This window comes from Hippocampus guttulatus, chromosome 2, assembly GCF_054856545.1.
Source record: "Hippocampus guttulatus isolate MCC_2025c chromosome 2, RoL_Hgut_1.0, whole genome shotgun sequence".
Lineage (NCBI taxonomy): Eukaryota > Metazoa > Chordata > Actinopteri > Syngnathiformes > Syngnathidae > Hippocampus > Hippocampus guttulatus.
This window is the reverse complement of record NC_141262.1, coordinates 2,092,645-2,213,184: the sequence shown is the minus strand read 5'-3', so window position 1 is coordinate 2,213,184 and position 120,540 is coordinate 2,092,645. Positions and strand designations below refer to the sequence as shown.

Below are 120,540 nucleotides of genomic sequence, written 5' to 3'. Positions count from 1 at the left end.
AATTGAACCCTGCACCTCTGCACTGACCAGTCGAACACCGTGCCCCCCCCCCCCCCCCCACCACCACCCTCAATAGAAGGGGCATTGGCTTAATTCCAAAAATAAGTATATTGATTTGGGTTACCAACATTTTTGAACTTCGTTGAAAGCATATATTTTTTCTAAATATATTTATAGTTTACATAAATATAGCTGGGCAGCCCGGCAGTCCAGTGGTTAGCACGTTGGCTTCACAGTGCAGAGGTACCGGGTTCGATTCCAGCTCCGGCCTCCCTGTGTGGAGTTTGCATGTTCTCCCCGGGCCTGCGTGGGTTTTCTCCGGGTGCTCCGGTTTCCTCCCACATTCCAAAAACATGCATGTCAGGCTGATTGGACGCTCTAAATTGTACCTAGGTGTGAGTGTGGGCGTGGATGGTTGTTCGTCTCTGTGTGCCCTGCAATTGGCTGGCAACTGATTCAGGGTGTCCCCCGCCTACTGCCCGGAGACGGCTGGGATAGGCTCCAGCACCCCCCGCGACCCTAGTGAGGATCAAGCGGTTCGGAAAATGGATGGATGGATAAATATAGCTGTTTATTTACAAATAAGACCTGACTGAGTAGTATATCTATACTGTAGCCTAAGGAATTAAACAAATACAAACAAAAACAATGCAAACGTTGACTTTTACATGAGGCTGCCATTTTTTCTCATTGTTGCCCCATTTATGTGAAGCGAAAAAAAATGCATAATCAAAGAAAATGAGTAATTCACTCACTTTTATCATTTCAATTACATTGCTAAAATGTGTTAAGAACATTTGAGTGATATACCTGGAAAATCTCACTTTGACTTCCTGTTTCTATGGTTACCATCATCGATGACTCCTGCATATTGGCATCCAAAGCCAAAATGCTCTAGACTAGAGTCTATTGCAGGGGAAGGGAACTCTGGTTCCTCGAGAGCCATTTCCTGCCCGCTTTCGATCCCTCCCTACTCCAATGCACCAGATTCAAACGATCAGCTCATCAGCAAATTCTGGAGAAGCCTGAAAAGATCATGATCAATTGAATTAGGTGTGTTGGAGTATGGAGAGCTTTGAAACGGGCAGGATATTCCCTTGCCATGTATACACCTTCCATAAAATATCTGTCGAGTCGAAATTGTACCAAGGCGTTTGACTGAAAGTACCTTGCCTCCAGGGGCCCCCTGACCTCCGGGAAGAGGACAATGATGTCATTGTGGCTCGTCAGCAGGTATTGGATGTCTATACCTTCCCCCTGGGTCGGGAGAGGCGCTCACGCCCCGCAACCCTTGTGAGGATAAGCGGATCAGAAAATTAATGGATGGATATATTGAATCACATTGACAAAAAATTTAATGTTGCTTAGTCAAAAAATGAACAGTCTTTTCATTCTGACGCAGATTACGAGTCACCAATGTGCCAATGTGCTGCAGTATAGCGCCAACTACTGTCGAGGAAGACTTACTCAATGCCACTTTTTTAAGCCTTCAGGATCGAAGGCCGCCATCGGTACTCGTCGATCTTTACATTTTTGTTTTGCCACCGAAAAATTTAATACAGACGTTAGATGTTTTTTCTTTAAATATTTTTAATTATAAAGAGTGTTCGAAGTTGAATTCTACAAGATGTCATGCAATATTTTTTTTGCCCCCGATCCAAAGAAACATGTTTTTTTTTCTTTGTTCCAGATAAAACCTGGTTGACGTAATATTTTTTTTCTTTAAATATCTTTACCCGCTCATATTTAACTGCAAATTTTGGATAGGGTTAAAAACCTACTTGAAGTGCTCGTGCTCCATCTTCCTTCCATTTTCTGTACGCGGGGCCAATTGGAGAAATGTGGATTTCCTTCTTTAAGTGCTTTGATTTTTCTGGTGGATGTTTTTAATGGTGATGACCTAAGTGCGTCTTGGCCATGAGCGTCCTCTCATAAGGAGCTTAATGGTCGTCTAATAAGTGTTTGCGTACAGTGTGACACACGTCGGGCCTCCGAGACAAGTGAGGTCGTCTGGGAGGTAAATCTCAGCTTACTGGTACTCATTGAAAATAAACAAGGACAAAGTTAGCTCCCTATCGACAGTGATACTCAATGTGAACGCCGCCCTCAAATAGGTCCTTCATAAAATTAAACAGGTAGGAAGTGTCAATTTCATTTTGTGACATGTCTGGGAAAAAGAGCGAGGTCATTTCACAGGGTGTCTGTGGAAAAAAAGGGGGTGAAACTGGAAGATCTCAGTAAGTTAACTGGTAAAACTTTTGCAGAACCTTTGTGTGACTACAACGGCATTTCAACAGGGTTTCTGTATGAATGAGTAGGAATGAATAGGCCATTTTGTACGAACTGTGTGAATGAGGAGGTTAATTTTGCAGGGTCTCGGCATGAATTCTGCATTTTTGAAAAATTTCTGAATGAGAGCCTAATTTTGCCGGTCTCATTCAGAAAATACAAGGGGATCATTTTGCAGGGTCTCTACATGAAAGTGGCATTAGATTTGCACAATGTGTGTGGAATAGAGCATTATGTGACCCAGGTTTGTGTATAAATAAGGTAATTTTGTCCTAAGTGAAAGTCAAAACATCTGCATGAAAAAAGCAACTACTTAGCAGGCTAAATTGGGTAAAAGAGTGTGTTCATTAGACTGAAATATGTGTGTGAAACAGGATGCAATATTGCCAAGTATTTGTTCAAATATCAAATTCTTGCAGTGTTTCGATGCAGAACAGTAATTCTAGACCATTTCTTTGTGAAAAAAGGTGAGACATTTGCAGGGTCTTGCGTGGTCTGTGTGAATGAGGAAGTCTAAATTTTGTAGTGGCTCGGTGTGAAAGAGTCAGCACATCTGCAAGAAATCTAGGCAAGCAAAAATTTTACCGGGTTTATGTTGGAAGCGATAATTCTGCACTTTCTCTGTGTGGAATGTGGTCATTCTACAGAAACTCAGGATGCAAAAGGATACGACTGCAAGGTTACTGTCTGGAGGGAGTATGGTACATTTGAAGGTTATTGATGTAAAACGGGCAGTAAATTTGCCGGTTCTCAGGAAGAATGAGGCGGTAATTTTACAGTATATCTGTGTGAAAGGGGCAGTCACATGACATTAAACACACTTCAACGTTGATTGACTACTTTATCGAGTTGGTGGTCAGATTGAATTGTTGACAGGTAATCAAATGTGTGGCCTACACTCGCGAGGCAAAAACAAGTCAAAACTGGACTGATGAAGCAAGAGCATCAGAAATGACTCAACTCACTCTCAGGCCTGTTTGGGACTCTTGCAGACGATGACGACATACCTACAAAAAAAAGAAACCCTCCCAAACCAAAGAAAAACAAGCCCAAAATAAAAACCATCCAAAATAATGACAAGTAGCATAAATATTGTGACAGCAAGAGCGTTTAAATATTTTCACCAATATGCAGGGACAAAACAAGTAGCGTCATGATCACATCACAAGTGGCAACTCCCCAAAAAATATTTTATTACATTTTATAATTACAACAACGGCAGTTAACCATATAGAAAGTCTCTCTTGCATATGCCCCCCCCCCCCACCCTCCCCAACATGGCAGGAAAGTACTTAAATAAAATTAAATAAATCACACCTGACATGTCACATCTTGTATCAGATGAAAAGCGGATTATTCATATTTCTGCAGGGAACAAACAATCATTTCATTGCAATCAAAATCAATCCAGAAACATTCCAGATGTAAAGGCTTTCACTGCGAAAACCCTTCTGACTACGGCAAAGATGTAAACAAGACGGCGAAGGCTCACGAAGGCAACGAGCCCATTTGCGCCATCAGTGCTAAAACTACATGGACTTAAGTATCGGGACAGCAGGCAGGACGTTGAAAGAACGCGCCAGAGTTGGTCCGCCATTTTGGGGCGAGAGCAGCGTTCACGCTTCTGAGAAGCGACTGAACTTAGATTTGTGCAGTGGGAAGAAGAATAGGTATCAACAAAAACAAGGCGGCCATTTTGTGGAATCTTGATGTGACAAAGGCAGCACAAATACAAACCCAATTCCAATGCTGTGTTGAATATAAAAACAGAATAGAATGATTGGCAAATCATTGTATTCAACTTATAGGTGGACAACAGGAGGATGCTTGCTAAACTAAAAGCTATGATGGACAGTCCCTCCCACCCCCTCCAGCCCGCCCTGACAGCACTAGGTAGCTCCTTCAGCCAGAGACTGTTACACCCGCGCTGCAAGAAGGAGAGATACCGCCGCTCGTTCCTCCCGACTGCTGAATAAACATACGTGAAAACCTGTAACCATTGTAAATAGCACAGCCACCTTATGCTGTGTTTTCTATGCTATTGCTAATTTATTATATTTATTCTACAAATATATTGCTAATGCTATATTTTATATTGCACTTTTATTGAACTGTCTACAGTTCTTTCTGAAACATTTATTTTGTGCAATGAAACACTTTGTGTCCCCCCCCAATTTTGCTGCTGTAGACTGCAAATTTCCCCAGTGTGGGACAAATAAAGGTTATCTTATCTTATCTTAGTTAATTGAATGCACTACACCGAAAAGACAAACTGATGAACTTGATTGGTTTTAGTAAATAATCCTTAACTTTGAATTTTATACCTGCAAAACTGTCCCCAAAAGCTGGGACACGTGTCACAAAAGAGTGAGAAAGTGGAGGAATGCTCATCAAACACCTGTTTGGAACATTCCACAGGTGAACAGGCTAACCAGGAACAGGTTCAGAGAATCTGGAGAAATCACTGCATGTCAATGGCAAGGCCATTGGCATCAAGGTGTCAAGGCTTATCACCGCATGGGCTGAGGAACACTAACGTCAGTGGATACAGTTCGGCGCTGCATCCATAAGTGCAACTTAAAACGCTGCAATGCAAAGCAAAAAGCCAATTATCAACAACACAAAAATGCAGCCGACTTCTCTGGGCCCAGAGCTCATCTCAGATGGAGTGATGCAAAGTGAGGGGGGGTAAAGTGTTCTGTGGTCTGACGAGCCCACATTTTGGGAAATTGTGGATGTCGTGTCCTCCGGGCCAAATAGGAAAAGAACCATTGGGATTGTTATGGACGCAAAGTTCAAAAGCCAGCATGTGTGATGCTACGGGGCCATGTTAGTGCCAACGGCATGGGTAACTTTCACATCTGTGAAGGCACCATGAAGGTACATAGCGCTTTTAGAGAAGCATATGCCGTCATCCATGAAGCATAAAATACGACAACGCAGACCTCGGGCTGTTGAACAGCTGAAGCTGCACATCAAGCAAAGATGGGAAATAATTCCACCAAGTAAGCTTCAACAATTTGAGTCCCCAGTTCCCAAATGTTTCTTGAATGTCGTTACATGAAAAGGTGCTGTAACACAGTCATAAACATGAAAAAGCTTTTTTGGAATGTGTTGCACCCATAAAATTCGAAGTTGATGTTTATTTACTAAAAACAATGAAGTTGATCAGTTTGAAGATCAAATATCTTGTCTTTGTAGCGTATTCAATTAAATATAGGTTGAACATGATTTTGCAAATCATTCCATTCTGTTTTTATTCATTTAACACAACATCCCAACTTCATTGGAATTAGGTTTGTAGATGGTAATTTCGCAGAATGGGAGGATGAAAGTAACTTGGCAAGATCTGTATGAAAGGTTATTTTGCATGGTCTCTGGATGTAACATTCTTGTCATTCTTCAGGGGTGACCAAGGCTTCAATTCTGTAGGATCCCTGTCTGAACGAGGGAGCAAATGTGCATGATTTCTGTGTGAAAGTGACAGATCTCTGTGTGAATAAACCTATAATTTGGGGGATCTCTGTGCAAAAGAGAGGTCAATATTGCACGGTCTTTATGCAAAAGAAGTGGCAAATTTGCAGGATGTCAATATGAAATATGCAGTAACTTTAAAGGGTTTCTGTTCGTCTCTGTTTGGATAAAGCTAGAATTCTGTAGGATCTCTATGAGGGGTGGTAATGTTGCAGGATCTCTGAAAGTGACAGTTCCTGCAAGATTCCAATGAATAAGGCTCTGACTTTGCAGTGCCTCAGTATGAAGCTGGTGATAGTTTTACAAGCTGCAAGATCAGTGGAAAAAAAGAAAAAAATGGATGTGAATATATAGTGTAACAGAGTAGAAGTTGTACTAATTTGGGTCGTTATGTGAAAGGGGGCAGGAATTGTGCAGGGTCCCTGTGTGAAATGACAAGGGTTTTCTGTGTCAGAGGGGCAGTTGTATTCCTACATCAAAGGGTGTAAGTGGTCCTAATTTTGCAGTGTGTGTGAAAAAGGCAGTGATTTTGTAGGCTCTCTGTACAAAAGGTTGTGGTAATTTTGCAGGGGCACTGTGTTAAAGAGGCAATACTTATACGGGGTCTCAGTATAAAGGGAGCTGAAATTATGCAGGCTCCGTTGCAATGAGGCAGGAATTTTGCAGGCTCTCTTTGTGAACCATGCCGTAAATTCTCTGGGTGAAAGAGGCATGGGAGCTGTGCAAACTCAACTGGAACATGAGCTTGTCTTTGAAATTGAAGCAAACAAACAAAAAAAGTAAACGTAATTATTGCAAATCATCAAATCAAAGGAACAAGCGTGACTCGTCGTCAAGGTCTTGAGAAAGTGTAAACCCCGTTTTGTGCGCCATTCAGGATGTGAATCTTTTGGAGTCTCTCGCGGAGTCCCCCTTCAACCATTTGTGTGGTTTCCAGCTGTGCTCTTCTGCACCTTGAAAAGTGCTCCTTTCAAATCGAGCTCCCTCACACACTGGTTATCAGCCTGCTCAATCTTGCTGTCATGAAACGTCTTGAAACGACAGCAAACTACCACAACGTGCATCCAATGATTTACTCATGTCTTTTCGCTCAGTCGATGCGGTTGCCGCAGATAGTGAAACGGTCGATCTCCAGAAGGTCCTTTTTGGGAGCCTTGGGCCTCCCCTCGGCCGCGTGCTCCTGCTCCTCTTTCGGGGGAGAAGGAGCAGGCTGCTGGGGTTCCGGTCCAGGAGCCGGATGGTCAAGACAAGGAGAGTGGGGTGCAGGCGCTGAGGCCGAAGAGTCAACGGGAGGCAGGGGAAAGTCCCACCTCGGTGCTGGCTGCGTAGTCACTGAGGAGGAGGAGGGTGATGAGGAAGGAGGAACAGAGGGCGGCTTCGGGTTCAGCTTGTCGTCACCTGTGAAGAAGAAGTAAACACAGTGAGTGACTACGACGGTCATGTTCTACTCCGGGCTATAGCCGTCAAGTGACTCACAAATCGCATTTCAATCCCGTGACTGAGTTCCCTCATCGCCCGGGTCTGAGTGTTGATAACCCGCCACAAAGCATCAAGCACGATTGGTAACTTGCCCATGACGAATAAAGCTGCCCGCTTCTACTGGATTTTGCAATAAATCAGGAAACTGCCAGCTCCAAACAACATGATACGTGCCATTAGAATTCCATGAATGTAGGCATCATCTTCCACATGCTCTGGGCAGTATCGACAGGCTTCCACTTGTTACAGACATCAAAAGAATAACCAGCTATGAACATTCCAAGGTTAAAAGATTTTGGATCATGACTTCATGTTTTAATTTAATGAAAAATAAAAGGGAAAAAAATACAATTGGCAAGAGGTGGTTAAAGTGCAGCGTCTCAATGTGTAAAAGGCAATCATTTTACAGGGTTCTGTATAAAAGTAGGGGCGATTTTGTAAAGTCTCTGTGTAAAGGTGTCAGTGACTTTGCGGGCTCACTGTGATTTCATGTGATCTCTGTATGAACGAGACAATTTTACTGAATCACAGTAACAGAGGTGTTCATTTTACAGCACCTCTCTGTGAACGAGATGTTACATTTTCAGGGTCTCTGTAAAACTGAGTGATTTTGCGGGATTTGGGAGTGAACATTTTGATTAATTTCCTCGAAGAAAGACACAGAAGTACAGCATAGCATTTTGTTACAAAGCCACAATGATAACATCCCAATAATACTAGGTACAGAACCTGTGGATTTTTTCTGTTTGGTTTTTGTGGAAGTATTTAATACTTATCAGTGTCCTTTTGAATTTTTATTTTGTGTTAACATGAAACAAAAAAAAATCCCACACTTTATGCTATTTGCATGCAGATCCTATACCGTGTAAATTGCATGGGTCCACTGGAAAAATAAAAGGCGAGGGTAACTTTCAGAATCCACACAATAACATGGAAAAAAAAACCCACAAAGGCTATTCTTAAAAAGTAAAATGCTTAAAAATTACATATAGGCAATAAGATGTAGTACTTATGCAGGGTCTCAGTGTGAAAGAGCCTCCACACATTGAGTTGTGTAAAACCTTTCCGGGGTCTTTGTGGAAAAGTGGCTGAATTTGCAGCAGTCAGAGGCAGTAACTGTGGTCTCTACGCGAGTCTGAATTCGCAGGTTCTCTGTCTGAAAGAGACAATTACTTCGAGGATTTTTTTCAGGAAATGAAGTCATTTCACAGGATCTCAGTGTGAAAGGCTCCAGATCCAAGGATAGTCCATTGTGCCTTGGTGGAGGTTTTGATGATGCTCCTTGAGCTCATGTTTCCGTTTGACTAAAAGTCATGTGCAAACGGCTGATGTCAAACTGCTCGTTGCCCTCATCTGCCCTGCGGATGAACACTCAAAAGCAGATGGTGTGTCGTTGTGCTGTGCAACTGCAGGTGATTTGAAAAAACTAAGACATGCGCTTGAACATATTGTGCGGCAGAGTGGCACTTGAGTAAAGGCAAAGTTGAAAGTGAGGTAAGCATGGCAAATGACGGTGCTCGTTCGAATCCCAGCTGAAAGATATGGCGCCTTGTCGCTTCTATGGATCCAGATAAAGCTGACAGGAAGTGACACGTCATCTTTTGTCACCTCAAAGCTCCTGTTGAGAAGTGTGGGCGGAACCATGGGTGGAGGTGAGAGCCAAGGGGATTTGGCTGCAAATGACGCCGCCACTTCCAGGAAAACATGTGACTGTTGGTGTTTGGCCTGGTGACGTGCACGTCTAAAAGCTGGCCGGCCCAAACTGCACCATTTGTGCAGTCTTACAAGATGAACAACAAGCGTCAGTGGGCGTCCGCCTCAGATTGTTTTAACGCTTCCCGCATGTTGAAGTGCGCCCGTGTTGAAATGGCGGTCATTTCGCGGGGATCTCCCTATGACAGGGGCAATCGTTTTGCAAGCTCGCCATGTGATACAGGTTCACATTTCATATCGTCACTGTGTAAAAGCAGCAGCCATTTTGGAGGACCTGTGTCAACGTTGTGGTTAATATTCAATCCTTTGAAGAGTGTGTGTACCTATTTTTTATTTTTTTGCATTGGTGGTAATTTGCCAGGATCGCTGTGTAAAAGAGACTCTTTATTTTCACTGTCTCTGTGTGAAAGTTTCTCTCATTTTAGAAAATCTCTGCATGGAAGGAGTATCATGTTTCAGGGTCTCTGTGTCTGTCTCATGGCTGTATTTTCGCAATTGTGTCCCAGTGAGCTCATTAGTTTAAGCATGCGGTATCCACAACACAAGGATTTTTCATTAAAAAGGAAAACCTTTTCCGTCGTTAGAAGCAGTTTCGAATCCATTCAGAGCTTGTTGTTTGCCATCAACACGATTAGGGAATGGGGATTTTCTGTGCCAATCCAAGTTCTAATTTCCATACCAGAATCGCAGGACCAGCCAACCTTTGATAAGAAACTTCTACTCTGGAAAATATGGTATTTTCCAGGGTCTTTGTGTCAACGTCGCCTTTTGTGTAAAAGAGGAGGTAACTTTGTAGGATCTCTGTGTGAAAGTGGCGGTAAAATCATGTATTACCTGTGGGCGGCGTGGTCGAAGCGTGGTTGGCTTTGTTGTTGGGGGTCTTGGCTGAGGACGACGAAGCCGCGGCGTGCGGCTTCGCAAACAATTTGCCCTCCATGTTGGCCCTCTTAACATACACGCATGACTTGCCCAGCAGCACGATGCTGTTCAGCACCTTCAGTGTGACCAATCTGTGGCGAAAAAAGGGGTTATTTGATCAGACCTCTGTGTGAATGTGGTGGCAATTTGGCAGGGGTCTCAAGGCAAAAGGGGGTAGTTTAAGAGGATCTGATGGTAAAAGACAGTCAAATCAAACGGGTCTTGGTAAACGAGGTGGTAATTTCACAAGGTATCTGTGTGAAAATGGGGGTAATTCTGCAGGATTTGTGTTATGAAAGAGGAGGTCCTTTTGCGGGCAGGATCTCGGCGTGAAAGAGGCATTCTCTACAAAAAGAAATAATTTTACAGGGCCATTTGTGAAAGAGGGTATTATTTTACAGCGTGTATATATGAAGGATGTGACCATTTCACAGATTATCTCATTGTAAGTAAAAAAAGATTCTCAATTACGTTTATTGGTCAAACACTGGAAAGGAATTTCATTATCCATGTGAAAGGGGACCATCTTACAGGATCTCAGTGTTAAAGAGGTGGAAATTGTGACGTGACAGTGCAAAAAAGGTACATTTGCAGGGTGTGGCATGGCACTTTGCGAACCCAACTGGTTGTTCATCTTCAAATGAATGTGATTAAAATTCTGTGAAAATGATTGCGGCACAAAAGCACGTGTTCAGTGGCGTGTAAAACTACTACTGGTCTACTGCAATGCATTTGTGGTCGAAGTGTGCCATCATCAGGGCTAAACTGGGCGTCACTGATGACAGGCGGACAAAATTAGGTCCGCGGAACTGCTGCCTGCTGCTGCATGCGATGAGGTGTGAAGCGCAAGCGCATGTCGATGCGGCCGAATTGTTGCCGGGGCACGGCAGTGTGTTGCAGCAAGGGCTATTTTTAAACCGCCGAGATGCCAGCTGAGATGACAACATCGTACTGTTCACCCCGAGGGGGAAACTCTTCAATGGCGCCGGCCCGATGAGATACGGCGAACGAGCATGGGGAGAATGCGAGGACACAGTATTAATGCTTATGTAACGGTGGCGTGCGTGTGTGTTGTGTGGGAATATTTGAGTCAGTTCTCTGACGTACGATATGCATGCTTTGAACAAAAATAGATGCAAATACAAAATGTGTCAATGGACATGGCAAAAGCTTTAGATTGCGTAGTGGTGGGGGGAAAAAAACCTCTGAGCAAGATGCGGCCGATTTAAAGGATCATTTTGGAATGAATTGGTAATAGTTTTGCAGGATCTCTGTATGAGGTGGAAATTTTTCAGGGTCTTTGTGTGAAAGGGGAGGGTCATTTTCTGTAATCTATTCTTGAATGTGAAACAAATGATAATGTTCCAGGGCCATAAACGAGGCAGCCGTTTTCCAAGATTGTTGTGTTAAAGAAGTGATAATTTTGCGGGATAGGTTTGAGGGGATCACAGGGTCTCAGTCTGAAAGAAGTCAGCATTTTTGGGGATCTCAGTGAAAGAGGTGCTCATTTTGCAGTATCTGTGTGGAAAAAAAAACCATGACTTCAAAGGCTCTTCGTGTATGAGAGCTACTCCTGTGTGAAAGAAGTGGGATTTTGTAGGATCTCAGTGTGAAACGTGTGCTTATTTTAAAGGGACTGACTGAAAGAGGTAGTCCTGTTTGACAGGGAAGGTCATTTTTCAGGATCTCACTATTAAAGAGGTGGTACTCTTGCAGGTAATGTGTGCAGCATTCCAGTGTGAAAGAGGAGGAGGTAAAGGACCTCACAGCAGAGTAAAAGAGGCTGAGGCACTCTTGCATGGGCACGATGTGAAAAAGGCGGTGCAGTGTGAAACTGGCAACAATTTTGCTGGATCTCAGTGTGAAACAGGTGGCAATTTTACTGCATCTCTGCGTGAAGGACACAGTAGTGTAACAGAACTTAAGTGCTAAAGAGGGTGTCATTTTGCAGGATCAGTGGTAATTTCGCAGGGTTCCTGTGTGAAAACGACAGATTTTGGAGGAGCTTTGCGTGAAAACATGAGTTCTTATCTTAAAAGAAAACACCAGCAAAACACCCTTTGTAGCTTTTGAAGGACTTTTCAGCTGTGCTAAATTACACATTTAAATTAGGGTTAGACATATAATGCCAGATGCACCAACTTCTGACCGTTACCTATTGGTTTGCAGAAGCAAGCAACTGGAAAGTGAATTGGGTCTTACCCGAGATAAAAGAGGAACACACACGTGTATGACAGCGCTCCTCGCACCTTCACTGAACTCATGACCACCCTGATAAGCTGTTCAAACACAAAACGAAAGGTGTTGACATCCTGTATTTGCAGGTCAACAGCATTTAGAGGGCGCGCCATCTTACGAGCACAGCCAAAGGCAGCGGGATGAAGCCCATCCGGCGTGCCACGGAGTCGCTGTAGTCTGTGTAAGCCTAACACAGAAAACACTTGATGTCAACGGAGCGACAGCACAATCAAAAGAAACTGCCGCTTACGTTTTTCTGTCGACTGCTGACGAGATCAAAGGCTAGGCTGGCTCTGTATTCGCTGTAAACCTGACAGAGGACATGGCGGACGTAAGAAGAGGGAGGAACGAGAAAAAAAAAATCAGTCCTTACATCTGCCGTGATGTCATTGAACTTGGTGATGAAGGCGTGTTTGATGGCGTCAACGGCCACTTCGGAGGTGAGGACCATGAAGACATCAGGGAACAACACCCATAGGTGCTCTGCGACAAAGGAAACGAGCACAATCAATTGGACAATTGAACCAATGTGAGAGTGAATTGCATGTCAATTATACATGTGTGACATTGTTTCTGCATTTTCAAGATCATTTTACTCATTATTGTTAATCTTTGCTCGTTAAATGATGATTTTTAGATACATTTCCATACTGCGATTTTTGAGTTATTGTGCAGTAGAAACCTCCGTTTTCGTAGCATTTTCGTAGACTTAAATCAGTCATGTCCCAGAACCGATGAGCGTTCATTCAAAGCATTCTGCAAGTTATGACGGCAAAAAGTATTCCACAATGCAATAACCCTCCCGGTCTGCTCTGTCACATCGGGTTAGCACATTAGGTTAAAAGTCAGACCTTCAAAATAAAACTATACAGTATAACAATGGTTTCACTCAACTTCATTTAGACACACAGCATGCACGGCACCACACCAGGACTCGGGGACGCTCGCCCCCTTCAGAAATCTGTCCAGCTCACATTCAGCTCCCCCAGCAATTTATTTACAAACACATTTCCAAAGAAGTTTGGATGTTGAGTTGCAAATTATGTTCAGTCTATATTGAATTGAATACATTGCATAAGACAAGATATTTAATGTCTAAACTGATCAACTTTCTTTCACAAATAATCATGAACTTTGAATTTTATGGCTACATCATGTTTCAAAAAAAAGCTGATACAGGGTGATGTTTACCACTGTTTTTAAGAGCGTTGTTCAAATTTGTCGTTCGGCTATTCTGAGTGCAGAAAATGCGCGGCGCTCCGACTGGGAACACGGTGCGCCAGCGCTGGCTGCATTCAGAAACTAATGAGGGTGGAGTGTACTCAAATCTCTCAGAACACAATCTCAGAGTCCTGTGCGGACATCAGAGTGAATTTTCGAATGTGCTTTAGGATCGCGTTCGTTTGCAGTCCCTCTTAGCAACGCGCGCTTAGTAATACCCGTAATAATTAACCCCACCAAAAAAAAGAAAGAAAAAAAAGAAAAAAACCCCATCTCCCAGTCTCCCAAGGAGGAAAGAAGAGGCGATTGGAAAAATGAGCCTGGTCCAATGCCTTAAGGAGCAACACCCACAGCTCGTACGTGCAAAGCCTTCAAAAGAGTTTGCATCAAGCATTCCCCAAGAAGTGCAGCATAAAACAGGGAGATGAATTTGGACATTTCTGTCACACAGAGCAGTGCACACAAAAGATGCAAAGATCTTATCAATTACAGTGACTGGACAGTCGAGTCCAAATCTCAAACTTCGGGCAATTTCATAAATTATATCAGGGGTCACAAACCACTGGTCTGCAGACCGGTACCGTTTGGTACCGGGTCACACAGAAACGGACCTACGAGCTGTGAGCACGTTTACTCCATCAGATGTGACGGAAATGTGCGCGATTCTAGCCAATCGGAGTCCTCTTTCTAACATTGGTTTTCAAGTTGAAATGAACAGAATCCGCCAATAACGGAAAGAAGAAGCAGTTAACAGAAAGTAAGAGTAAATTGCCCAAACGCATAGCTAAACGCGCAGCTGATGGGCAGCCATGACTTCCGAAGATGACGCTATTTGACAAGAGAGCGCCTCCCAGCGTTATCTCATGGCTGTTGTTCATGGCATCTCGTCAAAAACAAGACGATACAAGAAACCTGTTGATCGCTAATCGCTAATAACTAGCTGGCAGCCACCGGATGAAAACAACAAACAATTGTGTCATATTTGATCAGTCACATTTGTAAGTAGCAATAATGCTAACGCCGTAACATCAATATTCTTACGTTTACATTATAAGGCGTATTTATTATTCCTGATTGCTCCATTTCTTAGTACTTCACCGTGTTATTGTATTCTACATTTGTTGTACATTAGAATAACACTGTTTGAAACAAATGAAAAAAAAATCTGTTACTATATCATTATAGAACTATAATTAGAGTTGTTGTCAGTACCAATGCTTGATTTAAATTTAAAAGCAATGAAAAAAATGGTCACCGGTCCTCGAACAGCATGTTGTCTCAAATGGCCCAAACACAAAAAAGGTTGGGGATCACTGCCTGATATTAAATACGTCTCTAACTGCGCACTCACTATTAGTGTGGGGGAATTATACTTTTATTTAAAAATGAGAGAACCTTTCCAGTGACGTCATGAAAATTGGGGGGGTGGGGGTTCACCCTTTGTGAAAAGACTCATGGGATGTTCACAACTCATTCAATTGATACAACTCCAGTACTGTACTAAAGTTTGTATAATAGGCTTTGTGCCCATTTTCACGACTAAACATTGCCATCAATTATAGGGAAATGACTAATGACATAAAATGGGCTTGGAAGCTCATTCAGAGGAAAGCTTGTTATACTAGCTTATCACAACCAAGCATTCAAGAGAGCGACCGTGACTGATGAAAAAAGGGTTGGAGCGAGTGCGACGGTGTTACAGCGTGGCTGACAGGCTGCGTCTGTCAGTCAGCGCCCACGCATTTGCCTTCAGGAGCGTCTAGGGGAGATGACGCTTGTCACTGAGCTGTCAATTGGGCTGTCATGCCTTCGCTGCTCAAGAGGACTCCCCCCTGGAGGACCAAAGTGCTCTCGGCTCAGCATGTTTGCTCGCAACTGTGGAGCCATTCACCGACTGCAATGCTTTTGTGATATTCCGTTTTGACTACAATATTTGGTGCAAGTTTGTAATTGAGCTCATATTTATTTTTTGATACAATATCACGGTTGAAATGACTTAATTTGTGCTGAGGATTCCGCTTCTCAATTATTTCTATTACGCTCCCAGAGGAAGAAGAAAACACACCCCCTACCCTAAAAGTTCCTGGGGGTCACACACGACAAGCCCTTTGTACCGCACCACCTCAGGGTGCCCCGCTTCACTATGTGAGAAGGACTGGCTAAGGACGATTCAGCTTTGTAGTGTGTCGTGTGGATAAATGTAATTACTGTGCTCAAGATCAAACTCTGAATCATAGTAAAACAAACATCTATCCATCCATTTTCTGATCCGCTTATCCTCACGAGGGTCACGGGGCGTTCTGGAGCCTATCCCAGCTGTCTTCGGGCAGTAGGCGGGGTACACCCTGTCCTGGTTGCCAGGCAATCGCAGGGCACACACAGAAGAACAACTATCCGCGCTCACACTCACACCTCCGGACAATTTTAAGAGTGTTCCATTAACCTGCCACGCATGTTTTTGGAATGTGGGAGGGAAGTAGAGAACCCGGGGAGAACCCACGCAGGCAGGGGAGAACATGCAAACTCCACATAGGAAGGCCGGAGCTGGAATCGAACCCTGCACGTCTGCACCGTGAGGCCGACCGAAATGTTGAGCACAGGCCACCGTAAAAAACAAAAAAAACAAAAAAACAACAACCTTGGTTCAGTGCTTTTTTTTTGTATTTATCCATTAGTGACTTCAATGATTTTCGCACCGCAGACTGGTAGAGACAAGTGCATGCTTTTCGTTTTTAAAGCATTGGTACTGTACTGAAAACTAAGGTAACTAGAGAGTACTCAAGATATGAAATACATTTTCAAATGAAAACTAAAAAAGATGATTTGGAAAAGCAGTTTGGAAAATGGATGGTTGGATGGATTTTTTTTCATTCATTTCAAACATTTTTTTATTCAACAGCGCAGCAAATGAACAATATAAAATAACAGAGCGTGAACTCCTAAAAACTGGCCTCTCAAGAATAATGAACATGCCTTGAATGTAAACAGACATTTTTATGTAAAGATCGTACCCATGGCGTTCACATCACAGCTACTTGCAAATGAGCATGATCAAAAGATGACACTACTAATTGACGCTTTAGTCCGTTGGCTGCACGGCTATTTAATAGAGGCTATAGTGCTTATACTACGATGGTGGCAAGCTATTTTTTCTTTTTTTTCATGCTTTCCACATCTTCAAAATTTGTAGGACAACACATCCTGGTTTAATTTCGATTCTAAGGGGTGGATGTGCTTTCATTCATGCATCAAAGAGTGGAAAAAAAAAGATTTCAGAATCCGCATCTTGATTCAGATGCTCACGATTTCCTCATCAAACCATGTGCCACTCATCAACCAAATTGAGTTTCTGTATATTTTCCAACAGACCATTACTGTAAACCCAAAGCACACACTCTACATGGGATAGGAAAAGTAAAAGCCTCGGGAGCAGGTAATTGACTCCCCCTGTACCACTCATAAAAAGGTTTATTGTGTAATGAAATTGCTCTTCCTATTTGTGTGTATAATAATGTTGTCAGACTTCTTTTGCTATAACGTATACATTTGTCCACTGTAAGAGCCAATTAATTCAATGTTGATTTTTACTGTCATAAATCTCGCTACAAATCCGTCTGCCAAGTTCTGATATTTTCCGATCACAAGCAAATCTCCACTTCCTCGTTGAAAATTCTCAAGAGGAAACCTTGGGGAATACTGATCCAACTAACTACATGACATATTTATGAACACAGTTTTCTAAATAATTACCCAGATTCCATGAGAACTGCTCCATATTCCTCAGACACACGATGAGCATGAGAACGTAGCTGGTGAAGCGCTCTTTGATATCTGGCGGGAGAAGACGAAATAATGTGAAACCATAACGACAAGTGCGGCTGAACAGTAACGACCTGTCACATCACGCTTGTCAAGAAAATGGCTGCCGCTGTCATAACCAAGACATAGATAGCTTCCGGGACATTTCATGCATGGCTGTAATAATACTTAAAGCTCTAAGCACATAATGGGTTCAAAAAGGCTCCAAAGAGGAAATAATAGTGTAAAGCCCAACTGGCCTTTTACACTGTGTGTAACTAGCAAGTAGAGTAGATCCTGAGAACATGAACATGGATGCACACAACATTGTGGAGTCTACTACTGTTAATCGCTATTAGTATTAAGACTTTTCACCTCCATATTAGGCACTCACGGTCGAGAAATAAGGCTTAACATCACTTCAAGATGCAATTGCTACATACAGACAGCTTCTTCAACAAACCCTTCTCGCTGATGTCACTTTCCACGCGACACTAAGTTTGCGGCGCCGTATTTGAGAACCCGCATGTGGAAGGGAAACACAGAGAAGCCTTATCCAATATTAGTGTTATCAGTCTTTGTCTCATTATGAGAAGAAAAGCAACAAAACTTATGATTATGAGACTCTCATAATCATGAGTTATGTTGCTTTTGGTTAACACAGAAGGTCAATCAATACTTCAATGATATGAAACGTAATTTATGAAATCGTTTGTGTCCGGATAAACGCTGAACGGCATCAAAGCCTTTCAAGATAGTGCTTAGCTTGCTAGCTGCTAACAAAAAGAGGCGCTTCTTTTGCAACACATTGCCCAGCAGACATTGAACCTGGGCTTAAAGTGTTGCGATTGTCATGTGAAAATGTCAGCAAGACAGACGAAAAATGTTCTGTGATATTCCATTTGTGTGTAAAATGTGTATTCCTACATAATTAACAGTGTAATAATGAACGTCAATGCAACCTAAAACTTCCATGGGTATTCAAAAAGGTAAGCATCATGTCTGCCTCGAATTTACAATCAAAGGTTCATCTGCTGACCGACTGCACAGAAAGAAATTACCTGATATAAAGTGATCAGAGCACATCCTTGTATGTTTGGATGGTGAAAAATGGTCATGTCAAGGATTTGATAGTCTTCGTGGTCGTCTTCCTTCACACAGCCGCTTTGTTTCTCCCCCCCCCCCCCCCCCCCCCGCCAAGTTTAAACAAGATTTCAACCAAAAATCACTGCCGATATCAGAAAGAATGATTTCTTAACTGGAGTTGAGTGATTCGAGCAACCGTAAACCTCACAGCTGTTCACCGATGTTGTGAACACAAGACGGACTTGGCGACTACTTTGCCTCCATTACCTCACTCACTCACTCGAACATGGATGCCTTAGGCCACGGCATACAAATGTGATGTCAGAGTAGAAAGGTCGATACGCACAGGGCTTCCTGTCCATCTGAGTGACTGTTTATGTACGTTGGTAGGTGCTGTCGTTTTGGTTTGCAACAGTACACCACAGAAAACTTCAAAAGCAAGAAAAAAAGTAATTAAATTAAGAGTGTGTATTATTTTATTTCAGCAAAGTTATTTGGCAATAGAACAAGAAAATTTGATTTGGTAAGATTTCTGAAAACAAGCTACTAAGGTAGAGTTGTGGTACTATAAGGAAAATATTTGTACAGTTATTTTCTCAATATGTAAGAAAAATGTCCATCACCTGTTTACTTATTTTAAGTTAACCCTGGAGAACCCACGGAGTCAAATTTGGCCCCTATAAACTCGGCTACTCAAATGCTACCCTTAAATCCCAAAGGGTGAAATTTGGCCCTCATCCTAAATTAGGATTAAAGCATTAAATATTTGGAAAAACATATATTTTGGTGTTCAGTGAACATATAGCAGTCATTTAATGTAAAATTCATCATTTTCCAAAGAAGAAAAGGCTTCTTGGGTTCTCCAGGGTACCTGCTCGCTAATTAAAATGTCAGCAACAAGTTATGCTATCAAGATGTTTAAATTAAAAATGTTTCCTCCCAAGTGAATGCTCCTGCAAAAACTGCTTGCTCCTTTAGAAAAAAAGACTTACTAGCGAACCAGCACATTTTGCCTTGATTTGAGACATATTTAGCTTTGTTTCATTTTGAGTTTTTCTAGCGCAAGCTAGTTTTACACAAGGATAAAAAATATAGAGGAAGTTATTTTGGAATGAATTGCAACTTTGATCGGTTCACTCCTGATAAGATGCTGAAACATATCTTACCGCTGTTGGACATTTGGAACAAGTTGTTCTTCTCGAATTTCTTGAAAACGCTGCCTTTGATCTCCACAAACTGTGAAATGAGAAGCGGTTACGTTCCTTTTGCGCTACTTATGTGTCATCATACAAATTAACCATGTATATTTTAGACTCCTCCAAGAATGTGTGTGTGTGTGTGTGTGTGTGTGTGTGTGCGTGTGTGTGGGGGGGGGGTACTCACGTTGCTTGACATCATGATGGTAAGCAGGGACTTGTTATGCGAGTTGAAGGCGACGTTTAACGTGGAGGCTTGGACCATGATGAGGATGGCGTGGAGGACTGGGTATGTGATGCTCAAGAAAACATTTAAGCAGTAAAAGCCATGACAAAAACAAATTGCAGTCATAAATCAGTGTCGTTTTGTTGTTTAAAAAAAAAGGGACATATACACATAAAGGCACTGGAAAATTTCTCCCTTGTAAAACGTTCCTCGACCCAAAAAGTGTGTGAGAATCCCTGATTTAAAGTAAGACGCACAAAGGCAACCAACAACCTACAGCTGGTGGTCACACGTTTTGAAACACTCATCCCGCCCCTCTGGAAGGATACAAACATAAAAGACGGCCATGAGGAAGTGAGGGATGACTCCGATGCTGTCCCTCTTGCGCTCTTTGGGCTCCGTGGCGGTCCAGTAAAGAGCGTCCAGGATATCTTGGCCGAAGGAGGAGAAGAGGCGATCTGCCACCTTTCATCAAGGATGATTTTATTTGCCCATGTGGAATAATGGAAATAGATGAGTTTCAGTCCCAGGTCAAATGGTCACCACATGTAATACCTAAATAAAATTGTGTATGTGTGAAAAGAAATTCAATACTGAACGCCCCCCCCCCCAAAAAAAACAGTTATGTTAGTCTACTTTAACATTAATCCGTCTTGTGTGTTGTCATTCATGAGCAATCTTTTTCCTTAAGTGTTTCAAAAAATCTAAACGCGTGACTCAACTTAATTTATTGTACTTGACAATTGACAACATTATAAACTGAGCTCTAATAGGATTTGAAAAGGAATCTATAGTGACGTCATGCACAAAAGATAATGCTGAGTCCATCACTCTTTAGGACACGCCCCACTTCCACCCAAAAACCATTCTTAACATTGCATCGCCAAAGAGAGCAAGCCATTTTCAACACCTTATATACCCACGTGAGAGCCAATAGCACTGAAGAATATGAAAAGGCCAAATTTGGAAATTTCAGCCTAAGGCCAGCGACACTGAAATCCTGATGATTTTGTCTCAATTTTACTTACAAATAGCCTGATTCAGACTGAAATCTGGCCCTGTTTAACTGAACTCAGATTCCGAGTTCTGTTGTATAAATGGCACAATGAATTGTACTTTCTACCATGCACCAAAAGAGACTTTAACATCACTCCAATAGCACCTCCAACATGTTGTAGATGAGGTAGAGCTTGATAACGGACTGCCCTCTGATTAGGTGGTACATCATGGCGTAGTCCACGTAATGCATCATGGAGAAGCACAGCACCAGGATGAGGCCTTTCAGCATGTCGCACACCTGCGCCGGCTGCAGCAGCCTCGATCCACTGTGAAAGCACACAATCACGCCCATGACTCAACTAGATACTACGTCCATCACTTCCATTTATTCCACTATTCCATAAAGTCCTGCATGCCAGACATCAAACGACAAACTACTAAACGTGCGAAAAAAAAAAAAAGGATATTACTGAATAAGACAAATAACCACATTTAGCAAGCCCAGTGTGAACATTGCTTACATTTCCAGTGCTTAGGATCAAAAATGCAACTTTCCATACTAGCATTTATGGTGCTGTGACAAAAGAAGCCTGAGGATTCATGACAGATATCACAGCTGTGAATAAATCCAGCAAATAAAAAGCGAAGGCGTAAAAACGCCGGCTCTCTTGTTGGTGGCCATCTCTGTGTGAAAGAGCCCCGGGCAAGATGCACTCTTTGAATTGACGGATTAGGATTTTTAAAATGAATTACTTTACTGACACATTTATATCACACATCACAGTATACACAAAAGAGACAGCCTCAGTATGTAGAGGATGTCACCCGAGGCAATCAATGCATTTGAGTTTAAGTAGCTTTTGAGCATAGCCACTCCCACCACACATCAGCAGCACTGCCTGACTCACTACTCCTGTCCTGTCTGTTACTTGTCACATCACTTCCTCATAGGGTGAAGCACTGCCTTCCCATTCTACATATAGTTAAAACTAAGGAAGAAGTCAAGCTAATGCCATGCTGTTCTACTTTCGATGGCACACAAGTTATGATTCAAACAACAGCGCCTCTTGCTGGCTGCAGCCAAGTAGTGCACTCCATTGATCTTCGGTGGCTTCCAAAATGCGTCAATTGGATATCAAGTAAAAATTAAACAGCATTTCTCCTCCTTGTTTTCCATAGGAAAGACTCTTTGGTCGCATTTTTCAACTTCAAAGGAGTGCAAACATATGTCAAGGATGGGGGTTTTTTTGAGCAGACAACACAGAGGATGAACATGCATTCCGTAATCTTCCTCTGATGTGGTTGAAAGCAATACCACTAAGGTGTTGTTAAGTGAGCCGCAATGATGAGCAGCTGCACATCTAAAGGGCACGATGGAGATGAGGATGAAGGTAGGGAGATGGTCGGTTGGTTGGTTGGGGCTGTGAACATGAATAAGGCGGAGGGAGCATACCTGCTTCTTCTGCAGTAGGGGCATGTGCGTGCCCTACAGTAAGAGAAGGGGGAGGACGGGCACAAACATGGAGTAGTTGCTACAAGATTTAGTCTTTTTTTTTATAGATAAATGGGTCTGTCTATATATATATATGTGTGTGTGTGTGTATGTATGTATGTGTGTGTATATATGATATTTAAGGATACCAAAAAAGCTGTTTTCCAAAAAGTTATTCAATTTTCAGTGTCCAGAAGCTTGGAAATTATACTGAGGAAGTCTTTTTTGGCGATCAACAAAAAATATATGTTTTAAATCATTTTTGTTTATTTGTACAAAAACACTTCCTGGAAATACAGTAGAAAAAGTATTTGCCCCCGTCCTGAATTCTGTTTTCTTTTGCATATCTATCACACACAAAGATTTCAAATCCTCAAACCAATGTTAATATCATTCAGAGACAACCTAAGGAAATACAAAAAGCAGTTTTCAAATGACAATTCAATTTCTAAATGCACAAGAAAAATCCGAACCTTTTTGACCCACAAGGAAAAGTAATTCCCCCCTGAGCCTAAAAGCAGGTTGTGTCACACTTGGCAGCAGTAACTGAAAGCAAACGTTTGCGATAATTGGTGATGAGTCTTTCACATCGCTCTGGAGGAATTTTGTACCACTCTTCTCTGCCATATTGGAGGGTTTTCCAGCATTAACTGCCTGTTTAAAGACACAATGTAGCATCTCAATTGGATTTAAATCTGGACTTTGACGTGGCCACTGTCAAACCTTATATCTAGTATAGCTCTATACTCTAGTATATATATACTAGAGCTGTCAGTTTAGCGCGTTTTTATTGGCATTAATTTAAATGAATTTTAACGGGATTAAATTTTTTCTCGCGAGATTAACGCGGCACACGTCACAGCGGATGTTACGTTGCTCTATAAATAAACCAGAAACAAAACAACAAGCGCGCTGCACAGGTCCACGCATGTTAGTTTTGCCAGCCACGGCAGCGCGAGACACCGAAAACGGATACTTAAAGAGTTTATGAATGGAAAGTTTACTTTTAAAAAATTGCCAGATTGCTCCACTGACAAAACCAAAGTTACCTGTATGTTTTGCAGTCGTAAACTGAGCTATCATCATAGCACGTCGAGTCTGAAATACCACTTAATGGCCAAGCACACAGCTGATGTGAATACTTCGCCCCCTCGTCTAAGACAGACACCTATGGATCATTTCAAAGCGAAGAAAATGGATGACATGACGAAGAACAAATTTGCTGAAGCCATAGCTAAATGTATGGCTCCTGCATGCAAGCCTGTCAACATTGTCCACAGCTCGACTCAAGCTGAAATCATTTGCATTGCATCTAACGACACCACCACGGATTGCCAGCGAGAGCCTACATAACAAGCTGTGTACAGAGATTGTACGTAGCGGAGAAGGCTAAGGTACACCAAGCGGGAGAAGACACTGTTTCGGGAGAGAAATAAGAGACGAGGTTGATGAGCCTCTGGTGAATAAAGAGCAGGTAGCCTGTCGAATACGATGTATGCCACTGACGCGATTGTTACTTGTTTGGAACTATTTTGTGTGGAAGGTTACAGTGTTCCGTGTCCATATAAATAAAGCAGGTGGAGCTTCTCTGTGTTCGTCTGATAGTGACGGTGCGCTCAGGCACGTCGAGAGTTCAGCGGTGCAGTGGTAGCGACCTAGCAAACACACTGAAAATAAAAAGTCTCCAGTGTTGTCATATAACCAAGTGTAGTCAGCCGAAATGATATCTACACAAAACCGTAGAGAGACTTGCGCGCAAGAAGGACCAACAGAATCAGCATAGCCTGACTGCTGTGTTCAAAGCAAACTTGAGAAAAACGAAGTATGCAACCATGGCTTAAATCCACTATAGGCTGAGTACTAGTTTACCTTAGATGTGCACTTTATAATGTTAGATTGCTCTGTTTTGATTCCATAAAAAGAGCTGTTAAAGCACCTGTTGTGTGACAAAATATTTTTTTCACTGTTGTTGATGGACAGTAATATTGTGTAAGAGATTATGTGTGAATAACTGCTCCAAGTGAAAAATGTTCATGTAAAGAAAATCGAAATTGTTATTTCAGTAAATATTTGCATTTCGCACATAGAAAACTGATTCATGATTCCATGTTGATGAGAGCATTAAAATGGGCAAAAAATAGGACAAAAAACTATAAAAGGAAATTCAGAAACGATAAGAAATGCGTGAGTAATCACGATAAATTTTTAGTGAACTTGAGTTAATTATGACAGTTGCATTTTTAATTAGATTAAATATTTTAATCGTTTGACAGCTCTAATATATGCTGTATATATTTTTGAGCCATTCAAAGGTAGACTTGCTGGTGTGTTTCGGATCGTTGCTGCATGATTCAAGAGAGTGAGTTTGAGGGCACGAACTGATGGCCGAACATTCTCCTTCAGGATTTTCTGGTCCACAGCAAAATTCATTGTCCAATTAATCACAGTAAGTTGTCCTGGTCCTGAGGTAGCAAAGCAGCCCCAGATCATCACAGTGCCCCCACCATGCTGCACTGTTGGCATCAAGTTCTGTTCATCAAATCCTGTGCCATTTGTAAAGACAGATGTAACGGGCCTCACACCAACCAAAAAGTTACATTTTTGACTCGTCAGTCCACAGAATGTTTCTCTAAAAGTCGTGAAATGCGTCGATTGGCATTCTGAGACAGATTCTATTTAAATGATTTCTTGATTCAACAAGTACGGTGGTAATCAGGTGTGGCTTGCGAAGTTGAACTTACCTTTCCCAAATGTGTGCTCAGTCACAGTGACTTTGTGATTTCACAAGGGTTGGGATGGGGGGCAATAACTTTTTCATAGAGGGTCACAAAGGTTTTGATTTTTTGTGTGTGTGCCTTAAAAAATTGAATTGTCATTTGAAAAAAATGTGGGATTACCTTGGGTCGTTTCTGAGTGATATTAAAATTGGTTTGATGATTTGAAACCTTTGTCTGTGATAGGTATAAAACAGAAATCAGAAGGGGGGATACTTTTTCATGGCATTGTGCATACAGATCCATCCAATCATTTTCTGAGCCACTTATGCTTACCTTATGCTGCACACAAGTCCAGCGAGTGTACAATACGCCATCAGCGACTACTTTTTATTTTACTATTCTAAAATTGTAATTTGTAAGACGACATAAAATGTTGATAATTAATTGCTTGTCTTTTAATTTTCAGTTTAAAAATGTTTTAGTGGATGATTATTTTATTATTGTTATATTGTATTTTGTTGCGTATTTCTAGGAAGCGAATCATTGTTTGCACGAATGCACTTCCTAGAAACAGATGACGATGACCAACCGTTTCAGCACTGTTTTAAATTTCCCATGAAGACAGAGAGACTAAGCACAATATGAAACTGTTGCTTTGTATACATGTGTGGGTGGATGTGTGGTGTTTCTGACCTTAAGCCACAGCACGGCAGAGTGAGGAGGCGGAGCACAGCCAGCAGCACCCTGAGGGGCAGCAGTGTGAACACATACAGAAAGGCGTCCACGCACAGGAAGAAACCAAAGATCATCAACTGCAGTATAAACACAACAATCAAAAATTATTGACAACCTAGGTAGATCTAAAGCAACAATCTAAACAACATACTTTGACTGAGCCCCAGCTAAAAAAATACATTTCTCGTGATTTTGGTGCTATGAGGCAACACGGCAGCAGCTTCTTAAAGTAAAATAAAGTCGCAATGTTTCAACCTTGGGCGTTGTGAGCCACGTCAAGATGGACACCAATGATGGAGTCTGTGTGAGTTTCATCGAGCAAATAGGAGATATGTTTATGGAAAGACACACTCGGAAGAGAAATAAATTAATGTGTGGGTCAAGCTGTTTGACACAGTGAATGTACAGAGTTCTACTATGTTTACACACATTCCTCTCCGGCCTCATCGTAGTCCAGCAGGGAATGGTGCGGAAGTCGGAGCTACTCTCCAGACTGGCATCTGGTGCCTCAGGACAGAAACGGCAAACTATTTTAACTGAATTCAAAATGAACATATTGTCAATACAGTTGAACTACAGCTGGTCTTACTATCTTAAGTGGTGCACGGAAATGTGAGAGCCTCGACTCAGACGTTTTTCAAGAAACAAGACTTTTTTTTTTAAACTGAAGACACAAGCAGAGCTCAGCTATACCCGTCAAGAGACAGACTGATGTGTGGATCACTCAAAAGAGTTATCCGCAGTAGCACTCTGGGACTGCTCCAATGTGATCTGCTCAGGAAAGGCGGGCCATTCAGTACAATACTTTGCCCTGATTGGGGGATTCAGTAACTTGTGCACGCCTAACAAACTTTTGTTTTGACCAAGCCCAGTAACGGATGAAAATGTCATCCCGGCACACGCCTTGTATTGACCAGCCGGGTCCTCTTATCTCATTTGGCGCAGGTGGCATCATGGCGTTGAGCTCACAAAAACAACAAGAATTCAGCTTGCAGCCAAGAATACAACGTTGTGTGCTTTGGACCCCCACCACTAGATGATGACAGCAAACTCACATCAAGCCACCATCAATTCATATTGGTTTCCTTGGTATGGAAGTACACTATCAGTTGGTGACAGTATTGCACGTTAAGCGTGCTTTCCAACTTCCAAAAGACACCACAGAAAAAGGAAGGAAGGACAATACATTAAGTACCGTCATGTTTTGTGCCTGCATTTTCCGTGTTTGCAGGTTATGCAGAGAGCAAAGGTTATTACTGTGCGGTTTTATAAAATACAAAACAGTCTGAGTGCAACTTTGTGAGTGGAACGTTTAAAAAAACAAAAACACATTTTGGTTGTTTTTCCTCTTTTTTTTCGGGACAAGCTGGAATGGGTTAATTGCAATTCCATTCATTTTAACAGGCAGAGATGATTTAAGTTATGAGTGTTTTAAGTTACGAGTGTGGTCACGAGGTGAATACATTTTGGGTTCATTATTTTTTTTCCATTTTTTGGGGGCTGGCGGGTGTGTGTGTGTGTGTGTGTGTGTGTGTGTAGTCGCGGGGGCGGGGGGGTACCTTTTCCAACTCTTTGGGGATGCGCATGCACGTGTACACCCTCTCCCGACGCTCGGTGTACTTGGCCTCATTGTGCTCCAGGAAGTAGCCTCGGGTCAGCTCCGTGCAGATGAAGCGGGTCAGTGATGAATCTGGAATGAACACAGCTCTCATTGTCATGTCTACTATTGTGACAACAATAGCTATTCATACACAGAAGGTTTCACAATGGCAATTGAGAGTGTTATCGTTCTCATTATCTTTACAAACATGCAGAACTATGATACAGTTGAATCCGGCTTGTATGAAGTAGGGCCCAAGAGACAATGGATTTGATTTTTTTAAGGCTGATGCTTATTCAGATATTTGGATAATTTAAATTCTGATGAACGGTTATTTAGACGATTCCTTAAATATATATATATATACAATGAAAAAAAACTTTTCTGGTCCTTTAGTTTACAACTTTACAAGAGTAAAATATGAATTATAAACAGCACATTTGACCATTTCTCACTACTCTACCCTTTTGTTGTTGTTTTTTAAAAATATAATTATACAACAGGGAGGAAAAAAATGACAAAAGAAAAACAAATCTGCCATTTTGTTCTACCTGTTACTACACGTCAGTAGTACAGATTGACAATTTGTTGTAAATAAATCATTACTACAATAAGTAAAAATCACCGAAGTGAACGTGAATAATTTCGCATTAGAGGTTGACACTCATTGCTGCTTTTAGTCGCTGCCTGACTTTGCCCTCTTGGGGGATTTGGCATAAATGTCAATTTAACCTTAACTCAAAGCAGAGATCCTTGATCAATGAAAACAGACCATTCATTGGTGATTAACCACGAACCCCTTTGGGATTCAATGGGGTATGTTAGCTCCATTGAATGAGTTAAACTATCGTGGTAATGAATGTAGGTTTATTGCAAGTCGGATTCCCACCACCTCTATTTTTGAATCAACTTACCTGTTGAAATATAAAGTATGCCCACCATTGGGTCTCCTTTCAAAGCAATTGAGCTTGTGATGCAAAATTTTCTTTTAGACTGACACTTCACACATTTACACTATGGTGACGGGGAAGAAAAATAAAACCATCATCAAGTGAAGTCAAGCTTTATTGTCAAATATGCTCCATGTACAACATACAGCACAGATGAAATTACTTTCCTCTCTCAACCACAGTGCAAACATGCAGTGCATTGAAACACACACAGCTAAAAATAAGGGCATAATTCAAGCCATCTACCCTGTTTTCTCAATTGCTCTGGTTTGGAAAGGAAGGTTGTTTGTGGTGGAAGAGGACGCCCCGGTTTTTGTCACTCGGAAATTCGTGTTACGCCGTGACGGGATTAAATTTGGTTTCACGGTGCGTTCACGAACTACCATAACGATTTGTTTTTCCTCAACATTTAGGTTGATCAAATTAGCATTTAGGTCTAAACGTCCCAATTCGACAGCCCCTAAGCCCTTAAAGCTTTGAACACTTAAATCGTTAAATATTTAAGGAGTATGGATAAATGTGAAATGCCTCAGCATTAGTGTTAGTGTTACAGTGGTTAAAATAACAATAATGGGGGTGTGCGACGTTTACCTGCCGAGTGGTCCCTTGGCTCGCGCCTGATTTCAGCGCTAATGTCGTAAAAGCCCAAGGTCTCAGGCAGTGTCGAAGAAATAACGACTTTTCCCGACTTGCTCCCATCTTGCCACGGTCGCGTATGTTGCTTGATTTTGCGTTCAGTGTCCGCTTCTTTCTCTTTGTCGTCTGACAGATCGGTCCCAGACGCATCGGCCATCTTTATTGGGGGCCCAGACTTTTCGGTGTCGCACCGTTTTGACGTCATAAAACTAACGTCGACCAAGGTAAACACATCAGGACGCGACGCTCGTTGGTTGGTTGTTTGTTTTAGTCATTCATTCATTCATTCTCCGAACTGCTTAATCCTCACTAGGGTCGCGGGGGGTGCTGGAGCCTATCCCAGCCGTCTTCGGGCAGTAGGCGGGGGACACCCTGAACCGGTTGCCAGCCAATCGCAGGGCACACAGAGACGAACAACCATGCGCACTCACACACACACCTAGGGACAATTTAGCGTGCCATGCATGTCTTTGGAACGTGGGAGGAAACCGGAGTACGCGGAGAAAACCCACGCAGGCCCGGGGAGAACATGCAAACTCCACACAGGGAGGCCGGAGCTGGAATGAACCCGGTACTTCTGCACTGTGAAGTCGACGTGCGCCTTGTTTTATTCTTTAGGTGTAAATATGTGTTTTGCTGATCAGTAGTTTTTGATTTTATTGTCTTTTTTACAGCCCTCAAGCCATATGTTGTACATTATCATTATGTAAATCAGTCGATTAAATAAAGTTTTTTAACCTGTTACCATTTTACGACTACGACTTTGGTTATATTCTTTACATTTAAACATTCAACATGTGATATCTTATTGATCAATATATTTTATATCTTTATTTTTTTCAGAATTTTTTTATTGCAATGCACACGTGTTTTACTTTAACGTCTGATACCTTTTGTGAAAAAAATGTCACGACGACTTTACTTGAAGCGACATGTCAGTTTATATTGTAAAGTACTGTATATGCAAATTTGCAAAATATGGTATGAGATTATACAGTATTGGTTTTTATTTTTGTTAATATTTCTAATCAACCTTTTTGGGGAAATGACAAACGTTTCATATTTTTTAGCATTTTGTTCTCTTAGGCTTCAACAGTATTTTTATTTTTTTTTTCTATTTAAATTAATAATTCAAAGAGAATCCACAAAGTTCTGTTCACGAATTATTAAAACTATACTTTACACACTTAGTTTTGTTGTTATTGTGTACTCGTTGATTTTGTTAAAAAACAAGTTTGTGCGTTTTCATAACATTAAACAAGCAAAATTATATTACTGTAATGAGAATGTTTTTGCAGTACCCTACGTGAGCTCCATGGTGTCGCTCAAGATCCACCGAGTCATCTTGCAAGTCGATTCCAGAAGAGTCCACGTGTTGTGGTGTTGTGTAGGTTATTGCCATTAAAATATGAAAATACGAGTTCGCCCCCCATCCCTCCTCCCTCCCTTAATGAATCCAATGATGGCAATCTTAAATTCACTCCCATATTGGTTTCTCATTCTGGCATTTACCCCAATCACCAGTTTTAAAAGCTAGAAAATAGCCACATAACATTGTTAAAAGCCATAAACCTATCCTTGAGATGCTGCTAATCAACATAATCTCCAGGAGAATCGTTTCCAATTTAGTTGCAAGTTGATTTTACACCTTATTAAGCACTCTTATTCGCTTAGAAGAAGTCACCCTTTTATATTATTTGTAAGCACGGTTTTATTGGCACAAGTTAATGGTAAAGCATACATACCAGACATCAGATATGACACGGAACACCTCTGCTATATATAGTACAAACGGTGTCTACTAATACTAGCCTCAAACATATTCAGAAATGTGTGTGTTTTGCTTCCTTACAAAAAGATTGCACAAATAAATAAGCAGTCGTGTGAAGACATGCGCCTTTTGTCTTCTTGGGAAAAGTTCAACCGAGAAGCCTACATTCACACAGAGAGCCTGCAAAAAACGACCAAATTTGAGCCGTAACAGCAACGCATTATCTTATTGCCACTGTTGTCTGCGGTATCCTGCAATCTGTCAAGTATCTGCCTTCATTTGATGTTGTTGAGAAAAAAATATCAGCTTTTCGCAGTCAGTGTAAAAAGGGCAACTGGTTCACAAGGTTAGCTTCAGTGCAGCCCCTTTTTTCACATAGACCCTGCAAAATTTCATCATCAGCGCTTAAGCACAAGGAACAAACAGACATTTATCCGCCTTTGGTGTTTAGTCAGAACTAAGCGAAGGTGAGATTTTGCCCGTGTTTCCTGTCTCAGATGACAGAGATCAGAGCTGTAACACATCTGCCTTTGCCTTTAACACACAACTCAGCAAAGGTGGCACATTGTCAGGTCAGTTGTGAATTCAGAGCCGTAACAGATCTGCCTTTGCCTTTTACACAGAACCTAGCAAAGGTGGCATATTGTCAGGTAAGTTGTGAATTCCTTAATACGCCGATGTTGTCCCATCTCTGTTATGGCCCTGATTTTACTTGCATTCATGGAAAATTGCCATTTCATTCTGTCATTCTTACGTTTTTGTAGAACAGAGACATAGAAAAAAGGAGGAAAGATTCAGCTTTTGAGCGGCTGCATGAAAGGGTAGCTTCATTGTTGCTTTCTTCACACAGAGATCCCGCAAAAATGTCCTAACTGGTTTTGAAATGGGACCTAGCAAAGGTGAGAAGTGTGACAGCACATTTCTGACTGTTTTTAACACAACCAGGTGGGAGACATAGGTGTTGGACTTCGTAGCTTAATGGAATCCCCTTACGCATCTCTGTTTCGGCTCGGATAATAAACTTCACAGAAAATAAGGCAGAGAAATCCCAACTTTTGCAGGTAGAGTAAATCAAGTAGTAGAGACTCAAATGAAGAAGCTTGTGAACACAATTAAAGGGACGGCGCAGCATTTCTGCAGGGTGGCTTCATTTTGATCTGCACCTGTGTGGTCACCAAATATACAAGAAATGCAAATGTGTTAAATTGTTGCTTTGGTTGTGCACTAGCTAAAAGAGGATAGTAGGGGCGAGGGGCACCGGGGGCATTTAGAACCACCCTGGACAAATATGGAACCTCCCGTAGAAAACAAAACAGCTGCCGTTTCCAAACTGCTTTCTGTGGCTCATGGACAAAATAGACTTCTATTTACACTCACAAACCTTCCCAAACTGATAGAGGACAATCAGATTGTTGTGTGCATGTGTTTTTTATAAAGCACATACTGTCTCTGAAATTTACCAAAAAATTGAGGAGACCCTATAAAATCATGCAGTTTGGGAAAATTAAAGCAAAAAAAAAAAAAAAAGTATTTTATTTATTAATTTTTTTAAATTAACAAAATCACAGAGCGGGAGACCGAATCCAACTGCTTTGAATGGAAATGGTGGTAACCAGTGTGTGGGGTCATCCCTTTGCCATATTGGTGGGTGAGCTGGAGCCTACCCCGGCTGAAAGGTGGGATACACTCTGCACTGGTTCTTGGCCAATTACAGAGCACATTTAGACAATCATTCACACCTATGGTCAATTTAATGTTCAATGGAACTAACATGCACGTTTTTGGGATGTGTGAGAAACCCAAGATAAAGATTTGAATCGAAACCTCAAAACTGGCTGTATTACCCACTCAGCCACTGCACTGCCTAAAACCAAAACAACGGGACTTTTATTTCTTGCTAATTTGAAACAGAAAAAAGCAAGAGAGCATCGGCAGTAGCCTCAAACAATGTAAGATGGTTCTTTTTAAAAACAACAAAACAGATTCCTCAAGAGCCACTGTGTGATGTCATGTGACTCTTGTCCACCAATCACAGCGGCGATAGTCCACTGAACTCTCTTTCCCCCAAAACAAGTCCACACCTTGCTATTGTTTTGTACATTTACATGGGTTTTTCTTGTTTTGTTGTTTTTTTTTTTAATCCAGTCGCGGTGGCTATTACTGCTGTCATTGTTCCACAAGTGCTGCTCCTACTGCGAGGCCTGCGGTGCCGTGTTCTCCGCTTTGCCGTCAGGCCCACCATTGGGTGCCTTGCTGCTCCACGGCCCGTTGTTGGTCAGCGCCGGCGAGCTGGTGAAGTCGTCGTCATCGTCCAGGCCGTTGGTGGCGTCGTACTGCGTGTTCTCAAGGCGCGTGATCAGACGCTCATCTTCGTCGCCGAACTCGCCACCCATCAGCGTGGGCTCGCCCACCACCATCACGTCCTGGAAATGACAGAAAGAAGATGGATTGAGCTTGTTCCATCACGTATGCGTCCTACTTTCATCTCTCAGACCAGTGTTTCCCAACCATTGTGCCAATCATCAGAGACGTAAGGTGAAACCACATTTGTTTGTGGTATGCTATTAAAAAAAAAAGTGCATTTTTTTCCTGTGAATTTGTTTGATAAAATTCAGCATGTTACATATTTATGTACTTTCTGTAACACACTATGATGCCACAATGGTGCCAAAATCCCCGCAAATTGGTGTAAAGTATGCTGGAGTAATACATCTGGATCAGGCATAGTCAACTGGCGGCCGCGCCCACATTCGGAGCGGCCCGCAATCATTTTTGAAAAACAATGTTTGCAGTTGATCAGTTTTAAGATGGAATAAAATTGTTCACCAGCAGATATTTCTCAAGAGCGCATCCAATCCCAAGACTGTACTTCTGCATCAGAGAGGAAAATAGCATGTCCTGGCTAGCAGCAAGGACCAAATTAGATCAAGAAAATGGGTCTCTTTATAAAAAGGAATAGGAAACAGATTTAATGTTCACCAAATTTAAATACAAAACGATCTGCTGAGTTTGCTTCGAGACACTATTGGCCATGAAAGACTTCAACATAAATCGCCTCTATAACAAGGATCTCAATAGTACACAAACAGTTTTTTTTTCTTCACAAGAACTGTTGACAGTTTGTTTGAAGTGCATTAGGAGTGAGTCAGCCAAAATATATTGGAGGATTTTGAATGACACGCAGGACAAACATACAGTAGTATACTATTCAAATCTTAAATTTGATAATTAGATGACCAAATGTTCTGAGATCAAATAATACTCGCATTGGCTGTGATCGGCTGTAAACTAGTTCAGGGGGCACCCCGCCAACTGCCCAAAGTCAGCCGAGATAAGCTCCAGCACTCCCTCGACCCCCGCGAGGATAAAGTGGTTCAGATAATGGATGGATGAATACTGGCAAGTGTCAATTCTCCAAAAATGGGAAGGGTGTCAGTTAAAGGTTTTTTTTTTCTCTCGGTGGGCATCAGGGCTCAGACTTTGTCCCTTGCGAATAGTTTACTGAATCTTTGTTCATCTATCTATACTTGCAACATAGCATGACAGACAAGAGAATAAATGCTCTACCACTAGATGGCACAATTTGCAAATAACCTGTGCATCCACTTGTAGCTAGAAGTACATAACATAATAATTTTGTTTATCTTTTTAAAACAGCTCCTCTGATATAGCCCCTTTGTTGCTTCACATGATGTGTTGGTCACACACATTTGAAGGAAACAGCACCATCTACCGAATCTAGTGTCGGGGAAACCAAGACAACGAAAGTCTTTGTACAATGATGAGATTTATTTCAGCTCCAGTTGATGGAGAAACACCATTTACAGATCTGTGACGGAGCGACTCCCCAAGGTAGTGGTATGCGGCCCCACTTATGCCATTTTTTTCTTCTTGGGAATAGTTAAATCACACGTTTCAAAGTCAAGGCCCGGGGGCCAGATCTGGCCCCTCACGTCATTATATGTGGCCCGCGAAAGCAAATCATGCATGTCAACTTCCATGATGCTTGCGAAAGTCTGAACCCAATTTTCAAATTGTCATATGTAATCTACAAAAACATGGAGATTTTGCAAGCATTTTCCCGTTTCCAAACCCCTTATTACATTAATGTAAATACTGCTTAAAGTCATTATTCTTGATTTCTTATTTCAAAACCACTTATCCACCAATTCATTGTGTGCTGTGTATGTAATATGTGGAGGGGATTAAACATTATTATGGTTTCACAAAATATCACAGTCATAACGACCCTCCAAGGGAAACCATAAGTATGACAAAAATGAGTTTGCCGCCCCTGCGTTAAAGTGGAAAACAAACTCTCAACATATTATCAATATGGTTAGGCTGTATAGAACTTCATTGTCATTGGTTAGATGTATTAAAAAAAAGAAAACAAAAAAAAACAAGAGTAAAAGAAAGGGGAGAGTGCCCCTGTCTTGACATCTGTTTGCAGCCCGTCCTGTGCATGTGAAGCACAGGAAAACCACAAACTTGCACAGCAACGAACTTGGATAGCAACACTTACAGATAGCAGGATGTGATACAAATGAACCAAGTTTTGTATAAAATTTCCACTACACAGGTGGAACAGGGGGCAAACAGCTATGTACCCCATAGGCAAGCAAAACGATGCACTCTCCTTGCCCACTAGACTGTTTGTATGGCAAACAACCAGCTAAAAATCACAACTTGGTGTTAAATATAAAACATATTATCAAGTAGGAAGAGAAATAGCAGCCAAAAAATAAAAAATAAATTGGTTGTTTGATTTCAATTAGTTGGGAGAACAGGTGCCACAGAGACCCAAATATTTATATAAAAGCAAATCAAAAGTCCATGATCTAAAATGTCCCCTTTAAAATTCATTTGGATCAAAAACTCCCAAACCATCATAAACTACGGCCCCCTACTGAAACCTGGGTGGAAGCAGGACCACTAAATGGAGCGCACGCTTCAGTGGTCATGTGTGTCAACGCTGCCTGGCTCGTTGCACTACAATAACACACATACATTGGACAAACACGTACACAGTGCAAGATTTGCTTACCAATGCAATCATGTCATAACACCACAAAGAGAGACAAAAAAAAAAAGCACCGGAATGCAGATTTGCACATACTTTAATTATCACAAACCATTTCCAGTACTGCTTAATCTTATTGGGTGAGCTGTAGCCTATTCCAGCTGACAGTGGAAAACAGCTGAGGTGCACTCTGGGCTGGTCACCAGGGCACACATTGTCGTTGTTGGACAGAAAACATCCTATGTCCCAATATAGTCAATTACTTATCATCCGTTATTTTTACAGAATATTAACCCAATTATCCATCCAGCCATTATCCGAACCGCCTGAGGGTCGTGTGCGTGCTGGACCCGATTCCAGCTGTCGGTAGGCGAGGTACACACTGAACTGGTTGCCAGCCAATCGCAGGGCACATATAGACACACAGCCATTCACACTCACGATCACACCTATGGGCAATTTAGAGTGATCCATCAAACTGAAACACATATTTTTGGAATGTGGGAGGAGTGCGTAGTACTCGGAGAGAACCAATGCGGGCACGGGGAGAACATGCAAACTCCACACAGGAAGGTCGGGCCAGGAATCAAACTCACAATATCTGCTCTGTGAGGCGGACATCCAAATCAGTCGATCATCATGCCGCTTAACCCATTTAAAGTGTTGAAAATCACTTCACAACAAATCCACTAACTGTCTCTTGCCACACTCTGGGGAGCCGTGTAGCATTATGTCGGCTCAAGTCTGAAAGCATGGATGTACTTTTTTTTTTCAGACAATATCTATCCATTTTCTTATCGGTTTATCCTCACAGGGGTTGCGGGCGCACTGGAGCTTATTCCAGCTGTCTTCAGGCAGTAGGTGACGTACAGCCTGAACTGGTTGCCAGCCAATCGCATTTTAGACAATAAGTGAAAATATTTCGATTACATACATTTGAGGAAGGCTGTTTTTCAAAAACAAAATATGGATAACTGCGTCCAGACAGAGCCACAAATGTGTTTGCATGCAGATTCTTTTCTGCCTATTACACTACTTAGTTGGCTAATTGTTTTAGTTATTGCATCACTCATGGCTACAAGACCTTTGAGTAAGTGATTGTAAAGATGATTTAAGGTTTGCTGTTGTGAAGCATTAATGGAATTTTCTCTGGTCAGGGGTTTGGAGTGAGACCAGATTTTGATGTGGATGGCTGGCCTTGGCCATGACAGTGTAATAAATGATCCATTTTTTAGGGTATTAAATTAGCCACTGAACATGATATTGGGATGTTGATTTTGTGTTGATGATGGTGCACAATAGTATATAATATAAAAAATACCAACATGAATGAGTCGGTGTTTGATGGCTCAAGCAAGTTGGCATTGTTGGGATCATTTCAGAGCCTGACTGTGACGATATAGACTAACAATCACTCACACTTGCATTTAAACCAATGAGCAAGTTAGCATCCAATGAACCTAACCTGCCTGATTTTGGAATGTGGGAGGAAGTCGTCGTACTCCAAGGAGGACACGCAAACTCCACAAAGGGCAGAGGCCGGAGCTGAGATTCAAACCCCAAACCTTAAAACCATGAGGCCGAAGTGCTAATCACTTGCCCAGTGTGTTCCTCACTTGATTTATCAAAGTCACCCAAAAAAAATGAACATCCAAACAACCCCTTTTCCACCCAGCTATGCCTTAATCGGGCTAATTAATTTAGGTGAGCTTTTCAACTAAATGACAATATCCACATTGATGTGGCCATTTACATAGCTAATTAAGTCATTAGCTCAAAAACGTGCTGATTGCCAACAAGCTCACCCTGTTCGCCATCTGTTCCCATGAGGAGGCCTGTCAACCTTCCTCTGGAACCCCCACCCGCCGACTGCCAAAAACTCCTCTAATGACAACAGCTGGTGGCGAGTGCGGGACTTGGCGGCGTGTTAATTGCTGGCTAATTATCGCTGCCGACTTGACTACTCATCTCGTTAAGAGTTAGCCTTGGTGCTAGTAGAGGCAGTAAGACCGAGACTTTGAATGGGCCCATGCCATTTGTAACTACTGGCTGATTAGCATATTTTTAGAGTAATTACCTTTAATTCTGGAAATCTTTTATAGGGGGAAACATGATGATAACCATAGAACAGGAAATAGACTGAAACGAGTCTGTGTCTACTTTCACAACCAAGACTGTGTGTGTGTGTGTGTGGATGGGTGAGGGCATTAAGTGAGCTACTTTGAAGACTAAAAGCTCTTTCATTCACGGAGGCAGCACTTCATACACGACACTGTGTGCCTGGAGCACAGGCACACGGACAACACCAAAGACAAGTCCTCCCCCGACCGCTGCCACGTCGACAACTTTGCCAAGCAATCAAGAAAGTGCCGCTTATCAGAAACCAACACTGTTAGCTAATGCTGATCTGCGCCTCCACAAAAAAACGGTTGCAGCTCTGCTTATCTTTTGGCTTTGACATTATGTGTCACACCTGTAGGGTTTGCAGATGATTGCATTTATGACTTCGTACCTTGAGAGTGGCTTTGGATCTTTGCCAAGCCCTGTTGTTAAGTCAGATGTGGGAAAAACATACTTAGTTGCCTTTACAGTTAATAACCATTCAACGATGGTTACATGTTGGAAGGGGAATTTATTTATCTTCCTTACACTATACGTGGTACCGAGCCATGTTGCTAAATACGCCCCTCGTAATTGCCTATATTAATCGTTCGAATGGTAAACAAACAAAACATTTAAATATTCAAATATACCCGAACATTATTTCAAACTCAACTTAGAGCATTATTATTATAAAATATGTAGCTTACAGCACACACATAATGAGCCAGTGTTGCAGTGTTATAACCATTTACATCATGGATATTTCAACACAAATGAAGGAGCACCACATGTAGACAGATCGTCTTAACCAGCGGTGGCCAACCCGTGGCTCGCGAGCCACATGCGGCTCTTTGGCTGGCTCAATGCGGCTCTCGGGCTTTCAAATGACAAGCGTCGAAAACGCCTTGGCGGTGGCGCTGCCATTCAAACCACGACGCTAAATTCACAGAACTAACTCCGTCAACCTATCATCAATCCCCTGACTTGATTGACATACAGGGCAACCAATCAGATAACAACTGAATCACCGCTCATGCGCAAACAACGGTGCTCAGCGCTAAACGCTAAACTAGTCAGCAAATTACCTCCGATTTTAAGGCAGGGGTGTCCAATATGTCAATCACGATCGACCCGGAGCCAGCGGACTGGTCCCAAGTCGAGCGCAAGCGTTGGGTGGAGGGAATGGGGGTGAAAAAAAACTTTGTGTGTCTGTGTTTCGATTTCGGGTTTGTGCGTGTGTGTGTGTGATATGGCTCTTTGCAGTAACACAGTAAAATAGTTGGTTCTTAGTCTCTGACTGGTTGGAAGAACCACTAATACTGCTGCAGCGTAGTGAGGATCAGAGACTCTCCACGTACGTTATATCCATATGTCGATAATATACTGTTGCAGTTGGCTTATGACGACAGCTCTGAAGGAGCAGCAAAATGTCCAAGGAACTGAAGCAAAAATGTGGCTGAAACTGTTTAATGTGGATAAATTATGTTAAATGATGTCATTAGCGCATTTGTTACAATCTGCATTCCCAATTTGAGAAAAAAAACAAACATCGATCCTTATATTGCTAATTATATTCAACACCCCACATGGCCACTAGAGATCACTGTTGCACCCTGCAGGCACCCTTTCCGAAACACGCATTCACGCGCGCGCGCCCTCACGCACACACACTCAAGCGCGCGCGCACACACATTCTCTCCTCCAGTGGCTGCTCACACCCCAGCCCCCCGTCCACCAACCCTAGCAAACCCCCCCTCCACCCCCCTCCCCTGGCAAGGGTCCACTGCTTGTTGTCATTGGGCTCACGTAGGCTCACGCTCAGAAACACACACACACACACACACATACCCCCCCACACACACACACGAACTAAAAAGCCCAACAACTTCTCAGACAAAGACAGCAGGCGTGCAACATATGTATCCAGCGTGTTAGCATCCAGCGCTGCCAGTGTTCAAGAGGCGTGTGTGTGTGTGTGTGTGTGTGTGTGTGTGTGCGTGTGTGTGTGTGTGTGTGCGTGTGGAGGAGGGGGGCAATAGTAATGTGAGGCAGTAGATGGGATGGGGGGGTTTAAGAGGGGGGGGGGGGGGGTTCACATAGGCAATAATGAGAGCTGGCACCAATCCAGACTGCCTGTTTGAGAGAAAACAACTGCACGCCCGGTGTGTATGCATGTGTGAACGTGTGTGTGTGTGTGTGTGTCTGTGTGAGACGCCTGTGCGAGTGGGAGAGAGCAACGAGGGCAACAAATGCGAGAAGATGACGAGACAGCAAAGCGTGGCACAGACAGACACGGCAGCGAAAGCAAACGAGGACACAGTGTGTAGGAGACAGACGGAATACGTTCGGGTTTTTTTTCCTCTCCGCTCGTACAGCGAGCAGCAACACAGAGAGAAAAAAAGAAAGAAAGTGAAACAAAGATTTGTTTTGGAGGTTCAACTTTGCCAAGAAAAGTTTTCAGAGTGAATCTATATTTAGTTGACTGTGAGTCTGGAACACAGAGTGCGGAACCTGTGACCTACTCAGTGGCATGCAAAAGGGGGGCCCGTGGGGCAGGAGCGGCCCTGGGCATCCACTTGAAAGGGGGGCATTCACAGCACCCCCAGTCGATGGAAAAAAAAATACAATCGGGAGCAAAATGTCTTCAATTCAATAATTATTCAGTACGCCAGCCAAGTCAAACAGAAAATTTTGATTTTACGTGCCTTGCTATACATGTCATTTTGGTCACCATAACCACTGGTGCATTTCCAATTGCTTCATGGTAAGAAAACAAGCATACAAGAAGCACATTTATTCAATAGCTGTCACAAATACACTGGCTAACCGTTAGTCACTTAACAGGCAGCGCTCTCCAAGCAGCCAACCGAACAACTCTACACTCTCATTCACTGACTCCAATGTCGCTCAACAAGCCGGGCCCCGCCTTTTAAAGCCACATGCATTCAGAGTCACAAATACAGTCGAAGCTCTTATCAGCGTACCCTGTTGACTACACTTCCACCCTTAGAACGGTCACATTTCAAAGTCCTGATTTAACGTAATTCATTTTCCATTTGCTGAGTTTGTTTACAACAAACACCCTTATAACGTAAACTTCATTATAACGACTAGCTTTTTACAGGGGGAAGCTAAATGCTCATGAACAAAATGTACAGGGTGGGACTCCCCTCTGTTGCTTGGCAACGCTACTGATCGACTCGTACATGTACTTCCGGAGGCACGGCGCACATGGTCTGAAAACATGTCTGGTAAACAGAAGGAAATCTCGTGTCTGTGAAGGCTGACATTGTCCCTCGTCGGAACAGTTGTTTGTTTCATGTCTAATAAAATCATTTTTTTTCTTCATACTGGCTGTATTTGTTTATACTGTCTCACTTGCCCATGTTTTTACATCTAAAAATGTACTATTCATCGTAGTCGGCGGCCATTTTATTGGAAATGTTTACAACGAAACACCGTCATAAATAACGGACAGATTTTCCTCGACATACGTTGTAATGCGGTTTGACTGTACCGTGTATAGAAAACAGAGGATGGCGACCCCAAGTGAACAGCGATAATTCCTGCACCTTAGATGCATGTTTTTTTTTTCAATAAAAGTTGGGAAACACTTGTTTGTGAACATTTGTGCTAGCGTTCCGATGGAAAAAAAAGAAAGGAGGGAGTCAAACCAGGATGGAGTCGATGCTTACAGGTACCTGACTGGAGAGGCTGAAGTTGGTGGCGGGGCTGCGCTTCTTGCCGGCGGCGGCGCCCACGCTGCCGCTGGCGCTGCTGGCTGAGTTCTTCCGTTTCCTCCGCTTGGTGGTGGTCTGTCGGGCGGGCTCAGCTTTGGCGCGACCAGCAAACACAAACAGAGGCCATGCCAGGGACATAACGCATACAGTCGTGTACAAAAGGGGCGGCGGCTGGCACCATGCAGGAGTGGTCATCTGTGCGGCCAATCTATGCATGCACTAGCTTGATATGGAACTTGTTTCGTAACATGAGTCACATGTATTCATGCATTCCGTTGAGGCACAGATGACATTGATGCTTGAATCTGCTTGTCTGCTATTGTGTGTTTCATCGCGAGCTTTTAGGAGCATTCCAACATCAATGCACGTTGCATGGCGGGCCTCATTCTGAACAGGCAGTGAGGTCAAGGCATTTGGCGGGCGAGGAGGCTTTTGTCTGTCTGGGAACAAAATATACCTTTTTTGTGATTGGTGGGGAATATTTCCGTTTTGAAGTTCTGCGGGTGTCCAGCTGAAAGTCAAAATTGTGATGATTTTTACAGCATATACTGTATATATATCGCTCAGAAGCATTGAAGAGATTGTGAAGTTTGACGAACTAAAACATGAAAAAAGGGACACATCTGCTACATGTATCACCTTTATTTCATTTAAACTAAGCCTTTGACTCTTTTCAATGCTTTCATATGTACAGCGGTTAACTTTTTTACACCATTTTTACACCAGCATTTCTGTTTTTAAAGATGACTTCCATGATTTCCTCCTGGAACAATGGTGACCTTACAGCTTCCATTGTACTGTACTTGACTTTTTTTTTTTCTTTCTTATCCGCATCTTTCCTCTTTGCATGGCTGACATTGACAGATGCGTATGCGCCTCGGCCAACTATTGTCACAGATTTGTGGTATCCGACGGCTTTTTCCTGCGCCGCTGACGCACTGCAATCGCTTCCCGTTTCCCTCCCGGAAAAAAAATAAAAAATCCCGAAAAAATAAAAAAGACTTATCACGGGGTGCAAATGCTGCAGATGCTTCCTTCCTGGCAGGAGAAACATGGAGAAGAATGACAGGAAAGCAAAGGGGCGAGCAGCTATATGGAAGCTGGAGGTGAACGTCTTCAATTTTATCAATAGAGCTTTACTTCAGTACTTTTTTTGTGTCCTCTGCAACCATTTTCATGTATTATTTTGCCTAAGTATGTATTATTCCCTTAAATAATATACACCCCCCCAAAAAAAAAATAAAACTAGACTGAGTTGGCCCTGACTAAGAGGCTCTAACTGATATTGACTTGACAATATAAGTACAAAGTATGGCACTGTTTTTCGAGTTTCCTCTTTGTCATTTTTAAGACCTTTGAATGGTGAATTTAAGACTCAAGCTAAATTGTCATCGTGAAGATGTCATTTTGGGGGTCCATCAAGAGCACGAAGTGTGGTTGGCTTACCTGGTGGCGCCACCATTCTCTGCCACTTTTGGAACAGGCATGTCTTGAGACAGTCGCGTGGGCTGAGGTTGTACGTCTTGTGTCGGGACATGAGCTCTTGCATGGGCTCCAGGATGACGCACAACTAAAAGGAAGACCAAAAAAAAAAAAAAAGCAAATGACCAAAGAGAAGTTCTGCCCCTATTAAAAGAAATCCATAAAAAGTCGGGCTGTACTGCTCTGCTGGCTTGATGTGTTAATTGCGCCGTAAATCAGACTTTTATGGGCGCTTATGAAAGAGTTGAAGAAAAAGGAGTTTATTGTCATGTGCACCAGAGCAACTTAGAGTCTGTTAAAACACACAACTCAATGGCGTAGTTCTTATTTGCATTTTAATACAAGCAACATTTGTTAAGCTCTTTACACATCCAAGAGTTAATCATCCACTCTTTAAAATTCAGCTGGATCACATGTTTGGGCAAAATCAACAAAACAAAAAAAAAAAGATACCAAAATAATGTTATAAATAAAATAATACTATCCATCCATTCATTTATCAACTGGCTTATCCTCACAAGCGTCGTGGGCATGCTAGAGTCTATCCCAGCTGTCTTCGGGCAGTAGGCGGGGGACACCCTGAACTGGTTGCTAGTCAATCACAATAAAACAGCACCATCCATCCATCCATCCATTTTCCGATCCACTTTATCCTCACAAGGGTCGCGGGGGATGCTGGAGCCTATCCCAACCGTCTTCGGGCAGAAGGTGGGAACCGGTTGCCAGCCAATTGCAGTAAAACAATACTATAAAACCCCAAAATAACTCAAATATAAAACATTTCAATCCTGTTATCCCACCATATTGTGGTGATGCCGAGCAACACAAACATCGCAGAGCTGAAAAAGTTACTCAATAGCAACTCTCTTTTAGCTAATTACATAACTTAACATACTCAAGTTTGTTCGCGACTACACGTTATTCTACAATTCTCTCTGATCGGCATGCCAAGCAGCTCTGGCTCTCATCCTGAAACCCGTGTCTATTTTCAGACTGAATAGAAGGAAGCTTGGCAACATGAAAAACATGCTGATGTATTCCCGTAGAGAAAGCGATGAGGAGAAGGTGTCAGGACCCCCCCCCCCCCCCCGCCCCCTGACTCTAATATGAGGAAAGGGTGTATTGCATGGACTGGCGAGCTAAGATAACAGAAGGGAAGCGAACGTTCATGTGGCATGATGGATAAGATGAACTACACAGCAATGGTAGCCAACCAAATTGTACTTACCCAATTTGCCATGTTTCGGCCAAATTTTGCAATTATTCCATTCATAAAAACTCACAATTTGCAGATGTGTAAATCTTGCGAAAAATGTTGGCCTGGTCGCAGTTGTGGGTGGAATTTTACATCAAAATTCCAGCTCCGGCCTTCCTGTGTGGAGTTTGCATGTTCTCCCCAGGCCTGCGTGGGTTTTCTCCGGGTGCTCAGGTTTCCTCCCACATTCCAAAAAACATCCAAAAAATTGATTGAACATTCTAAATTGTCCCTAGGGGTGAGTTAGTTGTTCGTTTCTGTGCCTTGCGATTGGCTGGGAACCGGTTCAGGGTGTAGCCCGCCTACTGCCCGAAGACGGCTGGGATAGGCTCCAGCACCCCCCGTGACCTTAGTGAGGATAAGCGGATCGGAAAATGGATGGATGGATGAAGTTAAGTAAACATGTCTATCACAAGTAGACCTGACCTGCCAAAAAGTCTCACCAAATCATGCTCTAAGAGACACAGGATATCTGTCATTATTATTTTAGGCCATTACCAGTAGTTCTTGTCTTTGCCATTTAAATTTTTTTTTTAAATATTGCAGAATAAAAAATATTTAACCGTCGCATTCAAACTCCGGTCCTCGAGGGCCACATTTCTGCATGTTCTTTTTATGAATCGGGTGTGTTGCAGCAGGGAGAGATGGAAACATGCAAAATTACGGAGCCTTGAGGACCTGAGTTTGAAATATGTGCTTTAAAGACTATCTCGTCTTTGGGATGCTACCTTATTGTTCACAATTTAAAAAAAAAAAGGTCCGCTCCCAAAGCTAGCAAAATGAAATTTGGTAGACATCCATTATGAGCAGACCTGCAAAAAAAGTCTCACAAAATCATGGCTGAGAAGATGTTGCCGTTTTGATTTGAAGCACCCCTTTTTGGCTTTTTTCCAGTAGTCTTTCAAAGATGAACTTGTCTTGAAAGCCACATTTTAACCCCCCCCCCCCCCAAATAAATAAACAAAATCAGCTTCACTTAGCAACATGTCATTTGGTGAACATGTCTCATAAGACGTATGAAATCAGTCATTTTGTGTGAAGCACCCATTTAAGGCCTTTTTTGAATTTGTTGAAGTTTTACCCGATTCTGATCAAAAATGAAAAGTAAAAAATCAGCCTGCGAGCCAGTTTCACTTGGCAGCATTACATTTGGTTCACATGAGTAGCTCTATTCAAAAAAGTCTGAAAAGAAGGTGCCTGGTAAGACAGCTGAGATCTGCCATTTTTCGAGGGAAGCAGCTCGTTTAGCGTTGTTTGGGCAATTTTCAATTTTGCCCGATTGCAAAAAAAGGAGCCCCTACAACCAGTTCCACTTCACATAAAATGTGGTAACCGTGTCTATTATCGATAGACCAACTAAAAAGCCCCAGGAAGCTAGTGCTAAAAACACAGTAAATTCACAATTTTAGTGCAAAACGTTTTGGTTTTGCAGTTATTTTGCCTATTAAAAAAAAAAAAAAATCTCCTGGTGCTGTTGTCCAATTACTATCAAACCTGAATCACATATACTGTACTTGGCAAATGTTTGACTCCAAATTCCTGAATAATTAAAGCTTTGTGTCAATTCCTCAAAAACAGATGTAATTGGATATAAGCTGGTCCACCAGTTGTGTTGCAGATGCTTTCGTGCTTTGCCAATCGTGACAGAAAAACAAAAACATGCAGCAGCGCATAACCCCCTTCCGCCCTCGCCCCCTCCTCAATTCCTCCATTCCCCAACCCCCTTTGTGTCTCCCTCAATTGGGTTATTATAAGCAGCCGAGGTGCCCTTAAATTCACCAAACGCACCCCCCTCCCACTCCACCCCGTCCACCCTCCTCCGAATTGCATGCTGCCATTTCGCAATTACGCGTCTCAACAGGGAGTGTTCATTAATGTTATGCAAATTTTCTGTATCCAATTAATTCCTCCGCCTCGCGCTTGCTCGCCTTCTCGCCTTTTGGAAAAATACTAGCATGTCAGTCAACAGCGGAGTGAAAAAAACACGCACTCACACACGCACACACACTCACGCGGAACCTTCCTGTTTGTGGTTATCATATAGCTTTGACATGCTACATAAACATACATCGGTAAAGAAGAAAAGATTGGCCTTTTTTTGCATAAAGTAGATCTAACGAAAAGAGGGATCGTATTCCTAGCAAGTAGACATGAATATTTCGGCCAATAAGAATTTTGGAATATCAATAAAACATTCTATTGGACGCTCTGCTGGAATAAATTTCATTTATCTGAAAGTTACCATTGATTGACGACAAATAATGCATCCTTGTTCCCCTTTCTTTGCCAGAAACATATAGTGACAGGCAGAACAATGAAATGCTCTTCCACAAGATGACACGAGGTACAATTAACTGCATTATCTATACAATGATTTGTGACATTTTTGTTTGGTGGTGTGCCATGAGATTTTTCCAATGTAAGCGATGCGCCTTGGCTCAGTGAAAGTTTGGCAATCTTTGCTCAATATCGTACACATGTACAATATACACACATTACAAACACTCCCATACTTACCCTGAGGTAGTTGAGGGTGAAATTGGTCAAACCCATGCGCGTGATGTTTTTGGACAGTTGCTCCAGCACCTGAGGGTCTTGTGCCTACAGTGGGGGGAAAAAAAGCACGCAGACAACTTTAGAGGCCGCAAAATGAAAAAACAACAACACAACATAACAAAATACTCACTCCATTAATCTGAATACAAGCAATTATCCGCAACCAATTTGGCTGATTGGCATTCATACATGTTCGATGCTTAAGTCAGAAAAAAAAAAACACTTAAAGCACGCGGTGTCATTTTATGTCAAGTCGACCTTTGTTATTGTCACACTAATCAAGTCATATAATTAATGACATGATTGCTTCCATGTCCTAATCATGATTCCATTAATTGATTTCTCAGCCCCCCCCCCCCCTCCCCAGGGGGTGTGTGGTGGGGTGGGGTGTGTGGGATGCACCAAAAACAAACAAACAAAAAACAAAAACAAATCCAACAACAACAAAGCTAACACTAGCACAAATGAGCACAATACTAACAGCTAAGGTTAACCCCTATGAGTAACGTTTTGATTTTGTCCACAGCAAATTTTAATCAGAGATGGCCTTATGCGTCCCTACAAACTTGTTAAATGTCTTTTTTTCTCTCGTTCATCGTTTTGAGACATTTTCATAATTTTTTATTTAAGCTTGCTCTATAAAAGCTTGCGCAACTGTTGCTGAATCTATTCCTTAATTCATAAATATTATTCAATGGTGTATTATTTTCATTATTATTATGAAAACCTATTGTGCTTGAGAAAAAAAAAGCAAGGGCAGATTCGGAATCAGTGAAAAAGATAAATAGAGAGACAAGTTTCTTACGTCTCTGATTTAAAAAGAAAAAACAGCAAAAATGTGTTGACCTGTGTAATTAGTTGCGAAGGTGGGGCAGTGTTCTGCAACAGCCATGATGGGTCATGCTGCGGCAAGAATACTGCCATTATTGACAGCTTCTTGATGCTACTTGAGGGCAGATGATTTCATTGCCCTACACAACCAAGAAAGGCACACGCTAGGGAAGTTTTAACCCCTCCCCACACCTCCAAAATGGATACATTTATTCACATTACTTTTATAATTGAAACTACTCGATATTCTGCATTGAAGGCAACCGATTATCATAATTTATGTCCATGGCATCATCTCATGGGTTTTGGTGGTTCACTTCCACACTTCCACAGCCCCCAAAGAAACTCAGAAACAACAGTCAAAAACTAATGAGCTTGAGCTGTATCTTTATCTAGCAAATGAAATCAATAGAACAGCTCAGATTCTTTTGAGCAACGCACAACCACTTGTACCGAGGCAGAGTTTGTGGGGCACCGATATCAGTGCCCCCCCCCCCCCCCCCCCCCGCAAGATCCAGTCACAGAGTGCTGTGCTGAGAAAGTTCAGTTGCTCCAAAATTCAAAGTTAAGAAAAAAATCTTCCTGTCATCTCTCGTTTTTTGGGAAGTGGAGCCCTCCGGCCCAGGTCAGTTTTACTTAACTTTGTTTTTTGGTCTTACAGGACAGCGCCCCACAAATTCTGCCAAGCAGCAAGTGACAAACTTCTAATGTCATGTTGTGCGAGGGGCGCATAAGAAGGTGCCCGTGAAAACAAACCGGCAAAGCAGCAATGATGTGGACAACGCTAATCACTATGCTAACACTGGGGGCTCAACATCAGGGGCAACTCGGGGAGTCCTCCACAAGATCCATCTGAAGGTCCAGTGTTGAGAGAAAAACTCTGGTTTTTGGTTTGAATATGTACTTTGTATGGATTGCTCAAATCATTATTTCAAGTTTTCATTTCTGAAGTGAGTGCCACCTCTCCTTGTCCTTTCTTGACTGTGTGGGGCAGTTGCTCGCTCTGCACCAAGGTACCCAGAATACAGCCATGTATGACTTAAAAACATAAAAATGTGAAAAAAGATTTTTTCCCCCCCTCTTTAATCAGTCAAGTATGGTGTCCGAAAAAGTCTGCCTATCAACAACTGAAAATTGCAAAACTGTTACAGTCTGCTTGAATTTGGGGAGCAGTGACCCACCAATATCATCAAATATTATACAGAGCACTTTAATACATTCATATTTTTACTGTGTGCCATTTCTCCATCTTCATATGAAAATCTGGTGCGAGTTTGACACGCAAATTTTGCCTCGCAACAAATGGAAAAAGGCATAGCTGTTGCAGTCTGCTTAATTTGGGGCCCAGTGGGGCAACGAACCTCCGGAAAAAAACAAAAACAAAAAAAAACTTGAGATACATTCACTTTGTAATACTGATGACTGTTCAATAAAGAGAATTTAACACCATAACCATCACCTACAGGACTGGAGTGTTCAAGCGACTCGTGTTCAAGATTATTTTGATTTCGTCACAATAAGAAAAATAACATAGGTGTTGACCATGTTTTCATCTGCAAAAGGAGGAATTGCTTTACAAAAGAGCATTATGTATTCACACTACATTTGTTCTTTGTGTATTTGCATTTTTCACACTAAGAAAAGCTCGCTAACACTTACTTGGGTGATGATTTATTTGACTTTATGGCGACTGTGCATTCCCACGCCTCTAAACAGTCATCACTTAACAGCTTTAGATACTCTCACAGAATATTACATACATTGTAAAATATGATTATCGCCATCATTTTCTTATTCAGAACCATAATTGGATACTGCACTGGGAAATTTAGGGCGTATTATCCATAGGGAAAAAAAGTCTCTCTTCTGCCTAGTTATTCAATGATAACATGGCACAATAGAAATAAACACACCAACAAGTCATCCATATTGGAAAAAAAAAAACCTGACAGAATGCTGGGTCATGTCTCATCTGATTAATGTGATGGCTTCTCTTGCCAAATAAGCAGAATGACTAGAAAAAAAAATCCTCTAGTAAAAATATAGACACACATTTGACTGTCCACCTCACGAGTTTTGGAGTCTGTTCTCATTTCCCAGTGTGTGTGCGTGCGCACGTATGTTTGTGTGTGTGTGCCTTCATTAGGAGGCACAGCCATCAAAAAGAGTGAACACTGCACACTCGAAACATCCACACACCACACACACACACACACACACACACACACACAAATACACACAGCACAACCACTGCACCTCTTCAGGAATTAGTGAGATGGCACCCACAGGGGCTACTTTCTTGGCGAGGTCGAATTTGTATTTAGATTTGGCTAAAAGAAACGCACACGCTGACATCACATAGACAATGGAAGGTATGGACAAAAGTATCCGGATGGGAAAGTGTCGTTGTCTTGAAATGAATGAAAGTGCCATTAATCTGTTTGTGCCGCACATTGAGCTCCTTCTGGAGTGTGCGCCTTGGCCACCGGGGGTAGTATAATACAGATAGAAAAGTTTCACAGCAAAGGCTCATTCAGCAGCAGTAATATGTTTCGCAAATGTGGTGCAAAGCCACCCAACTACCTGATTATTCGATGGAGTAGCCGATAGGATAATCGATTCTAAAACGATTCAATAGTGACAGCCCTAATTGGGACGCGTGCCACTTGCAGGAAGTTGAGTCCGACATCGTGACGAAAGTACGTGCCACCGGCACATGGAGAAAAGTATTGGGACACATGCCACCTACTGGATGTGAAATACAACATGCAGATAAAAGTATTGGCACACAAACAGCTTTTTTTCCAAAAGTGTTGAAGGGCCTTGGTTCTTCCCAAACAAATAAATCCTAGCACATTCTCACTGGACCTTGATTTGTCTAACAGAACACAAAGAGAAAGGGCCTTCGACAAAGCTGGAAGTATTCAAAAGACAATTAAGGTTCTCTAATCTACCCTTTGATGAAATGATTATTTGATTAAAAAAAACTGTCTCTATAGAGTTCAAATGGCTTGGTGTGTTGCAATTGTGCGCAATAATTAGATTTTGTGTGTGTGTGTGTGTGTGTGTGTGTGCTTTTGAACAGCTTGCATGTCTAGACATGAGCAACAGATCAAGGGTCTGAATGTCACTTACTGAAATTAAGCCGATTATGATTATCCAACCTCTCATCAGAGACAATACCTCGCTCTTAAAAAAAAAAATCTTTCTGCTTCGATGTTGCTAAATTTCTGGGATTTGTGTGTGTGTGTGTGTATGTGTGTGTGTTTTGCAGGCATGTGTGTGGCAAAACTCACATGCATGGCCAGTATGCTGCGAGGGATGAGCTCTCGGTACTGCCGGATGGTAAAGTGCCACGTCTTGATCCTCATCAGGTCGTCGAAGGCGAACTCCACGATCAGGCGACCTTCCGTGCAAACCTGCTGCCACATTGCCACTTGTTAGATTCATTTGGCAAAACAAAAAAGACCTCTGCCGAGACTTAAACATTTGTCACCAGAAAAATCAATCAGGTAATGAATGTGAACGAGGATGTAAGTATTTAAAAATCAGGTGAACTTTGATTTCATTTCAGCTCTGAAAATGGAACCTTTTAATCAATAAATAAATTGCAAAAAAACCTGAAGATTAACAAGTGCTTTGTAAAAGGCAAATAACATTTTCGACAGGTTGGTTTACAATAAGAGTTCCGCTTCTAAAATTTAGCACACAAATAGGAATGCGTCTTAAGGGGTGTTCACACGGCACACATTTGCTCCGGCGCTGCACCGATGTATTTTGTTGCGATATATTTTGCACCGCAGCAAATTGTGTGGAGCGTTCACACGTACAAAGCCGCTGAGCGTGTCTGCAACGGCACAGCGTCGGTGCAGCCCCACTTGCGTTCACACGGCAGTTTCTGCAGCGGAGCAAAACGACAGAAAACAAATGAGCTGTCGTGTTGGTTCTTTTTAAAACGTATACACAACTCAAGCGACTACTGGACAGGCACGTCCTTCTCCTTCTCGGTCTCCGTGCCTTCGGCTCGAGAGTGACCGCCCCCGAAAACGTAAATCAACGATGACTTCAATGACACTCAGAAAAGCAAACACTAATGCGCCAAACAGAAAATCAAGAGAGGAAATCACAAAATAAATTATATGGGGGGCGGGGGGTTGTGAACACACAACAAAGGAACAAACTACACTAACAACTCCGAGACAGTCCAGTCTCCTACAAAAGGAAAGATGTTACCAGCCAAGTCTTGTGTCATTATTAAACAAACACATGACGGAAGTCCGACAGAGCACGAAAGCAACACATTTTCGCCGTACGTACGCTTCACAAGCATTTGCTCTGGAGCAAATTTAACCCAGTTGCGTTCACACGTGCAAATTTACATCGGTGCTGCTTCGCAAACGAGCATTTGCTCCGGAGCAAATTTTTAAACCACCTCCCTGAGGTGGATCAAATTTGGTCCGGTGTAAGCCTTTTTCCGGGGCTACGCCGGAGCTAATTTGCACGTGTGAACGCTCTACTGGGGCAGCCCCGGCGTAGCACCGGACCAAATCTTGCCGTGTGAACACCCCTATAGTCTATCACGAACCAACACTAACGCGGGAGTAAACTCAGAATTCAAGTCAACACAGCATTTGTCTGAAAAAACCCCCACATGAATAGAAAGCAATGGGGCAGACATTTTTAGGGGCGGGTGCTCAAGCCAAATAATAGGGCAACCATCGCCAAAATGATGAATTAATTGAAAAAGTAGCACAGCTATATGGACCTTATGCAGCCTATTAATTTCTGTTGTCAACACAGTCAATAAACCATTTACAAAGTGGGGAACGGAAGCTCGAGTCGATATAAAAAGTCTACACACCCTTGTTCAAAAGGTGAAGGCTGACGCACACACTTCTCCCAGAAACTCAAATCATATTCATCTGATACTGCATCCAAACACTTCTGGAGGGAGTTAACGACAGAGATTTTTTTTTTAAATATCATGACTGATGGAAAAACAAATTAGCTCCAATCAAAAAGCACTTTTCTTTTCCGGGGTAAAAGAGCTAGTGCTGGAGCACCGCGAGGGGTCTATCTGTGCACATGCCTGAGCCCCTGTATAGTCGTTTTCCATATTGCTGTCTGATGAATCCCGACCCAGCAGTTAGATATCAATTGGCTGTTGCAAAAGATATTACGAAAAAGTTTCCGAAAAAGAAGTCAGCCATTTTCGTTGGAAGCATCCATTTCGAGCATTATTTCAGGGATGGCATTTGGACAAGCAACAATTGGGGCTCGCCCATATTAGGCCTGAGCGGAAGGATGTACACGAGAGGGTGACACAAAATGTCACTCGGGTACAAAATAACCCACTTACGGGTCAAAAAGGGACCAACCGCTGCTTGGTTCAATTGAAGCCTATTAAAAATGTACAAAACAATCTTTCTGTGTTTTTTTTTTTTTTTATACAAAGAAAATATTTTTGGAGTTGCTTTATAGGAGTGACAAATGACCTGAGTAGTGGTCGGTCCTTTTTTGACTCCAAATGAGGTTTTTCTGAACCCAACTGTATTTCGAATGTACACGGTTTAATGTGGCCGGAGCTTGTCCTAAAAACTTTGATGATCATTTTCAGGATTTGCCAAAAGACACCATGCTTGCCATATTTATTTAGTACCCAGGATGTGGGTTTTATTTATTTTTTTAGCTTTGACTAATTATTTGTTTTGAGTATGTGAGGCGTGGCGGCACGGGGTGGGGGTCCATGTGGGGCTCAATTCGGCCGGCAGCATCTTTCTTGTTGATCCTCAGGAGAGCATCTGCGTTGGGGGGCATTGATTAGAGCGAGTGTGTCTGCTGGGATTACATCTTGGCCGTTGCCATGCCGACTAATCAGCTGATTTTCTTTTCTCCTCTCTCTCCTTCCTCTCTCGACTGCCGGTTGTCAAGGCAACGTGGCATTGGGAGAAGCTGGAGCGAGCGAGCGCCCCGGTGAGCGCTGGCTTCAGCTAAAGGGGGCTAGAAAATGTTCTCTTCCTTCATCCTCTTTCTCTCTCTCTCTCTCTCTTTCTCTCTCTCCTAATTGGCAACTCTGCCTGACCTGGACTTCTTTTGTCTCGGGCGTTTAAAACAGCCTCGCTGAATGATACACTTTGGTTTTCACTTTTTTTTTTTTTTTTTTTTTTTTTTCCACAGGAAAGCAAGGCTGCTCCAGAGGACGCCCCCATGTAGAAAGCCAAATTAAAAGCATTTTATGTTTGGAAGCAATTTTGTCTGCATGCATGAATGTGTGTGTGTGTGTGTTTGTGTGCGTGTGTGAGTGTGTGTGTATGCGTGTGCGCGTGTGTGTGAGTGTGTGTGTATGCGTGTGTGTATGCGTGCGCGTGTGTGTGTGCGCGCGCGCGCATTTCCAGTAATCCAACATAATCATCACTTTCTTCTGCATTAGAGCAACTTTGTTGTCGTAAATCTTTTCACCATTTTGCTCTTGTGTATGAACATCAACGACATAGGATAGAGCTCCGAGGTATACAGTATTAATAAAGTTATTCAATGTACAGACGCTCCCCGACTTACGAACATTCGAGTTACGAACAACGGTACATAGGAACATTTTTGTGGGTATGTCGAAAAATGTTCGGACAGAGATGCTGTCAGTTAGATTTTGTATCGCGCGCCTTTTTCCGAGTAGTGCTTCTTTCCGCCGCTAATACCGACGTGAGGCGCTGTGAGAGGAGGACGAGGAGGACGGCCAGTTTCTACTACACCCTCCAAGGAAGATACTCGTCAACCCTCATCTTCTTCTCCTGGTCCCTCAACTTCTTTCTTCATTGATGTTACGGAGGAGGAAGTACCTCTTGAAGCCCATTCCAGCGACGACGAAGACCCTCTCGGCCCCATGATATAAAACCCTACTCTTCCTTCTCCTCCCCCTCCATCATCTCCTTAAGCCTTCGAGTACATCTTCCAAAAATAAGTTAAACTTCATTTTATTATACTTACTGTATATAAACCTTAAACAAACATTCCATACAAAATATAGCACTGAAGCAACTTACGAACGAATTCACCTTCCGAACGATCGTTCGGAACGTATCTCGTTCGTAAGTTGGGGAGCGTCTGTACCTAATTCTATTTCTACCTAACTTTGTGTCGTTTAAAATTGTATTAACAATCATTTTTATTTAAAAGAGAAGTCAATGCAAACACACAGGTCGAAACACTGCCACTTGCTGTCGACTGAAAATAAAATCACAGCTGCTTCGAGCTCAGGTAACAACCAATCATGGCTCACCTGTTTTCTCAGTTCGGTCATGTGACATTCACAAGCTGAGCCGTCATAGGTTGTTACCTGAGCCCTGAGCAACTCTGATGTCATTTTCAGTCGAGAGCAAGTAATAATAATAATAATACATTTTATTTATAAGCGCCTTTCAAGACACCCAAGGACACTTTACAATTACAAAAAACACAAAACAATACGGGTTGAGCAGCGGCAGCCAAACGCACCGGCGTTCACTCAACCCGGAAGTCAGAAAGAAACCACAAGCGAGGGACAGGGGGAGAAAAAAAACCACGCTCGAACTATCCTCATTTTGAGGATAATTTGAGTGAGGCAAAAAACTCCTGCACAAGCATATGACAGTTACAACAGGTCACAAGACATAAACAATGAAGACGGTGATACATGGGAGTGTATGAAGGAGGGGGTGATGGTGGGGGACTAGCTTCCGTGCATACATTCATCAGGGGAGGGTCGAGATAGCAGATGTTGTTTTGGTAGCAGGCTGCCCAAGAATTTAAGACAGCGGGAGTGGGAGAAAGAGATAGACCATAATAGGTGGATTTTTCTGCTCATTTCAGTTTCCAGAAATGCAATATTAATCAAAATATCATGTATAGACTCACAAATGGTAAAGGAAATTTTGAGTAGAGTACACCTTTAATATTTTTTAGATCATATATTAATAGAAAACAAAATAATTGTTACACATCATTAAATGATGAAGTTTACACACCCTTGTTCGAAAGACCAAGAAAAATCATTTCCAATTTTTTGCTGGCCCTGTGGGCCAGTGGATGGCGCATCGACCTCACAGTGCAGGGGTACCGGGTTCAATCCCAGCTCCGGCCTCCCTGTGTGAAGTTTGCATGTTCTCCCCGAGCCTGCGTGGGTTTTCTCTGGGTGCTCCGATTTCCTCCCACATTCCAAAAACATGCATGGCAGGCTGATTGAGCACTGCAAATTGTCCCTAGCTGTGTGTTTGTTGCTGTGTGCCCTGCTGGCAACCGGTTCAGGGTGTCCCCCACCTACTGCCCGAACACAGCTGCGATAGGCTCCAGCCCCCCCCCCCCCCCCCCCCCCGCGGCCCTTGTGAGGATAAAGTGGATCGGAAAATGAATGAATGAATGAACTTTTGCCATCAATAATGTGACCAATTCCTTTTACAAATACTGTAAATTGGGGGGAAAAACAACGACAAAAGTGATATCAACAATTTTCCATCCATCCATTTTCCGAACCGCTTGATCCTCACTAGGGTCGCAGGGGGTGCTGGAGCCTATCCCAGCCGTCTCCGGGCAGTAGGCGGGGGACACCCTGAATCAGTTGCCAGCCAATCGCAGGGCACACAGAGACGGACAACCATTAACGCCCACACTCACACCTAGGGACAATTTAGAGCGTCCAATCAGCCTGCCATGCATGTTTTTTGGAATGTGGGAGGAAACCGGAGCACCCAGAGAAAACCCACGCAGGCCCGGGGAGAACATGCAAACTCCACACAGGGAGGCCGGAGCTGGAATCGAACCCGGTACCTCTGCACTGTGAAGCCGACGTGCTAACCACTGGACTACCGGGCCGCCTATCAACAATTTTAATGGGGGAAAAAAACTGTATAACAGCCAAAATGTAATTGGGTTAAATCAGAGGCACCATGAATGGTGGCAAGTATATGCGGTGCATGTGTGACTTCCATTTGACAAGAGTTTGTCAGATGAAACGCTAAAGCCACATTCGGAAACTAATGCAAGGAAGGAGGGATAAACTACAGAATAATGATAGATTCCTTAGATCCCAAAGTGTATCTAAGGAAAAGGACAACGTCAAATTAAGGAGGAGTGGGGTGCCCCAAAAGAGGTGCGACAACACCTTTACCCCTTTTCCAAAAATGTTGCAACAGTGAGGCGCATTTTTAAAATTTGCTTTTTAAATTTTTTTTCATCTTTTACTTAGGTCAAGATCAGCATCTGTCACCGGGCTCACCAAAACGAGATTTGCAAAATAATCAGCCAGTGTTTTAAAAGTCAATAAAACAAATGAATAAATAATAAATAAATAAATGTAAGTAGTTGTTTAAATCCTTCTGTCTGACAGATGTCCCACCCACCCCCTGCACACACAGACGCACGCTCACACACATGCGGGGTCAAAGTAAGGCCGCATGGTTGACGTGATTACGCAAACGCTACATTTTCACTCAACTTCCGAGAAGCAAGTCGTTTTTAATGTATTTGCTGTTTCTATTTGCTCATATTGGGGCCATGTGGGGCAGTGACCCACCAGATGGCGCTGTAGGGGAAATAGCTAGATGTCTTTTGGCAGTTGGCGTCTACTTTGTAATTCACGACGTCAATGGAACTGAATCAATGGTATTAAATCAACTTTCCTCAATGTAATGAATTTGAATGCCATTAATCCATTATAGCCCGCACAAAAACATTTAAAAAAAATAATTTTTGACTAATCGCACTCTACACTACTGTATGTTATAAAACATACACTAATAACATAACCACACAGATTTGGAAGAATTAAACAGTTTAATAATCAAACAGTTTCATTAAATGGGCTTCCTTCTTGGCCATCAGTCGTAAATGTGATGATGTAACAGGAGAAGACAGTCGCAAATAAGGTGCAGAAATATTCGTCATTTTTCAAAGAGGATAAAGAATATATGTTTGTGAATATGTTTATGCCCAAATATAAGTTGTTCAAGGTCTTACAAGTGCTGCAAAATGTATGCTAATATTGTTAGCCCAGCTATAGTATTGTGTGTTTTCGCTTTAAGCTTGTGGACTTTTCGAACGCAAAGTGATGTGGCTGATTTAACACACAGGGTCTATTTTTGTGACTGGCATGAATCCTGCACGGTGTGGGGCATATCTCTGCACAGAGGCGGGTTAGAACCATTGTTGGCAATTTCGCAGATGAGCACAGACTGAAACACCTGCAAAAGGAAGGGCTTTAGCACTGTGGTAGTGGTCACAGCCAACTTGACCAGTCAAAGTGGCTCCTTTCATTCCCTTAGAACGGCGTAAGTGAGTTGCATACTAGAGTCTTGACAGCGGAGGCAAATCTGTGCCATGATGTGGAGACTTGGAGACCAGCCCTCCAACGATATTTTGGTCCCGACAAAGTAATCATCCGGGTGACAGTTTGCGTCTTGACAAAGTTTGAAATTGGATTACTCGTAAATTGAGGTATCATTTCAGCATCATACATTTGTGGATATCATTTGGATTTTACTCCCTGCCTTGCTAGCTTCGCTTCCACGAACTCTTCAAATGAATAAATAGCGACAGTGCTTAAATCAGAATAATCCCCCAGTATACAAAAGCTACTTGAATTCATCTTTGTGCCACCTTTGGGCGATACATCATGCCCTTGAAGGGCAAGCTTTTTATGCAAAATCCAACATGGATCCGATCACGCGCTCACATATTTTTGTCACAGGTTTATGCACAATGCTTTGCAATCAGTTTATTTATCTCACGATAAATAGCCATTGAAAAGTTGAGGGGGAATACCCCGAATTAAAAAGTGCTCCATTGAACAGTCGGAGCCCCCTCACAGACCATCTCCCTGGCCCCCTCCTATTGATTTGGGACCGAAGGGGTCATAAATCTTACGCACGGCAGCGCTGAGATGAGGGCATCTCCGACACCAAGTAGCACCAAAGGACAACACGGCGAGGCTCAATCAATTAGTTACACGCGAGCCGAGCGTAGTTAAATCAATTTGTGTGATGCCAGACATTGGCGGCGAATACAAATGACAGGACATAAGTTGACGGAAACGCATAACAATGGGACTAATGTAACATTCTGGGGTGATGATGTTGATGACTTTATTTAGTATGTGCAAATTAGTATAATTGATGACATAGTATTAAACACAAAATAATATTTTAAAAATGAAAAAAAAATTAAAACCATCCATGTTTTCTTCCAATTGAAGCTTTTTGCAAAATCTTTTTCTTTTTATAGTGTTCATAATTTCAACATTTTAAATGTTTTACATTTTTATTTAAACGTAAATAATGCTGCTTGTAATTAGATGCTAATTTTATGTCAGAGCTGATGACATTAGATTACAAAAAGAAACAACTCCCCCCAAAATTTTACATATTCCACGTTTCTTACATGAGCACAAATGTAATGTTTCTGCACATAATTAGACTACTCTGATGACAATGAGCGTAGGGTTTATTAAAACATATTACACATTCATTAAGTAGTGACTTTAAAATCACACAAAAAGAAGTGACTTAAAAAAATTCTGCCTTTTTAGTTTTATGTGTCATAAGATGTTACATTTGTACAAATCAGCAATGGGTTTATGCAAAGGTATTACAAGAAAAATTTAACAAAAATGTTCTTTGTAAATTATGATAGAACTGGTGAGTTCTTTTTTAAGTGGCATAAAACCTTTTTTTTCCCACCAATTAAAGCTTTGCACAAAAGCCTACATACCATAACACATGTGAAATGTGTTTTCTATTTTTTTTTGCACTTTAACATGAACGATACAATAGCATTTTGTTTATCCAAGTTATACATTGAAAAACAAATTCAAATTGACCTGAAAATGATGTTCATTTTAGTATTATGGCTATTTTTACAATTTTACTCACAATTTATTTTTTAACTAGTAGCGTATTTATATACTTTAAAAACATTGCTGACATTACACCATTACTACTCATTTATTACAAAAAAAACAATGCATCATGACACTGTTATTAACAAAGCAAGATAAATAAGAAGAAAATAAGACCGGCGTGTATGGTAATAAACCTCAAAATGTGCTCGCACCATTAATGTAAAATTGTGGGCGAGAGACATTCAAAGAATGAGACAGACAACGAGAACGAGCGAGAGAAAGAGGGAGAGAGGGAGAGTATGGAGGAGAGAGCGAGATGGGAGCTGGGGATGATTTCTCTAGGGATGAAGGATGCATGTGTGTGCGTGTGTGTGTGTATGCGTGCGCACGTGTGTGTGTGTGTGTGTGCGCGCGCACGCGTGTGTTGAGGGTGCGTAGAGGAGGGGTCTAGGGGGGTGGGATGAGAGGGAGAACGGTGAAGGAGAGAGCGAAAGGAGAATGAGCGAGCGAGCAAGGCAAGGGGATGAGAAGAGGGGGTGTTGAGGTAGTGGTGGTGGGGTGCGTTTGGTGGTGGTGGTGGTGGTGGGGATGGGGGGGGGGGGGTGCGTGAGGGAAAAGCGAGGCGAAGCAGAGCTGATTGAGATTCGGGCCTCCGGAGCTGTGAGGCTCGGCGGTGCTGCTGGGAGCTGAGGGACAACACGCTCGCTTATTGGAATTCTTCTTTTCTTTTTTTTTCTCTTTTTCCTAATAAATTAATTATTCTCATCCAATTTAGAGCCAGATGAAAAGAGCGAGAGAATCACAGCGGGCAGAAAAATGTAGTTTTGTGTTGACCGGGCCCACGGCGCCTTGCTCGTATCTGAATGGTAATGTTATGTATTGTGTTATTTATCATTACAGCACGTTTTAAAGTGGCTGTCGCTAATATTCTCAGTCCAAATGAAAAGTTATTTTGAGGGTTACTCCAAAACATGAACTGTTCAACCATGCATGAAAGCCCTGACTTTTTATTTTATTTTTTTAATTATTCAGCTCGAGAAATTAGGCTTAGACAGCAATGTGAAATTTGGTAGGCACATCGTTCATGGACCCACAAAAAAAGTTTCAAGAACCCATGCCTGAAAATTTCAGGATGTGTGGAATTTTGCTTTGAAGTGGACATTTTTGGGTAATTTTGCCCATTTGCTAGAGTCCTTCATAGACTTGTCCTCGAGATATTATTATTATTATTATTATTATTATTATTATTATTATTTGCGATTGGTAGGGGAAACATCCATTTTGTTCAAAGCTGCATTTTTAGGGGCATTTTACAAACTCTGCTAAGTAAAGTCAACGTTTTGAAAATTCAGCCCTGAAGCCAGTTTCACTCAGCAACATGGAATTTGGTAGGCATTTCTATCACGAGTAAACCCACAACAAGGTATCAACAACCCGTGTCTGAAAAACAAAGGAAGACCACCATTGTGGGTTGATTTGGACTATTTCCAGGGTTCTTTCAAAATTAAAATGGCAAACAGATTTTCGCAACAGTTACCAAAACTGAAGCAAATACTGTATACTAGATACATAGACGACATGGAAAAATGTGAAACTTTTCATCACTGTGTGCACAAAGCATAGAATCAATGGCCTGAAACCAGGAAACTAATACACGAACTGGACACATTTGAAAATTCAGCCCTTGAGAACACCTTCCTCCTGAAATTTGGTAAGCATGTCTTTCAGGCATCTTGGAGTTGTCATGGTTCTGTTTGTGACCAACGGGTGGCACTCTAGGGCTCCGCCTGCAGCTGCACACCTGTTGGTCATTGTGTCGCTAGTTGTCACTTTAAAAGACTTGATGCCCGACCGCTCTGTGTCGGCTCATTGTTTCTGTTTGTCTCGGTCATGGTTTCTGTTGCTGTGTCTGTTACTGTTAATTTTTTGCTTCAGCCATGGTTTGTTACTTGTTTGATACTTTGGATTCTTGGTGTTTCCAGGCCTTTGTTTGTTCTGGATTTAGTTTTCTCAGCATTTTGCTAATAGAGTTTGTCGAGTTCACCCTGCTCCTCCCTCTTGACTTCTTTTTGGGGTCCTCCATCTCCACCGCATCGTGACAGGGGTCTTGTTCACAAGTGAGGGCAGGAGAGAACGAGAGATCGACAGGCGGATGCAGCGTCCGTCTGCAGTGATGCGGACTTTGTATCGGTCTGTCGCGGTGAAGAAGGAGCTAAGCCAAAAGGTGAAGCTCTCAATTTACCGGTCAATCTACATTCCAACCCTCACCTATGGTCACGAGCTATGGGTCGTGACTGAAAGAGCGAGATCCCGGATACAAGCGGCCGAAATGAGTTTTCTCCGCAGGGTGTCCGGGCTCTCCCTTAGAGATAAGATGAGAAGCTCGGTCATCCGGGAGGGTCGAACCGCTTCTCCTCCACGTCAAAAGGAGCCAGATGAGGTGGCTCGGGCATCAGATTAGGATGCCTCCTGAACGCCTCCCTGGTGAGGTGTTCCAGGCATGTCCCACCGGCAGGAGGCCCCGGGGACGACCCAGGCCTCACTGGAGAGACTATGTCTCCCAGCTGGCATGGGAACGCCTCGGGATTCCCCAGGAAGAGCTGGAAGAAGTGGCTGGGGAGAGGGAACTCTGGGCTTCCCTGCTAAAGCTGTGCCCCCGTGATCCGACCCCGGATAAGCGGTAGAAAATGGATGGATGGATGTCTTTTAGGTTCATAAAAAAGTATCATGGAAAAAGAAACAGGAAATTTGCTATTTTGCTCTAAAAGATACAGTTCCAGAGGTCCTTCCAAAACAAATTCTAATTATTGTATCATATTTGAATGGAACGATAAAAATAAATAATGAAGTGCAAGGCAATTTGGCCCCTGGGAAAATACTGATTCCATCATGAATCAAAATTGAACACCTGACAAGGCATCTCAAATTTGTGTATTAATAACGTGCAGGTGTGACTTTTAAACAGCAGCAGAGTGAAACAGAGAGGAACAAAAAACACACAGCATTGATGTTTAACCGTTTAAAGCTGCAACCTGCTGTATGATGACAGAAGGGGTGTTCACACGGCAATTTTTACTCCCGTACAAAGTTACACCGGTGTAGCCCCTGAAAACAGCTTAACCCGGAGCAAATTTAACCCTGCACAACGAGGTGGTTTAAAAATTTACTCCGGAGTAAATGCTCGTTTGCAGGGCAGCACCAATATAAAATTAGACGTGTGAACGCTACGGGGGTAGACTCGCTATGACGCGTGAGAAGAGTTGATGACATCCGGGTATTGAATGCGTTGCTTTCGTGCTCTGTTGTATTTCCGTCATCTTTCCTTTCTCTCTCTCATCCTTTTACGGTGCCTGATAGACCACGGCGTTGATTTGTCCCGAGAAGTATAAATTATGGTTTTTCGATATGTCACAAACAAGGCGGGGAAATAGGGAGTACACTTTACGTATGCGCATGTTTTATTTCCGTATTATTGCACGGCCGCAGAAACTGCTGTGTGAACGCAAGTGGAGCTGCACCGTTGTCAACGCGCTTCTCTTTAGTGAGCAGCTTTTTACGTGTGAACGCTCCACGAAATTTACACCGGTGTAAGACATATTGCAACAAATTATGTCAGTGCAGCACCGATGCAAATGTGTGCCGTGTGAAAACCCCTAGAGGGAATAGCGACTGAGTTACATTCTAGATACTGTGGCTAATTCGAGGTTCATCTTGATTCCACCTTCGCTATCTCGTCGACTTTTAAACGGTCTCTTAACAGGGTGGATTTTGCTACAGCGTGTGTGTCCGGAACACATCACGTGACGAACGGGGTTCAGTGTACCTTAGTGAACATGGGCTTGCCATGCTGAGTGACCATGGTGCACTGGTCGCAGTCCAACGTGATGCACGAGTTGTGGAAGGACTCCTTGGAGTGCTTGAGGATGTAGTGCAGCTCACTGACGCCGCCCTCAAACACCGTGCTGAAGTAACGGGGGATCAGCGTCCGGCCAATCGCTGCAGCGGAGAAGGGCAAATAGGACAAGGAAAGATGTGGTCAATGAGATAATGTGTGGAGAATGCTCACGTGCTAACAGTTGCAAAGACTTGCAGAAGCAAAACATCACCTGTAATACAAAAAAGGGATTTTTATTTTTTTTTGTACAAAGGGGATTTTACATCATGTGCTGTAATTACATACTGTATACCCTTTCAAATTGGAAAGTATAAAATGCTAACATGCTAATAGAATTCATGCTAGTATCGTCGCAGGACTGTATCTTGAATACTAAAAGTACATAGGCAGATGAATCGAGAATTTAAATCATGCCGAGTATCGCAAAACCCTTTCAAATGAGAATGTACAAAATGAGAACATGTATTAGATGGTCTGATAAACTGTGGATATATACAATACAGTACAGTTGAACTTCGTTATAAAAGTACCTTGAGGGACATAAATTTGTATGTTATAACAGTAGTTTGTTGTAACCATTTCAAATAAAATGGCCGCCAACTACGATGTATAATACAGTATGAAAAACGTGAACATGTAATGCCGTATAAACATGGCAATTACAAATACATGTATACCGCATGAAGGACAAAAATGATTTTATTAGACATGAAACACAACTGTAGCATTCCTACTTCATTCAGTCAGCAAATGAAATGTGTATTCTCCAGTTCAGGATGTGCCGGGCCCCGAAGCCTCTGTCACATGTTTTTATTTTCAGGTCAAAACAATATTAGTGTTTGCCATATAGCGGTGGCTTGGTATCAAGGAACTAAGTTGAAGTGAGTTGGGGGGTGGGGCGGCTTCATTCTGACAACAGTAGTGCTTTATTTCCAACTTGTGGCATCTTGGTCCCAAGGAACGATGGTGAAGCGAGTTGAGGTGCTTTCAGGCAAGTCAAGTCACATTTATTTAGATACTGTAGCAATTTTTATACACAGGGCAACTTAATGTGCCTTACTCAACCAAAAGCACAACACCTAAAAGTGGATGAAGAGTGGATGAAGACATTCAAAGTTAGACACAAAATATTGCTCCACTGCCTTCTTGTCGCATCTTGTTTCCAAGGGACTATGACAAAGTTGAGGAGCTTCATTTGGACAAAAGTAGTGCTTTGCCACCATCCTGTAGCATCTTTGTACCAAGCAATTTTGTTAAAATAGATTGAGGAGCTCAATTTTGACAAAAGAAGTGTTTTGCCAAAATCTCATGGTATCCTGGTGCCAACGAACTATGTGAGTTGAACGTGCCATTTAGACAAATGTAGTGCTTTGATGGTAACTTGTGGCATTTGGTGCTGAAGAAATGCTGTATGTTGGAGTGAGTTGAGGCATTTCATTTAGACAAAAGTAGTGCTTTTCTGCTATCTCATGGCATCTATAGGCAATTGGTGACATCAATTCCTCATGGATTTTCACGACTGGCAGCAGGGCTTGGTCAGTAACTCTGCATAGACAGTGCCTCGGCTAGGCTACCTCACAGTTTAAACCGTGCCCTTTAGTCCGAAACATAAACATCAAAATATTAAAACTCAGACGTCTGAAACACTTTTGATAATGGGTATGATGCCAACATGCGAACAGTTGCTATGCTAATGTAATATCAGATTCAAATCAGTAAGATACCAGCATTACAAAACGCAATTTTTTCCCTTTATTTAATCTACTCAGGTGCAATATTTTCTCATTTTACAGTGACTAACTTTTTTTTTTTCACACCTGGATGTTTAGGCAGTTATAATGTCACTTAAAAGGTTTTACGCGGCTGCAATTTGACTTCAGAACAGATTATTTCCATTTCTATTGTGACCAACGGGAAAAATGTGTGTGTTTTTGTGTGTGAATTTGTGTGTGTGCACAGCCATGACTGGCATGTTTTTCCAACTCAATAGTCAGGCATGGCTAAGTAACACATACAGTGTTTGGCATCATGAGCAGCAATTGGACCCCTCGCTCGTCTCTCTCTCTCTCTCTCTCTGTGCCTCCCTCGCTCGGCCAGCACTACAAAACAAAGTACGTCTTGCAGTGGAGCTGACTGCTAATGAGCAAGAGCTCTGAGGGGGGTTGCGGGAGCGGGGGGATGAAAGATGGAAAGAGGGAGCGGTAGAAGAAGGGAAGATAGAAAAAAATAAGGGTTGTCAGCGAGCGAGGGAGCGAGAAAGAGAGAGATAGAGAGAGAATGTGGTGGCGAGGTGGAGTGAGGCCCAGAGTTTGTCTTGCCAAAATAGGCGTCCCAATCAAACCCAGCGTGCGTCGCCGGGGGTGACAGAGTGATAGATGGCGAGTAATGGCGGCCACGCTGGGATCGTTTCAAGAGTTGCCGTCGTCGCTCGGCTCTGGTCGGCGTTCTTATTTACACTCGAGCCGGCTGGACTGAAGAACGAGCAGCTTGGGGTCCCTTGTAAAAGTGTGCAGACTGTTGACATTACAAGTCAGCTGACGTCCATTCATGAAAGCTTTTACACCACAATGAAACACTAAAAGTAGTATGATTGTTGACGGTGAAACCTCAGACTTTGATGTCATACTTAGCCGACTCCAAACCTGGTAGGCTGAAATCACTCACAATATTGCATTGGTTCTCCAATTTTTGATACCCAAGCACCACCCGGGAAATGAATCGGCTCTCCAAGTACCACTATAGTGACTCACATTAAAATACAGTAGGCCCAAGTGTTCATCAAAAACATGACAGAGCTTATATTCCTAAAGTTATAATATTACAAGAATAAAAGGCACCTTTCCAGGAATAATGTCCAAATTATACGCAATAAAAAAAAATCATAGTAATCCCAGTCGTGTTGTTTTCGTCAACGACGACGATGATGAAATTGTTTCGTTCACACCCCCTTTTTTCCATGAAGATAACGAGAAGATGATGAGTTAAACTCTTTGATGACTAAAATATGAGGTGATGTGTGAGTTTTCGTTGATGAGACGAGACTTGACCAAAGTGTTAGCGTGTGGTTTGTCAGATGTTCAAAATGCATCTCTTCCTATTGTGGGTTTAATCTGTCAGTCAAAAAATATCAGCAATGCTTCTGCAACTCTCCTTGTTTGGTTGCGCCCACCACCTGGCCGGCACAACACATCACGTCTGCGGTCAATAGTCACACACGCTTTTCATTGATGGACCATGGCGGCAGTGTCAACAAAGGGGCTTGTTGGTCAGAAACGAAGAAAAGATACATGGATATGCTTTCTGTACAACCCAACAGAAAGAGCAACTCAATGCATTGGAGACGGCGGTAACGGTAAATGTGGCTTTGCTTAAATTACCGTATTGGCCCGATTATAAGACGGTGTTTTTTGCATTGAAATAAGACTGAAAAAGTGGGGGTCGTCTTACATTCGGGGTCTAGACATTATACCCATTCACGACGCTCGATGGCGCCAGATATCATTGAAGCGAATGCTGAACTTGACTCCTAAGGCCTAAGTGAATCCCTGTCACAAAGAATAAAAATAAAAATAGTGGTAAGAAAGAAAAGAGAAGAAAATAATAGAAGAGAAAACAGAAAATGGAGAAACGTAGCGACAATCTGGAGAAAAGTGGGTCGAAGATCGGCCAGGTTAACCGGCAGCTGAGGAGAAGTTATGATGTAATTTACATTTCAAAAACCAGAAGCCATTCATTCACGATTGTGATTGCACTTTAGTTTACATATTTAAATGTTCAGATATTAAGATTTGAATGAGGCAAAATCACATGCTTTTTCTCTCAAAAATATTGTTATAATCATTTGTTTTAGATGTAAGGTAATTATTTTCTGTATAAAAATTAATTTGGTGTTCAAAAAGTATTTTTTCAAACTTGAGTCTTGAAAAAGAGGGGCTTGTCTTATAATCAGGGCCGTCTTATATTTGGGCCAATACGGTAAGTAATATAATAATTTAATTACAAAGATTTTGGGCATGCTGGAGCCTATTCCAGCTATCTTCGGGCAGTCGGCAGGTACACCCTGAACTGGTGGCCAGCCAATCGCAGGCCACATATAGACAACCAATCACACACACTCAAAATCACACATAGGGGCAATTTAGATCTGGCATGTCCAGCTCTGGGCCTGGAGGGCCGCTGTCCTGCCTGTTTTCGAGCTCTCCTGGCTGCAACACACCTGATTCAGATGATCAGCTCATTAGCCAGCTCTAAAGCAGCTTTAGAACGATCCTGATGATTTGAACCAGGTGTGTTGCGCCTGGGAGAGCTGGAAAACAGGCAGGAGAGCGACCCTTGAGGACCGACTTTGGACACCCCTTTTTTAGAGTTTTCAATTCAACCTACCATGCATGTTTTGGGAGGAAAAAGTAGTACCTGGAGAAAACGGGGGAGAACATGCAAACTCCATACAGAAAGGCCAGAGCCTGGAATCAAACCCTTGACCTCTGACAACCAATATCAATTCATTTTGATTTTCTTGCAGCGGAAGGAAAATAATCATTGATGACGATAATGCATCATGAGGCCAGTTTGCCAACCGCCAATGGACACCAGAGAAGAAGATTAACAAGGAAAGACAATACATGAGGTTCAGTCGTGTAATGTGGTCATGTTTTTTGTTTCTGCAGGTCATGTGGAGAGCAAATCTTATTTCTGTGTATTTCTATACAGTCCAAAAACTTTGACGAGACAGTTTACTTTTGGGGGAGGGGGGGAGGGGACACTTGGCTGGGAATGAGTCCATTTGCATTTCTTTCAACGGGGAAGGATGATTTGGGATACAAATGTGGCCACAATACAAATCCAACTTGTATATCAAGGCACCACTGTTTATGATATTAATTAGACAGGTTTAGAACATCTCACTTTCTGTGTAGTCTTTCCCCTGGCTGGTTGGCTGGCTGGCTAGCGCAGCTTCAGAGATGCGCGATAGCTGGCATGGACTCAGGAGGGAAGACAACGAGCGGCATATGCCTCACAAGTAATGTGTATCCAAACATGCAATTTACAAATAATTAACGGCGTGTTAATTAGTCACATTAATTCACGCCTCTTTGTCGAGATTGTTCCCCCCAATAGACCCCAATCCCCCACCCCCTCCGCCCCACCCTACCACCGGCGGTGCCCAGGACTCCTGCCAGCAACGTCAGCCAGCCAGAAAAGACGTCAGGAGCCCTTTTTTTGTTTGTGCTTCGAATAAAGAGGGCCCGCTGGTGCGAACACTCACACACAATCACAGACACACACTCCCATGCACACAATACACAAAAGCTTGTACATGCGTCGCGCATATAAAGAGTGTGCAGGCAGCAAACACAAAATAAACTGAGGCAAGTACACACAGTCTCCCTGCCAACAAATACATATCTTTTACAGAGGCCTGTATACACCCCAAAATGTGTTTGTACAATTAACTCATTCACTCCCACTGAGTGGCCAAGATCCATCTGTAGTTAAGTAAATGAATATAATTTATGGAAATACAATGTACATGTTTAACAATTTGGCCACAATTAGCTGCTATGTCATGTCCACATACAAAGACAAAAACGAAAATGCCTCACAAATTCACGTTATATATTTGTCTCCTCTACATGGTTTAAAGTTGGCAGCAATCAGAAAAAATGTCAAAGACAACTTTGCCTTGGAACTCAAACTGGTTTCTGGGGCAGATTTTTATTCATTTATTTTTTGGGATATCAATCTGAAAATCTCAAGAACAAGTTCGCCTTTGCAGGACCCCTGAAAATGGCCCATCAAGTCTGCTTTAAACCAAAATGGCAGACTTTTTGTGTATTTTCAGGCTGGCTTCTTCAGTCCTTTTGGTGGGTCTACTCATGATAGACATTACTGCCAAATTTCATGCTACTAAGTAAAACTGGTTTCTGGGGTTTCATTTTTTTTATTCGGTTGCAATCTGACAACAAATCTACAACATGTTTGTTACTGAACTTCAAGGAAGTGGTCTAAAATATCCACTTCAAATCAAATTGATAGACTTCCTGTGTATTTTCGCGCATGGGATTTTGAGACTTTTTTGTGTGGCACTTCTATGGATAAACTGACCCACCAAATCTCAAGCTGTTCAGTGAAACTGTCTTTGGGGGTTGAATTTTTAAAACATCCCTCGGACATTTGACCATTACTAACTCAGATGGTTTAGTGTTGCGTTGTTTCCTGTGGCACTGTGTAGGTGTCTTTGTTCTGTTTTTTTTTTTTTTTTTAACCATAGTTGAACATAAGTCAGCATGCACAGTGCAAAGGCCATCGTTAACCCTACACCATGATGCTTTGAGCGGCCCACACACCCCACGACATACACGCGCACACATGCACACGCATATACGTAGAGACACACACATCCATAGGATATACAGTATATACATTTAGAGTCGTAATGATGCGCAGAGGGAGTGAGTGGAAAGGCTGCTGGGCAAACAACAAGCACACCCACATGCAAGAACAACATCAAACACTATACAGTACATCCTATAATACACACTATATAGTTTTGAGTTCACCCTCAGATATGATTGATTTTCCAAACAACAAACTTACTGGTTGTATTAATTATTCATGATATATTTAATTTTTAGCAATGTGCCATCTGATATCATGGGGGAGTTTGGCCAATTCTGAAGGATTTGGCACAAAAAGCAGCAATCAGACATTCTGGAGGACGAGGTGCCTAAGGATTGCTTTTTAAAAAAGAATATAGTGTAACACAATGGAAATCAAGAATGACAAGTGGGGACATAACGGATTAAACTTCAATCCGTTATATGGTTTAATCATTAAACCATAAACGTCAAATCATGCGAGACACGAAAGGTCACAGACATAGAAAGAGAAACAACAATAGATCATTTTGAGTAAATAATCAATTTTAGTACAATGATGTGAAATATGATAGGGAAGACTGGTTGGGAACCACTGATCTAAAGATTAACTCCACAAGTGTTTTGTTTTGATTTTGAATTTTTTTTTTTACTTTGAATGTTTAAGACACAGTCCTATACTGTAGCAGCAGTTCTATTGTTTTTACATATATGCAGCATAGACATTAATTTTGCCAAGCAGACACGAACATAAATAGCATGGGGCCGACAGCATAATGGCTAATGACTAGCATTGACTTATATAAGCAAACGCATTATAGGAGCAACAACAACAGAGTGGATCAAGCATCTGGCTGAGCTCTATTGATTTCCTTACAGTGTGCAGTGTTGTGTACAAACCCGCGCTTTGTTCGACCTACAGTGCAGCCCGTGATCAATATGCTAAGCTAAAAATACTATCGCAATCGATGATTAGCCTTTGGCGTTCGCTAGTGTTGATGATCGGCGAGACGAGAGAGGCATGGATGAAAACCGAACTGACATATTGATCGGCCTTGGCTCGATTATCGATTGAGCCAGTTCAGTGTTCGCGGCTCAAATCGGAGGGTTCTCGCGTCATTGGCAAAATAATTATGTGCACTCAAGTTAAATGTCTATCCACCCGCTGCGCGAGCTGTCACGTTTGACCTGTGTGGTCTGGCCACATGCAATTATGAAAATTAACATCTCGGAATTGGGCATCTGAGATTCCTTTTTTTTCAGGACCCCAGAAACAGACAAAATGACTGTAATACAGTGCTTTCAAAATCCCGAATTTTTAATTTGCAGCAATCGTGCAAAATCTGTCGAAATAATTGCTTCTGACGGACTCAAAGCAACTGCCAAAATATGTCTAAAACATGGGTTGAAATGAAAATTGCAGACTTCCCAAGTCTTTTCCGGAATGGGTTTTTGAGAATATTTTTGGAGGCAAATCATGATAGAAAATGCCAACCAAATTTTATGCTGCTAAATGCATCTGGCTTTGGGGCAGATTTTTTTTTTTCTTTTTTGTGGATGTACTGCGTTAAAGTTTCCAAACGACCCTATAATGGTGGCTTCAGACCAAATCTGTTTCTTTTTCGAGAATGTCTTTCTGAGAATTGTTGGAGCGTCTATCTATAATGGCCATACCTACCAAATTTTATTAGTTAGCTCAGTAAAACTGGCTTTGGGGGCTGAGTTTACAAAATTGTGGAGAAACTATGAGTGTCAAAGTGTCCCTGAAATGGCAGCTCCAAACCAAAATGGTCAACTTCCTGATTCTTTGCAGACTTGGCATCTAGAGACTTTTTTGTGGGTCTATTTTTGGTCCACATGCCTTCATCATCCACATCAAATTTCAAGTGGCAAATTGAAACTTAATTTGAGGGCTGAATTTCGGAGATTTTTGTGACGTTATGTTAAAAGTAAACCTCAAATCTAGAAAAACGCTCACAACTAGTGGGGCTTTCCTCCTACACACACATGCGCACACAGAGTATATGCACCAGAAGGTGGGAATCACTGCCCAGAACATGAAATATTCATGGTTCATAAAAGTTTAATTCCATCTCTGGTCGTCCTCTCTGCATACTTCCTGTCATCAAAGCTGGCATCTTATGTTTTTCGTCAGCTCAACAACTTTGCTGCTGCCTCCTACCATGCAAAATCAACAACAGCTTTAATTCAACCAATCAGATGGTCTCGTGTACAGTGAGGAGTGATTCCGTTACTATTTAGTCAATCAAGATGGCAGCGCAGTAATAAAAAGGAGATTCTTCGTCGTTATGCATCAAGCATGACCAAATATTCATACACCTAAATACTCAGGTTTGAAATTGGAACCCTGTCATGACCCCTGTAGTTGAAAACCTTACCCAGTCTTGAAACCCTAACATGATCTTAAAACCCTAATTTGAAACCCTCACCATGATTTAAAAGCATAATTTGAAGTCCTAACAATGAACCCAAACACATCCTCAATGTGTACGCCTGATTTGAAACTCTGACCCTTATTTGAAACCCCAATTTGCAATATTGATTAGAAACCCTACTTTGAAACCCTAACCTATCCATCTTGAAACCATAGTTTGTAACCCTAATTTGAAACTTCAACCCCAACTTCAACCCCAACTTTGAAAACCTAAACTTGGCACTAACACAGGTTTGAAACCACAAATTGCAATCCTAATTTGAAACCATAAAAGTGTCTTGAAACCCTAATCCAGGTGTTACACCCTAAACCAGTGGTAGGGAACTCTGGTTCCTCGAGAGCCACTGGTGAAAAGGACACTTTGATTCGCTCCTCTTTCATCTATAACTGCTTCAGACAACAAAGCGTATGCAGGAAAGTGGTTAAGATTGCACGATTGTCTGTGTCTCATGTGTTGTTTTGTATTATTTTGTCTTTTTTTTTGTTGACTTTTCTTTTGATAGCGGCGCGGACACCCGCAGCGGCTCCTCTTGTTTTATGTTGAGAGAGAAGAAATTTCATCTGTGCTGTATGTTACATGTTACACATACAATACATTTGACAATAAAGTTTTATCCAATCCAATCCAATATCTTGCCTCTTTTAGATCTGTCTCTCGACTTCAACACACCTGATTCAAACGATCAGCTCATCAACAAGCTCTGTCGAAGCCTGAAATGATCATGATCAATTGAATCAGGTGTGTTGGAGTTGCGAGAGCTCTAAGACAGGCAGGATATGGCTGTCAAGGAACCGGAGTTCCCTACCCTTGCCCTAAGCCATGCTAGAAGCCTTTACCCTAACTTGATACTGAAGCTCTGACTTGAAACACTTACTCAGGGTTGAAACCCTTAGTTGGAACCCTTACTTGAAACCTGAACACAAACTTTGAAACCCTAACCCTGACTTGACTCCATAAACCTTAATTTGAAGCCCTACCAAACTTTAAACCCAGATTTGTAACCCTGACTTGAAACCTCAACCATTACTTGAAAGCGTAATGCCCACTTGTGAACCTATCTTTGTGTGTTTTATTGGGAAAATATGTTTATGTCCATCCAGGACGTTTTCCATCCAAGAATGTCTTCAGAACAGTCTAACAAAAAAAGTCTGTTAATCTTCAAATGGTGATCCAGGAATTATTCTGCAAATCCTTTACATGAAGAGGCAGTTTAATTGTGTGGGGCATACACAGGCTTGAGTGGGTTGTGTCAGATAAAAAGGTGCGGCCTTTGTAAAAAAAGATGAGATGGCCTCACCCCTAACTACAGACCATTAAGCCAATCAGAAGCCTGAGCATCGTGATGAACGTGATCAGAATTAAAGCAAAAATGATGTTTTTGCAGCTACTCTTCTGTCTCAGCAAAGCACAAAACAGAAATGTAATAGTTCACAATTTCTTGCATGCTTTGAATAGGAAAAAAAAATCTTCAAAACTAAATTTGTAACAAATTTGTTTTTGAAGATAATATTGGATTAAAAACCAAATTGAAAACCCTAACAATGTATTGAAACTGTCCATCCATTTTCTGATACACTATTCCTCACAATGGTCGCGGGCGTGCTGGAGCCTATCCCAGTTATTCGGGCAGTAGGCGGAGGACACCCTGAACTGGTCGCCAGCCAATCACAGGGCACACATAGACGAATAACCATTCGTGCTCACGTCTCGGGAGAATTTAGAGCAGGGATGCTCAAACAGTCGATCGTGATCGACCGGCAGCCCTGGTCCCAAGTCCATCGCAGTGGGTGTAGGGGGAAATGGGGGGGGGGGGGGGGGAGATTTGTGTGTTTGTGTGCGTGTTATTCATATGATATATTTTTGTGTGAGTGTACACTGCACCCTAATCATCCTATCTGTTTCATTCATCCATCCATTTTCTGAGCCGCTCCATCCTCACAAGGGTCGCGGGGGTGCTGGAGCCTATCCCAGCTGTCTTCAGGCAGCCAATCGCAGTGCACGCAGAGATGAACAACCATCCGCGCTCACACTCACACCTAGGGACAATTTAGAGTGCTCAATCAGCCTGCCATGTATGTTTTTGGAATGTGGGAGGAAACTGGAGTACCCGGAGAAAACCCACGCAGGCCCGGGGAGAACATGCAAACCCCACCCAGGAAGGCCGGAGCCAGGATCGAACCCACAACCTCTGCACTGTGAGCTTGACGCGCTAACCACTGGACTACCAAGGCCGCCTCCTATCAGTTTCACTTTCACAAAAAGTATTTCAAAAATAAAATCGAAATAAAATTAAAAAAAAGCAAATCACCTTTAAGCTACGATGGCGCGTGACTTGCATCACCGGAAGTTGTTAGCCGTTAGCAATCTGCCATGACAGCTTGCAATCACAGCTGTTGGGTAATAGCTTTTTAAAAAATTATTCTCATTCAATTTGTTTCTTCTGCAATTCAAAACCCTGACTTTAATCCCTAGTTTTAATCCCTAACCCTGTTTTGAAACCCTGTTTAGCCTTACAACCCCAATGTGAGACTCCAATCCTTGTTAAAAACTGAAAAAAGTCTTGAAAGCCTAATTTGACATTTTCCCCCTTGTTTGAAATTTTACTACTGTTTTGGAAACCCCACTCTCAAACCCGAATCCTGGTTTGAAACCTTATTTTGAAACACTACACTTGCCTTGAAACCCCATACATGAATACCTAACCAAGGTTTAAAACTGTAACTTGAACATCCACCCATCCATCCATTTTCAACACCGCTTATCCTGAAGAGTGCCACGCGGAGTTTCTGGAGCCTATCCTTGCTGACTTCGGGCAGAAGGCAGACAACACATCCTGAACTGGTCGCCAGTCAGTCGCAGGGCACATATCGAGACAAACAACCCACAACTCATGCCCATATGCACACCTTTACTGAGTGGGAACCGATCCCACACTGCCCATACACAAGCCCAGCAAGTGTACCACTAAATAATTTGAACATTTGCTTGAAAAATAAATGACTTGTACCAAAAGTGATCCTGTACATTCACATGGCATGAAGACACTCCATAACTTCGACAAACAAACCAAGGCTAAACTTAGCATTTCTCTGGCATAAAAAGATCTTAGAAGAATCAACATTTATGATTCCTACAAAACGTGCCTACATTTACTACTTTCCTATTGAGACAAGTCATTGGAGGCATCTTGTGTAATAAGGTAGTAAACAACTCTTCAAGCTGTTTTTTTGCCACTACCGGTTTACTGTCAAACTAGACATAACCACATAAAGTCTGCTAGCTTAACACATCACCTGATAGACAGGTAAGAATACTCACAGTTATATACAGTGGGCCCCACGTACTGGCGTGTTGACCCCTCTCATACTTTTTTTAATATTTAAAAAAAATGACGCTTTTGGTTTTGGAAGGGTTTGAAGAGTTTTATTTCCAATTATATATCAATTATATATTTTCACTGTATTCCTGATCCTCTGCAAAGAACAACTAATATGAATGCAGCTTGCCGAGGAGTTGTGACCGTCTCCTGTTTCCATTTACATCTGTATACCTGTATTATATTGCACCCTGGTGGCCAGGGTGCACACACCAGAAGGAACAGCACAATATCTATCAATTAAATTGAAGCGTAATTTTTTTAATTATGTCATTTTTTGTATGCTTTTACAGAGAACAAACATTGTGGTGGTGGTGGTTTTTTGGAGGGGTGAGGCGGGGGGGGGGGGGGGGGGGCTGGAACAGGTTTGTGGCATTTCCATTTATTCCAATAGGGAAAAACCATGATATGAGTGTTTTTTGAGTTACACTGTTTATTCTTTGAGAGGTTTTTGTTTGAAAATAACGCAAGGTGAACGGTGCATTGAAAGGATCTCACATGGGTTAAATAGCATCACGCACGTTGCCGACTAGTCTCAGCTTAGTGGACCAATGTTGGAGGAAGGGAAGGATGAGGGTGAAGGTAGGACGAGAGAGGGAGAAAAAAACATGAGGGTAAAATGAAGATTGGGGGGTAGGCTGGAGGACGGAGGATGGAGGAAAGGTAAAGTGGGGGAGTGGGGTTGTTCCCTTGAGGCCAGCCCTCATCCCCTCTTCACCTCCATCCATAATTCAACAGTGGGGTGGGGATGAGGGGGGCTCCTGCACTAACCCCAAGGGAAACAGGAGACATATACGCTAACCCTCCCCTGCTCCCCCCCAGACCCCCCACCCCTGATAAGCTAACAACAGCACACCCCAAACACCATAACAGCGTATCACTGTCCCCATAAAACAGACATTGCGAGGGACTGCTGTGACGAGGCGTCTCCATGCTGTGCCGTTCGATACCAATACACACACGCGCACACGCATATCAACAACACACTCGCAATTCCTGGGGAGTCCGAATCAATGGTAATGAGTGCTGCTCGTCTCTGTTAGGCCTCTGATAATCAAGCTCTAATCTGAAAGGGCCAATGATACCTAGTAAAGACCCCGACACCTATTTAGTGAGTGCTGTTCTGTGTGTGTGTGGGGGGGTGTTGGGAGAGTTCATTTACTTGATGAACTGCCACAGTCTTCCCCTGGATGTAAATAAATAAATTAAAGGATAAATAAACAAATAAAAAAGCTCCACTGTTTGGAAGCAGGCCAGCTTGACATGGTCAACAGTGTAAGTCATGACGGTCACCACGGCCACATAAATCAACTGAACCTTCAAGGAAGTGGCAATGTAAATCTAAATAAACACACTCACACACACACACACACACACACACACACACACACACACACACATACACGCGCGCACTTAACCCCAATGAAACCCTAAGATTGACTTCACCTGATTTGGTCTCAAAACCTTAATTAGAAAACCCTGAACTTTGAAAACCTGAACTTTGAATCCCTAATTCCTAATCTTAAACTTTAACCCAAATTTGAAAGCCTAATTTCAAACCCGAATCCAAGTTTGAAACGCTAAATTCAAAAACCTGAACTCAAAATCCAAAGTGAAACTTGAAACCCTAATTACAAACCCGGAAATTCAGCGCGACACAAAAACCTCAATTCTGCCTTGAAACCCTACCCCATTAAAAATGAAATAACCCAGTCTGAAAACCATCCATCCATTTTCTGATCCCTACCCTAGACCATGTTTGAAAGCCCAATTTTTCAGCGCACTTTGAAACCTTAATTTTCAGTCCTAGGTGACTTGCAACCCTGATTTGAAACCCAAACTCTACCTTGAAACCTTGATTTTCAACCTTAACCCTGTCTTGATACTCCCATTTGAAACCCTAATTCAGATATGAAACCGCAATTTAACATCCTAACTTGAAATCCGAACCTCATTTTGAAGCCCCACTTTGAAACCATACCATGAAACGCTAATCTTGCTTTTAAAATCTCAACGTCAAATCCAAACCCAGGATTGAAACCCTCATTTGAGATCCTGACCTTAAAGCGAAACCCTAAACCTGCCTTGAAATTCTTACTAGGCACCTGTTGCTTTGGCATGCGCTAATAGCCTGCGAATGTCAACAGAGGATTTCTTTTTCAACAGTTATTGATGTACTTTTTGGGAACCAAAGATAACTATTGTAAGCCTTAGATGAAATAATTAAGTAAAAAAGAAAGTAGAACAAGAAAAAAAAATACGTTTGTTTGCATGTGTGTGTTTGTGTAAAAGACCCACATAAACATTTAATGCCTTAAGTAAAGCCTTGCATGGACCGGAGAGGCTGATGGGTCTCTGGCACACTGTATTATATATAAATATGGATTTGTCTTCCATGTGTCAATAACTCGGTGTGTGTGCGTGTTGTGTAGGTCTTCCTGCCCGTGTGTGTGTGCCAATCTTTTCTAGGTGAACGTGTTGCCGTCCGTCCGTCCGTCCGTCCATCCGCTTTGCAGATGAAGCCGCTATTCATTATTAATCCAGCTCTCGTCTCGGTGCGCTCGCATGGCTGACCTTCCGCCGGAGTCTTCCACTGTTAAAAGCTCAGTCGCTGCACTTTGCGGGTCACTTTTTCATGAGCGCCTTGTTTGTTGCTGTAAAAAGCGCTGGGGCTAAATTACATCGCCGCATTAAAAAAAAAAAAAAAAAAAAAGACGCAGGAAAACAAAATGGCAGGCATGTTCAGTAACGGACCTCACGGGACTGCTTTCAAATGGAAATGTGTGCTGATAAGCATGTCGTGTGTGGAGGCAGTTACATAGTTAGACGGAGTGCTTGTATTTTCCCCAAAGAACAATTTTGAATTGGCTCCATTTAAATTGAAGATGGGACAGCAGGAGCACGGTGAGCCTAGTGGGTCTTGCGGTTCTAAAGTTCCGTGTTTGTCTATAGTGGCCAGAGACATTCCTGTGTTGAGTATTGTAAAGGCGGAAACATTTTCTTCTGGAGAAAATAATTGTCTTCTTTTCTGGGAATTGTAACATTAATGTTTGGTCATCTTTTCTTAGAAAGTGAACATAATAATTTGCCTTCATTTTCAGAAATTGCAATATGATGTTTGTCTTCTTTTTTGGAAAGTGCAACATCCATGTTAGTTTCTTTTTTGGGATGATGCCAAATGCATTTTGTCTTTTTAGAAAGTACATCAATAGTTTGTTTCATCTTCTTGTTTGGAAGGGACTAAATACATTTTGCGCAAGTTTGTGCTTTTTGGGAAAGTACTGTATAATATAGGCAATTTGTCTTCTTTTTGGGAAAGGTAAAGATCAATATTGTGCTATCTTTTTGGAACATGCAGCATCAAGTTTGACATCTTTTTTTGAAAGCAAAACATTCATTTGTTTGTCTTTTTTTGGGGGCGGGGGGAGACATTATAAGTTCATCTTCTTCATAAACTGAACATCAACAGTTCTTTGAGGGAGAGGGCAACATCAAATTTGACTTATTTTTGGAAAGGATGAATCACTTTCACTTTCTTTTCTTGGATGGTGCAATATCCAGTTTTGGAAAATACAAAATCAATAGTTTGTCATTTATTTTGGAAAGTGCAAGATCCTCCGTTTGTATTTTTTATTTTTATTTTTATTTTTTTAGGAAAATGTGATATGAATGGCGGCCCGGTTAGCGTATCGCCCTCTCAGTGCAGAGGTACCGGGTTCAATTCCAGCTCCGGCCTTCCTGTGTGGAGTTTGCATGTTCTCCCTGTGCCTGTGTGGGTTTTCTCCGGGTATTCTGGTTATCTCCCACATTCCAAAAACATGCATGGCATGTTAATGGAACACTCGAAATTGTCCATAGGTGTGAGCGAGGATGGTTGTTCATCTCTGTGTGCCCTGCGATTGGCTGGCAACCAGTTCAGTGTGTCCCCGAAGACAGCTGGGCTAGGCCCCAGCACCCTCTGCGACCCTTGTGAGGTTTGGAAAATGGATGGATGGATGTTATATAAATAGCTGGTTTTCTTTTTCTTTTTTTTCTTTTCTTTTTTTTTGAAAAGCACAAAATCCTTTTTTTTTGTTTTTGGAATGGACAACATTGGTAGTTTATCTTTTTGTATGAATGTGCAACATCAATAGTTTGTCTTCTTTTTTGAAAAGTAAAGATCCAATTTTCTCTTTTCATAGCCAAATTTGCAATTCAGTTCATTCAGAGACAAAAAACATATTTCTTTCTATTCAGGCAAATGAATAAATACAGTTTGACATGTTATTCAAGAAATAAAAATGAGCCTTGCCCTTTTTAACATATTTTCTGGATTAACTTGAAAATTCGTGGCTAACAACAACAATTTTATCATTGAAACTATTGTTTGAGTTGCATAGCTTCAACAAACTGCTGTACTGTATTCATCATTACAGAATCCTCAAAGAGAAGATTTAATTGAGCCTGTTCGTGATCTAAACTAAATTACCTGACCAGGCGCTGAAAATTAGCATTTTGCAACAAACACTTAACATATATTCTCTCTGGTTTTGTTGAATCAGAAAGCATGCACGTTAGGCACGGCCTCTATATGAGAGCTGTGTAAAGAAATGTGTAAAGCAGGGGGGCTGCTGTTTCGCCACTCACCCATTTCCTGGTGATACTTTGAGCATACACTGTAAGAACTCATACAACTTGTGATATGACCAAAATTAGCCAAGTGCGTTCACACTATGACGTGTCGCTTGACACTCTCCTTGGCTTCAGATGGCCGAGAAAAGTGGCAGCAGTGATGAGCAAAGAGGAATAAGGAGGAGGGCGATGGCTTTGGTAGGCATGTAATTGATCCTTTTGCCGCTTTCTCTCCTTTCACGCACTAATTCACTCGGGAGATTTGTGTCGGTGACAAGCCTCCTTCCTCGCCGTGGAGCTCACTTGTTTAATTGGCCGGAAAAGACGCCACCGAGAGGCCGAGCTGGACGCGGCGGAAACAAGCCACGTTATACGGCCGTGCAAGTCACTTTAAATTAGGTCTGTGTGTGTGTGTGCGTGTGTGTGTGTGTGAGTGTCAGACAAGGCACAACTAAGTCGCTCTAAATTTGAAAGAAAGAAGGTTAGAAACTTGTCAAAATAAACATCTGTCAAAAAGGAAGGAATGAAACCTGCAGGAACCCAAATTTTTTCACATTTGGATTTAAGTGTAAAAAAAATTGCGGGGAATACAGACATGAGGTTCACCGACATATTTAAGTCACAAGCGGCTCATTCTGTCGTTTATGAGGGTACCTGCTTACATTGTCTGCTGTCACGGGTCAGGCGTGGATCTTTTTCTGCACAATGATGTCTACATGAGAGATGTGAGTGGGCCATATTAAAATGACCGGAGCTGCTTTGATTGGCGGTGAAAGGAGTTGATTGTGTTCACACCCACAACTGAATAAACCGTGCTTTAAAAAAAAAAAATAAAAAATACACAGCTTTGCGAGTGTCTGTGAAATTATCAATGTCTAACATGCCTTGGTGCATATTTTAGATGTGCGTTGTGTCGGTTTATTAGGTTTTTATCGTAGCATATTTTATCGATTGTTTTCATTTCCTATTTTGTGTTTCTATTTTGATTGTTATGTATTTTGTTTTATTTTTGTCAATTTATGACAGTTAACATTTTTATTGAATATTATTGAATTCAGGCTTAATTTTACGGTACTTTATTTTACAATATTACCAATCTATTTATTGCATTTTATTTTGTTATCTATTGCATGTCCATTGTGTTTCATTTGCATTTTACTCTATTGTTTTATTTTCTTATGTTAGATCGATTCTAGCACGTCCCTGACCCTCCTGTTTACGATAATGGATGGATGTTTAGTTTAACTTTTCATTGCAATTATTTTCCTTTTCATAATTTATTGTTCAATTTTATTTCTTTGTTACTGTACTTTTTTCCATTTTTTTGGTAGTTATATTATTTTCACTGTAATTTTATTTGGATTTCATTGTAATTTATTTTTCAATTTTATTTTAATCATAAATTATTTCTTCAGTACTTTGTGATGTTTTTTATTTTTATTGTTCGAATGTATTATATTTTATTATTCTCTTTCTTTTAAGTGTATTTTTCTTTTTTAATGTCATTATGTAGGTTTTCATTTTATTGTATTTTATGGTATTTATTCTGGATAGATTTTGTAATTTACTGAATTTCTTGTTCTGTTCATCTGTTTTTATTTTACATTGTTTCATTTGCCACGGTGCTAAATGATTATTATCAATCATAGTAGTGACATAAATCCTGCTCGGGAAGCAGTCGCAGATCACAATGACAACATTTTGACACAAGAGGGTGAAATGGCAGAAACTCATTAACATCCCATCAATTGTTAATGGGTCCTCGACTATGGTCATTTTTATGTGTGCCGTAAATGTGACAAGTGAATGTACAACGCAACAGTTGTTCATAAGATGAACACTGATTTACGCGAGGATGCGTCTCCACGAGGGAGAAGAGTTGCAGGAAGGACGACTAGCAAGCTGGCGTTGGGCTCATCTATTGTTTGAGAGGCCGCCTTTGTGTTTGTGTCGTTTCTGCAGCGGTAGTGAGAAACGGGAAGCCTGAAGAACAGCCCATCCTCGTGGACTGCTGGGGCCCTCCGATAGCCGCTGCCCGGCTTCCTGTTGGCACCGTTCCCGCCCTCCACCACCAGATCACAACACCGGCCACACTATTAGGTTCACTTGCACACATTCGAGTGACATCCAATAGTTGAGTTAACAGTATGCAAGTATGAATAAGTATGCATACATGTAGAACGCTAATTATCAGCTTAATACGGAGTGGCACGCGACATGACGTCACCCTTGAATTCCTCTGAGAGACTGTTTACCTGCCCGAGTTGCTGTTGTGGTTTGCAACAGAGTTCAAAGGAATCCGTCAGTTTCGTCAGTTAACATTCAAACGTCCGTCTTTGAGCTGACATAATTGGATCTTTTTTGGGGTCTTGTAGTTGTTTTATTTTTCAACATGCAAAAAGCCTTCGTTACAACGAACCATGGGAAGCTAACTGCAGCCGCGACCTTGATTATGAATAAAATGTACAGAGCAGCCTTCCTCTACATTGCCAACCAACATTACTGGTCGACTCATACATTGGTGTACCTCCGGAGGCACGGCGCGCATGGTCTGAAAACATGTCTGGTAAATGGAAGCAAATCTTTCTCTGAAGGCTGAAATTATCTCTGCCAGACGACGCTCACCCGAGACTACAAATTGGCAAAGTCAACGATTTTGACAATCATCCGTAATGGCAACAAAATAATGGCAGAGTTCGAGGCCAACAGATTGAAAGATGATCGTAAATGGCTTCGGGGCGCGGCACATCCTGAACTGGAGAAGGCACTTTTCATTTGCTGACTGAATGCTTTCTTCATACTACCTCCACATATTTGTAATTTATTGGAAATATTTACAACGAACGAATGTATTTGTTTGCATTAGTAATTGATGATTTTTTGACTAATTCATGTTGGGGTGTCTTGAAAAGCTGAAACAATAACCGTATTTTCACATCCCTAAGACGCGCATAAAAGTCTGAAGTGTATGCGCCAAATATGTATGTGCCGAGTTCCAAAATCTGTGAATGCTGTTGACTTGGATGACGGGCCCGCTTGGCAGACTAATGTGCCAACACGTTGCTTCTAAAGAGGAAAGGTGGACGTAAGGGCATGCAGACGTTAAAGTGGGAAGGGTGGGCATGACAGGGGACGATAAAGGCACGCCCCCGGTTGGTGCCGGTATGTGCATTGTGCAAAACAACATCCCGAAAATGGCACTTCCAAAGAGACGCGCTTACGAAACACAGTTTAAACTTCAAGCTATCAGTTACACGGATGACCTTGAGCAGGCGCGAGAGAATTCAAGATCAACTCATCCATGGTGCTTGGTGCTTGGTACTTGGTTTATGAAACGGCACCATCTATCCATCCGGGCAAGGATGACCGTGAGCAGAAACATCCGGCGGGTTACAAGGAAAAGCTGTCCATCGTCCACTCCTACTGCAGTAAAAAGAGTAATGTTCCGCTTTGCATTAAATAAAGACGCTTTCTAGGAGATTTTAATCCTTTATTTTGCCACTTTGCTACAGTGAAACTCCTCTCGAACGAAGCATACATGGGTGAAAATACCCCCTAAGGTGAAAAAATCTTCATGCATTAACACCATTCCCATTCTCCTGCCCCCCATACGACGAAAAAAAACCCTGTTGCGTTATACGAAATCATTTTCTCTGCTCCTGCCTCGTGAAGACATTCACTACAACGAAGTATAATCCAACAGCGACCTATACTGCTTCGTTCGGAAACGGCAACAGCAACCACCACACTGGTTTACATAGTGAACGATGCTTATTTTGGTCACAGCTGCGAGTTTCCTGAAAGCAACATACTCATAGCTGCTCTGCCATTGGCTTACCGAGCATCATCCTGGCCTCCAATTGGCCAAGAGGGACCTCACTGTCTATGTGTGTAGATACTGAAGCTAGATCCGTAGCATCCGATTAGCTGCTCAGAGTAAATTGCTTATGGCTCAACGGATAAAAGAACGTTTCCTGGAATGCTTTACTTGTTATCATGCTGGAGCGCTAATGAGAGAGAAGGCGAGTTCCATCGCACTATGGCCATCGATGACTACGGAGTCATTGCATGACATCAGCTGAGCAACGCTGTCTTCGGTGGCGATCGAGGGGAGGTCGAATTAGAGACAGTGAGATGGTGGAAAGAAAAGCCACGGGTCCAGGAAGTATTTGTTATTGTTAGATTCAGACGCAGCATGAACGTTGCATTGCTAAAATGGATACAAAACGGACCTTTGGATGTCAAGCAGCTAAGACAAGAAGAGCTCTGACGCTGGAAGAGAGGGTAAAATTGATCAAAATAAAAGACGGAGGAAGCAAAATAAAATACATTATCCAAGAAATTGATGTAAGTGAAAGTGAATGCTGATCGTAAATTTCGCAATTTCTTTCCCTTTTTTTCTTTCTACACTGACTATATGAAGTGTCAAATAAGTGTGTGCTCATACTTGCACTATTGGAATAAAAATAGAGTACACATATGTTTGTGTGCGTGTACACATACGTTTGTGTGTGTGTGTGTGTGTGTGTTTACATCTGAGATCAAATTTGCTACAGTGAAACCCCCCCTGTTGCTGCAAACATGATTTCGTTGTAGAGGAGTTTCACTGTACCTTCACTTGGCTTCCATTACTGACTGTTCTCTCAACCAATCCCGACGTTCCTACATACCTGCTTGGGCTATGGCAAGTCATGAGGGACAAGCATAAATTGCATTTTGAATTACAACAAAAAGATTAACGACACACACAGCCAGACTACCCACATCAACATGGACGAGGAGCCGCTCACTTTCGACATCCCAATGAACCACACTGTAGAGAAGAAAGGGACCAGCACGTTAGCGGTACACACAACAGGGCGCGTGAAGTCGTCTTTTACTGTTTTGCTTGGTTGCCATGGTAATGGACAGAAACGGCCAAAGTGAAGTTGCGAGCCACAATTTGTGAATGGATTGTGAACGCTTGGGCTAGCATGTCTGCTTGCACTGTTGTTTGAGTTTACACAAGAAGCGTCATCATTTCTGAGGAGGCGCACGGCAACGAGACAGACTGTGACAATGACGCGAGGAAACCTGCCGATTGTGAACTTGCCATTTATTTCAGAAACATACGATCAGAACTTTGATGGATTTGAGGATGAAGATTGATCAAAAAATAACATGAGTACATTGTTAAATATTTCAATAAAGTACAACCCAACTCAGTTTTGCTCCCACTGCCTTTTTAAAAACTTACCCTTGCGTGCATGCATGCTCCCATATTGTTTAAGCTAGCGTACGTTTTATCATGCTTGCGCCCAATAATACCATGCGTCTTGCGTATGTGTTCAATGCAGAAATTGCACACGTAACTGCCACTGCGCCTTTTAATTGGGTGTTCTGCATGGTCATGAAAATACAGAAATGTCCCAAATGAAATTCTGCTGATGGGCTCTCATTCGGTTAAAATAAATATGGTGTGCTCACGCCCACTTGAATCACACAGGCCGTATGAAAACATCATCAAAGTATACCTGCATTCATTTGTGCTTTTATTATTGATTGGCAGCACTCCAGAAAAAAATACTTCGTTTTTCGACAACCATTCTTCAAGTTGAGTGGATGATGTGGTCCATGACAAAGCAAAATACTATTGATTTTCAATCACATGCAACTACGATGGCTGATGCAGTTGAGGTCAAAGGTTAAATCTGTACATGTCAACTTAACTCAGTGGCAGCTTTGAGGTAAGCATTGATTACAAAGAAAGAACGGAATTGATTTTAAAGTGGAATTTTTATTCTTGTGACTTTACAACCTTTCGAGAATTTTAATTTGTCTCAGACAACATCGAAGCAATCATCTTTCCCTTTTACAGTTGGTCAATGTTTATGGGGAATATTATTTTTCATTCTTTTTTTTGTAAAATGTGGTTGCGATGCATATTTTGAAATGATTTTAAAAACTCTGTTTGAATTAAAAAAATGTCTTTGTTTTTAAATGTTTTTTCATTAGGTTTGTAAAAAAAATCATCATTAAAACTACATATATTTTTGATATTTCTAAATTCAATTAGAAACAACCATTCGCGCTCACACTCACACCTAGGGACAATTTAGAGCATTTAATCAGCCTGCCATGCATGTTCTTTTGGAATGTGGGAGTGTGAGCGTGCGTGGTTGTTCGTCTCTGTGTGCCCGGCGATTGGCTGGCAACCGGTTCAGGGTGTCCCCCGCCTACTGCCTGAAGACACCTGGGATAGGCTCCAGCACCCCTCGCGACCCTTGTGAGGATAAGCGGATCGTAAAATTGATGGAGGGATGGATTGATATATACATATACATATATATATATATATATATATATATATATATATATATATATTTTTTTTTTTTTTTTAAATCCTCGTCTCACCCCTCGGGTGGTGTCCGTCCCTCATTCAGCTCGGGTCCTCTACCAGAGGCCAGGAAGCTTGAGGGTTCTGCGCAGTATCCTTGCTGTTCCCAGCACTGCACATTTCTGGACTGAGATGTCCGATGTTGTTCCCGGGATCTGTTGCAACCACTCATCTAGTTTGGGGGTCACTGCCCCGAGTGCTCCGACCACCACAGGCACGACTGTCACCTTTACCTTCCAGGCTCTCTCCAGCTCCTCTCTGAGCCCTTGGTATTTCTCCAGTTTCTCGTGTTCCTTCTTTCTGATGTTTCCATCACTTGGGACCGCTACATCCACTACAACGGCTTTCCTCTGCCCTTTATCTATGATCACGATATCTGGTTGGTTCGCCATTACCATCTTGTCAGTCTGGATCTGGAAGTCCCACAGGATCTTCGCTCTGTCATTCTCCACCACCTTCGGAGGTGTTTCCCATTTTGACCTTGGGGTTTCCAGTCCATACTCCGCACAGATGTTTCGGTAGACTATGCCAGCCACCTGGTTATGGCGTTCCATGTAGGCTTTCCCTGCCAGCATCTTACACCCTGCAGTTATGTGTTGGATCGTCTCAGGTGCCTCTTTGCACAACCTACACCTTGGGTCTTGTCTGGTGTGGTATATCTGGGCCTCAATGGCTCTGGTGCTCAGGGCCTGCTCCTGAGCAGCCAGGATGAGTGCCTCTGTGCTGTCCTTCAGGCCAGCCCTCTCTAGCCACTGATAGGACTTCTTGAGATCAGCCACTTCAGTTATGGTCCGGTGGTACATCCCATGTAGGGGCTTGTCCTCCCATGATGGTCCCTCTTCCAGCGCCTCATCCTCTGTTCCCCATTGTCTGAGACATTCTCTGAGTACGTCATCCGTTGGAGCCTTCTCCTTGATGTATTCATGGAGCTTGGATGTTTCATCCTGGACAGTGGCTCTCACACTCACTAGTCCCAGGCCTCCTTCCTTTCGGCTTGCGTACAGTCTCAGGGTGCTGGATTTGGGATGGAACCCCCCATGCATGGTTAGGAGCTTTCGGGTCTTAACGTCCGTGGTCTGAATCTCTTCCTTTGGCCACCTTATTATTCCTGCAGGGTATCTGATCACTGGCAGGGCATAGCTGTTGTTTATTGCCCGGGTCTTATTCTTGCAATTGAGCTTGCTTCTTAGGACTTGCCTCACTCGCTGGAGGCGATATATATATATATATATATATATCCATCCATTCATCCATTCATTTTCCGAACCGCTTGATCATCACTAGGGTCGCGGGGGGTGCTGGAGCCTATCCCAGCCATCTCCGGGCAGTAGGCGGGGGACACCCTGAATCAGTTGCCAGCCAATCGCAGGGCACACAGAGACGAACAACCATCCACGCGCACACTCACACCTAGGGACAATTTAGAGCGTCCAATCAGCCTGACATGCATGTTTTTGGAATGTGGGAGGAAACCGGAGCACCCGGAGAAAACCCACGCAGGCCCGGGGAGAACATGCAAACTCCACACAGGGAGGCCGGAGCTGGAATTGAACCCGGTACCTCTGCACTGTGAAGCCGACGTGCTAACCACTGGACTACCGGGCCGCCCATATATATATATATATATCCAGCAAGGATATATATATCCTTGCTGGATTGTTCTCCCCGGGCCTGCGTGGGTTTTCTCCGGGTGCTCCGGTTTCCTCCCACATTCCAAAAACATGCATGGCAGGCTGATTGGACGCTCTAAATTGTCCCTAGGTGTGAGTGTGGGCGTGAATGGTTGTTCGTCTCTGTGTGCCCTGCGATTGGCTGGCAACTGATTCAGGGTGTCCCCGCCTACTGCCCGAAGACGGCTGGGATAGGCTCCAGCACCCCCCGCGACCCTAGTGAGGATCAAGCGGTTCGGAAAATGGATGGATGGATATATATATATATATATATATATATACACACACACACACACACACACACACAGTATATATACATAAAGAGAGAGAGAGAGAGAGAGAGAGAGAGAGAGAGAGAGAGAGTTCTTGTAACCTTCAGATATGATAAGGAGCCATGTTTGTAATGTCTACAATGACCCCCTTGGGGGTAGACATGACGTTTCGCCGATAAATGGCCACTGTGGCTCGCCTTTCCCACATGTAAGGCCATTCCAGGTTTTTGTAATTTCGGGAAAAGGTTCACTCAAATCAGGCCACAAATGAAACCCGGTCAGTACTTTGGATCCCGCTGGCATGGAAGTATCCCAAACACAACGCAGTAACACCGAAAGGTATCCAAATTAATCTTTCAGTTAACCCCACCCCCTTTAGAATCTTCTGCCGCTGTGGTAGCGAGGGCAGGCTCAGCTGTCAATCATCAGGGAGGGAAAAGGGGGGGGGTTACATCCCCGCTCTGCAGCTGAGCCGGCACCACTACCACCGCCGCATCATCCCACCTGTCAATCATGCCGCGAACCTTCAGTCCACCCCGCACCACCGCCGCTACCTCCTCCTTCAAAAACACCCTCCACCCTTTTTCCACTTCTTCAGCACACACACACACTGCACCAGCCAATTCAATAAAAACAGCTTCCCATTCCGGCACGCTCGCTGCTGTCAGTCCTTTGATTCGCTAGAAAGGGAGTCGGAGGGCGGCCTTCACCCTCAAGCCCCAACACCACCTGCCCCGGCACCCCTTCCTTTCTCTCATACACACGATTCTACAAAACATCCTTTTTGATATTTTGTACGCTGCTGCTTAACAACACACGTGCCTGGGGTAAAATACAGTAAATATTCTCTAGTACGGACTCGTGTTTGCGCTGTCCAATTTGTCCTGATAACAGAAATTCCTCATTTGGGAAATGAGCATGGTACATGTCCTTTATGAACCTGCAAGTATGTTGACAAAATGCACTGTAACAACACAATCAATAAAATACAAAAATATATTGTCCAAAAACTGTTTATATAACAAAAACTGCAATACAGGTGTATCCAAAAAAAATAATCACAACAGTAAAATACATACAGTATTTTAATGTTTATTTTTTTCTGTCTTGGGAAAAAAATATGTATTTTGGATTGTTTTGTTGGATGCATTCTTTGGTTTATGACAATGTTTGCCTGCGTGTCATACAGTTTTCTTGCTAGTTGCAAGTAACTGTCCCGTTGATCACCGATGTCTGGTAATTCTTGTGCATACTGAAGGATTTTTGTTGCCATTTTCATTGCTTCCTTGCTGGATGGTGGCTTGTCATCAGGAGTTGAATCGATGCCTTGTTTTTTAAAGTTTCGTAGATCTGCGTCTTTCCGACTCCAAGTGTCTGCTGGATCTTTTTAACTTTGTGTCCAGCCTCGCTCAAACGGACGCATTTCACTCGCTCCGCTCCAGTTGTTACAGTTCTTCTATGTTTCGATGCGATGATCTACACGACGTAAGTGAATAAAGTTAAAATCTTTCGCAATTACAGTAAAACGCACGCCAATAAAAAGTCGCTTACACGTCTTCGTTTCGAATCTGATGAATGAAAACGGCGAAGCGAACACGTTTCTTTGGTCGTGTCGAGTGGGTGCTGCTTTTAAGCTAGTGCCGCGTTCTACAGGACGTAAGTGAATAAAGTTAAAATCATTCACAATTAAAGTAAAACGCACGGCAATAAAAACTCACTTGCACGTCGTCGTTTAGAATCTGATGATCGAAAAGCGCGAAGTGAAAACTTGTTTCAGCGTTGTCTTTTCCGTCGCATCGGGTGGGCGTTGCGTGTATTTAAGCTCCCGCGGCATTACACCTCCATCCGGGTTACGGGTAGTGGAATTTCCGCTTATGCAACTTCCGGTAACATGTAATATCGTAGTCAAAATGTTAATGCATAGGTTTTTATTCCGGGTGAAGGATATTCCTTTCCATAGAATTCCGGGGATGGGAATATTTACTGTATGTCAAAGATTACAACAATAAATATATGAATTCCTGGAAGAACATTTCACTGTTTCACAATAGGTTCTCTTGTATTTGTTTAACTTTATAACATAGAGCTCAATGGCATTTTGATCAGCTAATGCAGGGGTGTCAAACTCATTCTTGTCGCGGGCCACAATGTAGTGACCATTTCTCTTGTTATGACTGTGAAAACATATAATGAAGTCAAGAATAATGGTTAATTAAACGATTGTTTAAGTTAATGTAATGAAAGAAAATGCTGACAATATCTCGCTTATTTATTACATACAGGTATGAGACGTTGAAATTATTGTACAGATTTTAGCAATCATCGTAAATGTTTGATTTACTTTCGCGGGCCACATAAAATGGTGTGGGGTGCCAGATCCGGCCCCCGGGCCTTGAGATTGACACCTGTGGGCTAATGTTTTAGGATGGGGGAATATTTGAATGTCATTATTTTTGTCTTATGTTGTAATGCGCGGATATGTAAATAATAAAAATAATAAAAGACAGAGACAGAGTTTTGCTGATTATGTAAACTACCATCGACCGATTAATCTCACCTGCCCTCGTAAAAACATACTTCAATCAAATGTAACGTTTGCGAAACATGATTGGGGATCAGGCCCATTCTCTCCACCAAAGAGGGTAGTATAATACTTACACAAGACACAAAAAGTCTGTCGGATTGTTGTGAGCTCAGTAAGCTGTTTAATAGTCATTCTTTGCAGATGAGTGAGTACGGCTATATTTTCTGTCTACATCTGTTGCTGTACGGTTTGAGTTCAAATCTGCGTTACTTGTTTGAAGTACCGAAACATTAACATTTTTTGGTGACCATAATTTTATTTTTTAAACTTGAATTATTTTATCATTGTTACTTAGATGTTTGTCAAATAGAAAAATGAAACTAGTTTTATCACCACTCTATTTTTAAAATGATTTATATATTAAGACTTTAACTCTCGTGTTTAAAAAATATACCGCAGTAAGCGGTAAGTTTAGCAAAACTTCGATTTAAATGTAATTTTAAATAACAATAAAAATAAATAATTATTTTTGTAATGATGTCGATTATTGATAAATCGAAAAAGACATACAATAGATTTATTCGATTTCATTATTTTAATTTTAGGTTATTTCTTTTTTTTCTGGCTAAGATAAATTTATAAGTAATCGCCAAACATTTTTTCCATACCGTATGTAAAAGGTAATAAAAAGGCTACTCGGAAAGTAGTACTTTTAGTATTTATTGACCTCACATGGATTTTTTTCCAAATCAAATCATCTATGAGACAGTTACTTTTAAGGGCTATGTAGTTAAATGAGTTGGAAATTATATTTAAATTCTATCAGAATACAGTTAGGGTGTAATTACAGTTTAAACAATGTTTGGGGTGGGCTTCCCTTATTAGATTTTTTTTTTGCCATAGCAAGGGTTGACTGAATTACTAATAACAGTGAAGTTTCATTGACTCTTTAATAAGTGGTCATCTTCCTGTTGCAACAATTGCATCAAACACTTTCGTGCCGTTGTTCTCATTTGGGGGGAAACAGCCTTGCTCTTTGGTTGCATCATGACGCTTTCATCAGATGCCTCCAGCCAGACAAGGGCCGCGGTGGCAACTGGAGCGCTGGTATGTAATTATGTGTGTGTGTGTGTGTGTATTGAATATTCGGCGCGGTGCACAATAATTGTCTGATGGAGTGTTGTTTGGTGTAAACAACACACCCCTCTCACACTCCCACCAGGCCCTTTTTGACACTCAGGCAAGCATTAAAAATATTAGGGGGAACAAAGCAATATAGCATCATGGTTGTAAAAAGACTTTAATGTGTTCTCTTACGACGTGAGGGAGACTCTACGCGCACCCCCGAATTGTCTTTTAAAATCATGACGAGGTGGGCTACAACATGATTGGTTGAGCTGTTGATGTTGTTACTATCCATTCATTGTCTGATCCGCTTAGCCTCACAAGGGTCACGGGGCGTGCTGGAGCCTGTCCCAGCTGTCTTGGGGCAGTAGTCGGGGTGCACCCTGAACTGGTTGCCAGCCAGTTGCAGGGCACACATAGACGAACAACCATCCGTGCTCACATTCACACCCAGGGACCATTTAGAGAGTTCCTTTAACCTGCCATGCATGTTTCTGGAATGTGGGAGGAAACTGAAGTACCCGGAGAGGTTTCCTCCCACGTTGTAAAAACATGCATCGCAGGTCAATGAAACACTCAAAATTGTCCCTCGGTATGAGGGTGAGTGCAAATAGTTGTTTGTCTATGTGTGCCCTGCGATTGGCTGGCAACCGGTTCAGGGTGTCCCCCGCCTGCTGCCTGAAGACAGCTCCACCATGCCCGCGACACTTGTGAGGATAAGCAGAATAGAAAATGGATGGATGGAATTTGAGAGAAGCCAGCAGATGTCGACTAGCTTGTAGTATGTTTCCTATTTGTTCAAGTCAAGTCAAATGTCTTTTTATAGCCCTTAATCACACAAGAGGCAAAAAAATTGATAAAACAAAAAGCTCTCTTTTCCTTTGTTTAGTAAAATCCCGCTGCCGCTGCAGATCATACTGTTTTCTCCACAGGTGGATACGTAATCGGAAGCTGGTGAGTGACAGTGAGTCATCTCCGCTTTGGCTGCCGCTAAGCCTCGTGCTTCTCGGGGGAGGGGGAGGGGGGGGAGGTTTCCGCCTCGATGCCATTGGAGCATGTGTCTTTTAATTTATTTTTTGTTTTATTTTTACATCTGAAAAGCAAAAACCGTTGCCTCGTCTCCGCTGTGACGGAGCAGAATCACGCACGCACCGTGTCCTTATCCGCGTCAATATGTCTGCAGCATGCAGATGAGACCAAGAGGGACACGATATTGAATAATAATGGCAATAACACACTATGCGAACATGTAGCCGCATCTTTTAATAAATGACAAACTAGTATCACTGCACATTGTGGTTGATCGAGTTGACTGCGAGAGTGGAGTTTAAAACAAAATAAAAACAAGCGTAATGGAGAAACAAAGAGAAGTGAGACGGACTGGATGGAACAAATAGTTTTGTATGTCCCCAGCAACACGAACATGGGCACACACAACCACCTCTCAGAGTTTCGTGTGAAAGTGGGGTCAGTGCTGCTGTTTTGCTTGGCAACTGAGAATTCCAAACATCGCCCTTACTGTATCTCTTTGGTCCGTCCTCCAGGCAGAAGGACAGCGTGAGCGTGGCGTCCTCCTCAAAGAACTCTGTGGCGAAGGCGTCCCACCACAAACTGTCGCTTTCCTGTCCAAAAGACAATCAGAAAACGCATTAAGAATCTATACATCGTGTGGAAATGACGTTCGTGAGCAATCGGCAAAATGGATACACACACATCTGGGTCCTTGACACGGTCATTAACGCAAACATGTTCATTAGATTAATTGGAAGACTTCCAAGATGCCTTTGATGTTTACAAAACCCTGGAGGTGGGGGCTCATTGAGGATCTAAACTCTCTTTGCTCCGTACAAAATCTTGCAAGGTTCAGCGAAGACTAAAGTGGCTTTGAAGTTCACACAAACGTACAGTACGTAAGGTTCACGGAAGGCTCTGATTTGTCTTGGTTGTTTACGAAAAAAAAAATAGATGCACGGTTCACCGAATTTTATTTCTTATTTTACAAAAAAGACTGGAATGCCTTTTCAGAGCTTGTCTCATGCTAGATTCCACAATTATCGATTCTTACAAAAACAGGCCTGTTCGTTAAGTTCGGGGAAGAGTTCAATTGTCTTTGAAGTTGAACAAAATGTACGGCATGCTTGATAAATTGAAAACGCAAAATCGCCTTATGTTTACGAAACATGCTCATGGGGCCGCAATCAACGATTATTTTAATAAATAATTAATTTGTTGATTACTTTGTCGATTACTAAATGAATCTGATAAAAAATATAGTGTTTTAATTTCCAATCCCTTATTCAAAAACAGGACATTATTTCAAATTGATGGTGTAGAAATTGGAAAAGAAAAACTGATTAGGATTCAGGAAGTGGTCCATATCATTTCAGGCAAAACTACTGATCATTGTTTTCCAAAGCAAAATCAAATGTTTTATTTTAATTCTAGAGCACAGAAATCATCAGTCTGCATTCATTCATGTGCTATAGAAGCCTTCCGAATATTTACTGTGAAGAACGTAAAATCCTGAGAATTTGAACAATTTGACATTTAAAAAGAGTATCTCAATGATTAATCGATGATTGATAATCTATTATCGCTTAATCGTTACACTTCGACATATGCATTTGCTTCATGGCAAACAAAATTGTATTTGTTTTTCCAAAAACGTATACGTTGGGCTCACAAGAGACTTTGCTGTTCACAAAACTAATCGATGAAGTTCATGGAGGACTGAATTGATTTTGATGTATACAAAAACATGTAGATTAGGTTCATTGCCTTCGTTTTATGGAAGACACTAAATTGTTTTTTATGTTTACAAGATCATCAACGTGAGGTGAACAAAAACCTAAATTGCATTTTGGGTTTTCACAGACATGCACGTACTGTATGTGAGGCTCGTGGAGCTCATGGAAGACTGAAGCATCTTTGAAGTTTACAAACTCACGCTTGCCTGGTTCATTGGAGACGAAATTGTCTTTGATGTCTTCATCACCTATGTAAGGTTCTTGAAAGGCTCCCAATGTCCTTTGAAGTTTCGTTATGCTCATAAAGACTTCAAATCTCTTTTGAAGTTGACAAAAACTTGTACGTAAAGTTCACTGGAGGTTAAACTGGTTTGGATGTTTACAGACACATGCGCATTAGCTTCATGGAGGACTAAATCATCCAGCATTTTAAATTTGTTACTGAATATAGAAGACTAAATTGTCTTGGTGTCCCACAGGCTGATATAAAGAAGCCACAGTTCGGTTTGGGGCTTTGACTTTTTCTTCATCGTGGACTTGGCCTGAGGCGCTAACAATTGGTCGTGAAGTCTCACCGCTTTGAATGCTACAAGTTTCACACCATGGAAGGATGCTCGGCGCAGTCTTTAAAAAAACAAAAACAAAAACACGCTTCTCTACTGGCTCTCCATCCTCCATACTTGTCATAAATAACACTCCACGCGCTAACGTGAGCTTTAATGATAATGGGATTACGTCGGAGACTGGCAGTTCTTCAGCGTTGTTACATTCATTCCCAGCAAGTCCAGATGGGATTTACCGACTCCCCCCCCCCCCCCCCCACCCCTCGTTTAGGACTTAGCGTTGATGCTAATATGCTCTGACAAGTTATGACATATCACCACCTTTCTTTAAGCGCGCTGAGCACTTTCCACATGCTGACAATTAGCCACACCGCCATCCAGATGTGTGCGACAAGCTCGTCCCATCGTGAAAAAAAGAATGTTAACGTTTACATATAGAATCAGAGTCGGGCATCCTACAGCCCATGGCCCACAAAATCAATGGAATGGCCCACCATGAAATTCTAAAACCAAACATTTGGTCTAGCTTTGACCATGTGAGTTTCCTGTTTTCCTGCGAGTCGATAACTTTCTCCACATGCTCCGCCCACACACAACGATGAAAATGAAAACCTTTCGCAATTTAGCGTGTTCCGTCTGTCAGTTATACATGGTTCAAATTTGCCAGCAATCTGACACACCTCCCAAAATGGACAAATTGAGCCGAAACTGACAGCTTCAAAGCAAAATGACAGACGCCCCCCCCCCCATGTTTTTTTCAAGAATGGCCTCTTGAGATTTTTTTTTTGTGGTGTTGCCAAATGAAGCTGCCGTCAGGCAAAGTTAGTTTTGTGCTTTATCGTGAGCGAAAAATATCACCACATTGCTCTTGCCATTTCAAAAGACTCTTTAAAACATTCAACATTCCAACATTCTTCAAAACCACCAAAATGAGCCAAAAATGTACATGTCAAAACAAAATGGCAGACCTCCTGTGAGTTTTAGATTCTTGAGACTTTTTTTATGTGTGTGTGTGGGGGGGGGGGGGGATATCCTCATAATAGATGTGCCTGCTAAATTTCATGTAGCGAAGTGAACCTCACAACCTGTGCAATGAGCCAAATGCTACTTCGCCATATGTCAGGACAAGTACATTACGTAGCAGTGGTTCCCAACCATCGGTCTGAAAAAAATGTGTTTACTGCAAACAACAAATACAAATTTTCGTTTCAATATCTATGTCAGTTATGTATCGTGGCTGGACGCACAATGAAATGCTCTTCGGACGTACCGGTATACACTGTATATGTTGAAAAAAATAATAATATGCACGCAACACTTTTGTTATTGCTTCCATTTTTTTTCCACGAGCTAAACTTTTCCGATCTGCACAAAATGCCCACTTTTCTCAGTTGTTGTTCACAATTCTGTCGACATCTGTCTTTGTGAGCACTTCTCCTTTGGTGAAACCATCCATCGACCTCACAGGAGTGGCGCATCATGACGCTAATTAAACAGCACAATTACTGCACAGGTTCTTTGAGGATTTCTAACTTGAATAAATATCATGTATGAATTATAATAAAAATGATAGAAACAGGTGCGTTTTATAACATTTCGGGGGCATATAAATCCCGATCTCCAACGAGAGCACCCCTCTAAGGCCAGCCGCCGGCACCAAACCAACACGGCCACTTGCAAATGACATATTTAGCGTAGTCCAAGCTCCCCTCGGCCTTCCTGTGTTGAGGTGCACCGCACCGCTCGCCTCCCTGCAACCGGCTGACAGACAACATCCTCCCTTCATTCACGCCTTCAGCCTCTCTGACGAGCCGCTTGCCGTGACCATGTTTGTTGTCATATACGACAAATCAGGCCCCCCCCCCCCACCACCACCCTCCGCCAACGGGTGATGGTGAACCCCGCTCGGTCGCAGGCGGACACACCATCAAATTACAAACAGAATGCACCAGACACAACACGTCATCCACTCATTTTTCATCCATCTGGAAAGGGCCGATACCAAACTCATCTACCTGCCCGTGTGACTTACCCACCTCATTTCCTGGAATCTAGCCACACTCAAAGGATCGCATGCACAACTTTATTGAGTGCTTTCTTGAGTCAGCATCATCCTGCACATCAGGGATGTAACCAGAAGGGTTTTTTTTTCCACAGGGTGACCAGAGTAATAAAATAGTTCATTGAGAGGCGGCTATACCGTAAATGCACATACATGCATTCACAAGCTCGTAATCTCCTCTGTCACTGAGAAGTCATTGTTTTTCATGCCATCCGCAGTCAGGGTTTCATGACAGAAATACAATACAAGCAAGATTAAGTCTCAGTAAAAAGCTACTTTTTGCTGATCTTAATTTACTGTAGTAATACTGTACCATTTCAACCATTGCTTTTCTATAGTGTACCATCTCATAGTTTACTTCTATATCACGCACTGATTTGTTAGCTAACAGAATCTTCAATTGTCACTGACGGCCGATGCCATTTTATAAACAATTTCAAATTTTGCTTTTTACTTTGGTTTGTTCAAACTTGTGTGATGAATGTGTTGGGAAAATGGATGTATGTGTGCATTTTATTTCATGAAATGATGACTGCGGCCTGGTAAGATAAAACATTGCTTCTTAACCATGTTGTTTGCTTGCTATGAGTGTTAAAGTCATGATTTTGATCGGCAGTGACTGTAAAAATCGAATGTTGTTTACTACAGACAGATTCTTTCAGAAAATGCATTCAGGTTAATTGTACGTTAGCTCTTTAAATATTCCATTTTGGCAGAGTGTCATGTGATCTAAGAGTCCTGCTTCCATGTGAAAATGGCAGGAAATTGACAGCCATCAAAATGTTACCCTCAATGTGGGGTTGTCAGGAGGTTGTCCAGAGAGTGACCAGGGCCACCCCTGGCCACCAAGTACTTAACGCCACTGTCACGCGCGCGCACACACGCACACACACACGCACACACTATACTGATTAGCTTTCACTCGTCTGCGTGAATATTTTTTCCCCCTGCTATTGCTTCCAGCCTCTTCCAAGAGTGTAGTGTGGGCGGTTTAAGGAGCCTGATCTCTGAGAAACAACATTTTCCGAAAGCCTGTTCAGCTCCCGAATAGAAACCAGCCCCAGCGAAGTGGCAGACGAAAAGCAAGTTTGACCGAGACGCAAGAGAGCCTCCGGTTATACTGTACATGTGGGAGCATGGAATGACTGAGCGGCAGACATGCAGAAAGTTTGTTTAGCAAGCGAGCCTTTATTTGGTGGTCTTCAAGATAGCCAAAGCATACACAGATAGCCCATTAAACTCTGCTCTCTGCTTGGGCTTAAAAAACAAAAATACAGCAATTTTAGCCAATCAGAAGACTAAAGAAAGTTATAGGTGAACATTGTTGTGAAGAAAAAAAAATGGTAGAAATTGGATAATAGGGAAGAGAATGATATAATGGAATACAATACAAGCAGGGCGGCCCGGTAGTCCAGTGGTTAGCACGTCGGCTTCACAGTGCAGAGGTACCGGGTTCGATTCCAGCTCCGGCCTCCCTGTGTGGAGTTTGCATGTTCTCCCCGGGCCTGCGTGGGTTTTCTCCGGGTGCTCCGGTTTCCTCCCACATTCCAAAAACATGCGTGGCAGGCTGATTGGATGCTCTAAATTGTCCCTAGGTGTGAGTGTGGGCGTGGATGGTTGTTCGTCTCTGTGTGCCCTGTGATTGGCTGGCAACTGATTCAGGGTGTCCCCCGCCTACTGCCCGGAGACGGCTGGGATAGGCTCCAGCACCCCCCGCGACCCTAGTGAGGATCAAGCGGTTCGGAAAATGGATGGATGGACAATACAAGCATAAAAATCTAACCATACGTACATACAATGATGTCATAACTTAGGACAGCACACCTGCAAAACTGCTTTGGGAAAGGCCAGCGCCAATTCGCTTTGTGCACCGAAATGATCCAGATGCACAGAAATGCAGTTGAAAGGAGTTTTGCTATTGTTGATATGGCATGACTCCTTCTTGTGACTGCTGCTCTGAAATCATTCGAAAGTTTGAAAATGACATTGCTGAATGGATGTTATGTTGTGCTCATTTTGCTTTCTGGCATTTCAGAAATGTTCGCAGAAGAGGTAAGGTTCACTACCTCTCATTTTTTAGTTATGCTGGCCTCGCCATGCATACTGGTTTGCATCTGTCTTTTCGGAGCACTATTTCAAGATGCTGAATCAGCCAGCGTAATTTTTCTCACGTATGAGAAATCCCATTGCACATTGAAAAATCTCACAATGCGCTAAATGTAAAACACAGCAATTTAGCAAAATTTGACACAATCCGAGTGGCTACTGGTTAGGCGATCAGCTTTCCCATCTGTTACGCTCCGCAATCAAGGTTGCGCCTGTTTTTGCATGTGCAAACCTTTTGTAATTCACATGGAATAAGAAAACATAAACACATTAAAGCTCAAATTAGAATATTACAAGCCATAATCAGTGTGGGTTCATTTTCACAGCGCTGTTTTAATCATGTCCAGTTGTGACACATGTTTTAACCTTCTTGGTTTTAAAATGTTGCTGCACTTGGCCAATGCACAGCAGCCACCACGGGCAGCCATGCATTATGCAAATGAAGCTAAATTAATGCAGGAAAAAAAATCACACTTTGCCCTTCAATAGGCCGACTTTCACCAGAAAGTCGACACATAAACATGGATGCACACATCATATGAAACGACCATATCAAGCACTGAAGACAAATCCCTTCCTCAGTATTGTGTTTCTTCCTACCGCATCTCCCTGTCCTTTATTTGCTATGTGGTGTAGTGCAGAGGTCCCCAACCTTTTTTGCCCCATGGACCGCTTTCATGTCAGACAATATTTTCAGGGACCGGCCTTTAAGGCCGGATAGATACAATAATATAATATGAGATCACCTGCATGAAAAGTTTGCTATTTTCAAAATATAATAGTAAACATGAATCATGACACGAGGAACATCCTATCTGGCCGCAACACTATCTGGTCGCTATGGTTACGTTTAAACGTGCCTTCAAAATAAGATAGGCCGTAAATAAAAATGCATGAAGAATACGACGCTTATTATGCAGAGTAGGCTTGGTGTGTGGGAATCTCCCGATGAGATAAAGCCGTATTTGAAATAGGACTCCTGATACTGTCTATTAAATGTAGCCTTCTTTTTCTTGAACGTCGTAGACTCTTCTTCTGTCTCCTGGATGGGCCTTTTTCCCTTCCCGAAAAAAACTTTTCAAAGACGTTTGTGTTTTATGCGGTAACCTATCACGTAACCAAGAAGCGCGCATTCACCTGAGTCAAGGGTGACATGCTGTAGACCGATATAACTGAGAATCCGGTAATTTTTCAAAATAAAACATCTTTCAGATTCTGAAATGAATAAAACAGAAGGAATGTAAGTTATTTATTCTTTCTGTTCAGCCCGGCACCAAATGATATCGGTCCGCGGCCCGGCGGTTGGGGACCCCTGGTGTAGTGGACCCAAAAATTCTGTCTCGTAACAAACAACTATACGAAGATATTTGTTTACCATGACCACAAATTATTCTGACCAAAAATTCTGCCTGGCACCAAATAATCACCCCTCAAAACTGAAAGACGCCCATTTTTTCGTCAAATTAATTCTGTCCATCAACAAGCAACATCACAGTCGTTTGACTTAACCGCAAATGATTTAGCCCAATAAATTCTGCTATGCAACAACGAGACACACACTAATTTGCTTTTTATTTTATTATTAATTATTATAATATAGAATTATTAATTTATTTATTTAATTGGGACAGTGCACATTAATCAACACAAGAATAAACAGTATAAATGCACCGGACTTAGCATAAATGCTAGACACACAAAAATTTGATATGACAACTGATAACTTTGTCCAACAAAGTCGACCTAGCAAAAAGTGGATGCCCAAATGTTTGAAATGCTCACTTTTGCTAAATGAATTCTGCCTTGCAAAAAAAGTTTGACATGACCACAAGCGATTTTGTTCGATTAATTGCACCTGGGAATAATCCACCAAACTAATTTGACATGAACACAAAGTATTTTGCTCAAATGATTCTGCATAGCAACAGTCAGCAAACTACTTTCCCATGAACATGCGGTATTTTGCCCTGGGAATTCCGCCTAGCAACAAATGAATGCACAGACGTTTGACATGGTCGCTCATGATTTCAGCCAACAACAAGCCACCACGCCTAGCTTGCTTTGCGCACGAGTGATTTTGCCCAGCGAAATCTGCTTAGCAACAAGTAAAGGCACCAGTTTTGTATGGCCGCTGATGATTTCAACAAGTTTCGGCTAGCGACAAGTCACCAACGCTAGTTTGCCATGAACACAAGTGATTTTGTCCAGCGCATTTTGCCTAGCAATGAGTGAATGCGCAAAAAATTTGCCTCGATCACTGAGGATGTCACAAAACAATTTCTGCCCTAGCAATGCTCGGCAGTTGGACATGACCAAAAAATAATTCCGCCAAGCAACTAGCAACTGTGCAAGTTTGACATGACCACAAAGTGAAGTTGCAAGCAAACATTCAACTTTGGAAGGGAACGTTTTAGATTGGCTAAAATTTGTTTCTGTTTTTCGAAGGCGAAGGACGTAAAAAAATAAAAATTTGGGGGGGTTTCATGCTCATTAAGCGGAGTGGGAACTCCAAAATAAATAGACGCATGGAGGAAAAATAAGCAGTCGTCAGCAGCCATATTATGCCCCCTGTTTTTATGTGACAGAGTTCAACCGAGTTCATCTCCACAGAGAATATCAGGAAAATGATGAAACATGCAGAAACACAAGCCGCCTGCTAACTAACCTGAAGCTCCTATTAATTTTTAATGATGAAATATAATCTAGTTGAATATTTTACATGGCAACATACGAATTGGGTTGATTTGGTCCGGGTAGTAGGTTTCAAGTAAATCTCCAGCAGCTGGCTTAATGCGTGGGCAGGCTAGGATGAATACAATCCACTTTTTCCCTGCTAATCAGCTTAGAGAAGTTAGTTCTGGCTAGCATGTTGGGAATGTAAGTCATCCCACCACACAGTGACTTCCAGCTACTTTTCCGAGTGGGGAAGGGAGGAGGGTTAGGTTACGGGCTGCCATAGGTTATATTTGCGATTGGAACGTATATGCCCCACTTCATCACTTGTTTTTTTTCCTCCAGTGTATCTTGACAGGCCGGTACGGTTATATATTCAGGTATATATTCTTTATCCTCTGTGAAAAACACCTACATTACAACAACTGACTGAGTCACTCACAGCGGTTGTAAATTTTCTTCATTTTTGTCACTATTATACTGCCCCCCCCAATGGCCAAGTCAAAGACACCAAAAGAAGGTGCAATTAATTGATGCTAATGATGCACAAAATGTTTCATTCTTTACACTCTAATTAGGTTACTACTCTTATTTAATATCATAGAGCAGTGGTCCTTAACCTGGGTTCGATCAAAACCCCAGGGGTTCGGTGAATCGGTCTCAGGGGTGTGACGGAGCCTCCGCCGTGGAGGTTAAGACACAACGGACTCAACAAGTCAATTAGTTATGACACGCCCCCTTGGCCATCACTGGCTGCTGATGATCACATAACATTGCTTGTCCAATCAGTGCTGCAGGAAATTCAGATCACTCAGTAGTCAACACACGTTGACAACTGTGTCAACTGTCATGATAGTATGTCGTACTATGTCGAGCAAAAAAAACCCCAAAGTGGTTGGACGAATATGTACCGCATGGATTCACATACATCACGGAACGTGATGGGACTCAGCGTCCTATCTGTATTATTTGTCATACCAAGTTGAGCAACTCTAGTCTCGCAAGGGCAAAACTGAAGGAACACTTCTTGAATCAGAATTTTTTCAGTAATGAAGGGTTCGATAAATGTACAATGAACTCGTTGGGTTCTGAACCTCTAATAAGGTAAAAAACACTGTTATAGAGTGCTAATTTCTTGATTTAGAAACACACTACAACAACCAGTGAAACTGATGTCTTGGGCTAAATATATGTGTGTGTGTGTGTGTGTGTGTGTGTGTGTGTGTGTGTGTGTGTATGTATGTATACATATATAAATAAATAAATAAAAATATATATATATATATAGAGAGAGAGAGAGAGAGAGAGAGAGAGATTTATATATAGATATAGATATCTATATAATATCATTTTGGGTGTATATATATATATATATATACAGTATATATATACTGTATATATATATTTTTTTTAATTTCAGCCTCTCCAGGCAGAAGGAGTTCTGGGTCAAAAATTTTAAAAGATATAAGATAAGATATCCCTTTATTTGTCCCGCAATGGGGAAATTACAGTCAGAATTCAGAAAGGAAAACACTGGGTAGGGAGATACATCCAAAATACAAATAAACAAAATACATCCAAAGGACATTTATTTTCACCTGGAGCGAGCCAGAAGTCTGACGTGTTATCGGAGCGACGCAACGGTGCAGAGAAATAAGGCGCATCTATTATATGAACGTCACCTCACATGGCCACTTTTGATTGACGCCATCTGAGAATTATGTTGCACTGTACAACGATACCAAAAACATACAGTACCTAGCTGGGAAAAATTATATTATCCCACATTTTTAAAGTACCGTTTAAGAAAGAAGGGGGAAAAAGTGCATTCAGAGTCATCTGCAATTATTTTGACGAGGTGGCCAAGAGTCAAGGGATACATAAAGTGTTTGAAAACATTCCAAATATAATTTTTACATTTTTTTTATGTTATCAAGGCTATCCTAAGTAGTATCATGATAAAAAGAATAAAATAATTATACAAAGAACTTGAAGTTGTCAGTTATTTTTCCACTGCTTTTGTTGATGTTTGAAATGTAAACATCTGTACCAAATTAGTGTTTTGGTTTGCGACAGACTCTGCATTTAATCTTTGACGTCCGGGACGAAGGCCTGATGTAATTTGAGTAACTGTCTGGTTTTTCCTGATGGGAACAGGGAGGTGTCATTTTGAGGGAATCGTTTATTTCCTCCTTGATGCAGATGATCTCAGGGGAGACATTTTTGGCTCTCCCGACAGTCCACCTTAATCCTTCCCGTTCAACTTGACCCCACATTGTAAGCCCTATTGGTGTCAATGTGACGCATGTCGGAGGGCAAAGGGGGGCACATCCACTTCGAGCAGTGACAGGAACAAGGGAATGGGTCGTAATGAACGCTCCGTGGAAGTGCCGGATGACGAGACAGGTGGCTCGTTTGAATGCCGAAAAATAAGGAGGGCAACATGAGCGCAGGATGGGCAGGATACAATAAAGTAGAGGCAGGCAGTGCCCAGTGTGGGCAATTGTGTTAGCATTAGCACCATTGGCTGCTTTTGATCACACTAACAGATCTGTTTGGAATTCCAATAAAATTTTGTGTTGCATTTTACATATGAAGGAAGTTGTCGGTACTGTAAATATGACCTTTCCTCCAAAGCTATATTTCGCAATAACAGATGATTGGATATTCAATTCCGTTCGATTTGATGCATTTTAAATCTTTTTAAATCAAAGCCAAAAACGTGTGTTTTTTTTGCTACATGTTATCCTGCTGACTAGTCTTGCTGCTGTTCACATTCACGATAAAGATTTGCTGTTCATGAATGCACAGCTTCTTTCACATCCAGATCCATAGTTATTATAATTCATGTAGAGTTGCCTCCCTAAATAATGGCTTCATCGATTTTACTCCAGACAGAACTAGGTGTCAAAACAGCGCCCCCTCCTGTAAAAAAAACACAACAACAAACTCCGAAGGCTTTTGTCTTCCTGCATGACTTACAGCGTTATTGTGCCTGTGCTGCATATTAATGCCCTCTATGCTAATGGCCTTAGCGCGGCGGAGGTCGCAGCAAGCTCCTCCTCTGAATGCTAATCCTTCAACTCATTTGCATACGCTTAAGTGTCAAATTCGCCCCGTAAATCAACAGCGTCGCATCAAAGCCCCGTTTAAGATTTTCGCGGGTCGTGGTGGGGTCGTGGCGGTCTAAAACGACAGTAATGGGATAGCGGCAGTGGAGGCGGCGTGCGGCAGTCCGGCCGGCAGGTAATAAGTACGGACCGAGGCGGTAATAAGGCGGCGATGAAAACACGGCCGCAGTCATCACAGGGCTGCAAGCGCTTAAGTCGTCGGTGCTGGAAGGTCAATCCCGACAGCAGCGCAACACTTTGGCTTTTTGGTCCGTTTCATTTTCCACGTGAGCTTTTCCAATCGCCGCTTAAGACGACTGAATGTGTCCCACTCCTGAACCGACAACAAAGAAGTTCGTTTTTTAAACTGTCCTTTTGTTTATTTCTTTGGGGGGGGGGGGGGGGGTTGGTGGCTGTTTGAAAAAAAAGCCAATTTCACCGAGTAAAATTTGGGAATCATATCTATCATGAGGGGACCCACAAAAACAGACTCAAGAGGTTATGGTGAAAAGACACAGGAAGTCTGCCATTTGGGTTAGAAGTGGCCATTTCAGTATTGTATTTTGTTTGGAAACTCGAACAACCCCATGATTTTAAAGAATGCAGCCCAGCAAGCCAATTTCACCCTAGCAGTATGAAATGTGATGGACCCAAAAGAACACAGGAAGTTTGCCATTTTGGTTAGAAGTGGCTATTGGTCGGTCAATTTGTTGATTTCAAAATCAAGGATGAATTTTCAACACAGGATCGATGGCCAACCCTCAACTGCAAAACCTTTTAGTTGTCAGCATTCAGGCGGAGCATGGCAGCAAAGTTTGAAGACTTGTCCTAAAACACATCTCCACGAGGTCAGAATGAAAAATGCCTCTTGGGGTATATGCTCTGTCAACAAAATGAGCGTTCCGAATGTTGGTTTGGGAGGGGTTGATGGAAAAACGTAGAACGAACCACACGCGGCAGTGACGCCAGCGATACTTTGTGAGAGGACGCCGTCCTCTAGGGAGCGAAAGTGAGTCTCCTCCAAATGTCAAGTCCTTGAGTGTGAGCGGCAGCCGAGCGCGTTCAAACGCTGGCTCATGAATAAGACAAATGAGGGGGTTTCTATCGGGGAAGGGGGCACGGCAGTCGGGGAGAGGGGGTGATGTGACTTGAGTTGACTTTCATACAAAGTGCCATTGCGCTAAGGTCGGTCACCCTCTACAGTAGGAGATGCTCCAAAGAGCACGGAAGAGCTAAAAAGTGACTTGTTTTGTTTCAGTGGTCTGCTGGAAAGGAAAGAGGGGCCTTACGTTGGGTCATAAATTGAGTGAGAAAAAGAGCAGAACCAACTTTTTGGGTTAATCATTCAAAAAAAAAAAGTTCAAGGACGGTTCGATTTGAAAGAGGAACGATTCGACTCAGTGAGATTAGAATTCTCTTTGATATGGTACGGCTCAGTTCAAGAGGGTGTAATGCAACGACTTTTTTCTTGTCATTTTACTCACATTTAAATGAAGTTGTCAATACAGGTACTGGAAATGTGTCATTTCCTTGATATATATACTGTAGCTCTCCAATCAAAGACGATTCGGTACGTATATTGAAATATTTCAAAGTGGAACAATTCAATTCTGTTCTGTTTGATTTGATGCACTTTTATCTTTTTAAATTAAAAAAGAAATCGTTTCCGGTTCAAGCCGTTTTTTAAGTAGCACCGCAAGCATTTTCAAAAATCTATACTACGTTTATTCACATGAAAATAGAACAATAAAAAAAAAAACATGTTATGTTTTTTTTTTTAATTGACAATTTAATTAAATAGAGTATTAATTTCATTTTCGGCATGGTGTTCGACTGGTTTGCACATCAACCTCACTGGGCAGAAGTGCAGGGTTCGATTCCGGGCCCCAGCCTCCCTGTGTGGAGTTTGATTGTTCTCCCCGGGCCTGCGTGGGTTTTCTCTGGGTACTCTGGTTTCCTCACGCATTCAGAAAACATGCATGGCAGGCTAATGGAACACTCTAAATCAACAGTGTCAGAGCCAAGGCCCAGGGGCCAGAACTGGCCCGCCTTATTATTTTATGTATCCCACGAAAACAAATCAAGCATGGCAACTTCCATGATGCTTGCTGATGTCTGAACCAAAGTTTCAATTGCCATCTGCAATCCATAATAACACAATGAACCCCTGATGACAATAACGTGAACAATGTTCAAACAAGCCATTATTCTTTACTTCTGATTTCAAAGCTAGTTATCCATCAATTCTTTGTGCACTGTGAATGTATTATATGGAGGCGATGAAACATTTATATGGTTTCACAAAATTTAAAGTCATAACGGCCACCCAAGTAAAGCAATGACTGCAATATGGCCCGCGACAAAAATGGGTTTCTCGTCCCTGCTCTAAATCGGTTGTTTGTCTCTGTGTGTCCTGCTGGTAACCAGTTCAGGGCTTAACCCGCCGACAAAGACAACTGGGATAGGTTGCAGCACACCCGCAAACCTCATGAGGATAAGCGGTTCGGATTACGGATGGATGCATTAATTTATTTTTGTTTTATTTAAAAGGACATTTAAAATGAAATAAAATATCCATCCATTTTCTCATCCACTTATCCTCACCAGGGTCGTGGGCATGCTGGAGCCCATATCGGCTGTCTTCCAACACCCGGAACTGATTGAAATAAAATATCATGAATTAAAATATTTTATACAAATAAAAATGTAATCATTTAAATTTAAAAATTGAATTGATAAAGGTGAAAGAAATATTCTGAAGCAAAATATATTATTTTATAGCTTTCAATCAACAATTCAATGAAATGCAACAGATTACAAGAATTTTACTTTATAAATTAGTAGACACCTGCGAGGGAAAATTAAGACTTTATAATTGATTCGATTTTTTTTGTTTTGTTTTTGAGCAGGTTGGCACAGACATCAAATTTTGTATTTGCATTTATACAAAGAGAGAAAAAAAGAAAAAAATGATGTATCATTTATATTATAATAAAGAAATACTCATTTTATTAACATAAAAATATCCGGGAAATTAAAAAAAAAGGATCTTTCGATGTTTTTAAATCAACAATTAAATTAAAAACAAGAGTAATTTTCTTTAAAATAAAATAAATTAAATCAATTAAAATACCCTTATAAAGTTATTTACAAAACACAGCATTATTTTTATGAACATAAACAATTAGGAAAAACAAAAACTGCAAAGCAAAACAATGACAAGAAGAGAGAAAAGAAATATGTGGCCCACACAACATTACGGAGCAAATAATGCGAAGCAAACTTCTTGAGACATTGCGCTTCAATTCAATTGACAGGCCGTTTATGTGTCGCTGTTTTGGTTAGCAACAGATGTCAAATATCCTCATCAGATAACGCGTATGTCACTGTTGAAACGTTAACATCAATTAAGTGAATTAATTGAGCCACTGAGAACTAGAGTGGGCTTACTCCATTTTGACGGAAGTGAAGGTTTCATCCCAAATTTGAAATCTGAGGCGGCAGTCCATGATTACACTCGGCAATTTCTTTTAAACGTGGGTGCCAGTGTATCTGCATGTTAGTATAAGTGAGTGTCGTTTGTTTTTAATGGATTTATAGAAAGATTCGGATTTGTCATGCTGGCCTGGCCACGGGCAGCAGAGTAAAACCAAGTCATCACCTTAACACAGATTGGATGGATTTGACGAAGGTTTGGACTTGGACCAGTATTGCATGACAAACTTTTAATGTCAGCCATAAAACTTGTAATCAGTATCTTACAAAAGGGGCAAAAACAAAGTTAGCCCACTATTGATCCCAGTGGGAGGTTTTATTTTAGGGAGACGTTTCTTGGTCGCAAGTGGATGACACACTGGGTGGGACACTAGATGGATGGTCACTATTTGAAGAAAGCCTATTCAAAAAAACAGAGCTATATGTTGGGAAATACGCTGGTTTGAAAACGACCAATTGTCACGCGATAGGATGAGTCAGGAGACACACTTTCATTTATTCATTTTCAATGACGCCATTTAGACACATTTTCTTTCTGCAGGAAATCTGGCCGACAATTTTGTGGATCGAACCAGGCGCGTCTCAATTCTCCAAAAAATATCATATCGATAGAAGAGGGACATTAAAATCACCGGAATTCGAGGAAGGAATCATCCATCCATCCATTTACTGAACCGCTCATATCCTCACCAGGATCGCGGGGCGTGCTGGAGCCTATCCCAGCCATCTTCGGGCAGTAGGCGGGGGACACCCTGAACCGGTTGCCAGCGAATCGCAGGGCACACACAGACGAACAACCATGCGCGCTCACACTAACACCTAGGGACAATTTAGAGTGTTCAATCAGACTGCGATGCGTGTTTTTGGAATGTGGGAGGACACCGGAGTACCCGGAGAAAACCCACGCAGGCCCGGAGACAACATACAAACTCCACACAGGGAGGCCGGAGCTGGACTTGAACCCGATACCTCTGCACTGTGCAGTCGACGCACTAAGCACTGGACCGCCGGGCCGCCCAGGAAGGAATCACATTTAAACAATTTGGTCGGTTGGTGACCAAAAGCAATGAATGAATGAATAAAGAAAAACGAATGGTTGTTTCAACAAAACATATGCACTTTTTAGGAAGAGCTCTGCAGTCAAATGAAAGTGAGGAGACTTAAGTGTTCTGCCTCTGGCTGTGAAAAGTGTCAATGAAATGCCTCAAGCCAGGCTTCAACTCACACTTATCGCAACCACATTGAGCCAAGTTCAACTTGATTAACTTTGCTGCGTGCACACATGCATTTCTGTTCCGCAGTGATTCCCGATACGAGTTACGGTAAAATAAATTCCAGGACCACGTGACTTGAAAACATAGATCCCCATTAAAATGAATGAAAGTGACAATCGGTTCTAGCACCCCAGCCTCTTGTCCCTCTTCAAAACACACAATAATAGCCGATTGAAATAGAATGGAAGGACTCAAAACAGTTTGTGCATAATTAATTGGTTGCAGTTCTTTCTGGTGTGTGGCCGCCGGACGACAGTACGATACAGTCACGCGGACGGATATAAAGAGGATTGTCATGATCCTGTTCTTGTGTGTCTCCAGCAGGTGGCAGATGAGGGCCTTCCCTTCAGTGTGCACACCGGCTGCCAAGCATCGCTAGCCCTGTATTTAAGGACCGACAAGCTGGCAGCTGCTGCTGCTGCTTGTCGGGTTGTTGAGCTTGTTGCTGCTCGTGCTCAAGTGTTGTTTTTCTAGACCTCTCGAGCTTGTCATAGAGGTTCTTGTTACCCTTGTGCCACGTTTTGTCAGTATAGTCCTTGTTTAGTCGTTTGATCTTGTCATTTGTCGTTTGTTTTCTCCGTGTTCTGTTACCTTGCCTTTTGCAAACGCCTTTTGTCGATTCCTCGTCTTTTCCTGGACCCTTGTGACCAGCGTTTTCCGTTTATGACTTTGTCGGTTTTGCGTTTTTGATAATAAACATTTTTGTTCTCGCATTTTGTCTGTCTTCATTTCTGGGACATTAAACATTATTTGTTTCGTTTCAAACCTGACAAGAATTTTCACAACTACTGTCAGTGACCCCGTAACTGCACAGCGCATAACGACTACATGCCTGTGACCATTGTAACATCACCTGTCCACCTGTTGCTGCATCCTTCTAATAACCAACAAGGTTCCTGTATTTTAATTTTGTCCAAAAAGAAGGCGTGAAAGGGAAATAAAATGCATGCAACTATGGCAGTGTTCAATTGAACCTGAAGGGGGCGCTGCATATACAGATGTAACACCTTAATTTGAGTCAGGAAAAACACTGGTAGCGTCTATGAACGGAGGTCATTTTACTTCAAAGGCCTTTATTGGGGGAGGTATTTATTTTTCAGCCATCAATGAAGCCTTTATGACAGGTGTCAATCAAAATTTTAAAAATCAGCATTATTATCTTTGGAAAGGTGGAATTTTACACACATCTCATGTGATTTGTCCACCCACAAAGCGTGTTTTACGGCGTATGTGTATGCTAGGTTGGCGGGGAGGGGAGGGGGGAGTCTAGCGGGTGAGGGGGAGGGTGGTTGGCGGGAGGCTTGGACAGAGCGCTCGGCGATATGTATGAATAATGCATCACGCGGCTACACCGCACCGCCTCGCTCGGCTTTAAGTTCCTCTTAAGGGGAAAGAGAAAAAAAAAGTCGCCATCTGCAAGCTGCTGCTTGCTTGGCTTTAAAATCGAGTTTACAAAAAAAAAAATATCCACACAAATATCCTCTGATTACAACTTTAATATTGAAAGTAACCCCAAATCAAGCCACACGAGTCAAATGTTTTCATTGTTTTTCTTTGGGCAGCAACCATACACTAACTTTAACAACACATTAATGTACATTTATTCTTCATTGGATCCGTAAAAACAAATAGCAGCCAAATTGTATCGATAAGCTACACTGAAGGCACCACCGGTAATGACTGAAGGGTGCATGAAAAGTGTTGTCCTGTGTGAGGGCTGGCATTTGGTTTCAAAGAAGCCCAATATACATGAAACATGCGGTTTTGTATGTAAATACATGCAAATGAATACACTGCATGTGGAGAATGTGTCTTTTAATTGCACATTGTGCTAAGAAATATATTCTTTCATACTTGAATGGAGTCTTAGTAATTCAGATGCAAGACGACTCATTCGGTTACTTGAACGCATCATACGCATCCTCTTATAAATTGCGGCTGTGACTGTATCAAATCTTAGGATTCTTGCACAAAACTGCAGCTTGAAACATGATTCTCAAAGTGTGTGTACCGCAAGTGGTACCTGGGCTCCCTCTAGTGGTACACAAAGGCATCACTGAATTAAATATTCAAACTATGCATAATGATAACAAAATAAAGAATCCAGTAAGTACATTTACGACACGCTATTTGAAATACATTTGCGTATACCAGTAATTATTTTGGAATGTTTGTTTTTCAATTATTTATTTAATAATTGAAAAACCAAACCAAAGCAACCAAACCTGCCTGAAAATCTTGAAATGAAACAAGATTCATCTTGAATTAAGTGAACTGGGCCCTTGAACGCATCATGGAGTTACAACGTTGCATTCAACGTTCGCTAAAACTCAAGATTGCTGCACACAACTCTGCCTTCCGATATGAACCTACATGAAAGTTCTCGCAATAATTGGATTGGATACCACTTTATTGTCAAATGTGTCAAATGACAAAAACATCTGAAATTTCTTCCCTCTCAACATAAAACAAGAAACAAGAGGATACGCTGCGGTTGTCCGCGCCGCCATCAAAAGAAAAGTTAGCACAAAAATAAACAACATAGTGTGGGAAAATTACTGAAGTAAAAGTTAATAAGCTAAATTATTGTACACTAGAAAACTTCACAGGAAAATTTGCAAAAAACAACTTTTCAAATGACAGTCCAAAATCTTCACGAAGATGCTTCACAAGCGACCTTTCACCTAACTCGGGTGTGCGGTATCATCCTCGAATTGACTACGCCCACCCATCACCTTCCCTCCTTCCCATAAAACAATAAAGGTGGAATTAAAAATGTGAAATTACAGCCTGATTGCCAGAGTCAATTACACACGAATAGAATAAAATAACCATTTACGCAGTTTTAAAAAAAAGCATATTCTCACAACTTCATAAAAGAGAGAAATTAGTATGCGGTTAAGCTTGAATGTAATTTGGAACACTTTGAACTCAGCATTTCTGCCCTAAAATCAGAGGATGCAGATAGACAAACAAACAAACAAATAAATAAATAATAAAACCGTCACTTCCACACATGAAAAGGAGATGTCTTATAAAAAGCTTCATAAATGAGGAAGCAGCACACTACTATACATCGAGAGTGGCATCAGAGCACAAGCAAAACCAGTCTCCATCCCTCAAAAAAGTGACTTGTCACCGTCATCCATGTGCGACCTTGTGACAAACTGATGAAGGCATCATTTGGACCGATGAAACCAGAAACAAGGGCTTTCTGTCTTAAAACAGAAGAGAAAAGATGTTACACGAGGAAACAAGTAGAAGTGTAACGAGTAATAAATCTGGGCTGAGTGTCCAAACTGATTGCGAGAACCTAATTCGGAGACATCTGGGCACTTGAACGCATCATTTCAGCCGCAGATTGCTGCCTTTCACTTTGGAAACACAACCAGTCATTTACAGTTTTTCAAAAGCTTAACTCTTTCAAAAGCCTTAATGCAGTGGTTCTCAATTATTTTTTTGTCATGCCCCCCAAGGAAGAGGAAAACATCTCGCGCCTCCCCCCGCACGACGATAAATAGTATCATTTGTCTTTAAAATTGTTATAAGTACACCTTTGCATAACACTGTATCCTTATTAACGTATCAGAGAATAAAAAAAGAAAGAAATACAGACCAACTTTATGAACCAGCCTACAACAAAGAATAGCTTTAGTAACTGGAACAGAAAAGATTTAAAGTGCATCTGAAATTCAAAATAACATTGAATCCTTAATTTAACAATAAATATTTTTTAACTGACCATGTCAAACCATACGATACTGAAAAATAAAATCACTAACTCAATAACTAATAATGCATTCAAACTAATCACCAACATGATCTCAGGAGCACAACATTAAAAAAAAATTACCAGCAAAACAAAAATATATAAAGAAGGTCCGCTTCTTTTTTTTTTTTTTAATCAAAGATGATGTCTGGATTAATGGCTACAATGAGCACGTTTTGCAATGCACAGCTTTTCGAAGCGAGGTTTGAAGCAGGACACAGGAACTCTCGGCTCCTGCTCAATGTGTAGCCGGTACCTGTATTTCAGTTTACTGCAGTAGCAGTCACAAACCATCATGATTGTTGGCAATATTCGGCATGTTTTCGCTGAAAAAAACCTCAAGCAGATTATCAGCATGATTGCGGTGTAATGTCTTGAAGTGACGCCTTAATTTATTTGGCTTCATGCTGTCCGCTACCAAAAGTTTTAGACGCAGTAAGCCCATCGATCTTTACTCGTCTGCCACCGCAGTCACATTGAAGCCAAGCGCTACATACGCCTCGTCAAATTTCCTCCCTGAGAATGCTCCCTGCGCAAACTCTCCCAATGAGAGCGCCACTGCCCCCTAACGTAGTGGAGGTGCAACTGCACGTTATTTTAGGACAGTAAAAAAATTCAAAAGCATATTCCCCGAGGTCAAACGGGCCCCCCTTGGGGCGCGCCCCACTATTTGAGAAACACTGCCTTAATGTGAAAAACTACTTTTACTGAATACGTGTGCAGAACTGAGTGTGCGTCCATACGAAACAAATATTCATGAAAATTTCTTTTCACCCAATTCAAGTGCATCTAGAATCAAACTGGGAGTGGGAACGCAGAATTTCTCCCCCTATCAAACTAGAAACTCAAGATTACTGCCTTTAAATGTGAAAATGCAAAATGGGCTCCGAAGTCAACTGCTAACTTGGGAATTCTTTTCACACTTTTTTAAAAGCTGCTGTTTGCGAAAGAAAAGGTGAGTGGTTTTGGTACAGAGTCCAAACTCGACAAAAAATATATAAGAATAACATTCCTTTAAAGTTTTTTTTCCCCAACTACTTCAGGTGAATCCGATTCCCCGGCATGAAACTATCAACTCGGTATTGGTGCCTTCAAATACCAAAGACAGAATGATTTCTGCGGAAAACACTGAATGCACACTTTTTAAAAAGCTGAATTATTTTCGACAACTTCCTAAATGGGAAAAGTAGAACCTGTACTGCAGGTCATTTAGATGGAGAGCCCATACATGTCAAATCTTCAATGAATTGCAAGTGTTTTTCACCTAATCCAGGTGCGCCGTCATCTAATTGGTTACATGGACGCATCCGCTCTCCCAAGCCCATGAAAGGGGGAGTTTTCCCCCCGAAAATATGAGAATATATCAAAATTCAGCCGCTGAATTCTTAGGGCAAACTTCAAAAAATGAGGCAAACTAGTAACAGCTACCTACGCCTTCTTACATCTACGCAATGGAGAAATTCAGGTGAAGCCAACTCATTAGGTCAACTAATTGGGTACGTGAACGTAGCACGAAGCACCCCCGCGTCACACTTGAACATCGCGCTTTGACTCCTCCATCTCCGGACCTCCACAGGCCACCGGTCTCCCTTGCAACACCAAGCCGCGCATATAGCTCTCTGGCCGGGCACGCCGGCTCACTCACCTCGGTGCGCGTCTGGAGCCGCTTGTTCATCTCATAGATCCGGTACTCGGGCTGCACCATGTAGTGCGAGTGTCTCCGGTAGAAGGGTCCGAAGGGGGACGAGTAGAAGGGGTCGTGGTTGGGGTTGGGGTTGGACATGGTCGGTTCGGTGCTTCGGTTTGGTGGAAGGGGGTTAGGGGGTAAGGGGAGGGGGGGAACTGGCGCGATCTCAGCACGCGGCGGACAAGCACATGGAGGCTGGCGGGCGGGCGGGCGCTCCTCTGCAGGGACCCCCGGCGTCAAGCGGCAGCCGCGCGGTCGAGGCTGAGCGGCACTCTGCAACTTGGCCGGGCTGTTCGCGCGAGGAAGAGAAGGGGAGAGGAGGAGAAGGAGGAGGAAGACAGCGAGGGGGGAGGGGGCAGATGTGGAGAAGTGTGCGGAGTTGGAGGAGGCGGGGTGGTGGGGGGGGGGGGGGGGGTCGTTTCCTGCAAAGAACCCCCCCCCCCACCCCCCGACCCTTTCCAAAATCTGAGATTTCCTCTTGACTTTTGCACTCCTGCAAAGTTCACGTGTGCCTTTTTTTGGGTGGGGGAGGGGGGCGAAAACTTCATGACCTGTCGTTTCTTGACTCACCTGCAGATGGGGGAGGCGACTGCCAAGAAATATATTGCAATTTGTGTCTAGTGCAGTGCTTCTCGATTATTTTCTGTGACCCCCGGAAAAAGAACATATTTCGCACCCCCACAACTATAAATAGTGTCAATTGAATGTTTTTTTTTTCTATCAGCACACCTCTGCATAACATCGTATCCTTATTAACATTCAAGCAAACAAAAACAAAGATATAATTCTGCTGAATAACTTTCTTAACATTGTTTACAGCAACCTTTTTGAGCCAAGGCACATTTTTTAAGTTTGAAAATTCACACGGCACACCGTCAAACAAAATTGTTACACAAAAGATGATACATGTCAATCTAATACGACAGTATTTGCTATTAGAAAAGATCATTTATTTGTTCTTTCTGCCACTATAGGTTGCCGGCATTGATAGACGGACAAATATGCATTGTTTGATATTAATAAATCATTTTCTCACCAATTCAGTGAAATGTGATTATGTCCCGCGGCAAACCGTTAGAGCCCTCACGGCACATGAATGTGCCTCGGCACACTAGTTGGGAATCACTGGTTTACAGTATACTCCTTATACACACAATGAGAGCACCACAGCCACCAACTGTGGTGGATGTGCAATTACACTTTCTTCGAGTAGAGCAGAAAATAAATTTCCCTTGCAATATAATGAGCGACTGTCATTGGGGATTCCATTGGTTCTCCTGCTTTGGTTAGCAACAAGGCTCAAATGGACTTCTGGAGCCATATCTGAACAACAGTCTTGTGGTTGTTGTGAAGTGTCTATTTGAGGGAGATGTTTTCCATGTGGGCTCTGAAATTCATTTGACAGGCTGTTTGTGACCTGAAAGGAGCTGTGGTTTGGGTTAGCAACAGGCTTGAAATATACAGTATAATAATAATAATAATAATAGATTTTATTTATAAGCGCCTTTCAAGACACCCAAGGACACTTTACAATAACAAAAAACACAAAACAATACGGGTTGAGCAGCGGCAGCCAAAACGCGCCAGCGTTCACTCAACCCAAAAGTCAGAAACAAGGGAGGGACAGGGGGAGAAAAAAAACCCCACGCTACTCTTTAATGTCCGTCTAAACAATTTTGTCGCAGGTGTCTATTTGAGGGAGGCATGAAATCGTTAAAGTGGTTGACTTACTGAATCTAAAAGGCTGTTTACATGCCTCGGCAGGTGCTACTATTTTGGTTAGCAACAGAGTGAAACCAGGCTCAGAAGTCACCTCTCACACATCCCTATGAACAATACCGGCACGAGCGCCTAATTGAAGGAGGTGATGATTTGTTCAAACGGACAAATTAAGTCATAGGGAGAGACATTAAACTGCCTCCGGAAATGTTGCCGTTTTGGTTAGCAACCAAATTCCAATTTGCTCAATGCTTTAATGTCCACCTGAACAATATAGTGTCCTTCAAATTACAATGTTAGTTTGAAGCAAATCTAATCTTACATAAGATCTTCCATGTCAAGATATATACAGTATGAAATAAACATCTTAAAACTTCAAAATAATGTGTATTTTTTGTAGAGTGTCATTAAATCATCTTAGTATGTTATACAGTATCGTTAGTTTATTTTTGGTAACAGGCCAACCAGACTGAAATGACCAAAGAAAAAAATGCATCCTGTTCATCTTTGTCTGACTTTATTGCCCTTTAGCAAGAAGAATGAACTGCATTTTGCTGATCGTCACATGCACTGACAAGCATGTCTTTGGGGACTTTTCTCAAAACTGTGGTAATGAAGTCGCAAGGATGCACTTACCTTGACGGAGCCTTTGTAAGTTTCTTGGAAATTTAGCCCCCAAAGTTGGTTTAATTGAGCAAACTGAAATTTGGTATTCATGTCGAGCATGAGCAGAGCCACAAAAAACTCTCTTGAAGCCTTGCCCAAAACGACACAGGAAGTCTGCAATTTTGATTGAAAGTGGACACTTTACATTCATTTTGGTCATTTGCAGGTGGCCTTCCCTTCAAAATTGATGAGTCCCACAGATTTAGTTCAATTGCTACCAAATTAGGACAACATCCACTGTACAGACTGGCCAACCTAAATAGTGAGACTTTTTCATTTTCATCATTTCATGTGGGCGGGGTGAGGAAGTTTGGTGACTTGCAATAAAATGCCCATCCATTTTCCGATCCGCTTTTCCTCACAAGGGTCACGGGGCGTGCTGGAGCCTATCCCAGCTGTCTTCAGGCAGTCGGCGGGGGACACCCTGAACTGGTTGCCAGCTGATCCCAGTGCAATAAAACATGAATCTAATAACTCCACAAAGTTGACTTTGGAAAATTCAGCCCCCTAAAGGGGCTTCACATCGCACCATGAAATTTGAGACCCACAAAAATGCATCAAAAAGCTGGGCCCGAAAAGACACAGGAAGTCAGCCATTTGAAGCAGACATTTTTGGTCATTTGCAGGTGTCCCTCAGAGACACACAGAATTTAGACCGACCACATCAATTAGACTGATTGGCTACCTTGAACAATGCAAATTTTTAGTTTTCGTCATTGCGTGTGGGCAAAATTCAGTCAGCAAAGCCCAGTTTTTAATAATAAGTTCAAATTTGATGTTCACCTTTTTGTCTATCATGAGAGGTCCGACAAAAAAAGCTATAAAATCCATCTCAGAAAAAAACAAGCCAAGTCTGCCATCCATCCATCCATCCATCCATCATCTACCGCTTATCCGGGGCCGGGTCGCGGGGGCAACAGCTTTAGCAGGGAAGCCCAGACTTCCCTCTCCCTAGCTACTTCTTCCAGCTCTCCCCGGGGGATCCCGAGACGTTCCCAGGCCAGCTGGGTGACATAGTCTCTCCAGCGTGTCCTGGGTCTTCCTCGGGTCTCCTCCCGGTGGGACATGCCCGGAACACCTCACCAGGGAGGCGCTCAGGGGGCAACCGAATCAGATGCCCAAGCCACCTCCTCTGGCTCCTCTTGATGTGGAGGAGAAGCGGCTCGACTCTGAGCCCCTCCCGGATGACCGAGCTTCTCACCTTATCTCGAAGGGAGAGCCCGGACACCCTGCGGAGAAAACTCATTTCGGCCGCTTGTAACCGGGATCTCGTTCTTTCGGTCACGACCCATAGCTCGTGACCATAGATGAGGGTTGGAACGTAGATCGACCAGTAAATTGAGAGCTTCGCCCTTTGGCTCAGCTCCTTCTTCACCACGACAGACCGATACAACGTCCACATCACAGCAGACGCTGCACCGATCCGCCTGTCGATCTCCCGCTCCCTCCTGCCCCCACTCGTGAACAAGACCCCAAGATACTTGAACTCCTCCACTTGGGGCAAGATCTCCTCCCCGACCCGGAGGGGACACTCCACCCTTTTCCGACTGAGGACCATGGTTTCAGATTTGGAGGTGCTGATCTTCATCCCAACCGCTTCACACTCGGCTGCGAAACGCTCCAGTGAGAGTTGGAGAGACCCGTTTGAAGGAGCCAACAGCACCACATCATCTGCAAAAAGCAGGGATGCAATACTGAGGCCCCCAAAACGGATCCCCTCAACGCTTCGGCTGCGCCTAGAAATTCTGTCCATAAAGGTTATGAACAGAATCGGCGACAAAGGGCAGCCTTGGCGGAGTCCTACCCCCACTGGAAACGATTCCGACTTACTGCCGGCAATGCGAACCAAACTCTGACATCGGTGGTATAGTGACCGAACAGCCCGTATCAGGGGGTTCGGTACCCCATACCCACGAAGCACCCCCCACAGAACTCCCCGAGGGACACGGTCAAACGCCTTCTCCAAGTCCACAAAACACATGTAGACTGGTTGGGCGAATTCCCACATACCCTCGAGGACCCTGCTAAGGGTGTAGAGCTGGTCCACTGTTCCACGGCCGGGACGAAAACCACACTGCTCCTCCTCAATCTGAGGCTCGACTTCCTGACGGACCCTCCTCTCCAGCACCCCTGAATAGACCTTACCAGGGAGGCTGAGGAGTGTGATCCCTCTGTAGTTGGAACACACCCTCCGGTCCCCCTTTTTAAAAAGAGGGACTACCTCGGTCTGCCAATCCAGAGGCACTCTCCCTGTTGACCACGCGATGTTGCAGAGGCGTGTCAACCAGGACAGCCCCACAACATCCAGAGCCTTGAGGAACTCCGGGCGGATCTCATCCACCCCTGGGACCTTGCCACCTAGGAGCTTTTTAACCACATTGGTGACTTCAACCACAGAGATAGGAGAGCCCACCTCAGAGTCCCCAGGCTCTGCTTCCTCCAAGGAAGGCGTGTTGGTGGAGTTGAGGAGGTCTTCGAAGTACTCTGCCCACCGATTCACAACGTCCCGAGTCGAAGTCAGCAGCGCCCCATCCCCACTGTACACAGTGTTAGTGGTGCACTGCTTCCCCTTCCTGAGACGTCGGATGGTGGA

At 42.4% G+C, this 120,540-nt stretch overlaps 2 protein-coding genes across 7 annotated transcripts; both read right to left on the bottom strand.

The window, feature by feature from the left end:
• Nucleotides 1-3,379: 3,379 nt before the first annotated feature.
• On the bottom strand, nucleotides 3,380-28,972 carry tapt1a (transmembrane anterior posterior transformation 1a). Of its 3 annotated transcripts, XM_086106132.1 has the most exons (15): nucleotides 28,723-28,972; nucleotides 27,141-27,271; nucleotides 25,540-25,658; nucleotides 22,091-22,123; nucleotides 20,801-20,963; nucleotides 19,968-20,103; nucleotides 19,600-19,697; nucleotides 19,383-19,452; nucleotides 17,083-17,163; nucleotides 12,485-12,594; nucleotides 12,362-12,421; nucleotides 12,230-12,298; nucleotides 12,076-12,152; nucleotides 9,790-9,965; nucleotides 3,380-7,161 (listed from the first exon to the last, which is right to left on the bottom strand). In XM_086106132.1, the coding sequence occupies exons 1-15, from the start codon at nucleotides 28,970-28,972 to the stop codon at nucleotides 6,854-6,856; spliced, it is 1,881 nt and encodes a 626-aa protein (XP_085962258.1). In that variant the 3' UTR covers nucleotides 3,380-6,853. The 3 variants fall into 3 exon arrangements, with proteins under 3 accessions (XP_085962258.1, XP_085962261.1, XP_085962260.1); XM_086106135.1 differs by lacking the exon at nucleotides 22,091-22,123 and having other exon boundaries at nucleotides 28,723-28,929; XM_086106134.1 differs by lacking the exon at nucleotides 22,091-22,123 and having other exon boundaries at nucleotides 12,362-12,594; nucleotides 28,723-28,929.
• Nucleotides 28,973-32,270: 3,298 nt separating this feature from the next.
• ldb2a (LIM domain binding 2a) lies at nucleotides 32,271-115,853 on the bottom strand. 4 transcript variants are annotated; one of them, XM_086106130.1, is made up of 9 exons: nucleotides 115,521-115,853; nucleotides 93,596-93,698; nucleotides 63,218-63,390; nucleotides 50,825-50,947; nucleotides 46,659-46,742; nucleotides 42,851-42,974; nucleotides 41,862-41,915; nucleotides 41,360-41,496; nucleotides 32,271-32,961 (listed from the first exon to the last, which is right to left on the bottom strand). In XM_086106130.1, the coding sequence occupies exons 1-9, from the start codon at nucleotides 115,656-115,658 to the stop codon at nucleotides 32,728-32,730; spliced, it is 1,170 nt and encodes a 389-aa protein (XP_085962256.1). In that variant the 5' UTR covers nucleotides 115,659-115,853; the 3' UTR covers nucleotides 32,271-32,727. The 4 variants fall into 4 exon arrangements, with proteins under 4 accessions (XP_085962256.1, XP_085962257.1, XP_085962254.1 ...); XM_086106131.1 differs by having other exon boundaries at nucleotides 41,366-41,496; XM_086106128.1 differs by having other exon boundaries at nucleotides 41,360-41,509; nucleotides 41,863-41,915.
• Nucleotides 115,854-120,540: the final 4,687 nt, after the last annotated feature.

Bases quoted from the DNA above. Each gene is read 5' to 3' on its own strand.
- tapt1a (XM_086106132.1), bottom strand. From the start codon at position 28,972: ATGACGTCAAAACGGTGCGACACCGAAAAGTCTGGGCCCCCAATAAAG. The intron at 19,453-19,599 runs GTGAGTACCCCC...CTCATTTCACAG, and splicing joins CCATCATGATGTCAAGCAAC to TTTGTGGAGATCAAAGGCAG. The intron at 9,966-12,075 runs GTAAGACCCAAT...TTTTCGCCACAG, and splicing joins GTGTTCCTCTTTTATCTCGG to ATTGGTCACACTGAAGGTGC.
- ldb2a (XM_086106128.1), bottom strand. From the start codon at position 115,658: ATGTCCAACCCCAACCCCAACCACGACCCCTTCTACTCGTCCCCCTTC. The intron at 63,391-93,595 runs GTAAGGGCGATG...TCTCCGCTGCAG, and splicing joins GGACGGACCAAAGAGATACA to CGATTGGCCGGACGCTGATC. The intron at 32,962-41,359 runs GTAAGCATCGAC...TGTCATTTCCAG, and splicing joins GCCTCTCCAGTCAGGTACCT to GACGTGATGGTGGTGGGCGA.